Raw genomic sequence first — 142078 nt, forward strand, 5'->3', positions numbered from 1 at the left:
CAACTCCTCCCCACCCTGTCTTCCATCGCTCTTTCTCCCCTCACCCCCTTCCCCGATTTTTCTCTCCCCACTACCTTTTTTTAAGCCTCTCCTCCTTGCCGCCATTTGATTTATGCCCTAAACAGCTCCCAGAGGCTGACGGCCCCTGATGAATTGGTGGAGGTGGTTCTGTTCAGAGACCCTGAGGAGGCGGCTGGGAATGGGGCAAGGGAAGGCAGGGATGCTGATTCCCTCCACAGTGGGGAAACCTAGCTCGGGTGGGGCTCTCTGTATAGACTCCCACTCACACCCAAGTCCCTGTGTGCACACTAGCATCACCTGATGCTGGGGGCGGAGCAGTGCTAGGATTGCCTCTGGCCCTGGCTACTAGGCTTTTTTTTTTTTTTTCCTGGTTTTGAGCCAGTTCAGGAATAAAGAGGGGAAGTGATTTCTGTTCTTTCCCCTCATTGGTGATAACCACCACATGCTTACCATGCTTGAACCACAGTCATCATTAAAAGGCAGAGGGCTGTAGCCTGTTTTTGCTCAGGTCATGGCCAGACTTCCTGAGTTCAAGTTCAGCTCCAGGACTACTCAGCCCCTGTGGCCTCAGCTCAAGCAACCTAGCTCCTCTGCACCTCAGTTTCCTCAGATATTAACCAAGGCAATAAAGTCTGGATCCGACAACCAAATGAGAGCAATTAACAGCCACCATGGGGTGTTGAGTGCAACCCGCAATAAGGTAGAAAAAGAAAAGCAAAGAACAAAACAGAAGTAGCTAACAGCTGGTGATTTCAGAGGAGACTGGATAAAATAGGCCTGGGTAGCATATGCAAAGGTCCTGGGGCCGAAGCATCTAAGGAATTAAAGCTGTCACCAAAGAGCCTGATTCCAGGGATGTGGAGAAGAATGAGAAAAGAGCTGCTGGCAAAGCCTTGGAGGGTGACTTAAAGCTTGGTCTTTGTCCTGATGGCCATGGGATCTGCTGAGGACAACAGAATGCATGTGATGTTTAGAAAACCAACACAGGGCCTGGGATTTAGCTCAGTTGGTGGAGTGCTTGCATGGCAACCATGAAAACCTAGGTTCCATCCTCAACACTGAAAACCAGGCATGGTAATTCAGGTATAATCTCAGCACTTGGGAAGAGGATAGGGGAGGATCAAATAAATGTTCAAGACCATCCTCAGATATATAGGGAGTTCAAAGCCAGCCTGGGCTATATGACACCATCTCTAAAAAGAATAAAGGGCCGAGGAACCAACTCAGTGGTGAGAGAGTGATGTAGAAGCGTGAGGACCTGAGTTCAAATCCCCAGCACCCGCACAAAAAGCCAGACGTGACCCATTGCTGGGGAGGTGGGATTGTAGGAGCTTGCTGACTGCTAGGGTTGGCAAGAGATCCCATCTCAAGGGAAAAAAAGGTAGAGAGTGACGGGACAGGACATCTGATGTCCTCCTCAGGTCCATGAATGTAACTGTTCACGTACACCACACACACACAAAAAAAATAAATAAATAAATAAAGACTCATGTGGCTAGTACCTGGGGAAGGGGCTGGACAGCTGCTGTTGTTCAGAGGGGAGAAGATGGTGGCGGAGGTGAACATGGCTACTCCTTGCTCTCTGCACAGACACCAGGGGGAAGTTGGAGAAAACTCTGAGACATGATTGGATATGACAAATGGAAAGTGTGAAGGCAGGATTGCAAGTTCACAAGCATCCCATGGCAGGGGTGCCTCCTCGTGCAATGGAGGCAATGGCCAACATTCTGGTGCTTTCTGTTTGTTTGGTTGGTGTTTGACATTTTGATTTCATTTGCCAAGTGACAAATGGGGCCACCGGGGAGGCCAAGTTCACCCCATGCACCTAAGTGTGGAAAACGGAAGCGTGAGTGGGCAGCCTGGGCTGTGGGGATTGTATCTAAATCCTATCACATGACTGGGTCACGGGACTCATGGGCGTGTCCCCACTGTATATTATGAATTGTTGTGTGTACATGTCTGGCGGGGGGGGGGGGGGCCGAAGCTGGGTGTCTTTCTCAGTCCCTCTCGGTCCTTGTCTTTTCTCTGCCTCCCCAGCGCTGGGACTACAGGTGTCTACACCACCATGCTGGCCCCTCACATGGGTGCTGGGGATTGAACTCGGGGATCAAACTGCTTTGATCAGCCAGTTTACCCACTAAGCCATCCCCCAGCCCACACTGGTACGCATGCTTAACTTCCACAGCAAGACATTTGATTCTTTGGGAGTGTGAACTGGTTTGGTTTCATTTTCCAAAGCTCCCCGGGTGATTTTAATGTACAACAAAATGTGGGGCTAAGTGTGACTTAAAATGCGTGAGTGTGCCAGGCTTTAGCCAGACAGACCATCTACCCTAACTCCACCTCCCTCACGGCCTCCTGAAACGTATTTCTCGCCCCTGCAAGAAGGAAAATAATGGGTTAAGTGATCTATCCCAGAAGCAGCAGGTCAATGTGTGGAGCAATGTATGGAGCGGAGCTATCAGCCCCTGGACTCCACCTCTGCTGTGCTGTCCAACTTTCTGGGCTAAAGGGGGTGGGGAGAGCAAAGCTCAACATGGATTCAAAGCTGCCATCTTGTAAAACCCATGTGGCTCCAGGAATGAAGAGCAAAGGATCGGCAAATGTGAGCGGTGCCGAGAGAAAGTCTTTGCCACCGTATAGAGCTTAGCCATTTCTAGCCTCTCCTGGGACCCCACATTGGTGTCCAGACTCACATGGTAGGTGGTTATCCAGGCACTCAATAAGAAACTATGTATGTTTTACCTAAATGACATCTTGATTGCTCCTGCTTAGTTCTGGTAGATAGGGGCTCCTAAGGCCCTGCCTCTATACTCTGGCTGGGCTTTGGTCCAACTGGTTACTTTGTATTGTTTCTCTGGCTTAATTCGAATGGGGTTTTTACAATGTTGCATTCTTAGATCACAATGTATCCTTCCTTTTTACAATGTTGCATTCTTAGATTACAATGTATCCTCCCCTTTTTTACAATGTTGCCTTCTCAGGTCACAATGTATCCTTTCCCTTGCGCCCAGCTAGCTGACCTGTGAGCTAAGCTGCTGGGGATATCCTTGGATTTTCTCCCTCTGTACAGGGAGCAAAATCACAGTGCCATAGATCAAGGGTCTTAATGTTTATTTCTATGAAAGATGATAATGTTTTCAGTGTGATCTACATGTTCCCAATGACAGTGTGTGAGGATTCCTCAAGACCCATGTCTTGACAACTTCTCTATGTGGCTGTGGCCTGTTCTCCCTCTGGGATCCCACCAATCTGCTAGTCTGCCTAGCAAGCTGCTGGGGGTGGGGAGGGCTGCATGCCAGGATTACAGGAGGGCTGTATCATTTCCCTGGCCCCTCGGTTCTAAATATTTCTAACAGCACAGTTTTGTGCCATCTATTCTTCTAGACCAGTGGTTCTCAGCCTTCCTAATACTGCAACCCTTTAGTAAATACAGTTCTTCATGTTGTGGTGATCCCCAACATAAGATTATTTTCATTGCTATGTCATAAGTGTAATTTTACTACTGTTATGAATTATAAGTATCTAATATGCAGATGGTCTTAGGTGACCCCTGTGAAAGGGTCATTCTATCATCTCCCCAAAGGGTCATGACCCACAGCTTGAGAACCACTGTTCTAGATCATTCTGAGGCCAGTCTCTTGTGTAAAAGACTCAGGAAGGCATTGGGCAGAACTTACATTTAGGAATGAGATGTGTGGTTTAGGTTTTACCTTTCAAAGGCTGGGTTGCATGTGTCCTTTGACAACATTATCAAGCTTGACGGGCCTCAGTTTCTCCTCTTCTAAACATGGACATGACTATACTGAACTGCTAGAGACATGGGGATGGTTATATAGCTCATGGCTCTTGGTAGACCCTCAAATGTCATACCCATTAGGGCTTTTAGACTACATGGTGGACCACCACATGCCCCCCAATTCATGAGAAAGGAAAGTCTGAAGAAAATCTATTTTCAGTAGAAAAGATGTAAGGGTTGAGGCATTTTCTTTTTGTATGACTCAGAAATATACCCACACCTTGAGTTTCAACAGGGAAATGTGAATGCTTGTGAAGACATTCACATGTGTGTGAGAGCATTTGTGTGTGTTCATGTGTGTTTCCATGTGTGCGTGTGAGATTGTTTGAGAGTATATTCACATTTATGCATGCATGCTCAGAAGGTATGTGGCTAACGGCTGTTAAAAGGAGCAGTCACAAGCTACTGGAGGCAAATATGAACAACCCCACCATAGAGCCTCCTTGATATCCATGCTTCCTACCTGCTGTAGTCTACCAAACAAGAATAAAATTGTAAATGGATAATATTCCAAGTAGAGAAAAAAAATCCAAAGAGATACAGAAAGTAGAAGAGGTTAAGATAACAACATTCATGTGAAGCAAGTCCCTAATGAGGTAAAGCCCCTGCCCGCCCCTGCCCGCCCCTGTCCACTCCTACCCTCACTTCTCAATAAAGATGGCACCAACCTGCTAATAACTTCCAGGCCATACAGGGGTAAAAGGCAAAGACAGTGTCTGCCCACCCCATGCCACCTGCCTCAGAGGCATTGATTGACACACGGCTCATACCAATGAGCATTTTCTGTCCTCCTTACTGTTGGGTTCTATGTGACCCCAACAATGAAGCATCTTCCAAAGATGAGGGGGAGTGTATACACCTAGGAAAGCAGAGGAGATGGTGAGAGATGATGTAGGGTGAACTCCAGAGAGCTGGAACACAACATAATCACACTGGGAACATAAGAATTTAATTCGCTGTACTCCACCTGTCTGGGTCTCAGCCTTTGTATTCAAATTGCTTAAGGAGCAGGTAACGCTGGTGGCCAGACTCCAGGAAGAAGAGACTCTGCTCCTCTGCTCGCCTAAAATGGGGGAAAGGCCATTCAACCTTCCTTCTTTAAGAGGGTAAGGTTTGCACCATCCTCTGGCCATGGCTCAGGACTGAGCCTCCACGCCAAGTCCTCTGCTGTGGCTATTTAGGGATTCCCCGTGTTCCCTAAGTAAACCCAATAAATCCATTGCTTGACCAAGTTGGACTTCATGGAATCCTTCTGTGGTCTGTCATCAGTACCCCACATGAGGTAGCTGTTTCTCACATCTCCTCAGAAGTTTAGTTCATGCAGTGATCTTTATTGAAAGAGCAAATAAGGCTGAGCATAGCACCACACACCTTTAATTCCAGCACTAGGGAGACCAGGGCAGGTAGATCTCTGTAATTTCAAAGCCAGCCTAGTCTACATGGAAAGTTCCAGGTCAGCCAGGGCCACATAGTGAGACATTGTCAGAAAAGAAAGAAAACAGAGCCCAGTACCAGTCTGACACACACCTGTAATTCTAGTGGACTTGGGAGTCAGATGCAGAAGTATCAGGTGTTCAAGACCAGCCTCAGCTACACAATGAGTTTGAGGCAGGCCATGGCTAAATGAGACTGTCTATAACAATAACCAAAGACAGTGCACATGGGCCACAGGGTTGAAGGATGGTTCCTCTTACAACTGGATCCTAGACATGCCTGATGGTCTGAGTCCATGCTTCTCTCCTGTCCAATAACAGTGTCTATTTCATCCATTGGTGAGATTAAATAGCCACACATAGAAAAGAACTGGGCCTCACATACCAGGCCTTGGTTAACATTAGCCACTAGACTTATCTACTTACATTATCCTTTCTGCCCCTATATCAACTTGAAGGGAAGGAAACACACACACACACACACACACACACACACACACACACACACACACACACCATGACAACCAGATGGGCTTCATATAGCTCTCCTATTGCTCCATAGACAAATACTGTGTGACTTTGGGCAGTGACTTGTCTCTGCATGCCTCAGTTTCCCCAAATGTGTGTTGCTAAGTCTATGCACATAGTGTGTCTGGACTCTGTAAGCACAAGGCACAGCTGTATACATGAAGGATTTTGCAGAAAGAACTGAAATCCGTTTCCAGGAAAATGGGCCTGATGGTATAACAAATGTGGCAGGCTTTCTGTCTTTCTGTCTGTCCTTCCTTGGGAGTAACTTTTGTCCATTCCCACCCTGTTTCCTACCAGCTTTCCTCTCTCTCCAGATCTCATGGATGGGGGGGGGGGTCTCTACTTTATAAAGTGCCGCCCCATCTGTTTTAGAGACTCAGGGAGAAGTGCCAAACAGCATCCATCCCCAGCTGGGGCCTCACCGCTTCTGATAAGCAGGCCCAGAGAGAGGTGAATTCTAAAAATTAAACAAAACCCTGCTGTGCTAACCATGGTGTGGAGCGGGAACCTGCAGACCAGCCACACCAGCCACTTAGATGGGTCCATGGCCTTCCACCAGGGAAGAGGCAGTAGAGCCTTGGGATGTTATCTAGCAATGTTCTCCCTGCTGTGCTTGGGAGAATGAAGTAGAGGACAAAGCGGAGAGAAGGAAGCCCTATTGAAGATGCTGCATATGGTTGGTTATGTGACCAGAGTCATCAAGGGAGACACGGGACTTATTTCACCTGGTCCTTCAAACCATCCCTATGTGTGTTTCACCATCTTCAATTGACATAGGAAAACAAACCAAGACAAAAACAAAGGCAGCAACCCTCACACACACGCACGCACGCACGCACGCTCACACACACAGACACATGCACGCACGCACGCACGCTCACACACACAGACACATGCACACACGCACGCACGCTCACACACAGAGACACATGCACGCACGCACGCACGCTCACACACACACGCACGCACACACGCACACCCCTGTGTAACTTGGCACTCTGTCACCTCAGCCTGTGTTCTTAATTGTGTCAAGTTTCCTGCTTCCCCCAGTACTCAACCCTTTCCATTGTGCTCCATGGTGAAGGATATTCATCTCTCCTTCTCCACCTCTGCCCACCGCTGTGACTGGCAGGACAGGCAAGAAGCATGTCTCCCCTCTGCAGACTAGACCCTGGGAGAAATCTCAAGGTCCAGTTCCATCTCGCTCCACTACAGTCATCGACACCAGTGTTTCCTTCCCAAGACAGATGGCTTGGGACCTGCCGACAAGCCTGACCACCTGAGCTTAATGTGACAGAGATGTGTAACCACTGCCTGCCGCTCCTGGTCAAGCAGGCTCGAGGGACTGAGGCCAGCAGAGCATCTTTTGGTGGGAGGGGCCTGAGTGAGTTGGTGCTGGGCTGGAGTCACAAGTTAGCCATTGTGTGACATCAGACAAGGCACTTGTCTGTGAAGAGGCCTGATGACCATGGCCCTAGCTGGGCATTGGTGGCACATGCTTTTAATCCCAGCACTCAGGAGGCAGAGGCAGGCAGATCTCTGTGAGTTCGAGGCCAGCCTGGTCTACAGAGCTAGTTTCAGGACAGGCTCCAAAGCAATGCAGAGATACCCTGTCTCAAAAAAAAAAAAAAAAACGAAAACAAAACAACAACCAAAAAAAAACAAAAACAAAAAGGAGGTGACCCCTGCAGCTAATGACAGTCACTTGAGAACTTAAAGCCAGGGGCACCATCAAATGTACCATGAGGCCTGTAGTGAGACAGTATATCATGGCAAGAGTATGGAGCAGAGGACCCTGGACCCACATCCCATCAAGACCTCACAATAGTCTCTGCCTTCTGAACTTAGAAGTTATCAATTACCCCTGCTATCTCAAGGGATCATGCTTTTGATGAGAAATCGGGGACTAAGCACCAGCAGGATGGTTCAATGGGTAGAGATGCTTGAGGCCAAGCCTGTGGACTTGAGTTTGATCCCTTGGATCCTCATGGTAGGAGGAGAGAACAGACTCCTATAGTTTTTCCTCTGAACACCATGCTAATGCCATGCACACACACACAGAGCACAAGTGCACAAAAATTAGTAAATAAATGCAAAAGTAAATAGAAAATAGTGGCTAAGAGATCATTTGAAAATGAGGACATGTCTGTCTGACATAATGCAAGAATCTAACAAGAGAAAGTTCTTGACCAATCTCTCCAACTTATACCTGAGATATTATAGCAAAAATAGCCAGGAGGTCACAGACTGGCTCCAGTTCACATCCTCCAACTAGCCGAGTCATCAGATTGATCCCACTGTGTCCCCAAAGAACCTGACACTTAGAAAATGCTTAAGAATCTTAAAAGGTTGTTAAAGCCATTCATTTGAGCAAGCATGGGGCCTCGGTCACCATTGCAATTTTGGTTTTTCTTTCCTTTTTAGTATTTTTAATTAGTTTGGGATCTTCATACATACATAACTGGCTGCCTTTCCCCTCCCCCCATCTCCCTTTTCTCCACCTCTCTTAAACGCACCCCAGTATTCTCCCCTCCGCTTTTAAACCACGTGTTTTATTACCCTCACCAACCCCAACCCCCACAACTGCCCATGGGCCCCTTTCTGTGTCCTGGCCTCTACACACACTCATGCCCACAGAAACACATCTATAAAAGTAGATGCTAGGCTTCGCATAGAAGGGGACATGTGAAGTTTGTCTTGAGCCTGGGCTGTCTCATTCAATATGATTTTTAGAGTTCCCTCCACTTTCCCGAAGGTTTCATAATTTCACAGATCTAAGTACCCCAGGCTGGACTTGAACTCAGGATCCTTCTGTTCCTACCTCCCCAGTGTTGGGGATGGCAGGCCTGGGCCACCATGCCAAACTGGTGTTTCCAGCTCCTAGGTAACCCATCCATAGTCTCTTGTCACCTGGCAATGACATATATGTGTGCACTCCTTCATCCAGTTACCCGTCCCCATGGACTATGGGGTTAGCCAGAAAGCAGTAACAGGTCACTTTGTCACGTAGTCTTTGCTTCTGAGACTGCCCCCTTCACCAGCCAACCTACCAACTGTTTACGATCCAGGGGCATCCATCCCACCAAACTTGGGTCCTGACTCTTACAGCGGGGGAGGGTGTACCCCATTCTCCCTACCCTGCAACGGAGAGGAATCCGTTGGCTTCCACTGAGTTGTGTGAAATGACTCTCCCCATCTGTACCCACATCACCGGTTCCCATGGAGATGGGTCATGTGATCCCCGCCCTTCATCACTGGTTCTCCAGCTGGGTCTCCGACCGTAAAGACCTGGAGGAAGGGGTCTCTGTCTGGCCCATCCGCACCACCCACTCTCCCCCCCACCCACCCATGAACTGCTCTGGAGAAAGACACTTCTGCCCTGGGCTCAGCCTCCCTTATCTGTCCCTCAGGGTCAGAACCCCGCTCCCACCCCTCCCCCGGCCGGGCCTGACAAGCCTGTTCCTTCGCACTCTACCAAAGCATTGTCCACTTTGGGAAAGGGTGGCAGGATCCAAGAGCAGTCACTTCCTTTGACAAATACCAGTGCTGACAGCTGGACACTGTTTTACAAACCCTGGCCCCCAGGAGGGGCGCTGGGCAGAGCAGGAGGGAGCTCAGAGGCAAGTCACTTCCCAAGGACAGCACCGGGTGGCGTGCACATGGGAGACAGCGGTGGGCTTCAGAGTCTGACTGTGGTGGCAGTCCCTGGCTGTGCCCCTCAGGCCTGGCACACAGCCTCTCTGAACTCCGTCTTTGTTGCCTACAAAATGGAAACCATTATCTTGCTGTTACCCTGCTCAACAGTCACCATCCAAGTTGAGCACTGTGCCCCGTGGGGCAGACCAGCACGGTGCTTAAGGAATGTCCCCTGGAGTGGAGTCACATGAGCTTGCACTTGAGGTGTCCACTGGAGGTAGGGGGTCTGTTCCCATGTTTCTGAAGTGACCAGCAGGATTGTCTCTTGCAGACTCTAGACACAGAGACCCCCATTCTTTGGGAGCTGTACAACATGGTGACTGAGCCCATCAATGCCAGCAAGATGGAGATCATGCTGGTAAGTGGGTAGGACAGCCACATCCACATGCTATAGCCCAGAAGCAAATCACAAGACTCTCCCAGTCGGGGTGGGGGTGGAGGGGGATCAATTCACGAGGGCCTAAGGAGCGGAAGACAAGGGTCCGTAGAGCCCATCCTAAAGACTGTGTACATTTATTGAAGTCCTGCAGTGAAGCCTGGTACATGAGAGGTACTTAGCAGGAGGTCTGGGGGGGGGGACGGGGCTAGTGAGTACTTAGCAGGGGAAGTACTTCATGCAGAGTCTATGAATGTACCATTAAATCCTCCCAGAGTTCCGGATCCATCAGGAAGCAGTCTACTTGTTTGGTTCAGCAAGGGACATCATGGAAAGCCCCGTGCGAGTGACACTGTCCTTCCTGCAGTGATCTAGATGCAGGACCTAGTTCAGTCAGGACACGTGGATGGAGCGCCTCTCACCTCCTATGTGCACAGTTCCTCAGAGCAAGAACAGCTACAGCGAGGCCCAGTGCACTTGCTGAATTTGCTGCCAGGATTGGGTTCGTTTTGTTAACAAAAGCCACTAAATTCCAATTTCAAGGCATCCTTGTAAGGACCCCACCCCACCCCACACACCCCTCCCCCGTCAATACCTGGAGTTAGAATATAGTCAAGTAAGGGGCGTAGCTCAGTTGGTAGAGTACCTTCCTAGCATTCGTGAAACCCTGGATTCCATCCTCAGCACCACATAAACCATGCATGGCCACACACTCCTGTGATCCCAATACTTGGGAGGGTGAGGACAGAGGCAGCATAAGTTCAAAGTCACCTTGAGCTACATTGCCAGTTCAGGGCCAGCCTGGACTACATGAGATGCTGTCTTGAAAACCAAAGAAAACAGTGGGGTTTGTTCATTCAGACATTTGATTCTTTCCCGCGGGTGGGAAGTGGAGCAGTGTTGGGAGATCTAGGAGCCAGAACCACTCATTCTGTATGCACTTCGCATCTCAGCCTTAGAGGTGGCCCCATAAACCCTGCGTGTTCCTGTCAGCACACTTCCTTCCTTCTCTAAACCCAGGCGCTCTCCTTTTCAGTCCACCAGGTGACAGGGGAAAGGTTGAAGGCAGGTAGGCCAGAATGTTCCACAGGAGACCAAAAGGGCCTCCTAATTTCTAGACTATTGGTGCCCTGGGTGGGAGGTGCTAGACAAGTCATCTCCCCATCACCATTCCCCTCCTCTTCATCCTCATAAGGGGAGTGGTTTTACCCACTCTCTACTCCAGGATGTAACTGTGGATCCGGAAAGAAATCACAGAGGTCAATCCACACAGGTCCCCACATAGGAGGTACCGTGGGTAGGCAAATTCAGAGAGGAAGTGGACCAATGGGCAGAGGGAGGAACAGGAGTTAGCAGGTGACAGAGTTCTGGAGGTGGGTGGCAATGGCCGTGTGGCCATGTTAATGTACTTGAGGCTACTGAACTTGTTTTCCTAGAAGAGGGAAGGGGAGGCATGGGCGGTCCCGTTCCTTGCACGCGGCTGCCCGGCTTCTCTGCCACCCACAGCGCAGTGTCTTGTGTGCTAAGCCCTTTGCTCCTTGCAGCTGTCCAGCAACCCCCACTGCCCGCAGCCCATCCATCACTCCGTCCCCTCTCTCATCCATCTTCCCGAGGCCTGCCTGCTCATCCGTCAGCCATGGCGACATGGGCCACCACTTGTCCACCTCTCCCAGCCCACCCACTCATCTTAAGCCACCTGCTGTCACCTCTGTCCCCATCCATGCCTTCCAAGGCCCTCACTTCCTAACCATCCTCCAAATTTGGAGAGGTTTTGGAGTTACTGTCCCCCTGTCCATACCCTAAGACAGCCCAGTGTAGGTGTGATTCCAAGTCTTTTCCAGCTGTGGAGAGTGATTCTGGAGGTCTGAGTGGGGCCTGATATAGTCTGCACTCCTAACCAGCTTCATCTGCTGCTCTACAGACCACAGGCTGAGAAGTCACATTTGAGACGTTGTCTAGTTATTGTTCTGATTCCCAATCACAAGGTCTCCAGGGACCTCTGAAAAAAGGCTTTGCCTCCACTGAGGACCTCGTCTGAGAACTCTGGGAGATGCCACAGAACAACCTGAATAACTCTGGAGTGTGAGTGATGTCCTTCAACTCACTCTGAACTGATCATTTTGGAGAATAATGGGAAATCTTAGTGGGTATTGAGAAATTCTTTTTGAAGTCATTGATAATGATGTGTCATGGGGGGGGGGGACAAAACCCAGAGGCCTGAGATGGAGCTCAGTGAACAGAGCATTCAATGATGTTGTACACTCCAAATCCCAGCACTGGGGAGGTGGAGGCAGGGAGGCAGGAGAATCAAGAAGTTCATGGTCATCTTTGGCTACCTAGAAAGTTCAGGGTCAGCCTGGGCTACATCAGACCCTGTCTCAGAGGGAAGAAGAGAGGGGGACCCCCCAATATATAGGTGAATAATCTATTGAGCCTGGCATTTCTAACAGGAGAGAAGGGGACATGCCACTGCTGTAGTAAAGGCTAATGTTTCTCTGATGAAGGGATCTCACATCTGAAGTGTGAGAATGGTACCTTACTACCACCCACTAATTCCTCAACCTCTCCATCAATTATCCTTCCAATCCCTTCATCTCTCCATCCCCCTTCCCTTCATCCCCACCCCTTAACCTCCATCCCTTTGTTCCCATCACATCATCCCTCACCATCCTCTCATTCCTTGCATGGCCCCACCCCCCACATAATCCACATCACCTCATCACCCACACCTTTACCTCCCCACCCTCACATCCCCCATCCCTCCATCCCCCAGTCTCCCCATGCTCTCCATTCCCTCCATCCCGGATGCAGTGAGTGTCCTAAGGGCTACAGGGCTAGTGATGCTGACCACATGCAGTGGGGGCTCCCAAGGGCTGGAGGGGACAGGGGCACACAGACCACATGCAGCGAGGGTTAATGGGGCTGGGGGGGGTTAAGGCAGATGTGACCACATGCAGTTGGTCCTGGAAAAGACCTGGGGACAGGAAGGGAGGACTCTCATCACTTTTATATCAGGACCCAGTGATAGAACAAAGTGGCATTTACAGGAACGTGTCAAGGCTAGGGCTTGGTGTTGATGAAGGACTGTGAATGTGGCCACTGGGCGCCACCATAAAATTATTACATGAAGTTAGTTCCAAATAAAAGTATTTATATGGTCCAGCTCTTCACCTCTTGCACTTGGGTAGGAATACAATTTGGAAGCAGGATTGTAACAAGGGGCTTCTAAGTAAGGGTTTCTTTAAAGAAGGCCAGCAAGATAACTCAGCAGGTAAAGGTACTTAACACCAAGGCTGACCACCTGAGTTCAATTGGAAGAGGACACACATGGTAAAAGAACAGAACTGGCTGACGTTGTCCTCTGACTTCTGTATGGGGGCTATGGTGGGAGTGCATACACACACACACGCACACGCACACACACACACACACACGCACGCACACACATGCACACACAATAAATGGGCAAATATAAAAGTATCAGTATCACATGGTTGTCTGTCTGTTTCTGAGACAGATTCTTACTCCAGAGCCCAGCTGCCTTGAACTCACTCACAGTTATCCTCCTGCTTCAGCTTCATGATAGCTGAGATTACAGTACACAAACCATCGTGCCCAGTTCCTGATATTTTGAAGCAGTCTGCTGTGAAGCACAGAAATACTTGGGGAAAGAGATGTTGGTTACATGCATGGAGGGGGGTGCTATGGGGAAACTGACCCACCCAGGGGCAAGAAATAAAAGGGAACATTGTCCAAAAGATCTTAAAATAACAGACTCCATTTTTATGATACACACATACACATGTCACACACACAATGTGCCATGTGCATGCATAAATCACACACACACATATCAAGCATGCATACACACACAGCATACACACACATATCACACACACACACAAAGTTATTCTTTTCTCTCTGGACCCACCAGTGAGTAGGTCTCTAACCTCTCCTCCCATCTCCATTGGGACCCAAGAGTGACATATTAGGTCCCTTCTCTATGCATGGTTGTGCACCTGCTTTGCCATGTGCTCCTTCCTGTATCCTAAAGACAGGTGCAAAAGGGAGAGGCTAAGGTGCAGTAGTGCAAGGTCTCATGGACGGGAAGGGGTGGCTGAGTGTCCGTCTTCTGGGCAGTCAGCCTGGAGGCGGGCATGAAGTGCATCGTCACTCTTGTTCCTCAAGGCCTTGTAGCTCCAGAACTGTTGGCCCTGTCCCGATGGTGAAAGGGAGGACAGAAAAGATGGAGGAAGCCATGGGAGGTGACCCAGCGACCCAGCCTGTCAATGGCGGTGTGGCTGAGAACCCTTAGGGCCATCGCTGGAGGTGGAACAAGGAGCACCTGAACCCTCAGGCTTCTAGTGCATTCTGGGAAGCCCCCAACCTTACTCCAAGTTGCAACTTCCTTTTCAGCAGTGTGTATCCAAGCTCCCTCCCCTACTTTCAGATGGCTGCAAAATAAAAATGTCTCCAGACAAAGACTTCCTGGATTTGCTACCACCTTAGAGTCTGCTCCAGAAGCCCAAAGCCTGGGATGGGCGTGGAGTGGGGGGGGGAGTGTTAGTAGACTCTGCCCAACACACAGGTGAGGGAGAGGGCAAAGTGCCATGGCAAGGGTCACCCCCAGCGAGAATATGCCTTCAGAAAGACCCGTCGAGCTGGGCAAGGTCTGGGGCCTGAACTTCTGGGTTCCTGCAGCCCCCACCCCTTGGATACTGCCTCTAGGATGGGGCCAAGCACCACATACTCCCCTCCATCTGTAACTGAGGACAGAGACAGTTCAGATCTCAAGCTCTCTCTCTCTCTCCTAGAGAATGGGGTTCAGACACTGGGATCCTAAGAACAAAGGTCAGGGCACTAGCAGATAGCAAGTATCCCAGGATGTGAGCCTCACCCTACTTCCTACCCCGAGCCCTCAGAACTGTACCCTACCCCACAACCCCACCCCCAACTGCCTGCCTCCTATGTCCCCACGTGCCCTCAGTTTCTCCTTTACAAAATGAGGTAGAATTAACTAGAAAGCCATAGTCACATTCCCAAAAGAGCAATGAAACTTTTCTTGTCTCAGGGTTTACCCTGTGACGGGGTAAACAAGCACACACACACACACAGAGAGAGGAATAGCATACAGCTAGTAAAAAGGGTAAGGTTGGCTCACGGATTTTTAACTTGAAGGCTTGGGCAAGACATGAATGAATGATGTGCATTGGAATAATAGAAACAATGCAAATTGCCTTTTGCAGAAGTCAGTCAAGGCTGCATGAGTTTGTGTAAGCATGGAAGAGGGCAGGGGATCACATGCAGCCGTGACTGATGGGCTCCACTGAGAAGATGTTTCAGCTTCCTGAAGTTTCTTAAGGGAATTCATCTGCTGGGTTTCAAGGCCACAAACTGTGTATTAAGGGGCTGGCAAGAGGGTTAAATGGGTAAAGGAGCTTGCCACCAAGCCTGACAGCTTGGGTTCAGTCCCTGGGGTTCACTGACCAGCTGCCTAGCTGAATCAACAAGCCCCAGCTCCGAGAGAGAGAGACCCCGCTTCAAACATCCCTGTGCAGCAGGTGTGGCGGTACACACCTTTAATCCCAGCACTAAGGAAGCAGAGACAGGAGGATCTCTGTGAGTTCAAGGCCAGCCTGGTCTACAGAAAGCTGAGTGGAGGATGGTTTTCGGGGGGGGGGGGATGGTACAAATTCTCACTTTAAATTAGGAGAAAGAGGAGGGGGAATCTCTAGTATGTTATTGGCTACACTTCAGCAAGACCAGATCTAAGATAGCCATGATGGCCAGTGCTACATAGTGAGACCCTGTCCCAAACACAACTTATATGTGTGGCTCCTGAGGGACAGCACCCAAGATTCATGTCTAGCCTCCACACACACATATATGTATATATACACACACTATAAAAATTTTTGTTTTTTTTTTAAATAAAGATTTTCATGAGCTGCCAAAGCAGAGCCAGGATGGTGGAGTGACACCATTGCCCCGTACCCTTCTTTCGTCTCCACTCTGCCCCCTGCCCCCAATGGGCACTGTTAATTGTCCCCATCTTCCTCTCTCTGCCCTGTTCCCTGGCCATCTCCAACCATCTCCCTGGTATATCTCACACTGACATACACCATGCTGCCAGCCTTCCAGTTCCCAGCAGGCCTGCTGCCCCAGCCCTGACCCCGGCCCTCGGAGAGGTTGAAAGGGCACCTTGAGATAACCCAGCCCCAGCTCTCCCACAGGAAATCAGAGAGGAGGGACCCCCTGGGCTGCCTAGTAGTAAGGGTCTTCGGAGCCTCCCGTGATAACAGCTGTCGTGTGCTGAATGTCCCATGAGTGCTGGGCTCTGTGCTCAGCCTGATCCGGTGTGTGTGTGTGTGTGTGTGTGTGTGTGTGTGAGAGAGAGAGAGAGAGAGAGAGAGAGAGAGAGAGAGAGAGAGAGAGAGAGAGACTACTCCACCCCTGGCTGCCAGAGGAGCTCGGGAGGAAGAGGAAAGGCTGATGGTAAAGCCTTGTCTCACTCACCTGCCAGATGAAAGTGATCATGGTCTCTTCTACCTGGGGTCAGAGAACTCGGTGTGTTGGGGGGTGGGGGGGGAGGTGTAAGGCAGATTCCATCTTCTCTTACAACCTGTGTATGTTCTATATTCTTGTATCCAAACTGGGAACACGGCCAGTGTTTATGAAGTGCTTGCCCTTGTTAGCAATTCATCTTTAGACTGATAGGAAAGAGCCCGGCTATTGAACTTGCAGAGAACCTGGTTTAATCTTCTCCAAAAATGACAGGGAAGCTTCCCAAGATGGCCACGTGACAGACAGATGGATGTGGGGGAGATCCGCCCCGGCCGAGTAGGTGTCTCTTGGGAAACGCTAAGATAGATTCACACTGAGCTGGTTCAGGCCAGCTTGGAGAAGTTCGAGTTGGTGCTTGACCTTTGGGGAGCATGGACAAGGAACCAGGTCCTGTTGCCGGTTGCTGTAGTTGGTACTTAAGGGGTCTACTGTGCCAAAAGAAAGCCATTGTCCCTTCTCAGCTCCTGTCAAGGGCTTAGCCTAATTTATCTCCCACCCTTTCCTGTAAAATGGGGGCATTTTCATGGTGTCATAATGACAGCGGTAAATGTGAGTTTTTAAAGGTTTGAGAGGGTGAAATCCAATCAGCCGGCATCATCACCTGGATCCTTCACACGGACACCCTCATTTAACTGTCCCCTACATCCCACAAGCAAGTGGCACCATCATAAACCCCGCTGTTCATAAAAGAAGGTTCAGAGGCAGGAGGACCTAGTGGTCCCACAGGCAGGGCCTGCCTGGAGCCAGGCATCATGCTCAGCATCTTTCAGTGGGGTTGCCATGGAGATTGGATAGGTGGATAAGCAACCATGCCATCCCAGTTCTCAGATAGGAAAACAAAGGCATAGGAAGGCCAAGCCCCTTATCAAGGATGTCAGAGACCAAGGAAACATATGGCAAGGGGACACAAACTGCCGTTCTCTTCCTCCTAATTGAGCCTTGTACTTTCCCCATAAAGAGCTCGGGCACCCCCTTGTGGCAAAATGTCATATCACTTCATGGAAAAGGAGAGGGTGAGGAAGGGGAAAGGTTGGCAGAAAATTGTCACTTGTTAGGTTGGGACTCACCAGCCCAAACTTGTTTCGAGGGTCCTAAGAAAAGACCCTGTCTCTGCAACTATGGGAGATTTCTGACATAAATGGGGGGGCAGTTTCCTAGAAAACATGGGACACAAATTCTCACTTTAGACCAGGAGAAAGAAGAGGGGGACCTTTAGGACTTTAGTCACACAAACACTTTAGTATGAGTGTTCTTCAGCTAAATCAGATGGCCAAGCTGTACTGAGAACCAAGGCTGGCAAGAAAAGGACATTCTGTGATGAAGGTCGAGGGATCCCAGCTGTGATCTGAACATTTCTCCTCCCGAGCTCATAGTGCCAGGTGGAGGGGGCCTGGAGGAGAGGTGACTGGGACATGAAGGTGCCCTCCTCAACTTGGAGGCATCCTTTGAGCCAGGAGTCCATCTCTAAACCAAGAAGCAGCCCTCGGCAAACACTGAATCTGTCTGCATCTTGATCCTGGACCTCTAAGGCAGAGCCACAACCTACACAAGTTTTTAAGGCCCTTCCTAGGGTGTGTGTGTGTGTGTGAGAGAGAGAGAGAGAGAGAGAGAGAGAGAGAGAGAGAGAGAGAGAGAGAGAAATGAACTCCTAATTTTTCCACCCCTACTGTGTACTGAGTTCTCTACCTGAATCCTCATCTGTAGTTTTCACACAATCTGGGGACTGTGATGTGATTGCATCCGCTTCTCTGAGAGAGAACAGGACTCTTGCCCTCTTCAGTGTCTAAGAACTCTTTGTGTTCTGTCCCCTTTGCCTACCCAGGGCCTTCTCTATCCCCACCCTCATGCTCCACTTGTCCTACGTTCGTCGGTGGCAACACCTCCAAGAAGCCCTCTGTGATGGCTCTTCTTGGTTGTCTACGTGACTATATCTGGAATGAAATGCAACCCAGAAATGGAGGGCACACCTGTGAGACAGTTCCTGCTTGGTTTGAAGAGCATGAATTTCCCTCTGGGCTGGGCCTCTGGGGTAGGAAGATGTACCTGTGATCTACCCAGATCGTGAGGCCGGAAGACACATCTTCTGCTAGGAGCCTATATAAAGACAATGGAAGGAGGAAGCATTCCTTCTTTGCCTGCTTGCCAGTGCATCCATTCCCATGCTGACATCGAAGTCTATCTCTTCAGGATTCCAGCATATTCAGAAGAGCAGCTGGGACACCCAGCCTCGTAGGACTGAGAAAATACTAGATTCTTGGAGAGAGATTCATGCCATCAGTTCTATAACTCTAGAGAACCCAGACTCCCCTCCTAACACCTGGGAATCTCTCCCATTTCCACCCAATCCCCCCCACACTTTGCATCTGTCCCTTTTAGGTTCAGGCCCCCGTTCTGCAACATGACATTGCACATGGTACTCAGTACCCTGATGCCAAACATGCTCCCAAGATGCCTGAAGATGTGCCTGACCCATCTCAGGGCTCTTCTCTGCTCCTCATTTATTCCCTGGCACCATCTGTAGAAAGGATGGAACACACACACACACACACACACACACACACACACACACACACACACCATGACAGCTTCTCTCCTCTCCTCTTAGGTACAGGTGGATACATAGTCCCTTCTCCACCTCCCTCTGGGAGCTTCAAGAAAATGCCTTTGATCTTGTGCCTTGACTGGTGCATGAGATGGGACCTACTTGATCTTATTGCTGGGATCCTGGCCCAGATCAGGATGATAACCATTGAAGGCTTGGATGTTATATCATCAGGAGATGCCATAGCCATGTTACACAGGCACCTGTCATGTGTTCTGTATAGACAGATAGCTCCAAGCTAAATTCATGTGGGAACTCCACCCTACTGATCTGCACTGTCCTTACAGTGCAGAGATCTGAGCCAGGGAGCCACACTTACAGACACACTGTATGTCCTGGGACTACCTCCCAAATAAAGGACTTCAGCTCCAGCTTAAGATACCTCCAAACTTCAGGTGTCACTAGTCTTCAAAACAGAGTCTCACTATGTAGCCTTACGCTGTCCTGGAATATGCTTTGTAGCCCAGGCTAGACTTGAGCTTGTGATGCCTCAGCCTCCCAAGGGCTGGGATCACCCACAGGTGTGCACCGTTGGGCCCACACCTGACTAGAACTGATGCTGCTTCCTCCATGAGGTGATGGGCTGGGCAGGGCTCTGCCAGGGTCACTGATGAGGGGAGGTCAGGTTGTTTCTGAACTGCATAGTATTTTTTGGCTAGAGGAGATGTGGCCTGCTTGGCTCTTGTTCCTTTGTAAATAAGCAAAGAGCTTGTCATTCTATACATTGCGGGCTGCCTGGGTTCCCTGGGATGAAGGCCTAGAGCCTGGGTACTCCTGGTATTTCCTCACTGAGCCTGTGACTTGTGTGCTGGACCCAATCTCAAAGGGTGTAAGTGTAACAGACTAATGGACCCAGGATAGAGGGGTTACACTACAGCATTTCCCAGTCCGGAGAAGACTAAGTGGCACAGTTTAGGGCAGGGAGCCCAAAGTCATCTCCTAAAGTTAAGAACAGAAGGCAAGGCAGCTGGCTCCAAGGTTCAGAGCGCTTGCTGCTCTTGCAGAGACCTGGAGTTCAGTTTCCAGCACTCACATCAGACTCAGAACCCCCCCCCCCCCCCCCAGAGCACCTGTGCCAGGGGATCTGATGCCCTCTTCTGGCCTCTGAGGGTATGGGTTACAAAGAGAAAGAGGTAGAGAGGGAGGAGACAGAAACGGGGCGGGGGAGGGGGAGATTTTTTTTTAAATCTTTTTTTAAGCTAAGAACAGAACACTACATTGCTGCTGAGTATGTTTAAGCCTGGAGCCAAAAGAAAAGCCAGCCCTTACCAGCTTGTCCATGTTTGAGCAGCCCTCAACCTGGGCATACATCCTTCCAAGGTCGATCGTTTTATAGAGTGTTTATTTGGGAAAGGAGTAGAATAGGGTTTTTGACGAACCGTCATCAAATGCTCCCAAGAAAATGCAAAACCCCAAGCAGAGAGTGTGGGGGGGGGGGGTTTGCCTTTCCCGAGTGAAAGCCAACAGAAGCCCGGGCAGGCTGGTCAGCTCTGGATAGGGCTAGCCCAACCGAGGCAGGGGAGGCCATTTGCAGAGGTGCCAAGGGAGCACCCTGGGCAAAGCTGTCCTCCAAATCTCACAAGTGGCTCATTGTGTTCCCCAGCCCACAGACAGCCCAGCCTTGGGCTCAGGAGGAAAGGTGGAGATTGTGTGCATTGGCAAAGTCGGCCAGGAGGGTCTGGGGATCATCCTGCTATAAAGGGATGTTTGCACTCCTGTGCCGGTGGAGAAGAAAGCCAGGGTCAGTCCCAGCGGGGTGAGACCCAGATGAATTGGAAATTGGAGACTCTGGGGTGGAAGCCTCAGTTTTTAAAGAGATTCGGAGATAGGCAGAGGGGAAATGGGGAGGGAGAAAGCCAAGGCCCTGTATTTCCATAAAGGAACTGACAGATGCAGGGTGCCCAGAAATCCCAGCCCTCCGCCACTGTCTCACCTTCTTTAAGGCTCAGAGAAACTGTCACCTGGTCACCACTGTCTGATGCCATTAGGGAAAAAAAAAAATAGTTGTTAGAATCTGCTCCCACCAGCCCTTATCACTGCATGGACTGGACCAGATATGTCACACAGGCATGTCACAGGCTAACCTTCAATAGCCTCCTGCCTGTGGTCCACAAACACTAGTGGCTGGCATCCCTGTCCCTGCCTCTCTGTATCCTGGTCACACCCATCCCTCACCTGAGAGCTGTGCTACAGACACACACTGCATGTCCTTCCCTGAAGAGCTGTCATTGGCTGAATCAAGCCATTCCCCCCCCCCCCTCTGAGGGCTCTCAGACCTTGACAGAGGACATGAACATCAGGCAGTCTCTAGAGACGCTTTTGTTTACACACTGAAGGGGCAGCACTAACCTCTAGAGAGCTGAGGTCAAAGATCCGATGTTCCGTGATGCCAGGAAAATATCAAAGGCCAATGGAACTAGAAAGGATCGTCCTAGCTCAGTGGCACAGCCTTTCCTGGTCTCAGTGACTGCTGCCGATGGAAGGGACATGTTCTATCTCCTAATACTTAACTTGTCCTCCGTGGACCATGAAAACATCTAGAACCAGGGCTACAGAAGACAGCCCAAGCCCAGGATATCAGAGAGAATGGCCAGGGTCTTCAGCACTGGGCTGGCAGAGCAGCAGCAGCTACAAGCAGACCTCTGAAGATGGTACAGCCCCAGAAAGGGCAAGCTCCGCACAGGAACGGACGGAGACGGGAAGAGAGCCCAGGTGGAGCCCCAAACCTAGAGAACTTACCCAAAAACAAAAAAACAAACAACAAAAACTCCAGATGATCGGGTTTTAATGAATAGCCCTGGAGGCTTTTCCTAATCTGCAAAATGCTCTTGTCGGTCCCTACATAATGCCTGTTCTTCCCAGGAGGCAGCAGAAGGGGAAGGGGAGGTTGAGTCAGGAGGGGAGATGAGACTCTGGTGGCCATTCACAGTGGATCCTGGCCAACAATCCATGCTCCTCCTGTCTCTTCCTTCATGGAAGATCATAATTTGTACTTCTATTTATAGCATATGAATCTATGAAATTATAGCAATGCTTGGGAGCTGTGTGAGCTCAGAGATGCATCTTGGTTCCCAACACCCTGCTCGGTGCCCCTTTAGGAAGTTCACCAGCTCTGGGGCATCTGTAAGCCATGGATAAGTTTGAGGCTGTATGGGGGCTTTCCAGATACTATTGATAGTGTCTGGGGCTGAGGTCCAGTGGGTAGAGTGTTTGCCTGGCACACATGAAGCCCTGGGTCCCATTCCCAGCTCTGCATAAACCAGGTGTGGTAGGCACATGCCTGTAATTTCAGAGACAGAAGGATCAAATGTTTGAGGGCATCCTGGGCTATGTAGTGAGTTCAAGGGCCAGCCTGGGCTACATGAGACCAAAAGTAAGCCCAAAGACTAGAGTTCTGGAGCTGGAGAGGTAGTTCTGTGGTTAATAATACTATCTGCTCTCCCAGAGAATCAGGATTCGATTCCTAGCACCCACATGGCAACTCACAACTGTCTGTAACCCTAGCTCCAGGGGATCTGACCGCCTCTTCTGGCCTCCAAGGGCACCAGGAACATAGAAGATGCATAGATATACATGTAAGCAAAAATATCCACACACAAAAAAATAGACAATTTTTTTAAATTAAAAGGAAAAAATTAAATGTCCAATTGCTACAATTTGCTGAAGGGGTTTATCAGCTTGCTGGAGCCCCTTAAAACAATTACCAGATTAGAAGGCTTAAACAATATAAATGATCGGCCCATGGTTTGATATGTGGGAGTCCACATCTGAGGTCAGGGTTTGATCATGAGTTTTCAACAGGCTCATGTGTCTGAACACTTGGTCCCCCAGCACACGGGAACTGATTTGGAAAATGACAGACCTTTATGATGGAGGCAACCCTGGCAGAAGTGGTCCCCAGAGTTCACCTGTGAGGATGCTAGCCTTGTCAGCTTCCATATGACTGCTTCCTAAGCCACCGTGATGTGAACAAGCTACACTGCAAACTCCTGCCACCAGGGACAGACCCACCCCAGCCAGCACGCCTCCGCTTCCAAGCCTGCCTTCCCTGCTGTGCTGGACCAATATCCCTGAACCCGTAGCCAAAAGTCCTCCTCAGACTTTAATAAAAGCCTGAGGCTGGGGATGGGTCAGTTGGTTATGTACCTCACAAGCATGAGGACATGCATTTGATCCCCAGCGCACACGTGAAGAAAACTGGGTGTGGTGGCACACGCCTATAATCCCAGCACTGGAGAGAGACAGATGGGTGCCCCCGCTCCCTCCCCCCTGCCCACTCACTGGCCAGCCAGCTTCCTCTAAGTTGTAGGCTCTGTAACATCCAGAAACCCTGTCACAAAAACAAACAAGCAAAAAATGGGGTTGGAGAGGTGGCTCGGTCATTAAGAGTGCCTGCGGCTCACGCAAAGGAGCAGCTTTGGGCTCCTAGCAAACCTCAGGTAGCTCACAATTGTGTGTAACTCATGTAGAAGATCAGACACCCTCTTCTGGCCTTTATGGACACACACTAACATGATGTACTTAAACGCACACCCACACACACACACTGTTTTCATTTAGAAGAGGGGAGGGGAAAAGTTGAACAAGTCATGAGAAGTATGGGCCAATATTATCCTCGCCCCCACCCCCCACACACACTCAAGGTGTAGGGGACCAGGACAGGATTCTTTGCTGATTCCAAAACTCCAGGGGCTTTATTTTGAGTCCCTGTCTTTTGTCCATGCTCTCCATTTGGGCTCACACCCAACTGGTTAAACACAGCTTCCTCCTTGTGGGGCTCTCCATCTGCAAACCTCCGTTTCTCCACCTGCCTAGAGAAAATAAATGATCATTTCCTGTTTACAAAGTCCTTTACTGGGTCTTCACTTAACATCTGGGGAAACTGAGACCCCAAATGAGGGTTCATCCCAGGCTCTGCTATGGTTTCCAAGGACCGAAGGAAGGAGAATAGCAATGCAGTTCAGCGCCGGCAGGGGGCGCTATTCTGGGTGCCTTACACATGTCTTAGCTCATTTTCCCATATCAACCATTTCACAGAAAAGGAAACTGAAGCATGGAGCTTCAAGGTTATGGACGCTCCTAACTGCTGCCCTTTTCGTCAGGTAGCAGTTGGGTGTTTTATTCCACCCGCCCCCCCCTCCGTCATCCCCACCTTCTACCCCTGCCCTTTCCTTCCCCTCCCCCACCACACATTCAGCCAGGCTGGGTCCTTGCCAAGTCTCAGCTGTCACAGCGTTCCCATCTTTGATCACTAGTCAGCCCAGATGTTGGGCTGATCAAAGGCAGCTGCTGCCTAGACCCTCCCCAGAGCGTGTGGGACAGACACGTGACAGGCGTGGAACCTGGCTGGGTGGGGCTCGGTGAGGCCTTTGGTGGGGCCTTCTCCATCCATCACCGGGTACCTAGTAGGAGCAAGGCCACTGGTCAGAGAAGCTTAGGGATGGCTGGCGCTGGTTGCAGGGCCCTGACTGGAGAGGAATCCTGAAGCAAGAACTCAGACAGGAAGCAGGCTCCCAGGCACTTCCTGGTGGCCATGATTCTCTCACCAGCCGGCCTCTGGACCTTGGCTCCATCCGTCTTTCCTTGTAGGCCTTCAAGAGCTGCAATTTCTATTAATAATTAATCAATAGGGTGAGCACTGTTTACTGGGGAGGCAGGGAAATTGTGAGTTCAAGCCTGGCCCTCACTACATGGTGAGATCATATCTCCAATAGGGATGCATAGCACAGCGGCAGAACACTGGCCAGGCATATGCGAGGTCCTGGGGTTGATCTCAGTGCAGGGAGGCAGAGGCTGGCTCTGAGCGACAATCCTAGAACCTCTGGCTTCTATGCATGAATGTGCATGAATGCTCACACATACACAAGAATAAAATAAAATTTATTCAGCTTTTTCTCTATTTTGAACAATCAATGTATTGTTTTGTAAATTTTTGTTTTTGTGCAAATAAGTGTTTTGCCCGTGTGTGTGTGTGTGTGTGTGTGTGTGTGTGTGTGTGTGTGTCATGTGCATGCCTACTGCCTGAGGAGGCCATAAGGGGCTTGGATCCCCTGGGATTCCCCTGGGACTGGAGATACAGATGGTTGTGAACTTCCATGTGGGTGTTGGGAATTGAACTAGGGTCCTCCGCAAGAGTAAACAGAGCTTTTAACTACTGAGCCATCTTCTCCAGCCTTAAAATTTGAGTCAAATATTAATGTGCTTACCCAGATATAACTTTCTCAAAGACATAAACTATTTAAGTAGAGAAAAGGGTGCTGGTGTCACAACCTAGTTATGAAATGCCCCCTAAAAGATCATGTGGTGGGAGTTGGCCCCAGATGCTGGCACTATTTGGGAAGATTTGGGGAGACTTTAGGAGGTGAATCTGTAGGTCACTGGGGATGGGTTCTTGGAAGAATCTTGAATCTTGTCACACTCACACATACACAACACACAGATGAACATACACCCACACATAACACACACACACACCACAGGACATACACATATAACACATAGACACAAACGGACACACACACTCAGGGACCCATCTCCCCCTCTCAGTCCCCTCCCTCCCTGCTTCCTATCCACCCTAAAACCCCTACCTCCACACACTCATATTGCCATGATGCTCTCCACCCACAAGCATGGTGCCAAGTAAGCAGGAATCCCAAGAGCTATTTATCGAACATGGACATTATTAAAATTTACATGAAAGGCTGGGCATGGTGGCACAAGCTTGCCATCCTGGCACTTGGCAGGTGGAGACAGGAGAATCAGGAGCTGAAGGTCATCCTGAGCTATCCAGTGAGTAGAAGGCCACTCTGGGGTACACAAAACTGCCTCATATCAATAGAAAATTCAAAATAAGAGGTTAGGGGCATAGCTCGGTAGTGGGTCACTTGCAAAGTATCTTCAAGTCCCACCTCCAGCACTGCCCCAAGAATATACAAGCTTACAGCTGTTACATTAAAATAAGGAAATGACCCCAAACACCTTACGTCCTAATTGCTTCACTACATTTTATTGACTCTAGTCAGCAGAGTGAATTCGGAAACCCAGCTCCTTATTCAATGACATGGGCATGTGAAGGCTGACCATGGCAGTATTGTTACACACTGGAAATGTTTTTAAATGTATTTATTTTTATGTATGGGGAGGGGGCATCCCACAGAGACCAGGAGAAGGCGTCAGGTCCCGCCCCCCCCCACACAGAGCTGGTTACAGACAGCTGTGAGTCTCCCTATGTGGGTGCTGGGATCGGAAATGGGTTCTCTGTAAGAGCAGCAAGAGCTCTTAACTCTTAACATCTCTCCAGCCCCACATGGCAGGAAGTGTCCCCTCAGAGATCTGCTGTGGTCCACGGAGGATCAGGACATGAACTATGTTATATAGTTACATCCTTTTTCACACCTATCTCAACCACAGAGTACCACACAGTACCAAGCCTTGTCTCAGCCACAAAGTACCAAGTCCTTCAGATACATAAATCAAAGAGTCAGCAATATGGCTTAACACTTTCTGGCAATCCTAAAGACCTGAGGTTCAGTCCATGGAACTCTAACTGTGGAAGGAGATACCTGCCTTCTGGAGATCTGGCATAGAGGTTAAGGACACTTGATGGGGGACGTCCCTCTGTGTATTTGTTTCTCTTATTGGCTGATTGGCCAAGCAGGAAGTATAGGCAGGGCTAGGAGAGGAGGAGAATTCTGGGAAACGCAGGCAGTCATGTAGAGCCCAGGAAGAGAGGACATGCCAGGTGTTCTCCAGTAAGCCAAGATCACGTGGAAATACATAGATTAATAAATGGATATGGGTTAATAATTAAGACAGAGATGGCCAATAAGAAGCCCAAGTCACTGGCCAACAGTTTTATAATTAATATAGCATCCATGTGCTTATTTGAGGCTGAGAAGGACGATGGGACCAGGCTTGGACAAGAGAAACTCCAGCAACAAACACTTGTTCCACACTCATTAGGACCAGGGTTCGGATCCCAGCACCCACTTAATCAGGCAGCTGTCCTGCACATGTCTATAACCCCAGCCCCAAGTGGTACAGAGGCAGGAGGATCACTGAGGCTTATTAACCTCCAGTCTAGCTGAGAAAATGCAATTTCCAGGTTCAGAGAGTCACTGTCTCAAAGGAATAGACAGCTATAAAGGAAGACTCCCAAAACCACCACACACACACACACACACACACACACACACACACACACACACACACGAGCATACATTCACACACATCTTACTTTGTAAAAACTCAAATGAGGAACTGGGCCTTGGTGGTGCCAACTTTAATTCCAGCACTCAGGAGGCAGAGGCAGGTGTATCTCTGTGAGTTCAAGACCAGCCTTGTCTACAGAATAGTTCTAGGACATCCAGTGCTACACAGTGAAACCCTGTCTCAAACAAACAAACAAAAAAATTCAAGTGAGAGTCTGGAACAGGGGTAGGGAGATGTGTTCAGTGTAGAACTTGAAGCTTTGGATTTTGGGTGTTTCTTTTAGAAGTGTCTCGTGCATTCCAGGCTAGAGCTAGACATGGAATGGAACTCAGGACATCATGCATGATAAGGCAAGCACTCTGCAGTCTAAACCCAAGGCCAGAATCCTCACTGTCTCATGATGTGAGATTTGGGTTTGCTGTATAACCCAGGCTCGGGCTATAGCTCATGATCTCCCCGACTTGAGTGCTAAGATTACAGGTCTGTGCCACCATGCCCAGCTCATGACTCCATTCCTGTAAACCAGGCTGTGTACAGACTTGCAGGCAACTTCCTCTTCCTCCTCTTCTAGCAGATGCTGGGATGCTCACTGGAGCTTTGCTGACTCTGTTCCTATTTCCCCACCCAAAGCCCCAACATCACATGAACCCAGGAGCCTTGGGAATGGAAAAGCAAAGAGACCCACAATGCATTGGTGCCCCAGCTAGCCTCTCGGGAGAAACAGCCTGTTTTAGTCTTCACATATTTTATTGCCCAAGACACATGAGTAGGGTTAGGAAAAAAAAATATCTCTAGTTGATAGTTTGAAACTTTCTGGGCTTAATGGCCCATAATATTCCTAGCCCTTAGGAAGCTTAGGCAGGGAGATTGAGATTTGAGGCCAGCCTGCTTTTACAAAATTAAACAGAGGTTGACAAGATGGTTTGATGATTAAGAGCAATTGCCGCCATTCCTGTTGCCTGAGTTTGATCCCAGGACCCACATGGTAGAAGGAGAGAACAAGGGCTGGAGAGGTGGCTCAGTGGTTAAGAGCACTGACTGCTCTAGCAGAGGACCCAAGTTCATTCCCAGCATTCACATGGCAGTTCACAACCACCTGTAACTCCAGCTCCATGTGATCTGATGCCCTCTGCTGGCCACTGTGGGTACCCACATTCATGTGAACACACGCGCACACACATACACAATTCAAAATAAATCTTTTGCCTTTTAAGGAGCAAGCTGACTCTCACTAGTTGTCTTTTGACTTTTATGTGAGTGTTGAGGTACGCACATGTACAGGGTGAGCCAGGGAGGAGAGGAAGGAAGGGAGAAAGGAAGGAAGGAAGACATGCTGGGAATGTAGCTCAATTGCTGTGGTTCCTGTCTAGCACCCATAAAGCCAAATTTGGTTCCCAGCACCACTTAAACTGGGTGAACACGCCAAGATTCAATCCCAGCATTCAAGTGGTGGAGGAAGGAGTATCAAGGAGTTCAAGGACATCCTTGGCTATATAACAAGTCCGAGGCTATCCTGGCCTACATGAAGTTGAAACTGGAGAATCAGGGCCTAGCAGGTGTCCACCAGGCCACTGATGGTTCAAGTCAGATCTCTGCCTGGTCCCCAGCCTGAGTACGGTGTCTCATTATGTAGCCCAGGCTTGCCCAAACTGGCAATCCTCCTGCCTCAGGTCCTCTCCAGAGCTGTGATTAAAAGTATGTACCACCATGACGGGCTTTTTCACAGTCTTGGTCAGGAGCATAGAGCAGAGCCCAGCATCTCTGGAAGCCAGTTCTCAGTGGCTCAGTGGTCACCAGCAGCATGGCTTCCCGACACAGCACATATGATGTACCCCCACCCCTTGATTGGCACAGCCTGGCAACAGACAAGAGGGTTTATATTTTTCTGTGCAGATACTGGTCTGTGGCTGGTTTACCCTCGGTGTGTAAGCAGAAGAGACGGATCAGGCCATGGGAGGTGTTCCCTCAGTGGCCAGCAGCTCTGCCCTGCACTCCGAGAACCTCAGGCTCCTCACCCTTCCACTCTAGCCCCCAGAGAGCCTGAGACCAAAGCGGGGCCCATCAATCACCGAGACTTTAAAGGCCCTTCGGCTTTGTACGCTGTGTCCTCCCGATGTTTCTCTTAGCTACATGCTAACACCCGTCTGTTTGGAAGTCACAGCAAATACATCTTGGAGAGGTCTTTGATCCCTGGCAGCTGTGTATGTGTGAGGAGCCAGCGTCTCCGGGACAGAGACAGCATGGGAAGGAGGCGAACTGGACTGGTCTCTCTCATGCCCTCTGGGCTTGGTACTTCACCCCAGCCCAGGCCTCAGGCTCACCCCAGCATGCTGCACTTGGAGGAAGCACAAAAGGCCAAATTTGGACATCAGAGTCCTGGGTTCAAGTCCTGGCTCTGCTGTTTGCCAACCATGTGATCTTAGACAAGTCCCTCAGCCTCCCTGGTTGTTCCCAGTTTTTATTTTTGGCAGGCCTTCCCCTAGGAGCCCACCCACAGACTGGGGGAGTCCACATGAGTCTGTAACAAAGAGGCCATCTGAGCTAAATGGAGAACAGGCCCAGGCACCTTACAAATTGTCACTCATGCACAGCCAGGAGCAATGAGCTCTAGTTTGAGGTTAAATATCTTGCGTTGGCTTCTGTCACAGGCAACCAAAGTCAGTGTGGCTTAAAATGACCTGGAGTCCAAGCTAAAGGCAAGCACAGAGGTGTGCTCCCCTTGGCGGTTACAAGGAGGAACTGCTGGGCACTGGGTCGTGCGCCCTCTGGTGGCCGCATGGAGTAACTGTCTCTGGCTGCCTGGCCTCTGAGCCCCATGGGTCTTTCAGGTGTGTCCTCAAATTTGCTGCTCTGTTGACCCTGTGTTCTGCTCCCATCTTCTTAGAAAAACACCATGTAATTATAGACCTCGCCGAGACCACACATTAATTTGACCCCCCTCTATTTCCAAATAAGGTCACACTATGGATGTCAGGAATTAGCCTTCCTGTGTGTCTTTGGAAAGAACACCATTCAACAAAGAGCCAAGGCGGGTGCTACACTTTCCAAGTGAGATGAACAAACTGAGACTCAAAGAGACGGAGTGTCCCCCACACAGCTGGACGGTGGCTGAGACGGGGTTCAAACCTAGGATTGAGAGGGGAGGTTTGCCTCCAAGACAACACTGTGCTGTCTTGAGGACAGAGTACCGGGCTAGCTCTTCAGAGCAGATCAGAGCAGTTGAGTGATTATCCCATGGCCACACAGCTTCTAAATTTACCACCTGGACTTTGAATCCCCAAAGCCAACATTCTCCTCTGAGCCTTCCCGAATACCCTGGGCCAGTCCTGCTCTGACTGAGGAGTCCGGCTTCCCTGCAAGTCGGGGCTCCCCAGGGAGATAGCTGAGAAGTCAGGACACCTCCCCAGGCCCCTCCCCCACTTCATTCTCTTCTCTCGGAAGCTCAGAGGCCATAGTCTCGGGCCCAAAGACGGCACAGAAAGCCAACAGTTTGTTCCTCCTTGACCTAAGAGCTAGCGCTGACACTACAGATACCTCAGAGCCCCCAGGGTCCATCTGAGCCCCCAAAGCAGATGACAATGTGCAGCCCGATATCCTCACCTACCCAGCTTCCTCTCTGCTCCTGCTATCCCCTGAGCACCCGGTGGACACACCGTAATCCATCCTCCGAGGCTGCCTCCACGTGGATTTGGCCAAAGGGATCCTGATGGATATGATGGATCTGAAGTTGTCACAGCCCCAGCCAGACAGGACCTTGCCCTATCCGTTCCTCTGGATCCAGCAGTTCTGACTCCTCAATGCTCTGGTCAGGCTTTCCCTGCTCATGTGTGGGCAACCGTCTCCTGTGGCTCCCCCTCCTCCACCCCTCAATAGAACAGGCCACCACCTCATGGGGATGAGGCCATGTCTAACTATGTCTCCACTGTTTCTCTTTAGTCTTTCCAGTCCCACCAGGTATCTACCCAGAGTATCCAGGTCTTATACCAGCCAACTGTAGCCAGCGTGCCCTGTGTCGGTCTGGATGGTCCCAGCAAGAAAGCAGGAGTGGTTTGCAATACTCCACGATCCTCTCGCTCCGCCTGCTGGCAGCTCTGTGGAATTGCAGGCAGCTTTGCTAACAACCTGGCAAGGTTGGACAAGCGTTGCTGGGGGGTGCTGGAGTAGAACCATGAGCAACTTCAGATTGCATGCCCAGTAGGACTTGGGTCCTGCAGCCCTAACCAATGCTCCTGGTTGGGCAAGCTCCGACAAGTTGCTTCACCTATCCGTGCTTCCATTTTGTCCCGGGGTTATTGTGAGGTTTGGAAGAGCTAGTCTCTACAGCCAACCCATCAAAACATAGTTTTGTTGTTACCGCTGTTGGCCTCGCGCTAACTGGTGTGAATACATTATCTCTGGTCCTCACATGCAAACACCATACTATGAAAGTGGGTGTTAGTAGTCTTGTTTTACAAGGTAAGTTTTCAGAGAGGGTCACACAGCAGGAAGTGTAGGAGATGGAATTTGATGCCAGGTCAGTCTCCTCTCTGTTTCTCTTCTCCTGGTGAGTGTGGGCTGGAGGGAAGGTGGAATATGGTTGTCACAAAAGAGATGCTCACTGGATATTTGAATGGCACCCGTATCTTAAGAGTGGGAGCTGGGACCCTCACACAGAAGGGAAGTTGCTTGGATAGTGACCATGCAAATGTCAAGACCTGAGTGCAGTTCCCAGAACTCGTGGAAAAGCTGGCCAAGTGAGTCCGTAACAGCCGAACTTGGGGTGGGGCGCAGGGTGGGGTGGGGGAATCCCGGGAGCTGACTTGCTAGCCAGACTCCTGAGTCTGGAAACTCATTTATTCAGTGAGAGGTGAGACCCTGTCACAAAAAAAAAAAAAAAAAAAAAAAAAAAAAAAAAACATGGCAGAGAGAGATTCAGGAAAACACCAACATCCCTGTGTGGCCTCTATATGTGTGTGTCCTTGTACGTGCTCACACATACACGCAGAGAGACCCAGGTTAAATAATGGTTTCAAATGATACTAACCCAAGGGGTCTCGGCAGCCCCTCTGAGGTTCCTGGTAATCCCTTCATTGGGACAAACAGCAGCCAACACAGGAAACCAAGAGCTGTTGTGTAATGCCTTTCTCCATCTCCCAGAGCAGTGGTCCTCAACCTTCCCAACTCTGCAAAGCTTTAATACAGTTCCTTATATCATGGTGACCCCAACCATAAAATTACTCTCGTTGTTACTTCATAACTGCGAATTTGCTACTGTTACGAATTGTAATGTAAATATCTGTTTTCTGATGGTCTTAGGTTACCCCTGTGAAAGGATCATTGGACCCCAAGAAAGAGTTGTGACCCACAGGTTGAGAACCACTGCTCTAGTGGTTCGTTCCTTAGGGCTAGCCTCTCCCTGAACGGGAAGCCAGCCCTTTGAGGCTGGTTCTGGTGTCTTGGGTCCCGAATTCATTTCTGAACCACTGTGGCTGGAGCTGCTGGGACCACCCTGGGTTGTTTTTGTTTTTAATTCCCGAGGCCAACCTGGGGATTCCAGATGCCCCCCAAATGCTAGGAGGAGAGGGAAAGGGGGCAAGAGGTAGGGGCAGGACAGGAAAGCAGGAGGGTAAGAAGGGCACAATAAAGCCAGGGTGAGCAAGCTTATTAACGCATGGGGACAGAAGGCCACGAACAGAGCGGCCTTCCGGACATGTGGCAACCATATTTCCCAGACCAGCGTGGGGATGTGGGATTCATAAAGAGCATTCCATTTTCTTTTAATGCCTTTAAAACACCTTTCCGAGTTGAGCCGTCTCTGGGGGAGGCTATATTTAGTTGTGTGTTTTAATAATGGCAGTTCATGAAAAATAATAAAACCGAAGTCTATGAACCTGGGACCTGGGGAGCTGCCTGTGCCTGCCCTTCACTTAAAGACTAAGCTCCCAGAGTCCCCCATGAAGACCGAGCCAGTCTATCCTGACAGGGTCTGGGGCGTGGTCACATCCCTCATTGTCACTTATTAAGGACATTTCAGTACATTTAAAAAAAAATGGGGCAGAGTCAAGGAAGGGCTTTGATACACAGTGACCCGAGTTGTCCCCAGAATCAAAGGTATGCTTTAAATTAAAGCAACAATAATAGTTCCTATGTAATCATTGTAATTTTGTAATCTCATGCATGTGTGTGGGTGCCATGGCATGCATGGTGTTTAGAGGATAATCTCAGTGTTTGTCAACCACCTTGTGTGAAACAAGGTCCCTTTGTCATTTACTGCTTTCTTTCCCTTTCAGGAATTCTCTCCTGTCTGCCTCCCTGAGATTATTGGCCTGTGCTTCTGTGCCTAGTTACAGATGGGTTCAGAGGATTTGAACTCCTGTCCTCAAGCTTCTGCAGCAAGCGCTCTGCCCACTAAGCCATCTCCCCATCTTGATAGTTGTATTTATGTATATATAGGATACAGTATAACATCTGAGTAGATGTATGTAGAAGCAACAGTCTCATGGTCTAGTGGTTAAGAGTCTACACTCAACTCAAGCTGTGCATGCAATGTGTTCACATCAGGGCAAATCCACATGTCTACACCCGCTACTTGCCTTTGAGCAGAATTGAGCAAACTTTTCAAAGATTGTATAGCTCACCAAACCCGAAATGGTCACTCTCTGCCATTTAAGGGAGACTCATGTATTCGTTTGTTTTCTTGTTGTGCGACAAAAGATCTGATGGGCACAACTTAAGGCATCTAGGAAGGATTATTTGACACACAGTTTGGTGACAGTCTATCGTGGTGGGGAAGGCATGAAGTGGCTGGCCTTCTTGCATCTGAAGTCAGGAAACAGAAAGAAATAAATGCTGGGACCCCAGCCCCATGGATGATGCTACCCACATTTGTGAGTCTCTCATCCTCGATTAAGTCTTTTTGTCAATTAAATCATAGATAGATACAGCCCATGTGTATCTCCTCAATCCAGCCAAGTTGACAACCTTTGCCTTTTGTGTGCCCTCTCCCATGCTGTGGGTGATGGGCTCCATGATCTTCATTGCTGACTTGGATTCTGCGTGAATTTCACTATAACTATATCTACGTGTAGTTAACACTGCCATTAATTTAAAATCACCAGTAGTTGCTTCGGTGTTTGGGAAAATCAAAATGACAAATCTCTATGCAATATATATATTAGAAAAATGTCTTCTTGGGGCTGGAGCAATGGCTCAGTGGTTAAGAGTGTTTGCTGCTCTAGCAGAGACCCAAGTTCAGTTCCCAGCACCCACATCAGGTGACTTCACAACAGTCCATAACTCCAGGGTATGCAGTGCCATCTTCTGGCCTCTGGGGGCACTGCACTCATATTCTCTTGCCCACGTACAAATAATGAATATAAATACTTTTGAAAAGATGTCTTCTACCTGCACACTTCTTTCTCTGTTCCCTTCCCAGAAGCAGCAATTATGGTCACCTTCTCATGAGCCTGTAAGATCTTAGCTAATTTAATTGGGTTTTTTAGGCTTGTTTTTTGTTTGTTTGGTTGGTTTTGATTTGCTTGAGGTTTTTTGTTGTCTGTTGTTTGAGGCGAGGTTTCTCTGTGTAGCCCTGACTGTCCTGGAACTCGATTTGTAGGCCAGGCTGGCCTCCAGAGTGCTGGGATTAAAGGCACGTGCTACCACACCTGGTGGCTAATGAGATTGTTAAAGGTTGAATATAAACCTGGTGATGGTGGTGCACACCTTTAATCCCAACATTTGGGAGGCAGAGGCTGGCAGATCTCTGTGAGTTTCAGGCAGAGTGAGTTCTAGGACAGTCAGAGCTATATAGAGAGAACCTGTCTCAAATGGGGGGGGGGGTTGGCTGGAGAAATGGCTCAGTGGTTGAAAGCATTTGCCTGCTCTTCCAGAGGTCCTGAGTTCAATTCCCAGCAATCACACAATGGCTCACAACCATCTATAATGGGATCAGATTCCTTCTTCTGGAGAAACAAATAGGCCAAATAGATGTCTATTCAGGGAGAAATAACTTACAACATAGATGAACACCCAAGGATGCCTTCAGATGCTTTCCTGCCCCTGTGCTGCAAGGAAGAGAGAGCTGGGGGGGGGGGCGCCTCCTCCTCAGACTTAGTTCCCCAGGTAGCGTGGTCAGTGCCACAGGTGCAACGTGAATATCTCACTATATTTATGTACAAAAAATACATGAATATTTTTTTTAAACCAGGGAAACGAGTTTGCCTCTTAGAAACTGAGACCTTGCTAACTTTAACGTTGAGTGCTACATGGGGGAACGTTATTTGGGGACAGGGCCTCAGAGGTGATTGAGTTAAAATGGAATCATCAGTCCCCCTGGAGAAGGGGTAAAGTGTGGTCTTGCAGTGTGCAGGAGAATGAAGTGCAACGTGGGGAGGTGGGAACAAAGATGAGCACTGAGGACCACGAGACACTCAGCCGTGTGCTGTGAGGAGGAGGGGAGAGCCAGGAGACACGGCTGGCTAAGTGTGAGGCCGCCTTGGCAAAGACGGTCGCATGTGATCGCCCCCTGGTGGAGGAAAAGTGTATGACAGTCTTTGGTACTTGGTTGCTTCTGTCTGCTGATGTATCTAGAGGTTTTCCTGTGGCCATTGCTAGTAGCTGGTCCCTAGTCGACCATCCCTGCTCCTTCACCCTGCCCTTTGCCCCATCTGCATACCCCTATCCTTGGTCAGAGTGGTGGTTTGAATGAAACTGGCCCCCATAGATTCAGATATTTGCATGCTTAATCCCCAATTGGTAAACTGTGTGGATAGATTATGTGTGTCCTTGTTGAGGGGTGTCACTGGGAGCAGACTTGAAGTTTCAAAAGGTCACAGCAGGCGCAGGCTCTCTCTCTCTCTCCCCCTCTCTCCATCCCTCCATCTCCCTCTGCCCCTCTCCCCACCCCCGTGATTGGGGATGTAGTTTTCGGATACTGCCCCATCTCCATGCCTGCCTCTGAGCCACCATACTCCCCTCAGTGGTGATAATGGACTAAGCCTCTGAAATGCTTTCTCTTCATCAGAGTTGCCTTGGTCATGGTGTCTCTGCAGCAACAGTAACTAAGACAGTCACGAAGCCCCCAGATTCTTGTTGGGTCACCCAGTGTGCGGCTACAGTGGGGAATGGAGGGGAACTGGCAGCCTGGACATGGCGTGTAAAGCAGCTACACACCCCTCTGTAGCTTTGTGGTGGCCTCTCTCTCTCTCTCCTCATAGCCCCTGGGAAACCACCCCAGCTTTCATGGCCCCCGCCCTGTGCACTGCCCTTCAGAGCCTGGTTTGTGGGAGAGGGGACTGCCAGACCCTGTGCTGTGGGAACATTTTACTTTTAAATGACGCGTGCATGCGTGCGTGAGCGCGCGCGCGCATGTCTGTGTGTGTGTGTGTGTGTGTGTGTGTAGTTCCATGCAGTGCCAGTGGAGGCCAGAATAGGCTGCCATCTCTCTCAAGTGGGAAACCTGAGATTGGCCCCTCTCAAGGCTCCCTGCACACCTGGCCCAGTATCTGGAGCTACCATGCTGGTTTTGGGTGGCATACACCTCCGTCTTCCCACCCAAGGACACTTATCAGTAGATCTAGGGACACCCAGATCTTCCAAGCTGATTTCACTTTTTAATCCCTTGTGACATGACCAAGGACCCTTTCCCACAGGTTCCAGGGGACCGGGACAGGGGCAGCTTTCGGGAGGATGGCCATCCTTACTCACCACACCACCCACATTCTAGCTCACACCCCTCAGGTTTGCTTCGGTTGGGTCCCTTGGAATGCCACACCTGCCTCCTGCTAACCTCACTCCCTAGGAGACCAGACATAGCCACCTGGCTCTGTGCACAAACTGCTCAGATGCCTGAACTACACGGAGCTCCGCCAGCAATTAGCATTCAATAAACAGCTGTTGCTGACTCTACCGGCTCCTGGTGGGGAGCTTCAGGAAGATGGGTCTGATGAAGCCTCTTTGGGAGTAAAACGTGGAACAAGACGGCTGCCTGGCTATAGTTTGGAAATCAGCTGAATATGTTCCTGGCAGCGATATTTTAGAACATTCCTGAAGGTGTATGTGTGTGTACAGGTTTGGCTGCAAGTCCCTTTACCCTAGGAGCCATGTTGCCAACCAGAATCAGACTTTAAATGAGTAAATTGTGTGGCGTGTGAACTCTATCTTAATAAACCTGCCAACAGTAACTGCAAAGGACATGGGAAGGTGGGGTGAAATGTCTTTTATAAGAAAATCCCAAAGGCTTTTGGGGAGTCACTGGGAGTGGGTAACGATAATAAATTTTGCCCTTTCTGGAGGGAAAACAGGGGTCTCCATCTACAAGATCCCTTGCCCAAGAGTAGGTCCAGAGAAAGTTCCGGAAGGCATTGGAACAACATGTTAAGATCTGAAGACCCCCTTGGGCCCTAGGATAAAACCCAACTAACTGCAGCAGGCATAAAGCCCACAGAGGCAAGTCTGGCCAAGAACCGAGCCCCCGGGGCTGGCACATGAGGTGTTAAAAGCCCCCCAGAGAGCATAGGATGCCTGTAGAATTGCAGTTGACGCTATTGATACTCTCCATAGGGCTCTGGGTTCTAATCTCTGCCTTTCTACTTAGAACCTACCTGGCTTGAATCAAATTGCACCACTCATCAGGTCCGAGGTTCACCTGCCTGCAAAACAAGGCTGTTATTGACAACACTCACACCCTGGGAACAGGCTGTCAGTACTCATGCCAGTGCCTAGCAGTTTCTCTCAGCCTCAGTTTCTCTACCTGACCTAAATTTGACCTAGGTCAAATTTGACTTTGCTGACCTAAATTTGATCACGAGATTAACCAGGTGGACAGGGTTTTTCTGTGTAACAGCTAGAGATCTTGCTGTGTATACCAGGCTGGCCTCGAGCACCGCCAACCTCTGCCTCGCGAGTGCAGCGAGTGCCACCTGGGCAGGTAGGGTGAAGAAAAAGTTTTTCTTAAGCAAAACTCCCTCCTCTTTCTCAGCTGTCATCCTGCAGGCATCGGCCACTGGCGCCCCCTGCCGGCCCTGCCGAGCATTGGCGTCTCCAGGACCCGGAGGAGAAATTGCGCCTGCGCAGAATGCAAGCGCTCTGTCCTCCCCCCACCCTCTTGAGGGCGTGACTTCCCTGGAGAAGAGCCACTGAGGCCACACCCACTTCCGGGCGGAACCAGGCGGGGCCCACGTGACTCGCCAAAGATGGCGGCGCCCAGTGAGGTGGCGTGAAAGTTGTGGGAAGTTGGCCTCGCTGTCGCGGGCTGCGTGAATCAGAAGCGAGGAGGACCTGGGAGCCATGTCGCGACTGATCGTGAAGAACCTCCCTAATGGGGTGAGCAGGAGCCGGGGGAGGGGTCCGGAAGTGAGGGCGGCGTCCGGAAAATGAGGCGAAGGGATGGAGGGATTTTTAAACCTGAAGCAGGACTAGGGAGGTCGGGAACCCAATGGGACGGGACCCTGTTCTGACTGCTGGAGAGCGGGAAAAGTGGTTGTTACCGCCATAATCATCACCATTGATTATTGCCACCTCAACCGGAAAGCCCTGCTCCCTCCGGGCGACATTGATGAGTGAGTGATTGACGTGGGCCCAGCCCACTGTTATCAGCATTCCTAATGCTGCGACCCTTTAATACAGTTCCTCACATTGCGGTGCCCCCCAACCATAAAATTATTTTTGTTGCTACTTCATAACTGTAATGTTACTGCTGTTATGATTGTAATCTAATTATCTGACCTGCAGGATAACTGATAGGCATCCCTCAAGGGGGGGGCGGGGGAGGGCAAGAACCACAAGTTAAAACCATTCTCCCAGAGCCACACACAAACATCTGGTAGGAGCCAGCAGTCTACACTGTGGGACTTGTTAGCCATATTATAGTAATAGCATGTTAATTTCCCATTACTTCCTTGGTAAAGTAGTTGAAACAGTATTGTTTTGTTTGGGTTTGGTTTTTTGTTTTTTTGACAGGGTTTCTCTGTATTGCTTTGAAGGTTGTCCTTGGGTGGGGGGGGGGTCAGAGCTACCCATACGTGTCTGGAGGTCTGTACAGACAGGCAGGAAGTAACATACAAAATGGGTGCCCAGGACCCCAAAAAATAGTGACTGCAAACCTTGCCAAGACAAGGTGGTCCAGTCCTTCAGGTTATCCTGGTTCACAGGATGTCTGTGCTAGGCCTCTCTGGTTAGCTAATGGCAAGCTCCATTCCCTGACCCCCAGGCAGACTTTATTTGTGCAAGAAAGATACCGCCACAGGACGGGATGAGGAAGAGAGCATTTGAGGTGCCCAGGGGTCCCGTTTCCTCATCTGAGAAGGGAATAACCTGCTTGTGAGTGCTCAGCTGGTATCAGCTCTGAGCCGGGACCTGGCTGCCCTAAAAACGTACATGTTGCCAAATTCTCATCTCAGGACACCTTCCAGGACCTCCAGACTCCCGGCTTGTCTGTCCCTTTGCTCTGGGGGTCCCCAGCTCCTCTCATTGTGCCCCTCTGTCCTAGATGAAGGAAGAGCGCTTCCGGCAGCTATTTGCTGCCTTCGGCACCCTGACCGATTGCAGCCTCAAGTTCACCAAAGACGGCAAGTTCCGAAAGTTCGGCTTTATAGGGTTCAAGTCAGAGGAGGAGGCCCAGGCGGCACTGAGCCATTTCAACCGGAGTTTTATTGACACGTCCCGGATCACGGTGAGTCTGAGGGAGTCTCATCCTGCCTTCCATAGAGAGTTTGCCTCACCTCAGGGCTATACAAGCTTTCAAGTACCCCAGCGTCATGGCGTGAGAGTCTGCCAACTGTCCCCTGGGCCGTCTCCATGGTGTCTGATGAACTAAAGCTTTTCACTCTCGTGACACTTTTCCTTTGCTGTTTGACCTCTGTACCCTGAACACATTATAATTATGGCAGAATGGATAGAAACAGCTCCTTGTAAAGGGATAGAGGGTCACTGGGATAAAGTGGTTTGCTGACCAGTCACAGCCTGGGATGTCTGGGGGTGGCTCATGGGAGTGTCCTCCCAAAGACTGCCTCTGAGTGCGTATCTGAGGTGCCAGAGCTGAGGGATACATCAGGTCATGTGTGGACCCTGTTTTCCCGTGGTCCACTCTGCTGTCCCTGTTACCCTGGGCTTGTTTTCTGCTGTGACAAAGCTTGCCTGTCACCCTGACGGCCATCACTCCCTGTTGCCCTGTGACAGGCAGATGGCCCCTCCCGGACATCCTTTGTTAGCCTAGGAGTTGAATGTGAACTCCCAATCCCCATGTGCCCCGGGCTCTGTCTCTGCTTCCTGGGTCACCCAATCTCTGCTTTACCCTTTTGGTCTGAGCAGAGGGAGCAGTAGCATTCCCTGTCCCCTTCTACTGGGGCATGGCAGGCAGAGCTGGTCCCTCTGTAAATGGCAGCAGCCAGAAAGACTTTTTGGAGGGCAATGTCTAGGTTGGGTGACTGGCTTTGATGTACTCACTCAGCTAGTCAGTGAGCACTGCATTCTGGGAAGCCTATGCTCCTGGAGCTGGAGTGCGCATATGTGTGTGGGTATGGTAGCAGCTGTGGATGCCAGCTCTCTTTCCCATACAGGTGGAATTCTGCAAGTCCTTTGGAGACCCAGCGAAACCCCGAGCCTGGAGCAAACATGCTCAGAAGCCAAACCAGCCCAAGCAGCCGTCACAAGACTCTATTCCCTCAGACACTAAAAAAGTATGTAGGCACTGCCACATCCCTGTGCCCGGTGTTGGCAGGGCGGTCTCTAGCTGGGAGGGAGTTGGAAGTTTTGAGTTTGAAGGTTTTGGAGGGTGGTGCGTCCAGGGCAGTTCACTGTGTCTTCTCTGCGCCATCATCTCTGTGACCCTGTCTGCCTTCCACTCTCAGGATGACAGGAAGAAAAAGGTGCCCGGTGACCTGGAGAAGGTGAGTGTTCCGTGCGTGGAGAGGGAGGGCTGTGAAGGTTGAGGGGCTGGAGGGCCGGAGAACTGGGCCTCCCAAACCTCTGCCTCACCTCTCCGCCTCTGCCTCTCCCACCTGGCTGCACGGTCACAGCTGAAGAAAGATGCTGAGTTCCAGGAGTTCCTGTCCATTCACCAGAAGAGGACCCAGGTGGCCACATGGGCAAACGATGCTTTGGACGCTGAGCTCCCAAGAGCAAAGAGCAAGCCATCAAGTGACTACCTGAACTTCGACTCCGACTCCGACTCAGGACAGGAAAGTGAGGAGGAGCCGGCTGGAGAGGGACCTGAAGGTGAGTGTGCACCTCACCCTGGGTACACATAAACCTTTGCCTGGCCCTGACCTGATGGGCACAAGCAAGACATGCTTGGCACGAGCACACAAAGGACACTTTGTGTGACGCTGTCTGGTGACAGAGGAAAGGGACAGCCAGGTTCCCTCCAGCCATCTCTGGGGGATGAGCAGCCCACCCACAGGCGTGTCTCCCCCAGACAGATCTGGTCACCTCACTCAGCTCATACTCACTGAGCATGTGCGCTGTGCCAGGCACAGATTTGGGGGCTGTGAACACAGCAGTGAGAAAAGACCCCATCAGTCCCTGTGTCTGTAGAGTGGGCCTCCCAGTAAGAGCAGAGGGACAGAGGCAGGTAGTTCCCAGTTGAACTTGTGTGGTGGCAGGTGTGCCAAGGAGGCAGGACAGGGTGTGGGAAGGCTTCCTGGAAGGGCTCCTGCAGCTCTAGGGGATAGTGGTGAGGCGTCTTCTCCCCATGGGCCCTGCTGTGGCTGGTAAGTAGCCAATCAGAGCACAGGACATGGGCCCTAAGTGCTACAGTCTGCCGTAGGAGTTGTGGTTTATCGGTGAGGATGTGGACTGACTCAGCTCAGCCTGGTTAAGTCTTTTCTGCGCTGAGGACTGTGGGACTGAGGGTGGAGAGGCAGAGGCTCAGAGGAGAGGACAGCCCCGAGCTGGAGAAGCACAGCCTGGGTACAGGTTAGAGCCGAGGGAGCCAGGGGAAGGCAGTTGGAACTGCACTCTGAGCACCGGAAACCACTGGAGGGTGCTGAACAACGCCATAGCTCCTCAGTGTCCTCACAGGGCCACAGTGTAAGGGAGGGCTGCCCTCCTCTGCTCAGGCAGGCTTCCCTTTCCTGCGTCCTTTCCCCAAACCTTGGCATTGGAGTGTGTCACACCAGGTGTCCCTTGTACATTAGTGTTAACTGTACTCTTCACCAGGGACACCAAGAGTAAAGGGCACAGTGGCAGGGGTCCGACACAGACACGCGCAGAAGCCTCGTATCTGACAAGGACTGCACCCGACACTCGGTGGAATTTGCTGAACCACTAGATGATAGTGGCCTCTGCCATGAGCTGTGTCGTGTGTGTCATTTTACTTTTGTCCAAAGACGAACATACAGGGGAGATCTCGGGGAGCGAGCGAGGGAGATCGGCTCAACAGTTGAGTAAACTTACCCCTCACCCAGAAGATCTGAGTTCAGTTCCCCGCACCCTCACAGTGGCTCACCTTTGCCTGTAACTCCAGCCCAAGGGGATCTGGTGCCCTCATCTGGCCTCTACAGGCACTGCACTCACGTGCACACACCCACACACGGACACATACATAGCTGAATGTTACGGGGGAGGGAGGGCTGGAAAGGGCCAGGGCAGTGAACGGAGCGACATCTCCATGTGTCGTGGGCAGGGTGGAAGGACATGCAAAGTCAGTGTGGCGTCGATTTGTGTGCGGGCCCATGGCCATGGCGGCCGTGTTGTCTCTGCTCACCAAGGTTGCTGACCTTCTGTGTCTCCAGAGGAACAAGGCCTGCAGCCAAAGGCAGCCACACAGAAGGAGCTGTCCGACATGGACTACCTGAAATCCAAGATGGTGCAGCGGGCCGAGGTGTCCTCCGAGGAGGAGGACGACGAAGAAGACAGTGAAGACGAGGCGGTGAACTGTGAGGAAGGCAGTGAGGCTGAGGAAGAGGAGGGCTCGCCTGCCTCCCCAGCCCAGCAGGAGAGTGGGAGCCGGGAAGCCGCTCCTGGGAGCCGGAGACCTCGGGAAGCAGCTGGCAAGGTGTGTGCGTCATCTGTGAGGGCTGAGGGAGAGGCTGGGCCTGCGTCAGCAGGGTCACTAGCCCTGCGTCAGCAGGGTCACTAGCCCTTCCCTCGGGGACTGACTGGGAGGGAAGGCCACGTGCCCACAGGGTGGGGGTCTTGCAGCCTAGGTCCCTGAAGTGGGTGGGGAGGCTGCCTGTTGCTGGGGTTGATGAGCTAGCTCGGTCCTGCCAGGTGTTTAGAAGAAGATGGGTAGGTGTGAGGAAGCTCCTGACAGATGAGGTCAGGGAGGGCTGACTGCATGGGGGCTGGGCTCTGCACAGGTGAGGAAGCGGGCCTTGGGGGGCCAGTGGCTCACCCACGTGACGGCCCCCAGGGCCATCCCATCTCCTGCCCTGCTCTTTGCTCTTCAGCGACAGGGAGAGAGGCCTCCACGCCTCATCTCATTCGCTCCCGGTTCAAAGCAGCATGCCCTGTCCGGGTCACGCGGCAGTGCGGAGCTCACATTGCAGCACTGAGCCTCAGTACCTGCCACCCCTGGGTGACGTGCCTCCACCCCACAAGCCTCTAATCTCCCCCTCGCCCCATGGCATGTGTCCCCCTATGGTGCCAGGGATGGGTCATTCAGATTCGTGAGGACAGCTGTGGTGTAGTCAGCCTGCATGCGTCCTTCAGCCCTTGGGGTTCTTGTGGTGAAGGAAGCCGGGGTACACATTGCTAGGTCAGGAAAAAGAGTTCCAGTAAGGACGGGTTCGAACTTCAGAGGAGAAACCCCGAGTGGTGGAGTTGGAACTCCAGAACTCTGGGCCCGATCTCAGCTCCCTGTGGAACTGTGCACCGGAAGTGTTGAGCAGCGTGTGGTGTGGCACAGGGCAAGCTCAGCCTCCGCGCTATGTCTTGTTTTTCCCTGGGGCCAAGGCCTCTGTTGGTATGCCTGCCGATGGCTTGCCAGGCTCTGCGTGCAGCCCTCATCTCAGGGCCTGTAAAGACCCTGCAGCTGCCTGGTCCACCCTTGTCCAGCTCCCTCAGCAGCAGGTGTCCCTTGCAGCTCTGTCCCCGCCGCCACCTGCCGTGTGAGTATCAGGTATTCCCCACAACTGTCTTCTCTTTGTGATCCCTCAGGTAGAGAAGCCAGCCAGCCAGAAGGAGCCCACCACCCCCTACACCGTGAAGCTCCGGGGAGCCCCGTTCAATGTCACTGAGGTGTGTGTTCACTGAAGACGGTGAGGAGAGGTGGGGGGGGGCAGGGCCAGGTGAAGCCACGCGCTAGAAGTGGGCGTGGAGGCTGCGAGAAGTATCCCAGGCGCCAACATGGGAAGGAGAGGGGTGGCAGTGTGAAGGATGTCATTCCATAGCATTGGTGCCAGGGCGGGCGGACAGGCTCACTGTTTAAAAGGGAGGGGCCATGGGGATGGAGAGATAGCTCAGTGGACAGAGTGCTTGCTGTGCAGGCATGAGGAACTCAGGTCAAACCCCACGAAAGAGAAAACTAAGCCAGATCCATGATGTTAATGCTGACCTAACAGGCGTGGCGAGAGCAGTTATCAGGAACTTAATTTCTGTTTTGAGGATCTGGGGGCAAGCACTCGGCCACTGAACTGTGTCCTTGATTGGGTTGACAAGTGTTTGGAATCCCAAGAGAAAACGTTAGATAATTGTTAACTGTTTGAGTGCAAATTGTTGATTGTCCAATGAAATATGTCACTTGTTAAAAAAACGAAGAAGAAGGGAAAACACATTTTTTTTTTCCCCTTCCAGAAAAACGTTAGAGAGTTCCTGGCGCCCCTGAAGCCAGTGGCCATTCGAATAGTGAGGAATGCTCATGGGAACAAAACAGGTGAGGCGGAGAAGCCACCGCACTGAGGCTGCCCTAGGGATACCCGTTTCTTTTTTGCCGTCTGTTGCCCTCAGTTCCGTATAGTTCATCTGCATAGACAGGCTCTCTGTGTCTGGTGACCTGGTACAGTGGCTCCTTTCCAGCTGTGTGTCCCTCCCGCTCAGCTCCATTACACCGACAGACTCACATGCTGGGTCGGTAGATGTGAACGGGTCCAGGGTTGGCTGCACTGTCCAGGGCCGTGTCTGACAGAGGGCAGTTCTATCTCGTTGAGTGTATGTGGCGTGGCCTTGGGCCACATCTTCCCAGGATTGCACTCTGGTCAGCCAGGGTCTCCCGGCCTCAGCGCACTGGATTGGGCTGTCATAAGGCAGAGAGTCTAGTGATCAGCCAGAGTTGGAGCTGGGGGAGGCCAGCGCCTGTGGGGCCTCCCTGCAGCCAGGCCAGGAGACTGTTTGAGATGCAGCTGCAGGAAGGTAGCTGCATTGCACAGAGCCACACCAAGGCCCTGTGGTGTAGGAATCCTGTGAGGGGTCCTTGGCAGGAAAAGGCCACCTGGGCAGAGCACTGAGCGATAAAGTGCCCTTGCATTAGGGGTAGTCCAGTCACTTTCTTACCCAGAGCTCCTCTTGGCTTTATCACATCTTATCAAGCCATTTCTCACCTTTAACCCTGAAGGGGGCATTGGGGGTGAAGGGGGCTCAGTAAAGGGGCCTTTACTGACACTTCTAGAGGATGTTCCAGAACAGGAAGGCCGTGCTGTTCATTCCTGGGATTCACATGTCCATTTTCACAGCCAGCCCTATGGTCTGAAGCTGCTGGGGTGTGGGGTTGTCTGTCCTGGAGGCTCTGCCTATGACTCTCCTTGTCTCTGCCCTCTCTCAGGCTATGTCTTCGTGGATCTCAGCAGCGAAGAAGAAGTAAAGAAGGCTCTCAAGTGCAACCGGGAATACATGGGTAAGGGCGTGCGACACCAGTGAGGGTCATCCCTCTGTTGACTGCGCTCAGTGGAGCTGAGGTGCTTCTGGGCCCTGGGACCCAGCAGGGGGCAGAGAGTCCACAGTCGTCCCGGCCGCCCCTCCCCTCTCCTTGAGAAGCCGCAGATGAATACAGGGAGATGGGAGAAGTGGACACACAATGTCATTCACCTGAGTGACATGACGAGGAGCGGGCTGTGCTGGCCTCAGCTCTGGCTCTTGAGAACAGCCCGTGACATGTCGGACTTGGGAGGACACATCCTTACCCATCCTGGCATGGTCAAGTGCCTCAGATAACAGGGCAGGGCCGTTGACAGAAGAGTCGCACTGAGGGAGGCTGGGAGTTTCTGATGGAGCACTGAGTGGGGGAGGAGGATGGGTGCCGGCTGAAGTGGAATGGGCACCTGGTGTGTGTTGTTCGTGCAATGGTTCGCTCTCCCGATGTCCCAGGTTGGATTGCCATGCAAAGCCTTCCCAAGGCAGGTCAGCCAATGGGGGATGGGGAGGCCCCAGAACCCGGCTGCTGACTCCATGCAAGCTCCTTAGGGCTGCGGCAGCACTGCCAAGGTGAGCAAGATCCCAGTGGATCCAGCTGCACGCTGCGCTACAGCCTGCCGCAGACAAGAACATACATAGAGACCGCAGGCTCTGAGCAGCCCAGAGCAGAGGCTAACGGGACCCTCGGGAGGCTCGGCCACCCTCAGGCTCCCACAGCCATGGCCCCTGTCTTCATGCAGGTGGACGCTATATCGAGGTCTTCAGGGAGAAGGCCCCCAGGGCCCATTGCCCCCCAAAGAGCAGCTCCACACCCTGGCAGGGCCGCACACTCGGGGAGCAGGAGGAGGAGGAGGACCTGGCCGACTCTGGGAGGCTCTTTGTGCGGAACCTGTCCTACACCAGCTCCGAGGAAGACTTGGAGAAGCTGTTCTCTGCCTACGGTGGGTGCTCCCTCCGCTTGGTCCTGGGTGGTTTCTGCATCCGTCAGCTAGAGGCTCCTCTGTGGAAAGCCAGCGCCTCTGCCGTGTGGACGGTCTCTGTTCTCTCAGAATGTGGGGCAGAGGGGCGGAGGGGAGAGTGGGGTCTCCCTCAGGCTGTCCACACTGTGGTCCTGGCCTTACTAGACACTAAGGCACCTGGCTGTCGGAATCCTTTTTGATTTAGAAACAAAATCTTGCTATATAGCTCAGGCTGGCCTTGAATTGCCAGCAATCCTCCTGCCTCAGCCTCCTTAGTGCAGGTATTACTAGCATGTACTACGATACCTTTTTTTCTTCTAAGACAGGGTTTCTCTGTGTAGCCCTGCCTGGCCTGGAACTCATTTTGTAGACCAGACTGGCCTAGAACTCAGAGATCTGCCTGCCTCTGCCTCCTTGGATTAAAGGCACCCAGCATGAGGCTGTTTTTTTTTTTTTTTTTTTTTTTTTTTTTTGGGGGGGGGTGCCTGATGCTGTTGTTAAAGGGAACCATAGGCCTCCTCCAGCCTCAACCTGGTTCTTGCTTTTTTACTAAAGGAGGATTCAGGTGCAGCAATGCACATCAAGCAGTCAGGAGTTTAATTACAATCGGCAGGAAGCAGGAATACCCATCAGCAGATAAAGGAGCCAAGCCCAGCACATCGGCCCTGGTCCTACCAGCTCCTAGCTCCCTGCTCTACTGTTCTCTCCTCTGTGCTTACCCCAGGGTGGGCGCTTCTGGGCAAAGGACGCGTCTCCTCAGAAGCCTGCATCTCAGGCCCTTATAAATAGATGCATCAACTATGCCCGGGCCCAGAGGCACACCCCTCCAGCCTTTGATCCCAGCACTCAGGAGGCAGAGGCTGGTGGATCTCTGTGAGTTCCAGGCCAGCCTGGTCTACATGGTGAGACCCTGTCTCAAGGGGAAAAGGTACCCCTGAGCTTGAAGAGTTCACAGGGGAAAGGTTAACAGCCCTCTACATGTGCTCCCCTGGCGTCTCTGAAGCCACTTTGAGCTGTCTCAGCTAGTTGGCCATGGCCATCTACTCCACCCTCTTTTCATGGGCCACCCACCCCACCACTATGTCCTTTGTGTTCTGTCCTGGGGACTGTTGGTTAGTCCCTCCCAGAGCTAACTTCATTCCTAGTAGTGCTGGGACTAGACCTAGGGTCTTGCATGTACCAGGCAAGCACTTGGTCACCAAACTACACCCCAGTGCAGAGGAACTGTACCTACTACTGTTGCTGCTGTTGTAGTTTTTACACACACACACGCACACACACACACATATTTTTCTTATTTTATGCATCGGTCCCAGTTCCCTCTCCCTCCCTCCCATCCCACCCCAACCCCCCACTCCATAGGGAGGGCAATGCCTTCCAGGAGGGATCATCAAAATCTGTCAAGTCGTTTGGAGTAGGGACTAGGCCCTCCCTCCTGCCTCTAGGCTAAGGGAGTATCCCTCCATGGGGAATGTGCTCCCAAAGTCCTTTCGTGTACCAGGGATACATCCTGGTTCCACTGTCAGAGGTCCCTTAGACTGCCCAGGCCTTCTAACTGAGACCCACGTTCAGGGAGTCTGAGTCGGTCCAATGCTGGTTTCCCAGCTCTCAGTCTGGGGGTCCATGAGCTCCCCGGGAGCAACCTAAGAGATTCATACAAGGTCCCTCACAGAAGGGGAAAAGGAATAAGATCTCCTGAGCATACTGGGAGTGGGGGGGGGGAGCAGTGAGTGGAGAGGGAGTTAGGAGAAAGAGAAGGGGAGGAGAGGAGAACATGTGGGACCAGGAAGATTGAGTCGGTGGACAGATAGACTAGAGGGGAAAAAAAAGAGCTACCATAATAGAGGGAGCCATTGTAGGTTTGAAGAGAAAACTGACTCTAGAGAAATGTCCAGAGACCTACAAGGATGACCCCAACTAACAATCTGAGCAACAGTGGAAAGGCTACCTTAAATGCCTTTCCCTGATAATGAGGTTGATGACTAACTTATCTGCCATCATAGAGCCCTCATCTAGTAACTGATGGAAACAGAAGCAGATACCCACAGCTAAACACTGAGCTGAACTCCAGAAATCCAGATGCAGAGAGGGAGGAATGATAAGAACATGGGGTCAAGACCAGGCTACAGAAACCCACAGAGACGGCTGACCTGTTGTAGTTTCTTAGGCTGAAAACTTACCTACCAGTAAGTCGTCTGGGCACAGGGCTGTGTTTGCCCATGGGGTTAGGGTTACTGCACAGAGGGCAGCAGGGCTCTAAATGGAGCTGAGACTGTGACGATTTAAGCATGCCTGCGCTAGGTCTTCCAAGGACAGTCTGGGTGTGGAGGCTCGGAAACGGGGACCCGAGAGGAGGCAAGGTGGTGAAATCTCCCAGTGTGTGCACAGCCAGCCAGACCCTCCCACCTCCTGCCTGACACCAGACTGGACAGGGGAGGGACTGTCTAGACTGTGGATGTCCTCTTGGGAAGATAGGGGCTCATGGTAAGGACGTGATCATGCCCTGTGTTCAGAGTGGGAAGCACCACCCGGATCTGTGGTGATGTCAGGGTGCTCACGTGTCACCACCTGTAGGAGGCACTGTTGGCTACACTCACGTTAGCACAGCTCACCCCACACCTGTCCTGTGAGCCAGGGAACTTGTGGTATTTTATAGGTGAGGAAACGGGCCCCTGTGTGTTAAGTGATGTGTCTGTATAGGGACAAGAGAAAGCCACATGTAGAGCAGGTAGCAGAGTGAAGTTATAGCCCACACCTCTCCTGAAGATGGACACTCACAGTGCCTTTAACGCTGGGCCGGTAAACTGACTGGCACTTGCTGTTCTGTGGGACCCAGCCGCCTGGGTTGTTGATCTCACCAGTCCAGACCCTTGCCTGGCCAGGGCGCAGCACCAGGGCTCTGGATCACAGCTGACTGGCGTTTCCCCCATCTCCAGGTCCCCTGTCAGAACTCCACTATCCCATTGACAGCCTGACCAAGAAGCCCAAGGGCTTTGCCTTCGTCACCTTCATGTTCCCTGAGCACGCGGTGAAAGCCTATGCTGAGGTGGATGGGCAGGTATTCCAGGTAAGTTTGGACTGGTCGGACTGCTGGGTTCAAGGAAACAGGTGGGGGGGGGGACCTGCACGAGTATGTGCTTGTGCGCGCGCACATACATTCCAGGCCTTAGCGCCCACAGTGACTTGCCATGCTGTCACCTCCGGTGAACTTTGAGAGGGTGGAATTTCTAAAGGCCAGGGTCTGGACTTTCCATTTGCCACTGGGCACTTATAGAAATGTGTCCAGTGAAAAACGTGCCCTCTGCCTCCTGAAACAATTCTTGGCAAAGGGTGAGGTGGGAAGCGTGGTAGCCATGGTAACCGCAAACACCTCAAGCTATCTGCTCTTGGCAATAGGTAGTTTGTACAACACACCTGCCCGAGTCCCAGGCTGCCTGATGGGCTTGTTTGTTCCTGGTTTATAGATGTCATTGTTATCAGACAAGCCCTGTGCCCACCTGTGTAGGCCTCGCGTTCTCTCCCTGTGTAGGAACAGATAGGACAGGATGGGGCTGAGGAGCTGCAGCTGTCTTTGTAAAGGAAATAGTTTCCAGAGCGGGAGAGATGATGGCTCAGCAGTTAAGAGCACTTCCTGGGCCCACAGCACTCAGGAGGCAAAAGCAGGTGCATCTCCGTGAGTTCAAGGCCAGCCGGGGTTATACAGTGATACTCTGTCTCATAAGCAGGGGAACAACAACAAAAAGAGATCAGAAAAGATGGACATTTGCTGCTCTTCCAGAGAACCAAAGTTCAGTTCCTAGTAGTTATGTCAGACCATACACAATCACCTATAATTCCAGCTCCAGAAAATCTAACACCTTCTGCCGGCCTCTGATTGCACCAGACACATATGGTGCACATATGTGGGCTCGGGCTTGGACATACACACGTGTCCATAACTAAAGTTAAATCTTTTCTTAAACACGAACAATGTTTCCTGCATGCACTGGTGTCACTTGGCCTCACTACAATGACAGGTCCCTGTGTCACATGGATTCCTAAACTTATGAAGAAAGTTTATTGGGGGCTTACAGTTTCAGAGTGTAAGTCTGTGACCATCATGTTGGGAACGTGACAGCAGGCAGTAGCTGAGTGCCCACATCTCCATCCACGAGCATGAGGCAGAGAAAGCTAGTTGGAAATGGTGTGGGCTTTTGGAACCTCAAAGCCCGCCTCCAACAAGGCCACACTTCCTAATCCTTCCCAAATAGTTCCACAAACTGGAGACCAAACATATATGAGCCTAGATGTGGTTCTAGCCCACTTGTGATCAGAGGTGGTGTCTTAGGGTTTCTAATGCTGTGAAGAGACACCACGACCATGCGACTCCCCCCCCCCCCCCACACACACACACTCCCAAGATATGGTTTCTCTGTAGCTTTGGAGCCTGTCCTAGAACTCGCTCGGTAGACCAGGCTGGCCTTGAACTCACAGAGATCCACCTGTCTCTGTCTCCCAGGTGCTGAGATTAAAGGCGTGCGCCACCATAACCTGGCCAGACAATGGCAATTCTTCTAAGGAAAACATTTAATTGCGGTGACAGCTTTGAGTTTCAGGAGTTTAGTTCATTATTTTCATGGTGGGGAGCTTGGAGGTGTGCAGACAAACATGTTGCTGGAGAAGGAGCTGGCTGCTACATGTTGATAAGCAGCAGGAAGTAGACTGAATGTCACACAGGGAAGCTTTAGCCCACCCCCACAGTGACACATTTCCTCCAACAAGGCCACACCTACTCCAGCAAAACCTTACCGCCTAATAGCGCCACTCCCTTTGGGGGCCATTTCCCTTTTAGCCACCAGAGGGCGGGGCCTGTGTTTACATCCTCCTTCCATTCCCTCCAGGGCAGGATGCTCCATGTCCTTCCTTCCACCATCAAGAAGGAAGCCAGCCAGGACGCAGATACCCCGGGATCCTCTTACAAGAAGAAGAAGGAGGCCATGGATAAAGCCAACAGTTCCAGGTCCTAATCAACCCACAGAGGCTGCTGAGCCCCAGTCCCAGGGTCCGCTGCCCTTGGCCCCATCTTTCCCTCTTCTTGGTGTTCCGAGTCCATGCCTTTTCAGGGCCTCAGTCTTCCCGTCTGCAGGATGCGGGGAGCAGAAGCAGCATCTCCCCATCACCTACAGCACAGTGCATCATAAGATGTGCTCCCAGTCCCTGCCCAGAGCTAGGGCTGAGGCTTGGCTCCGCCTCCTGGTTTCCAGGCCTCATGGGCTTGACCCATGGTAGGGAGTTGGAGGGAGAGGGCCACCACGTGACCTCTATTCTGCCTCTGTTCCTCAGCTCTCACAACTGGAACACGCTGTTTATGGGACCAAATGCTGTAGCTGACGCCATTGCACAGAAGTACAACGCCACCAAGAGCCAAGTGTTTGATCACGTGAGTGAAGGACCTCCATGTGTGGTTCATTTCATATCAGTTCTTTCCCAGGAGAGGTGTCTGGACCTGGACAGCTGCTGAGTTATCTTAGGCCAAACCGGAGGTGGGAGCATGTTCGTGGCCTGTCAGCAGAGGAGGCCTGTTGATTTGACTCATAGCTCTACCCCTCCCTTGGTATTTTCCCTTGCCCCAGAAGGGACGGGCAGAGTCAGCACTGTCCCTGGACACTGAACACAGCACCACATGTGAGGTGGCGATCGTGTTTCAGAGAAGGGAGGGAAAGCAGGCAGAGTTAATTTTCGTGACATTTAAAGTCAGCATACCTAAAGTACTACTGTTATGACGCGCCCCCATTATGAAAACCACCCGAGCCATTTTTCCTTCTCCAGTGTGTATTTAACACTTTGCATGGCACTGAGCCAGCTGCATTTTAGTGACACTGGCCACTGTTTTGAGCAGCCACAACCTGATGGAAGTTGAGGGACAGTTGCTGTGGCTCAGTTGTCAGGAACCCAGCCATGCGCAGGACAGAAGGGGACTTGCTCTCCGGTGCCCTCTAGTGGAGGGAGACACAGATGAGAGGTCACAGCCACACTGAGCTGCTCAGCAAGGTGACAGGTAACAGACATAAGAGGCTGAGGTGGTTGAGTCTAAAGCTTCTGCAGGCAGTGAGCTATAAGAAGAACACCAGGGCCCTCTATGTGATGAAAGCCAGGGAAGGGCATTGGGAGCCATGGAGACAAGGCAAAGCTGGAAAAGGACCACGGGGGTCCAGGAGCCCCAGGTAGTCCTGGGAGCCTCCAGGATGGAGAATGATGGGTGTATACCACAGGCATTTCCCTCTGAGCCACTTCCTGACAGCACCAGGTGTCTTCCTCCCACAGGAGACCAAGGGCAGCGTGGCTGTGCGTGTGGCTCTGGGGGAGACCCAGCTGGTCCAGGAGGTCCGCAGCTTCCTAATCGACAATGGCGTCAGCCTGGACTCTTTCAGCCAGGTGAGTCCTTACTGCACACAGTAGGTCTCTTAATGCTCTAACCAGTGGCCACTGTAGAGCTGGGAGAGGGTTTCCTAGGAGACTGGAGAGATGTGTGTGGATCCTGTGGGTGATAGTAGCCCTCACCAAGAGGAGGCCTGCAGGAGTGGCCCCTCAGAATGTCCCCTGCAGAAGGTAGGGTGTACCCAGGGGTGAAAGTCCCCAGCTATTCCTGCCTTCCACACCTGGGTGGCAGGTCTGTGCTGCCGGGAAGGAACCTGGGCACTGAGATGTAACTCTTGTCCTTTGGAAGCGCGAGGGACCCCCCTAGGAGTTCCAGTCTGGGTTGAGACTGGGGACTGTTGGAGTCTGTGTAGCTTGGGGTGATTTGGGAGAGGTGTGTTTCTGGAGCTGTCGGGGGCTGTGGAGTGAGCAGGGAATCAGCATGTGAGACCCCCAACCCCTCAGCTCTGCTCTCCAAACCTGTCTCCAAGGCGCCCTGCTGGGGCCTCTCTCCTGAAGGCCACCACCAACGGTCAGTGCTGGAGCCGTGCTGAGATTACCTTCCTGCGGCCCCACACATGTTCATCTCTTCTCAGGCCGCAGCAGAGCGAAGTAAGACCGTGATCCTGGCTAAAAACCTTCCAGCAGGTACACTGGCTGCAGAGATCCAGGAGATCTTCGGCCGCTTTGGCAGTTTGGGCCGTGTGTTGCTGCCTGAAGGTGGCATCACGGCCATTGTAGAGTTCCTGGAGCCCCTGGAAGCCCGCAAGGCCTTCAGACACCTGGCCTATTCCAAGGTATGGCTGCCGATCTCCGTGGGGCCCTAGAGAGACACCAAGAGCTACAGTTGCCCTCAGGCTGGCATGGGCCTGGCACACACTGGCTCTGCCCAAACCCACATTCCCTCTTGGAGCTTGCTGCCCTGTGCTGGCCATGAGCTGGCCGGGGCTGCCTCCCCGGCTTAGCAGGTGTGAGCTTCCCGGGCTACTGGGTCAAGTGGCCACCAGCTTGGTGGCATCAGACAGCTGAGTCTGGGCTCTCCAAAGCTGGCAGCCAGGAGCCCAAGCCACCAAGCAGCAGGTTCTTTCCCTCTGCCAGCTGCAGGACAGGCTGTCCCCTTTGTTCTTCTGGTAGCCCCGGTCTTGATAGTCCTTGTCTTGATAGTCATCCCAGACTCACCCAGTCTCCTGTGCTCATCCCTTCCCTCCCTCAGGACCTTCTCTTGTTTTTGTTGTTCGAGACAGTTTCTCTGTGTAGCCCTGGCTCACAGAGATCCACTTGCTTCTGTCTCCCGGGTGCTGGGATTACGGATGCATGTCACCACCCCCCAGCGGGGACTTCTTTATTACATTTAGAGCTCACCCAGACAGCACAGGGCAATCTCACTCCAGGATCTGCCTCATATACTGCAAAGAAGGTCACAGCTACAGGCTCCGGGGCTCAAAGTCATGATGTGGCCATGTCTTGGGGAGCCACCATTCAGCCCAGTACAGGAATTTCTGTCTGTCTGTCTGCGACTTTTGTGTTTCACAGACCTCAGTGTCACATCCATCTCTGCAGGCTGTACCCTGGCATCTGGCTGACCAGGGGCCCTGGCCACATCCATCTCTGCAGGCTGTACCCTGACATCTGGCTGTACCGGGGCCCTGGCCCCTGCCGATGCAGGAAGGACTCTGTGTCTGACTTCTGGTTCTGTCACCTCTGCCCCTTAGGCCCTTCTCAGATGGCACTGAGTCTCAAAGGCAGCTCTTTGATGGCGACCTACAACCTTGCATCCCTGTCTCTGCAGTTCCATCATGTCCCCCTGTATCTGGAGTGGGCTCCAATCGGTGTCTTCAGCACAGGCCCCCAGAGGAAAGATTCCCAACCTGCACAGACTGCAGAGAAGGCCGAGGCCGAGCCAGAGCCGGGTAAGAGCACAGCCGGGGTCACCGTGCTGTGTGTGGCACCTGTGGAAGGAGGGCCGGGGCAGCTGAGGGCGTCATTAGGCCACCGGCCAGATACCTTTCATCTTTTCTCCAGATAAGAGTGCATAGGATTGTCAAATGCCCTTTAGAAAGCAGGCCACCGGGATCCTGTCACATGAGGTGGCCAGCTTTTAGTTTCTTGGTGGAAGGTTATGGGGACAGAATCTCTGAATCTGTTGTTAGGGATGAAAAGACTATGGGAACCTTGTCTCCATCATCAAGGTGGCAGCTGGTCCCTCTGCAGCAGCTTGGGTGTCACAGTGCCCCCTGGTGTCCAGTGGCTGCATGGTCAGGAAAGGAAAAGGCAGTGGTCCCCTTAGCTGGTGCCTCACTGTGGGGGTGGGGGCTCATGACGTCAGGGCCAGGATAACTCCCTCGTTCAGGCTGAGGGCTCAGTCACCCTGAGAACCGGAAGCATCCAGGTAACGTCACAGCTGCACCCTGGGCAGTAGAGCCCGCAAGCCTGAGGACTGTCAGGCTGCTGCGAAGTAGGGGTCACCATGGTGTGTGGAGTTTATTGTCCTTTGTTTTGTTTTGTTTTTGACATTGTATGTAGCTCAGGGATGACCTTGTGCGTCAGAGCCCCCTGCCCCCGTTCGTTCCTCAGTGCCAGGACTAGAGGCTGGGGTTACAGGTGTGGGCCACCGCACCCCATCCCCTGTGGTCTTTGTATATTAATGAGTGTAGGTGTAGGACTGTATTGCAGCGAGAAAAGCAAAGGCGAGTAATGAGGTTGGCAGATACAGGGCTCAGATCCCTGCCCAGTTTGAGTGACATCTCTGCTCACTGCCCACTGAAGGTCCTCCACATGCCATAGTTCCAGATGGGATGTCGCTCTATCTCTGCCCTTTGACCCTGACACCTTGTGACTGTCAGCTTTGTGTGGCTGGCGAGACCTTGTACATACCCCTCCCTAGCGTGTTAGGAGGCAGCATGGCTGTCTGTCAGGCCAGAGTTCCCCTCTAGCCTGCTTCTAAGTCAAGAGCCGTCCCTTCTCGTGACCCTGCATTTGCTTTTCCATTAGTGGTGTGGGTTGGATCCCCAGGGCGTGGGTGTGCTGCCAGTGTTTAGCTTGGCGCCGCCCACCTCTGCCTGGGTTAGCCTTCCTTCTTGGCAGTGTACTACACTTGAACCTGGGTGATACGTTGTGGCATAAAGCCAATACTCATTGTCAAGCAGGAAAATTAGCCAGGCAGAGCCATGGTTCCTGAAGACACACCCTAGGTGGCCCATCTCCTGGCTGGGCAGCAGTGTTGGCCTGGGAGGCTCTGGATCACCCAAGATGTCGTGTTGCTCACCTGCCCTGATGCAGTCCCTACCCCCCCCCCCCACCCAGGTGACACTGGTAAACACTGGAATTTGCACTGTATCTCCCTTTTCATTTCTGTCTTGGCCAGACCTGTCACTGCACCCCGGGTGCTCAGCACCCAGTGCAACTGTAGGCATGGGGCTGGAAGGCTGCGAGGGTAGGTGTCAAAGCAGTGAACAATTGTGTGAAGGGTGTGACCCCCTCCCTCTGCAGGGAGGCCTGGGCTACACTGGGGCACTTGTGTCCTGAGCCTCTGGTGCACATGGGGTTTGCAAATGGCTTCAGGTGTTTGGTGGCCCCAACCAATGAATAGTCAGTGACACTGAGGTGTGAAGGTGACTTTAGGTGGTTGTGGCCGGAGCCTATAAGTGGCCAGTGGAATGCTGAGTGACCGTTAGAGCAGTGTCCCTGTCCCCGGGAGATGTGCGAGCTGTCCGGTGCGTGAGCAGCCTTGTGTTCCTTGCCGTGGCTGGGGGAGCCACCTCCTTCTCTGAGGTCTATCTTCATGTCTGTAACATGGGTGATGGCCACCAGGATGACCAAGGTTACTGTTGTCACACACACAGGCTGAGAGCCAAGTGGCATCATTCCAAGGCTCCCGTAGCCACGCACACAGGCCCTGCTCCCCAGAGTTTCACTCTGGCCTGGTGGGTGGGGGAGGGACTGAGGGCTGAGTAGTACCAGAGGTGGCCTTGGGTGCAGACATTTCTCTAGAGCTAGAAAGATTCCCTGACACCAGTGTCCGGGGGCTGGAGTTGGTGCGATGTTGCTTTGTCCCCACCTGGCCCTGAGCCTGGGAGGGGTTGGTTTCTAGGGTCACAGCCTGTGACCTGCACCTAGGTCCTCAGATCTAGAATGGCCCAGCTGCTCACCCAAATTTGGACTGGGAAGCTGCCCCTGCCTGGGCCACTGCACCTGCATCATTCTTACTGTCACTTTCTAGAACTTTCCTGTGGCGATTTTCATCCTTGTTTTACTACACAGTCCCCTTTCTGTCCCCAGTCCTCTGAGTTCCATCCTGCCCACCTCACCCCCTGCCCATTGCACATGGTTTCTGAGGTACCACCAGCTCTCCCATCCCTTTGGGTGAGGACCTAGAGTACTGGGGACCCAGGCTAGGATTTCACAGGCAAGGAGGAGGGGATGAGGAGGTTTTCCCCAGCCCCCCCCCCCCCTGCTTTTCTGCAGTGAGCTTCTGTTCCCTGCATGGGTCCCGAGGGAGAGGAACAGCGTGTTTTATCTTCCCACAACCAAGACCCTCACCTCCAGATAAAGGGCTGCGAGTCAGGGGAGGTCCCACAAAGCTGCTTGCTGCTGATAACAGGCTGTCGCTGTGGGCCTCACAGGAGCCCGGAGTGGGGAGGGCTGGGGAATCCTGCAGCCTGATTATAATGATGCCCCCCGTGGCCACCCATGACTGACTGTCATTGTACTGACTGAGGTGGAGGCGGTTTTTTTCCCTGCTCCCCCGGTCCCTGCAGCCCATCGTGCATCTAGCCTCTCACCCGGACCAGCCCTTGCCCAGCCCTCTACCTTTCTTGCTCCCTTCCCCCCTCTCTGGTTCTTCTTGCTTTTCTTGGCATCATCCGTTTGGATTTCATGGTACCCAATCTTTTTGGTCTTTCTTTTGTCACTTGGAATTAAAGCAGAAACATTTTTTAAAAGACCTAGTTTTTGTCGTCCCCCCCCGCCTCGGTGCTTAAGCCATCTCCAGTCCTCCCTTGGGTCCAGGTGCAGACCACTGCAGGGCTGGTGGCTAGGCATAAGGTGGCTGGGATGAGGTCAGGTCCCTGGATATGTGATGCTAGCAGGTTTTCCCACAGAGAGGAGAATTATAGGGACCCATAGCTTTTCCTTTGGCAGCTCCAGGAGGACCCACCAAACAACATACAGTGTGCACAGGGAAGGTGAGGTTGTGGGTCAGGAAGCAGTCATCTTGGATGCTTGTGGCAGGCTGGTCCCCAGGCCCCTCCTTGATCATTCTCAGAGCCTCTATTGACCCACTTTATAGACAGTGAGAAAGAGGGAAACCTGGAGAGGTTGCAGGGCCTGTGTAAGGTCACATATGTGCGGACATATGTGTGACTCAAGGTAATCAGGCCAGTATCTGAGCTTGTGTCTGTGGCCCCACAGCTGCTCGGAAGCAACGGTCAGCGGTGGTTGTCAGCCTGTGTTCTAGCCACAAGCTGAGTGTGACAGACTCATTTCCACGGGTATTTTGGGAGTGGAGATCATTATCCCAGGCCCAGCCCACGCTTGGTGAGCTCCCCTCATATTTGAGACACACAGACGTGAGCCAGCGGGGAAGGTGATTTCACAGTGGGGCTGGGGCTCGGAAAAGAGGGTTGTAATGGAGACTAGCTGAGTCCTTTGTAGCACAGTAGGCAGGGAGAGCTCTCGGGGAGAATGCTTGTGACCTGATGGGGCTCTAGAAGATGAATAGGAATATGAATAGAGCAGGTAGGGGCTGCATGTACAGAGGTCCCGGTCCCGGTCATGTGTGGATTTGGTAGGCCTGGCAGTCAGCAAAGAGGCCAGCACAGTTAGTGTGAGTGGAGCAGAGAAAAGCCAGGGATGAGGCTTGAGGAGCTGATAAGCCAGGAGCCAGCCCCAGGAGGAGGGGGGTGGGGACGACACAGACCAGCAACCAGGTGACCAGTGACAATATTCAGGCATGTTGATGAGGTCATGGGCACGTGTACTTCAGAACAGCCCAGTGCTGGGTGCGGGCGTGTGTGCACATGTGTGCACTGTGAGCATGTGTATATGTATGCATGCATGTGTGCCCCATGCCTGTGCACTATGCTCATTCTCCTTAAATGCCACACTGAAAACGGGGTGCTAAGGTAGGGATTCAGCCACCGGTCCCGCCACAGCTAGTGCATGGCAGAACCAGTGTGGCCTGCACATGTGTCATGGCCCCACGCCACCCTCAGTTTCCAGTACCGCGTGGGTCAGGATGAGCGTAGGGAGCCTGGTAACCCTGCTGGAGCTGTGGGAAGAGGGCCTGCAGCACCAAAGCACGACTTGCATCCCCAGTGGAGCGTTCTTCCTAATGTTGGCGGAGGGTGTAGGTCAACTCATTGGAAGTTGGGGAGGCCATTGACTCTCTTCTCACTAGACCAGCTAAACACCCAGGAGTAGATGCCAGCCCTTCTCCGAAGTCCCCTACTTCCTGAGGTTGGGACTAGGAGCAGCTGGCCCGCTAGGGAGGCACCTACCCGTCTTGGATACTGACCAGTCTTTCTTAGCTCATCGTGTTCCAAAAGCTTGAGAGCCATCTCCCTGTGACCATCTGAACACACTCTGAGGCACAGGTCAGGGCTGAGCCCCAGGTGCACGTGCCAGGGGCTGCCAGGCTCCTGTCCACTGGATGATGCTGAGAGCTGGCTGACTCCAGACCAGCAGCAGCAGGAGGGCAGGGTCAGCAGTGGGCAGATTAGGGCATAGAACATGAGGCTAGTGAGTTGGTTCCTTTGCTGGCCAAGTGCAAGAATTGATAAAACTCCACCTTTCTGATCACACTGAGGTGACCTCCCCAAGTGGCAGACATCGGCCATTTCCAGGAAGGGACACCCACTCTTGTGGGCTGCACACCTTCTGAGCCATCGTCTTCCCTACCATTTCCTTCCCTGGGGAACTGTCTTTCCTGACTCTGATGAGCCTTTGTGCCAGCCTGGGTCTGCTTGAGGGTTAGGGCTCAGACAAAGAAGCCTCCAGAATATTCTGTAGGCTCTCGTGTTTCTTGATATAACTCCTCATTCAAGGTCTCGGCAGATGTGTTAGAGATGTCACAAGCCTCCTATGAGGCTGAGGCGAACTAGTGGCTGTCATTCTGTCCAAGGCTGTGCTTCTCCCGAGTCTATCACTTGGGCTCCAATCTCTGACAGCAATGCTTCCGGAGCCTGAGTCGAACCCCTTGGGTCTGGGGTCATTGAGAAGGGTCTCTTTCACCCCCATTCTGCAATTTGGAGAAATTTAAAATCAGATTTTAGTCTGAAAGTTCATTAAGCAGCCTGGATTTTGTTTATTGTTGTTTTGGAGGAAACATAATATTTTGCTTAGCTTCTTGGTTAAAGAAAAGAGTTCACATGGTAATTTAAAGTTAAGTTGGTGTGGCCTGGGCCCATTGAGCACTCGGGGTTTTGTGTTCAGTATTCTGTTCTCTCTCAAACGAGGCCAACAGTAGAGTGTCTGTGTGTCTGCCTGCCCGTCTTATACTCACTCCTCTCCCTCCCCCTGCTGAGGCCCAAGAGCGCCTGCAGGATCCCTTTAACCTAGCAGGTTCTGAGCTTTATTTATCAATGAGATTTCTGTACGTTTGCAATGACTCCATGTAATGTACCGGTTTGTTTGTTGATGGGGCCAGTACTCGCCCCAGAAGATGGGAAGACGTCAGGGGAAGGAGCAGAGGCCCCCACAGGCAAGGTGGAAGAGGAGGAAGAGGAAGATGAGGAGGAAGAAAGCATCCCAGGATGCACTTTGTTTATTAAGAACCTCAACTTCAGCACCACAGAGGAGACACTGAAGGAAGTGAGTGAAACTGGGGAGGCAGAGGGATGTAAACCCCAAGTCTGCGGCCTGATGACAGCATACTGTCGGCCCTGCCTGTAACTCTTGCGACCCCTCCTTCACCTCAGGGGCTGGCCCTCACGTAAGGGAGTGGTGGCAGCTGCAGACTGTCTCTCTAGAAGGCACCAGTGACAGTCCCCTGTCTCTGCAGGTATTTTCCAGAGTGGGAGCTGTGAAGAGCGCCACCGTGTCCAAGAAGAAGAGTAAAGCAGGTATTTATCCCCTGACTCAGCAGGAGCGCTTCCTACAGGAGCCAGTGAGGGAGGGAACAGGACTGCCACCAAGACTTCTCTCTCCTCTTGGCTTCCCAAGTGTCCCCGCCCCCTGTCTAAACTGGCCCCTGGCCTGCTGCAGGCCCCCTGCTTTTGGCAGAGCCAGCTGAGCACACTGGGCTCTTCTGTCTGTAGAACTTTCCCCAACAACGAGCGGGTCTGAAGCAGCTCCGCAGGGGCAGCGCTGTAGAGCAGAAGCCTCTGCCTCCTCCTTTACCTCTGTGTTCTGGAACTTTCCCCAACAATGAGTGGGTTTGAAGCAGCTCCGCAGGGGCAGCGCTGTAGAGCAGAAGCCTCTGCCTCCTCCTTTACCTCTGTGTTCTGGAACTTTCCCCAACAATGAGTGGGTTTGAAGCAGCTCCGCAGGGGCAGTGCTGTAGAGCAGAAGCCTCTGCCTCCTCCTTTACCTCTGTGTTCTGGAACTTTCCCCAACAATGAGTGGGTTTGAAGCAGCTCCGCAGGGGCAGCACTGTAGAGCAGAAGCTTCTGCCTCCTCCTTTACCTCTGTGTTCTGGAACTTTCCCAGGCATGTCAAGGAATGGCTGGCCTTGAGCTCTCCCTTCTGTTTTCCAAGGGAAATACCCAGAGACAGGTTCTAGAGCATTCTACTGATTCATTAATCCTGTGCCTCCCTGGCCAGGGAGGCCTCATTCTTTTCTTTGGCCCAGGGATTATCCTTAGTCTTCTGGAGGTCCTCTTGACTTCTTGCAAGGGTTGGGAAGGACCAGGCCATCCCCATCTTGAGTCCCTTTGTTAGGCAGGATTGATGGGGATACCATGTGGGCTGGTTCAGCATGCTCCTGGATAGCCATAGAGAGCCATGACACCTGCTTGGTGTCCCTCAGACAGGTCCCAGGATCCTCCCCACAGATGGGGAACAGACCATTAGTTATAAGGTACCGGTCCCCAGGATACTCCAGACTCTCTGGAGATGAAGGAGGCAGTGAATACACTACCATGCTAAGGGCTGTGGTGGGCAGAGACCCTGCAGAGCAGCGCTCATGGCAGACAGCTGCTCAAGAGAGACAGAGCCATCAGATGGCAGAGGCCTCAAGCTCAGAGCTCTGAGAACTTGTAAAGGAAGCGGTAGGCGGACGTCTGGGAGGATGAGTGGAGTCAAAGGGATGTGGTGACGCATATGCCCTGTACAAGTCTGCAGTGGCCAGATGTTAGCGGGCATGTAAACCGTGGGTTGTAAACAGACGTACAGCAGGGTCAGAGGCCCATGACACCCTTCCACTCAGAGCCCTAGTGTGGGTATCAAAGCCACCAATGTATCGTCTCACCATGGCTGCGCCTGGAAATCCAAGCTCAGTACGCCTGCTGGCAGGGGATGGAGCTCTCCAGTCCTCCAGGTCCCCATCGCCCCACCCCCTAGCCTGTGGGTAGCCATCTCCAGATCCATAATGGTATTCTGGTTGTGTATGCCTGTCCTGGGTTCAAATGTTAGCCTGTTTTTGAGGCAGGGTCTCTCTGTGTAACCCAAGTGGCCTTGAATGCACACTCCTGCCTTGCCCTCCCAAGTGTTGGGACTATAGGCATGTGTTAACGATGTCTGGCCTCTCCCCAGTTTGTGAAGGACCCTGTGTTAGATTTGGGTGCACTATGATGACCTCATTTTATTCGATTACTGTAGTCAAGAACTCAAGCAGAGTCCCGTTCTAAGGAACATGGGCTTCTACAAGAGGGCCCAGGGCACCCAGTACTGCCTGCCATGCCCGGTCCTCAGGAGCTTCACACCAAGTGTGGGACACCAGCACGTACAGCAGTGTACACACACAGACACGTCTGTCCTGAAGGCATGTCTGGTAGAAGATCCTTGAGAACTCCTGCTACCTGAACAGGAAAGAGCTATGGCCAGCCTCCCTGTCCGGGCTTTGTTGCCCAGGACCCAGGTGTGATCAAATGCCAAATGCATGGAGGAGAAGAGAGGCCGTGCCGTCCACACTGGCATTCAGTCAGCCTTAGGCAGGGCAGCGCCCTGGCCAGGTTGAGGCTTCGCTGCTTATTACAGCCATGGTCATCCCTGTTACTTTCTATCGCTCTGAAAGGCAGGCTCCGATTAGGAAGTTAATATCATATCAGTTATCTGTTAGGAAGTAGCCAAGGAGGCGGTAGCAACTCTGCAGCCCCATGCCGGCTTAGCACCAGCTGGGGGCTTTTTTTTTTTTTTTAAAGAAAGAAGGGTGTGGGAAGGGAGGAGACACTAGGTGTGGGTCCCTCTGTGGCCTCTTCATGGGTGGTCCGTTCTGTGCTGAGCTCTGCCCACTCCCTTCTCTCCCCTTCTCTCCCTCAGGAGTGCTGCTTTCAATGGGGTTTGGGTTTGTGGAATATAAGAAGCCGGAGCAGGCCCAGAAAGCCCTCAAGCAGCTCCAGGTAAGCCAATGGTTCTGGGCCATCACCGTGAGATTGTGGCCCAAGAAAAGTTAAGCCTCCGCCCTGCCTCGCCACACCCCACCCCTGCCCTACCCCGCCCCGTGGTCAATTCTTTTACCATGGTTCACAGGCTCTTTACGAAACATTCTAACCCACCAGAGCCTCATGAAGCTGGACTCTGACTGCAGTTCCTAGACACAAAGCTGGGGATTCTCAGAATGACCCTGGACATCCCTCAGATATCCCAGGAAATGCAGCACAGGCAGGCTGTCTGTCTGTCTGTCAGATGGTCTATGGGTCCATGGCGTGAATTAGACTCCGCCTTCCTCTGCTGGGAAAGACAGGCTTCTGACCTGAACAGATGTGCAAGGTGCTCCGTGAAAGTAGCGCTCCTGGGGAGGGGGATACTCCAGAGAACACAAAGAAGGCTCCTTAAGGAGGTGGCAGGTGAGCTGGTAGCTGTCGTGGCAGAGATGTGGTCTGCTCAGAGCTCTGGGAGGCAGCAGCTGGGAGGTGAGGACAGCGAGTGCAGAGCCTGCGGAGGGAGGGAGCTCTGTACATTGGAGAAGCAGAGAGAGGCAGGTGGGATGGGGCCAGGGTAGGAGCAGGGTTCCGGGAGGAAGGGGAGGAGAGAGGTGTGGAAGGAAGGCTAGACCTTCGGATGGGTCCTTTGCAGGGCTAGCTTCTGGCCCAAACTCAGTGAGGCTGGGCTTCTGAGTTGAGTTTTAGGACAGTTTCCTGAGCTGCCGTGAGGGTCATGGAAGTCCGGAGGTGACGGGGAACCCTTGTACCCCTCACATGACATTACCCTAGCTTGGAACAAGGTGAAAGTCAGGAGCGCGGCTGAGAAGTGTCTAGACAAAGAGGTGGGCTGAGGCCTGTGGCCGCCCTTTGTTAATAAGACAGCCTCAGGCCTAACACTCAGGAGGACCTGAGTTCAGAACAGCCTGGTCTGTGTAGCAGGGCATAGGCCAGCCTGCGCTACATAGTAGAGCTCTCTGCGTTGGCAGTCATCTCAGGCCACACAGGGCAGAGGACACAGCTCAGCATGTGCCTTGTGAAGTTTTTGGGGAGGGGTTGTTTGTTCATTTTGTTTTGTTTTTAACTAGAAATCTTACTTTGTTTCCGCATCTCATATTTGGCGTTGTAAACAGTGGTCCATATTTTCTCCTTCATGTTTCTCAAGAGTTGATAGCCAGGCATTTGCATGCATGCTGTGTGCTGTTCTGTGCACGAACGTGTGTGCACATCACTGTCAGGGATCGAGCGTCCAAAGCCCCCACGCTGTATTTCCTGGGATATCTGAGGGATTTCCCAGGGTCATTCTGCTAATCACCAGCTTTGCAGCTGGGGACTGCAGTCAGAGCCCAGCTTATGCATGGCTCGGGTGGGTTAGAGCGTTCCGTAAAGAGCCTGTGAGCTAGAGCAAGCTGTCTGCAAGCTAGACCTGTGGGCTCGCTCTCTCTCTCTCTCTCTCTCTCTCTCTCTCTCCTCTCTCTCTCTCTCTCTCTCTCTCTCTCTCTCTCTCTCTCTCTCTCTCTCTCTCTGAGAATGCTTCTAATGGTAGAAACAGCTCCCTGGGTGGCCAGGAGATGAGGAGTACATCAGGAAGCTGAGTCCCTGGCCACCTGCTGCTTGGCACAGGGACAGCCTTTCTGTTCAAGCCATCTCTGTCCTTGATTCCCACCAAACCCTCTGTCTGGAACAAGCCATCCCTGTCCTCAAACCAGGGACTGGGTGCTACAGAAGGGCAAGCATGGGTAAGTGACCAGACCTGGTCATTTTGTGTTCTAGGGCCACGTTGTGGACGGCCATAAGCTGGAAGTGCGAATCTCCGAACGGGCCACTAAGTAAGTCTCATCTGTCCTTGGATGGGTGGCAGCTCTCTCTGTCTAACCTTGGTACTGACTGTTAAATGACTCCACACACCCCAGTTCCGCCACCATTTGGGGTTCTTCCCAACTAAGGCTTCATTGTCAGCTTTGATACCCACTTCCCAGCCCAACCGGATGGCTCAGTCTCCAACCCCTGGGTACAGAGCTTCAGCATGCAGACATGGTTTTATAATAAAGGAGCAGGTGGGGCTGGGAGGGTAGGTAGCTCAGGAGCAGAGTGCTAGCCCGGAATGCACAGGCCCTCCCTCTTAGGGTTCTTTTTCTCAGTCCGCTTTATGAACAGCAGCAGTGGGCTTTGTTGACTAGGGAGCCATGGCAGTTAGGGAGAAAAGGTAACTTCAATCCTTGTTATCCAGAGGAGGACCAGCTGCTTCCATCACGGCCACTTGAAGTGACAGGGAGGCATTTTTGTGGGGGAAGGTGGCAGGCTTGGTCTAGGCCCAAGCAACTGACACCCCAAATAACCTGTTCTTTCCGCCATTCCACCCCAGGCCTTCCTTGACATCCACTCGGAAGAAACAGGTCTCCAAGAAGCAGACAACTTCCAAGATTCTGGTGCGGAATATCCCCTTCCAGGCCAACCAGAGGGAGATCCGGGAGCTTTTCAGGTGGGTCCTAGCACTGGGCTGTGGGAACAGCACCCCCTGGAGGCGGGGAAGAGGCTGACCAGGTGTGTGCCTGCACTCCAGGGCTGTCACCAGACTTCAGGAGGGACAGCAGTTCTAGTGGCTGCAGCCTGTGGTTCTCCCGTGGGATTTACTGATGTCCCTATGTGTAGGCTCTGTCCCAGAGAGTCAGTACCTTCCAGGAGCGGCCCAGGCAGTGGGACCTTCGCCTCAGCCCCTCTGCTGGGGGGGAGGTAGGCTAATGTCCTGACAGGACTAAGACTGTTGATCTCGGTTGCTCCCTGGGAAAGGCCAGTGAATGTCCTACACACAGAACACAGGCCATGGTCTCTGTTAGCACAGGACTTGAGGGTCAGGCAGGTGGTAAGACTCAGAGACAACCCGGCTCTTCCCTTCTGGCCATAACGCCAGGCAGGAACCTAGATTTAGTTAGGCCCATTCTGCTCATGGTTTGAAGTTGCTTAGATGGCCCTGCGCTGAGCCCCAAGTTGAAGGAGACATTTCTGTGACCCTATGAGAAGGGGCTGCTGTGTGCCCTCAGAACATGTTCTGTGCAGATTGCTGAGGCTCTGCTGGGGTCTTAGTACGTATGGGCTTTGAGTCAGCCTCTCCTCTCTCTGCCACTGCTAGAGAGGCCCAGGGAAGAGCCGAGTCACCAGCACTCGGCCCCTGCTTATCACTTTCTCAGGTGATGTGTCTGGTAGAATGACCCGCCAGCCTCCTGTGCGGCACGGTGGCTGCAGGATGAGCGCGGAGTTGGAGAGGGATTTGTCTTTGTGAGACTTTCGTCTTTATTCTTGCTGTGAGGTTAAGAGAGTAGGGTGCTGTTTGGAGAGTCAGCTTCAAAACCCCTTCCCTTCTCTCCGGTCTTCATCATCCCCTGGGGTGGGGGCGTTCACAGCCGCAGTCAGCTGAATTGAGGCAGCATACCTTCCCCTCTGAGGTCTGAGCTGTGGCACCTGATGAGACAGGCCACAGTTGGGGGTGAGGGGCCATTTTTCACGTTCCCTGATCCAGCGCAGCAGCCAAAAGGGGAGTGAGCACTGGCTCAGTGCTTGCCTGCCGGGACTCGGCTTCTAAAAGGAGCCCAGTCTCACACTGCCACATCAAAAGGAGTGCCTAAGACCAGTGCGTCTTGATCAGGCACCACATCCCTCGGAGATGACAGTGTCACTTGGTTCCACGGTTATCCAGGGAAACAAAAGACAGCAAGGCAAGAGACGGAGCTTTGTTTGATCTGTGTATTATATGACTATGTAGTAGACAGGGAATTAGTGTCTGCTGAATGTGCTTACATGTGGCTTTCTCTTCCTGTCTGCCATTGTTCTGTCTGAGCAGTCATAAACCCTGAAGCTGGAAGCCTCCTCCAGGACAGGCCCTGCCTTGCTTTTGTTAGCCTACTGGCAGACTGAGATCTGAGGCCAATTGCAGTGGTGGACAGCAGGGGTCACTGTGAGCCTTCCCAGGGATGCAAGGCTTGAGCCTCAGGCCTGAATCTAGACAAAGCCACTGGCCAGCAAAAGGTCACTAAGGGAAGAATTCAGGGTTTGGGAGAGCCGGTTGACCTACTGTGTCTGGCAGGATTTGGGGGGCTTTTCCTGGTAGCTATGACCAAAATCACAACCCATGCTCCAGGTATGTGCCTGTGTGCTGGGCTCTGTGCCTGGTGCCTGCCATGCTGGATCTGCTCGGTACTTGCAGCCCCGGGCATAGGAGGGCTTTTGCTATGCCCAAAGGAAACTCAAGACAGGGCCTACCCAAGACTGCACTCCTTGGCCGGCATGACTTTCAGGGCCCTGACTCAGAACTCCACCTTTTGAATCTATTGTGCTCCCAAGTTTAGTAGGATTTGTCACCTCCAAGTTGTCTTGCGGGTTACTTTGTGGCAAATGCGTGGTTTGTATGAGGCGTTGTGCTAGATGCCAGGGAATGCAGCTGTATCAGGAGGGTCTTGAGTCCTCTTTCTTCTGCCACTGCCTGCCGAGGGCCAGGAACGAGGCATACAAGAACACAGCCTGAGTGGCTTGTCTTTACCCCACCCGCCAGGCTGGGGCAGCATTCATTGGCCCCTTTCTGGAGGTCCCCCTGCCCCTGGACTCTCTCAGTTCCCACAGTACCTGGGCAGGAGGCACTGCCGGGGCTCGTACCTGTGGAAGCCTCATCAGGAGTGATTTAGGGGTCACCTCAGGCTGAGCTGCCAGTGGGTGAGGACAGCGGTGCCTCTGTGGTGTACATGTTCCGGGCCTCAGTGTCCTGTCATATAATAACTATGCTGATGCCGGTGGTGTGTATATAATAACTGTGCTGTCACAACATCAATGATGTCACTATAGTCAGGCACCAGGCACTGGTCTGCAGTCGCTATGACAGCATCCATTTTCCGAGGAGAAACTGCTCCCAAGTCCAGATCCGAGCCGCCCACCTGTCCAGTACCTCCCGCTGCCTCAGTTCCCTCCCCAACCAGGTGGCTTCCCCAAGGGCCATTAGAGGCTCTGTGAGTTTATCCAGAGGCAGCAGTCACAGTGTGTGGCTGAGTGTTGACTGTGGTTCAGCATCACCAAAACAGGAGCAAGATTTGAACCCCGGGCCTGGCTCCAGACAGAGCCTGTGTCGTTACCCACAGTGCAGAATCATCGAAGGTTCTCTGTAGCTCTTCTCACTCTCCCACACTGCCATTCCATCTGCCCCATCAGCCCGCAGGGATGCCTGAGGGATCCATCTGCTCAGGTCCCTCCACCCCGTAGAGCAGTGGTTCTCAACCTTGACCCTCTAATACAGCTCTCCATGTCATGGTGGACCCCCCCCCACCAACAATTATTTTATTACTACTTCATAACTAATATTGCTGCTGTTATGAATCATAATGTAAGTATATGATGAGCAGGATATCTGATATGTGATCCCTGTGAAAGGGTTTGTTGCGCTTGCACACATACATACATCCAAGGGATTGAGAACCACTACCGTAGAAGGACCAGGGGGTACTGCCGACTGTCTGTGCACCGTGTGTGTGCACACCATTGCTGCTCAGGCTCTGCTGCAGCCATGGGCACAAGCTCCAAGGACCGCATTGTCTTCCTTGGGGAAGTCTCGCCTGGAGTCCCCAGTTACAGGAAAGCAAGAGTAGCTCTTCCCAGGAAGGAGGTTCTGTAGGGCTGGCCTTGTAGGCACCTGGCCTGCAGAGTCATATGAGGCTCCATATCTGGCTTTGTGCCTGTGGTGAAATCTGGTGAGTGGTTTTCGTGGGGCACAGGGACCCGCCAGCTGTGTGTGGCAGAAAGATGAGGATGTTTGGAGCCAGAGCACAGTTGGACAGCCAGCAAGCCTCAGTTTTCTCATCCATAGAAGGGAAACCATAACTGGGCTCCTGATAAATAATGCCTGCTTTGCCGTCAAAGGGCATGGCCAAGGGAAGCGGTGGGCAGACAGATGGGGGGGGGAGGGAGGGTGGCCAGCGTCATCCTCAGTCTGGTAGGCATGTTTCAGACCTGTGGGCAAACTTTTCTATTCCTCCAGTCAGTTCCCAAGTAACCATACAGAGACTTACTCTTAATTATAAATGCTTGGCCAATAGCTCAGGCTTGTTACTAGCTAATTCTTACATTTTAAATTAACCCATATATCTAAACTTCACTTTGCCATATTCTCTGTACCTTTTCTCAGTAAGGCAAGTTCATCTTCTGCTTCCTCTACATCTCCTTATGTGATTCCCAAGTCTCCTTTTTTTCCACACGTTTTGTCTGCCAGTCCCGTCTAATCTTTACCTGTCCAGCTATTAGCCAGTCAGCTTCTTTATCAACAGTGACACATATTCACACAGTGTGAAGGCATACTCCACACAGAACTGCCCCCTGGCCATAGACCAGACTTCCCAGAGGCTCCTTTTCTCCTCTTGAGTAACTGTAGCGCCCTGGAGGCCCCAGCTTTCCTCACTTTAGGGTGGAGACAGAGAGCATGCCCAGTAGAGCTGTAGGCATGAGAGAGAAGCCAGAGCATCCCCTCGGGTTGCTGTAGATTCCATAAAGCCATGGCCCAAGGCTTGGGAAGACCAGTGTCATGGGTCCAAGGTGGGAGAGAAGGCCTGGGTGGCAGACAGGGAGAATGTGCAGCCAGCCACAGCCTCTGACGGGCCTCCACATAGTCCCTGGGAAGTTTCTGCTCAGAATTTTCCACCCTCCTCTTCAAGGTATAGAAAGGAAGCTGGCCCTTTTCCTGCCCACAGTGGCTCCCTCTACTTCCCCTCTCTGTCCCTTGCATATAGGTCCTTTACTTTGCCTCCCTAGCCATGAGGCACAGGTGACCGTCTGTGAGGACAGACTTCAGCTGAGAGGTGTTCACTGGAGTTGTCCCCAGGCCTGCAAGCTGTCTGCTTCCCTTCTGAAAGGACCAGGTGTCTTCAGAGACACCACACTGATGCTACAGACTGGATAGCTAATGGGACAACAGGGCCCTTGGGGCGTGAAAGCCTCCCCTCAGAGGCGGGGCCTGTGTCTGTTGAGTTCCCAATGCCTGGCTGTTGCAGTATCATTGTCACTTGGCTTACCACACCCAACCTGAGATACCACTGACAAACTATAGGCCATCTGTGAAGCCACCAGCATCGGAGTGGTGAGTTGCATACTGTAGTGAGGGTCCTACGGCCCTGGCTCTGAGGGTAGGAAGACCCGTCAGCGTCCGTTCCCACACAGCTCCACCAACCCCCACCCTGTTTACACAGCTCTTACCAGGAAGTCCCCCACCCAGCCCCTCTCTCTCACCTCACCCCACCAACAGGCATTGGGCTTTGAGCATTTGCCAGATTTGAGACTCTGTAGCCCCTTCTATCTTCTCCTCCCCCCTTCCTTCTCTCCCCCAACTTCCCCTCTGAGTGGCCACACAAACATACAGAGGTGTCTGACTATCACATGGATGTCTCCTGTATCCTAGAATTGTCAGGTGTGATGCCACTGGTCTTCAAGACAGTAAACAAAGGGCGCAGCCTGGGGTGGCCTCTGGGGACCTAGCCCAGTGCCACCATCCCTAGCTATGTAACCTGGTGTTGTTACCCGGTCTCTCTGTGTCTGAGTCTCATCTGGAAGTTTGAAACCCAGGGTTTACCGCGTGCCAGGCACAGATCAGGCACATGAGTGCCTCTGCGGCTATGGCCGTGTAGGCCAAACCCTTCAGCTTGCCCTTGGCTGGCTCCCTTCTGTTTGGTCTGTCCCTTTCTCCCACTTTGTTCCAGCCCACTCCATTACCTGCTTGTTGAACAAAAACCTTCAGGTTGTAAGGTCACATGCCACTGGAGTCACAGGTATACACGGGAGACATACTGTGCAGAACCTTCCTCCAGAATGCTGATGAAATTGAAACTTGGGAAGCTCAGAGAGGTTTAGCAGTCTGCCTAAGTCACACAGCCCTGTGGTAGTGCAGTCAGCGCCGACTCTAGAGCCCACCATCCTCCTGGAACGTCTCTGAAGGTCAGGGATATCCACTAGATTGGCCAGGCTCTGCTCCAGATAGAACACAATAGAACACAGTTTGGGTTTTTTTTTTTTTTTTTTTTTTTTCCTCTGCTATTTCCTCCTCAGAGGTGTGAGCCACCTGCTAGGGTGTGAATGGGCAATTCACAACAGGTGTCCGAAGCCCTTAATTACACGCCTGGGTCTCCAGTGCCCCCGCACACCTGTTGTGCTGACTTTGTGGACAGCTTAGTCTGTCCCTGTGGGCTCATTTCTTCTCACAGCCACCGTGACAGTGGAGGGGAGACTGAGGGCAGCCAATGGCCTCCCTCCCCTCCCCTGCCCAGGACTGGAGGCTCTGCTGCATTCATCCCTGGTTCCTGGCAGTGTTTTCTAGAAGCTTCGAGCTCTTTGAGCTGCCCTGCGCAGAGTGGCTGGGATGAGGGGAGAGGGCTTCCTTAGGGTTCTCCTGGCTTCCGAAGGATGCCACACCCTGGACCAGCGGTGCCCCTCCTCGCTGCTGGGCCCACCGGTGCACCTCATAGTGTGTGGTTCTCTTGACAGGGCCTCACACTGGCTCCTTCTCTGTCTGCAGAGGTCCAGTATCAGAATAGGATGGTGGGTTATGGGTGGATAGCAAAGGTTTCTAAAGACAGACATTTGGTCCAGTGACGTGCTGAAGGTTGACAGAGGTGACCAGAGGCAGAGGTGTATGTGGATCATAAGCTTGGGTGTCTGTGCATCTGTACCCTAGCTGACCAATCCAGTCCCTGGTCCTGCTACCACCCAGAGAGAGTGGCCCCTCCACTGACTCCTGTGCTAAGGTGCATCCATGCTGGGCGGGTGAGCCATTGCTTGCTTGTTTATTGCTGTGTCCTACTCTGTCAGGAGGCGGTGCTGCAGTGCATGGGGCAGTGCTGTCATGCGTCTCACTGCGGGACGGTGCTGCAGTGCATGGGGCAGTGCTGTCATGCATCTCACTGCGGGACGGTGCTGCAGTGCATGGGGCAGTGCTGTCATGCGTCTCACTGCGGGATGGTGCTGCAGTGCATGGGGCAGTGCTGTCATGCGTCTCACTGCGGGACGGTGCTGCAGTGCAGGTGATTGCGAGCTGCCATGTGAGTGCTGAGAACTGAACCCCATCCTCTGGAAGAGTACCACCCTCTCCCCAGCCCCAGTTGTCTGATCTTCAAACTGACTTCTCTTACTAACTTTCTAATTGGCTCTATCATTCTGTGCATTCTGGAACCGTATCCCACGTTACATGATCAGTGTGTCTGTGGTCCCGTGGCAGTTCAGTGCCCACTCACATATTGCTGTCACTCAGTTGCCTTCTTCCCTGGAGTCTGTGCCTCCTCCCCATGTTCTCCTGTGAAGATTCTTGCATTGGACACAGTCCCTCTGGAACCCATTGTACTGGCCAGAGGTAGAGGCTTTGTCCCCATTGTAACTGTTGAGTTAGCCCACCTGGGTGACGGTGTTGCCCTGCCAGCCTGGCTCATCCATGCAGACCTTACATGCTTCCAGAACATTCTGGAGTATTTGTTCCCACCCCACTGGGCATTGTGGTTCTCTGCACTTCCATCGGATCTCTGGATCTTATTGGCTAAGGCCACTTAAGGCCCTCTGGGGAGAATGTAGCCTCTTATGCAAAAGTGGCCAAGAGGGGCATTTGTGTCCCCTGAACCTGGGTTTGCTGTGGCTTGATCCAGCTAGCAGCTCTGGATGTGAGGTGCTGGCCACTTTGGGATGTTCAAGTGGTTTTGGTGAGGGCCAGGACAGAGGGAATCTAGGACCATAACTGATAACTGAGGCACCATGTATCCAACAGAGTGGTGTTATCCCTGGGGTGGAGCCAGTGAGGTTGGCAGTGCCCATCAGTCCCTCCCTCCACACACTCCCTGCTTTCCAGAAGCATTAAAGAGAACCTCAGCCAGGGCCACAATCCAGAGTTGGGTTTTTTTGTTTTTTCTATCCACTATTGGCATAGGTTTGTGCTCGTGGTGAGCATTCCTGGTGGATCCATGGGCATTAGGTGTGACATTAACATTTGTTATGTCCCTGATCCTTACTGCCATGGGAGAGGGCTCAGTGGACGGTTTCCTGACCACAGCCCCTGCCAAGCCTGAAGCAGTCTATGCCTGGGGTCCCCTTGATTCCTCTCTGGGAGACTGAGGCTTGCAATATGATGGTCCCACAGCAGAGCAGGGTGCAAGACCACTCTGTCCCCCATATCTTTGTGTAATGTGTTCGAGACCAGCTTCATGTAAATCTGTGCATGACTCCCGTTTCAACTCAGAAATCAATACCCCAAACCATGACAGATGGCAGTAGTGAGCTGCCTGTCACAGGAGTAAGCAAGCAGTATCTGTGGTGGCTCTCTGTTGGGAAGACTTGAGAAGCTACTGAGTCATGCAGCAGCTGTACGTGACCCAAGAAGGTCCAGGCCCAGGTCAGTCACAGCCAGACCGGTCTTTGCTCAGGAGTAAATCTGCCTCCATGGTCAGCAGACAGTGGGGAAGAAAGCCAGGAGGGAGAAGTCACCCAGATTTCCATACGCTTCATAAACTGTAGTACTTAAATCAATGCTAATTGGTACGAACCCGGCAGGTACAACCCTCATTATCTGTGGTGTGAAGGAACAAACACAGTGGGTTGGGGGTGTCTCTAGACCCTCCTTGGAGATAGGATGGGGTCTGCGGTGTGGGTGTATAGAGCCACAGTTCTAAGTCTGCCTCTCCTAGTGAGCCACCCCCCCTTCAAAACAGAACTCAGAACAATACCAAATGATGGTCCCTCTGCTGCTCCCCCAGGCCCAGCCCCTTGCTAAGAGGAGAGTTTGGGGGTTATCTGGCATCTCCTTTCTCAGGTGTCAGAAGTTGGCTGTGAGCTTAGGAAGGAGGCAGTGTGATTCTCCTAGTAGACAGGGAACCACCAAGAAGGCTAAACTCAGGTTGCTGCTTGACCTGTCTTGGCCTGCATTGGTTGAATGCACTTTTTTTCAGTTATGGCAGAGAGATAATACCTTCCAATGCAGCAAAACCCATTGGTGGCGGCTGTCTAGGATCCTGTACTGGGGTTGTGGAGACTGCCTAGGCCCTACAGAGAGTGGCATTGCAATTGATTAGCGATGTCTGCTGTGGCTGTGGGAGGGGCAGCACTGAGTGTGAGTAACTACAGTTTGCACTATGATAATGTTATTCATCTACTACAGGGGTATTCCACTGCCACCCTGACAGCGCTCAGTCCCCTGCTTGTAGGAAAGCCAGCACTGGCTTGTGTCCTCTTTTTTTTTTTTTTTTTTTCCTCCGTGGTGGAGATGGCCAGGAAAGACATAGAGCTCAGACTGAGGTGGGGAACCCTGCAGGGGATGGTTCCTCCCTCCGCAGGGGACAGTTGGCTCACTGACTTGCCTCTGCGCACAGTGGCTGTTCCAGCTCTCGCTCTGTTTGGTCTTGCTCACAGATAACCGTTGGAGCCAGCACAGGGCTCTGCCTGACTTGCCTCCTGGCATCCTGGGTATGGAAGGCAGTGGGAACCAAATGGCTTGGGAGTAGTCCCCAGAGCATCTTCTGGCCCCTCGCATGTCACAGAGCTTTCAAGTGAGTAGTATTCTGTGGACCTCCGTAAGGGGCAGGCCCTCCCCTGGTTCATCACAGGGTAGTCAGCTCTTGGAGAGGCGAGGACTGTCCTGGTTAGTCTTGTGGTTGAACAGAGTCTCTCCAGGCAGCGCGCTGTGATCAAAGAACCCTTACAGAACACTGGCCCTTCACCTTAGTCCAATGTGGAGTACAACACACTTGTTGGGTCCACTGAAACCTGCCGCCTTTTTTGCTATCAGCCTCAGAGGTGGTTGTGTTCCTTCTAATTTTGGTGCGATTTCCTGATTAACCTTGGTCTATTGCCGATGGTGCCTCTGGCTCTCTGTGGCATGGCATCAGTCCTTGTGTGTGGCAGTGGGATATGGCCATGAGGTCACCGTAGAAGTCACAGGATAGGTGGCTCAGAAAAGGGAGCAGAAGCCAGTAAAGCTGGCCATACGGGGCCATGAGCACAGTGCTGTGGGAGTGGCCTCCTCAAGAACTGTGCAGTGTTCAGCCTGCACAGCCTCTTAGGGCAGGCAGCCCTGGAGTGCACCAGAGCAGAGTCTCTGAGTCTTGGTTCTGGGGCCTGTCTCCTTTCTCCAGAGAAGTCATGTCAGCCTCTGCCTCCCATAGTCCATGCCTGTGGGAAGCACAGCGGTCCTCACCAGCAAGACAGCTCCAGTTTCATAGGTGCTGGTACTAACTCCGAGGCTCTCAAACTGTGTACCCAGGAGCCCTGATTGACACTGTAAGCCTGGGTCATCCATGATGGGGCCTGCTGCAGACTAGGGGGCATCTCAGGGATCCCTTGAGAACTCACTGAGGTTCTGAGGGTTTTGTGGGGTGCTGTGGAGCAAAGGAATCTGGGAGCAGTAACACATCATTGTCCATTGCTCAACTGCAGCCAGAGGGCATGCAGGCTTCTGGCATCTTCCAGAAATTTCTTTCTTTCCAGTCTCCTGCCCCTGACCCCACTCCCCGCCATTCACCTCCTCTTCTTATTAGATGAATTTCAGAACACTTGTTTTCCAGGCCCAGCTTTCAGAGCTTGCTGCATTTCTTCCAGAAAGACTGAGACTGGGTGCTTCTGCTTATCTGTTCTCAGCCCCAGATGTAGGTGGAGGGAGCCTCCTGCAGGGAGCTGGCCTTGGACTCAAAGCTTAACATCTAACTGGGGCAGAGACACAGCAGGACATTCCTGAAGAGTGCTCAGATGCCAGAGTGGGGGCTCAGATGCCAGAGTGGGGTGGCACTGTGCACACAGGTTCCTCTCTCCGTCGCCCCCTTGGCTTTCCCTGTGCCCATCTCCATGCAAAGAGGCTGAGGACAGCAGGGAGGTCTCAGCTGTGCCGAGCAGGGAGAGCCTTCCCTAGTGGTGAAGGGGAAGAAAGTGTGTGGAAGGGGCCACTGAGCAAACGTACAAGGCACACAAGGTGCACACTCGTGTGCACAGAGTAAAGATGAGGCAAGTCAGGGCTGGTCCACTTACAGGTGGCCTGGACTCCCTCCTTGTGTGGCTACGATGCTTGGAGTCAGAGGGAAAAGCACTTGCTCGCAGTTGATGTCCCGGTAGCAGAGCTGCTGTGATCAGACCCACAGCCAGTTCTCTCTGCAGTGACTCTGCCTTCTCGTTGCTTCACCTTTGAACTCCTGGGCCAGCCCCTTGTTCCAATTCCCTTGCTGTAAATGTAGCCAGGATAGTACTGGCCACCGTGGTTTCTGTCTGGCCCTCCACATACTGTCGAAACGTAAACACCTTTGGGATTGTTACCTGCCAACAAGTCGAAGCTGTGCTCTTAAAGCTTTCTCCCCATTCGAAAGTGAATCTTGCTCCAAAGAGCGTGGGAAAGTGAGCAAAAGCCACAGAAGCAGCCATATGCAACTGTCTGCGGTGCATCATGGCACCTCCCCATTCTCTTCCCACTTGCCTCTGCGGCGGGGTCGGCATTAATATCCTCGCTTCACAGATGAGGAGACGGCAAGGCAGAGAGGTTAAGTGACTCGCCAGAGGTCTCATAGCCGTCAAGTGCCAGAATGGAGGCCCTGGGGCCCAGCTTCCAGTCGGTTCTCCTCCCCTAGCTCCATAGGCGAGTTTGATGGACGTAACCCCCAAACCGGCATCTCCCCTGCTCATGTGTGCTGAGAGCCTCTTGTCCTTCCGAGTGTACGCTTAAAAGCCTCCTACAGTGGCTTGGCTCACACAGCAAGCTCCACAGGCTGAGCCTGCCTTTGCTGGCGTTTACTGTTTAAAGTAGATGGGTGACACAGGCAGCTGATGGAGAACACACATTGTCACACACGTGGGGGAGAAGCAAAATGTTTTCCCAACACAGGCCAGGAATAAAAGCTCCTTGAGGGAGGAGAAAGTGAGCTGGGGGAAGAGATTTTAGTGCAGGCCTCATGGGTGCCCCTCCCTGGACCCGAGGCACGATGCTGCATTAAATAACAGCCTTTTCCCCAGCCCAGCCTCACCGCTACCCTAGCTCCTTTTAACATAGCCAGACAGCCGTGTCAGTGCCGAGCAGTTTATTAAACAGTAAAGAAGCATTGTCGATGCATCTTTCCCCTGACAAGCAGAGGCAGTAACCAGCCCTGGCCATGGGCAAGAGGTGACCATTCTGCCCCCCCAGGGGCCTACTGCCTGCAGCTGTGAGCTCAACCCATCATCCCAGGGACCCATGGAGATACACCCGATCCTCCCAGGAGCTCATCTGTGGCTTTCTTACCAAGCCGGGAGAGGTTGGCATGGTTGAAGGAGAGTCAGGCCAGCCTGGCTGTGGGTGACAGGGGAGGCAAGAGGGTGATACTCGTCCTGGGAAGCAGCCGTGGGGTCCTCTTTCTTCCTGGGTTTCCAGACACAGCCCCCCCCACACATAGTGGGAAAACTACCTCATGGGTTACGTGCACTGAAAGATTCCACATTTCAGGTATATCTGGGAGGGGCTTGGGGGCAGGGAGCACCCCCATGGTGCTGGGGGGGGGATCTTGGACCAGTTCTCAAGACCCTTCCAGGGGTCAGCATCCTCCTTAGTCATCCAGGGCTAGCCATTTGGCATCTGAGTTTGGGGGGTTGTTGTTGTTGTTGTTGTTGTTGTTGTTTTAAGCCAGCCTCCCTTCAGAGGCCAGAACAGCCCTGTAGTGTTCCCTGGCCACAGCAAGGACCTGTGGGCTGCAGGACAGTAGATGCAGTCACACGCAAGGAATCACTCATTTGTATCTCATTTTCGAGTTATTATCGAGCCGCTGGTTGAGAGAGTATTTTGACAGCAGCTGTCAGCAAGGTGCAAGCGGCTGCCATCGCCTGCGATTGGCTGAAGACACCTATGGCAGTGCTCTGAATAATGCCCCAGCCCCCTCCCCCCCCACCACCACCAGGAGAGGCAGGGAGGAGGAAGAGCAAACATCGCAGGGGAGGGGAAATGCAGGCTTCATTAACATGTTTCTGGCTCCCACTAGAAACAGCGGCCAAAAAGGCCCCGATTGTATCTCATGTTTTATTTAATTTATTGTATTTGAGGTTTGGGGCAACGAGGGAGGTAGATGAGAGAGGCCCCTTCCAAACAACCATTTAGGCTTGTCAGAGCTCATTGATTGAATTAGAGAGGCTTCCACTCCTGGCTTCCAGCTGCCAGGGCTGGAAAGCTGGTCAAACCAGGGGTGACCAACAGCCCTGCATCTGGGAGCCAGGGAGCCTAGGAAGGAGGTACCCTTGGTTTGGGAGCCCCACTGGTCCACCAAGCAGCCTGCTCATCTTCCCTCTCTGCCTAACTGAAGCTCGGTAGGATGTGCGCTCTCCCATCTCTCACAGGCCTTCCTTTCTCCGTGGTAGGAATCACATCCTGTGCGTTTCTTTTCAAGCTCTGTGCACCCAGGCAGGGGAATAAATAATGCTTCGCATTTGCTGCCTTTTACCCGAGCAGTTGAAAATTCCCTGTTTGTTTGGTCGTTGGGTTTGTTTTGTTTATAGGCTTGGAAAAAAAAAAGTCAGCAGCAGAAGGCAGATGTGGTGATGGGGAGGCAGGCACGCTCTGCCTTGCATTGAGGACCCGTGGGGGCCGTGCTCCAGGCAGAACGCTGTAAAAGAATGTAATCTCAGTGAGCCAGACGATAGGACCATGTGTCGTCCTTTTTCCTTCCCCAGAACCTCCAGCTCCTCTCAGACTTCCCCTTGAGGGCCCAGTCTTCCTCCCTCCCTCCCTCCCTCCCTCCGGGTTTCACCTTCTGCAATTGGACCTGGTACTGGCTTTTCCTTGACTATCAATACCACAGAGTTGAGAGACATGGCCTCAGAATGTAACATTTAGCAGTGTCCAGAGGCACTGGTGTTGTCATTCCTGGGAAGGAACTACTTGTCCTAGTGTTCGGTAGAAGCCAGAGTACTGTATGCATCCTCCAGGGTGTGGAGCACGTGGGGTTGGAGGCGGGTGGTGGGATTTGCTGGGGAACAGTAATGGATCAATAGAGGTGGGATTGGCATGGAGAGACAACTTGTCCAGTGCCCAGGGAGTATTCTGCATGAGTGGGTGCCCACCCAAGACTTGCCAGTAGTGTTGATCGTCATTGTGGCAGCCCAGACCAGTCCCACGGGTGCCCACAGGCCCTCTGGAGGCATCATTCCCCATGGAAACCTCTGTCTGTTAGTTATACTCTCTCTATGTATAGACCCAAGTCCTCGGCTTTACAGATGGGAAGACAAGAACACAATGCGATATCCCAAGCCTGCAGCTAAAATCAGGCCCAGTAAGTCCTCGCTGAGAGAGGGGATGGAGAGAGGGCAATGGAAAGGAGTTTGACAACGTTGTAATAAGGAGAAGGAAGCCATTGTGCCTGGGAGGACCCAGTCCGTGGCGGTGGTGATGAGCCTATTTGAGGTCTTGAACCTTAAACTCAGCAGGCATGGAGATGTGACCTACACCAGATTATAACCACGAGATCTTGTCTCAGAATAAATAACTAAATAAATAAAGCCAAAAGCCAGTGCTAACGGCACAGGCCCATTAGCCCAGCTACTTGAAAGGCTGAGGCAGGGGGATCCCATGTTCAAAGCCTGCCTGCTACGCCTAGGTAGACACTGTCTCAGCTGCAGTGTAGTTCAGTGTAGAACATGCCTGTGAGGCTCTAGGTCCAACCTGGGTACCCCTAAAATCAAAGTCAGGATTGAAAAACCAGACTAGATTTGGGCTGAAAAGTACAAAGTTGGTAAAACAGAATCACGAACTCTTTGATGGACTGTCGCCTCCTAGGAATTGTGTCCTGTCACTAATTCCTTCCTTCCTTTCTCCCTCCCTTCCCTCCCTCCTTCCTCCTTCCATCTCCAGCTCTCTCCCCCCCTCCTCCATAGATCACACCATATAGTCATATCATAGGCCACCTCCCTATATCACACACACAGTCACATCATGTCCCTCATCATAAGCACCAGGCACAGCCAAGGGTAACAGGGTCTGTCCAGAGCGGAGACGGTGTCTGGTTTTTCTGTGAAGGGCAGATGGTGATGATAGAGCTCCAAAGCATTGAAGACTGGGAGGGAAGGGGCCGCGCCTGCTGCTGTGAGTTTTCACTGCGGGGAAGGGATGGGAAGCCGTCGCTTTTTCCTATGGCACACAACGTTCTTGTGAGATTTTGTCTTTGTTTTTGTGTTTTTCAACCTTTCCCCAGTATAAAAACTGTTCTTTCTGGCGCTGTGTGGAGACAGGCAAACAGGCCTTCTGTGGCTGTCCCTGTCTCTGGCCACCCTTAGTCTAGGTGACAGTGGGGACACAGGCGACTTTTCTAATCCTGTGTTTTCCTCTCTGCCCCTCTCTGCCCATGTCACCGACACCAGCTGTGACCTCTCGCCACCCAGTGCCAGGATGCCTCCTCCCTGTGCTTGGGCTGTCTTCCCTGGATGTGCATGTTTTTCCCTCCTTTGTGTGGTTTGGTCTCCGCATTACTGGGCCATCACCTCAGAGGGGCCTTCCTTGGCTTGCCCTGTATGGCCCAGCCACTCTTGCTCCCTGTTGGTAAGTGTCCTGAGGTACTCACCTCGGGGCACCAGCCCTGAAGGTGTTCGTTTCCTCCCATAGATGGGTTTCAATGCCCTCAGTTCTTCACAGTGCTTAACACATTATAGGGGCACATCTTGGGTACCCCAAAATACTTGCTTAAGGATAAACAAGCAACAAAGAGAAAGTGAGTGCCCTGGGGTCCCGCTGCCTGAGTCACTGGTGTGAAAATCGGATCTCATGAAGCCCCTTGATGGTGCCCTGTCAGGTTGCCCACCAGGGAAAGAGTGTGTGTGTGTGTGTGTGTGTGTGTGTGTGTGTGTGTGTGTGTGTGTGTGTGTGTTCATTCGTGCTCGAAGGCCTGGAAACAGGATCAGACTGCTTGGATACCAGCTGTCTCTGACCACAGTTTTGACCTTGGGTGGGAGTGTGCCTCGAACCTCACCTTCTTCACTCTGAAATGAGCATCCTGATGGACTGAACTCATGTGGCTCTGGGCAGCACTGAGCATGCGGCAGGCTCTGTAGATGGAGACTGGTATTGAAAGGCAGCCTGAGGACTGCTCTCTTCCCTGCATCTAATGCAGCCCAACTGGCTGGCCTGGCCTGGCCATCCCACCCCTAGACCTGTAATTCTCAGGCCCCTACCTGTACCCTGTCCAGTTCTGTTACTGTGAGCTCCATTTGGTGATCGGGGCCTCTAGGCAATCTCTAGGGTCAGCATTCTCTGGAGACTATGGGCTCTCTTTTCCATTGTATTAGTTAACTTTCCTTAGAGCTGAGATCGTATACCTAACAAAAGGTCAATTGTAAACGAAGGGCCTGTTTGCCTGTAGGAAGTTGCAGCCAGTTGTAGTGGGCTGTGGAGTGAGGGGAGGGCAGGGCTATAGACCCACAGCTAGAGCATCTAGAAGCAGAGGAAGGGGAATTCCAGGGCCCAGCTCATGGGATGGAGCCGCCCACATCCAGAGTGGGTTTTCCCACTTCAATCAAAGCCCTCTGGAGACAGCTTCACAGACACAGCCAAAGGGTTGTCTTCCAGGGTGTTCCAAACCCTGTCCATTTAACACTGAAGATGACCACCACAGGGAAAGCAGGGCACAGCCAAAGGCCCCCACACACTGTCCCTTTAGGAAATGGCATTGCTGGCTCTGGATGGGAAAGAACAGACCCAGGGCAGGAAAACATAGTCTCTGCAGTTTCCTAATTCACCTATTCTTTCCCTCTGACGAAAGTGATGAGGAGAGCATCCTCACTCCCCTCGGGGCCCTGGTGGGAAACATTCTCATCCTTCTCCCCAGTCATGCACCTCCACTGGCTCTGGGAACCTCGATTATTTTTTGGAGGTAGGGATGTGAAGCCACATGACCCCTGTCCTCCCTCCCTCCCCACCAGATCGCTAAATTATTCCACAGGAGCCAAAGCTCTGAGGCTAAATTACCACAGTGCGTATCATGGCAACTGTCCCCATCTCAGCTTCTGCCACTTGTCTCTGCAGCCATAGCTGCAAGAAACTTGCTGAAGGGAAGTCATTATCTGTGGGGCAGACCAGGGGAGGGGAGGCAGGACAAGAGCTCGCAGCCCCCTCCTGCTGCCACAAACCCATCAGATCAGCACCCTGTCAGGGCAAGCTGTGTGTGTGTGTGTGTGTGTGTGTGTGTGTGTGTGTGTGTGTGTGTGTGTGTAGGTAGGTAGTTGGGCAGAGGGGTGGGGCCTTTACCGTATAGGTAGTGCTCCTATAGATCACCAAATGGTCACTGGTGCCTACAGACTGACATTTGTGATGTTCACAGCTGTCATGTTTTTATGAACAAGGGGAAAGGAGGGACCTAATCTTTCCTGATTGTTACCTCTGTTTGCCTCTTGAGTGGCTGAGTATGTGGTAGGACCTGGGGGATGGGCAGAACAGTGAGACCCTGTGGTCACAGAGCTGGCATGCAGGTGGGGAGCTAGACAGTAGATCAGGTGCAGTCAAAAAGCAGCTGAGGAATGCAGGCCCTGACCAGGTGGTGCCTCCAGGTGTGGCTTGGCGGACACCTGAAGCCTCCCTGAGAGTGAGTGGCTTTGCCTTACACTTGCGAAGACTAGGCTGGCGAAATACCAGGTGCCCTGGCACAAGTGGTTCTGGCCCAGATCCTGTGACCCCAGAGAACCTAGAGCCACTGAAAGATGTTCCCCCATGGGGCCAGAGAATGAGCCATCTGTCTTTCTGACTGTCGGTTATGAGTGGGTTCACATTGTTTTCAAATACAGATAACTCTTCTTGGTCTTGGTGGTTCTGGAGATGGGCTCAGAGCCCCCAAGTGCCAGGCAAACACTCTACCACCGAACCACCCCCCCCCAACCCCTCACTGGGGGTTCTAGACAAGAACTCTACCACTAAGCCACGGCCCTGGCTCCCCCTCAACTTTGTGTGAGTTTTTGTGTTTGTTTGTTTGTTTGTTTCTTGCTTTTTTGTTGTGGTGGGGTTTTGTGGGGGGAAGGGGGTTGTTCGCTTGTTTGGCTTTTTTGGTCTTGTTTCGTTTCAAGCTCTCCAGTTCCTGGCTGTTTTCACCTGGCTGCATAACTTGGTCCCCGTGGAGAGTGGTCCTGAACCACTGCGCCTGCCTTCCACCCCTGTGTCTGTGCATATTAGGGAATGGGGAGACCCTTCCCCTTGCTTCTGGTCACCGTAGAGCAGAGCTGGGCTAGGCTCCACTGGGGACGATGATGGTTTAGCCCTCTCAGCCATGCACCCGGAAACAGTCTCATTAAGGCCCCTCAGGTGAATCTGGGAGGCAAGGTTGGGAGGCCTAATGAGGCTTGCTGCAAACCTCCCTAATTACAGGTTGACTGGGTCTTCTCTGGCCTCTCAGGCCTCATAAGTACCTGATTAAGGAAAACAAATGACACCAGGAAGGAGGAGACAGAGATGCCTGGGCCTCGGGGAGACCCGTCTGCGCCACACCTCTGGGTGAAGCAGGGGTGCCAGGCTGTTGTGAGGATCCAGAATAAAGTTTAGAGTTGTGGGTCATGTAATCCATGTCACATGCACGGAGTTTCCGGGCTCAAAGCAGCTGCAGGTGACACCTAGGTCAGATGTGGTCTGTGGACCACAGCTTGCTAGTCCTGTATGAAAGAGCCAACCAGCTTTCCCCTCTTTCCCGATCATTTAAAATGAGAGTCACTGTAGACACAGGACAGTAGAAACAGCCGCTTCCACTCTGCCTTCCCATGCATCCTGAGGCCCTGGCCACCTGCCTGGCACCCAGCTAGTGCTTCCAGGGTGGTAGCTCTTGAGTTTAGCTTCACTGCCACTGTCCCAGCTAGACTTAGTGGCCTAGTGATCTCTGTGTTCCAGCTACAGGTGTGCAGTTCCAGTGAAGTCACTGGTAGCTCCACACAGACACTTGGCCTCAGGTTTCACCCCAGCCATGAGGGAAGTACCATAGGGCTCCGGTCGGGCTCATGCCCATATGCCATAGGCCAGACCTGGCCACAAGGTTCATCTGACTTGTACAGAAGCTCAGGGATGGGAGGACTTGAGGCACAGGAAAAGCAGATCGTGGACCTCTCTCTCTCTCTCTCTCTCTCTCTCTCTATCTCTCTCTCTCTCTCTCTCTGTGTGTGTGTGTGTGTGTGTGTGTGTCTGTGTCTGTGTCTGTGTCTGTGTCTGTCTGTGTGTACACCACCCTTAGGAGTGGATTCTCTTCTCCCACCATGGGCTCCCGGGATTTGAACTGAGCTTGTCAGGTTTGCACGGCAAGCACTTTTACTACCCCCCCCCCCCAGCCATCTCACCAGCCCCAGCAGTCTCCAGACCCTGAGGCCTGGAGAAATGAGGCAGGTGGGGGAAGGAGCGGCTGGATTGTCCCTGTGGGTTAGGGTCGCTTTCATCGTGTAGGTAGGTGACACACGTGCCGCCTCCTTCCTTCTGCTGCAAAGTGGGTTTCTGGTCTCTCCCCACCCATTACCTCAGTACCTGTCACTGGTTCCGGGAACGTAGCCTTTGAGAATTGTGTTGTGTTGTGTTGTTGTGTGAGACGGTCTCACTAAGTGTCCCAGGTTTGCCTCAAACTCAGCAACCCTTGCCTTGCCCCCCCGACATGCTAGGACTGTAGGCTTGGGCCACCATTGCCAGCTGGGGAGAGCTAGCCATTCAACCATTCCTTCATCTTTTCATTCACTTTACCATCTGCTCACTGTGGGCCAGCACACATCAGATACATTATTGCATTTAGTAGTTAACATAGATGGGAGGCTGGGCCAGAGTGGCGGTGGGGAAGCTCGTGTGTAGAGGCAGCGCCCCCCATCCTCCACCTGGGCCCCCCCACCCCAACCCCTCCTAGATTGGCCAGACTGCTCTTGAAGTAGCTGCTCTCCATGGGAGTCACTGACACCACATCTGGCCCAGACAGAACTTTCTGCTTCACAGGGGAAGCCGATCCAGCGCCAGAAACCAAGTCTGGTTTTAATTACCTTCCATCCTGCCCCATGAGGGTGGGCAAAGCATTGATTATGTCCCCCTAGCAACACCCCCACCCCTTGGTGCATGTCACCACAGACCTGCCAGCAGAATCTAGTGCCTAGCTGTGCCTTGGGAAAAGCGGTGGCCACACTTCACATTCTTCCAAATGGAGTGGAGGTGTAGGGGGCGAGGCACCCACCCACCACAGCCCAGCCTGCCCCACTCCACAGCCGTGGCTTCGTCTCCCTCCTTGCCACCTCTGTGAAGAGTACTGCTAGCACTAATGGCCACAGGGTCCTTCCCCTTCTCAGGTCCCCTCCTCACCTCAGTCACAAGACCCTGAGTTTTCCCACGATCTAAATCCTACCTGGCCCCTAGTTGGATTTGTTTGTTTGTTTGATCATTGCCTCCTTTAGCAATGGACCCACCTGCTGGAAGACAGCTCTCTGTGGTCCTGTCTTTGTCCCAATCCCTTGATTCTTGGCCACTGATGGGCCGTGCAGCTGCCCCTACCGCTTCCCCTATGGAACTGAATGGAGTCCTGTGTTGGTTTGTTTGGCCCCAAACAAATGGTACAGCTCACAGAAGATTCATCTCCCGCTCTCCCCTCCTCTCGGAGCTCACTAGCCATCATGGCCGCAGTTGTTTATTATTGTTTTCTTTCGCAGACTTTTAAAAATAACAGTTGCCCCAGGCTGGGCGAGCTGCCCTCCCCTCTGCGCTCGCAGACATGGCAGCATGAATCACCCCTGTTCCCCTGCCCGCCATCTCCCTCACCCCTGGGAAGCCTCTCAGGCCTTCCTTCCAGCTCACTCTCCAGACATTGCCTCTGTCAGCTTCTGCAAGGCATCTCTTCCCCAGCCTTAGCTGTCTCAAATGCTGGCTGAAGCAACATACTACAGGCTATTGGTCTAGAAGGGTGGCCGTCTCCCAGGCGGTCAACCTGGCATCCCTAGGACTTCCTAAGGCTTTCTTACAACCCTGTGTTGGGCTGAGTGGGTTCCGGGACCCTCCAGGGCCGTGGGGGTGGGGGTTCTGGGGCCTTGCAGTGCTGTGAGTCAGTTGTCAGAAGCATCCAGAAGGCAGAGCTCTTCAGACTGTCCCCAGAGCTGTTCTCTCCACTGCCCCCTCACTCCCTCCTTTGTTTGCCTGCTGGCTCCCCAGGGTCGGGAGGCCCCACAGGAGCTATTCAGGGGCACAGTGTGGCATCTGTGTCTAAAGTTGGGGCGGGGGGGGGGGTCAGTGAAGCAAAGTGGGGAAGTCAGAGACTTCACAGCAAGACCCCAGGGCAGTGTCACCCAGGGTCACACTGGCCCTGAAGGAAGGGGCTAACCCCCCTGTTAGGGACCTGGTTATGATAGGGGCGGGGGGGGGGGCACAAAACAGAGAAACCAGGGAAAGCCAAGCATATGTAACGTGTGGCTTACTCAGTGGTCAGCACATGTCTTCTGTGCCATTGGCACCGTCCAGGCATCAGCAGGGAGGCCCGGCATAAATGAATAGAAGAGAGGCTTCCCAGAGTATACTCAGAGAACATGCAGGAAGAGAACTGGCCTATAGATGCCGGCCCCTTGAGTATGTTCATGGAGGCCACCCTGGGGTGATCCTTCACCCTGCACTCTGCTCCCTTAGCTGTCTGACAACCAGAGTTAAAGGTCCTATATTTGCTTAGAAAGTCTCCAGATGGATAGGATGCTGTCTGGCTCAGGGCTCCAGGGACCAGCACTTGTGCTAAGAGCAGGCATGCCCAGCCTAGCTTGTCGCTCAAGGCTTGGGGGAGAAGAGGTTTCCTCTGAAGTGCCTGCCGCCCTCTGAGATTCTGCAGATCTCAGTCTTTGATAGAGACTGCCCTGAACTCTACCCCTGCCCTTCTCTGCATGTCTCTGGAACTTCCAGGTTATCCAGCACAGGGGAACCATTGCTTCTGTGCCACAGAGCCCCTCAGCGCTATGTTTTTCCAGTATTTTAATAAAGTTTTATCAGCAGTCACCCATGTCTGTACACTTACAGTCCTGGCTGCTTTCCAGGTACAGGGAGAGCTGAGTAGTCACACTGCCCAAGCCAGTTACAATCTGACCTTTATAGAAAATGTGTGTGTACCCCACTGTAACGGTGGCCACCAGCTGTCACTTCCTAAAGCCTTTTGGAATCTGCCACTGTTAACCCTGTGCCCTTGTCAGCCATTCTGTGAAAAAAAAAGGAAGCAGGGGAGGAAGGGTCTGACTGGGCATCTGTCCCTCCTTCTGGAGTCCCTGGGTTCTACATGAAGGAAGGCCGCCATCTTGTGCAACTGTGGGAATCAGACCACAGTGACATCAAGTGACTGCTTCCTGGTACCACATGGGGTGGGGGAGCTTCCTGCCACCGCAAGGGTCTATTTCCTGGAGACAGTGTCAGGAAGCCATAGAGGCTTCCTGTCTGAGTCTTGGGGTACATCACTTTGTACCCCTGCAGAGAAGAGCAGGTAGCACCAGGTAGCCACGCGCCTCCTTCTTGCTCCTTCCTCACTGTCCCTGGTCCCTGTCGGGTAGGTCATGGAAGTGACCTGGCTGTCACTCTCAGTGGGGCATCTTCCACCTGCCCCAGAAGACCTACCTCTCTCCTGTTCCCTTCCCATCCTCCTGGCCACCATCATGGTTAGGATCCCGTTTACTGGAAGGTTCTTTGCCCTTAACGTGAGACATTAGGGTGGGTGAGCAGTGACTCGTTCGGGAGAAGAGTGCAGGCCTGTGTCATGGTGGTGTGGTTGATGATGTGCAGCTGTCATTACATTCTGAGTGTCAGAGCGGTTTGTGCGTGAGGGGCGGGGCAGAGAGTGGAGTGGCCAGCCAGAGCCCACTGTGACATGTTGCAAGCTGTGGTGACCCCGTCGAGCAGCTGTGGGCCAGCGGCAGGATTGTCTCCCTGCTCGGTGCCCTGGGTTCCCCTTGTGGGTCCCAGCCCCTGCTCACCCCACCTTCCCCTTTCCACTGCCCACCATGGCTCACAGGGAGGCATTGGAGACCCCACTCATAATGACGACCCTGGGACAGTTTAGTGCAAGCCGGAGATTCTGAGCTCAGCCGTGGTATGCCCTGGGGCCCAGCATTCATCCTTGAGGTCATTCTGCAAGAGAGGGTTGGCAGAGGATGCAGTATAGAGCCATGCCTCCGAGGTGTCCTCCAACTGGGGTAGAAATAACAGCCAAAAAAAAAAAAAAAAAAGCAAACCCTTGCTGGTTTCAGCCGGTAAAAAAGGCCAAGTTTTTTGTTTTGTTTTGTTTTGTTTTGTTTTTTTCCTTCCCCTCACTGTCTCTTTAAACGTCTGTCCTCCCTTTCTGTCCCTTCCTGTCTTGAGGATAATGACAACGGAGGGTGCTGAACTGGCTCTGGGCGTCCACCTCTGGCCGCTGCATGCTTGTAACGATTTCATTAACCTAAATTATCCACTTTATTTTCTCGTAATGGGATTAGCTGCTCTCCAGGCCATTGAAGAACAGAGGGGAGAGGGCCGGTGTGCGCCATTGCTACATCAGGTAGAGGGCAGGACTGGCTGAGTGTGCACCCTGGGCCAGAGGGAACTGCTTCCCGTCCCTCTCACTGCAAGAGGGACCGGCTTTCCAGATGGGCTCATCTGGCCCAGGAAAAGCAGAGGTGCTGGGCCACCGTCATGGCGACACTTCTTCACAGTGTCTTTCAACATCCGTGAGACACGTGTCAAGATGCAGGCCTGCCTGTCTGAGCGCGTGAGCAGTGACTAAGCCCCTCCTGCTGTCTCCCGATTTGCTGGGCACATGTGGTCCCCAGGGAGGCCTCATTGCTTGGTGCCAGCACAGGTGTGGGTGGGTGACACGGCCATAGATGGATTGACAGCCTAGCGACGGTGGGTGTGATGGCACGGTGCAGGGCTGAGACTTGATTCCGGATCTCCCTCTGAGGCCGAGGTGCTTCCCCCATCAATCAGAACTGGACCCTCTGCAGAGCGACCCACAGTGTAGTCCCTGGATGTTCAGAGTCTTCCTCGGTTGCTCTCCATCTTATTTTTTGAGACACAGTCTCTCACTTTTCCAAGGGGGCTCTCATTGAGTCCAGGGACCTGCTGGTCTCCGCCCCACAGGCTGTGTAATCGCAGTAGCATGCCTCCGTGCCAGCTTTTCTCTGGGTTCTGGGATCCAGACTCAGGTCCTCATCTCCCAGGAGAGCAAAGACCGCAAACTTACTGATGGCACCTGGCGGGGGTCAACGCAGAGCTCAGCCTGCTCAGAGAGCACAGGGAGGTGTTGGCCAGGTCTGGAGGGGATCCCCCTAGGACGTCACAGTTAACTCTGAAACCTAAAGGGTGGTGAAGGCAACTCACTGAATGGACCCACTGCAGGTGGATCTGCCACTGGGGCAGACCCTGTGTGTCCTCCTGGGACATGCAGGAAATCTCTTGTTTCAGTGTGAACTCTTCCTGTAAGGCCATGAAGGCCCAGACTCAGGCGATGGGGAGGGGTGGGAGCCAGTCTCTGGAAAGGGGGCCAGCCCTTCGGGATTCTTTGGACCAAATCAGGTCAGAAATCAATCTTGGTGGTGGTGCTGGCGTCTGAGGTATTGAGTGGCATTTTTGGCTTTGTTGACATCTTTTAAATCTCTCAGACCAGTTTCCTGTTCTAGAAGGGAAGCATGGCCAGCCTGTAGTGCAAGTATCCCCCTGGAGGCCAAGGCTGGGCTAAGTGGGCCCTGCCTGCTTACCCTGATAGAACAGAGAGAGGCCTTCAACATGGGCATGCTCCCATTCATGTCATGGGATACCCCTCATGGCTGGTTCAGAAAGATGAGGGGCTCCCTCCTCTGACAATCTCAGGCAGTGTGGGGGCTGCTCGCTCAGTGACCTGGTGGGGTGTGGGGGCTGCTCGCTCAGTGACCAGGTGAGTCTGGAGCTTCAGCCACTGCTGCTCCTCACTTAGGACTCCTAGTGATCCTGTCCCACTCTGCCATCCACCTGCCCTGTGAGTCATGAATTTAGGCATGATCAGCCTCCCACCCCTTCTGTCCATCAGCACAGCCAGGCAGTGACTTGCCCACACTCACCCCCGGAGGTGCAGCCAGGCCAAGGGCCACCTTCCAGTGTGCCCTCCATGGAGCTCCTCAGGAGAGACCCTGAGCTGCCCCTGGAACCTAGCCCCAGCTCAGATTCAGAGACTCTGTTTAACCACTCAGCCCTGGATCTCCCATCTAGAAAATACAGAGGGCCGCACCTGCCTGGCAAGAGCCCCGTGAAAGGCTATTGAGAGACGCTAAATGCTGCCCTCCGCTCCTCTCACTTGCTTGGAAACCAGGCCATTTTTCAGCCTTCAAGAGACAAAAATGAAAGGGAGTGTTGGCTGATGGCGACTGGGTAACCTTTTTACGTCGGCTCTCACCAGGCCGAAGCGCCGGGTAATTGGAAGGGCTCGGTGTAAAAGGCGCTCTTTAGAGAGCCAGTGTGGGGACAAAGAGGGAAAGATTCCATAAACGACCCTGCGCCACCGCTGCTGCAGAGCAGGCCTCCGCCACCGTTCCTGTGTGCGTACTTGCTTGTCCACGCTTGCTTGTCTGTGGTTCTGTGGGAGTGGTGGGAGTGGACACATCCCACTGAGGTGTCACACCCAGCCCGCGTCATCTTTGGAGGGACCGCCTCTTGTCTTCCCTGCTAACCAGGACATTGTTGAGAAGGTCATTGTCTGGGGACAGCTCCGCAACAAGTGTGGGACAGGCCCCCTGGCTCCTGCTGTGACTTTGTGGCTGGATTCAGAGAGGAGAGGTGAGTTGTGCAGGATAACTCTTGGGTCACCTGAGTGTTGTGCCTGCACGTGCGATTGCCTGAGTAAACAGTGGGTGGGGCTGTGTTTGATACTCAGAGAGTGTGCAGGGTTGACTCAGCAACTAGAGAGAGGTGGGGTTACTCCTCAGTGCTGGGCACAGCTCCATGGACTCGGTCGGATGAGTGACATGACCCTGCCGTACTTCTAGCTAAGGAGAGGGAGGTAGATCAGCTATTCGGATGGTGATCAGTCTTCATAGAGCTAGCAGGGTAGAGGGGGCATTAAGGGGCAGGGGCAGAGTTTGAACTGAGAAGATAATAGAGAGGTAGAGTAGAATGAGGAGACATCTGGGTTGGTGGGGTTTTAAGTAACAGGACCAGCTAGTACAAAGGCCCAGGGGTTGGCGCAGACTCAAAGAGAAAAAAACAAAAAACAGGCAGGAAGGGGCAGGGAATGAGCTGAATGAGCTGATTGGACATGAAGAGAGGTGAAGGTCCCACGGCATTGAGGCTGTGGGTCTGGCACACAGACATGAGATCCAGGGTAGATGTGGCCCCCAAATATGCTGTGCGCCGCCTTAGGCTTATCTGCAAGGCTAGAGATCAGACAACCTGTGTATCCCAACAAAAGAGGACTGTTTGGATGCTCACCCTAGGTTCAGCTGTGGACATTGTTAGCCAAGCTGCAGGCCTGGGGACCAGATAGATGCCCATCATGGACCCAGCTCTGTTCCTTGTCACCTAAGAGGACCAAGATCTCCCAGCCTGAGTCTCTTCCCTCTGTGAAGCAGAAATAACAGTGCCTTGGTCTCCAGGGCCCTGTGAGTCCATAGCCCAGACTGCCCACACACACTGCAAGGCACACGGAACTAAACGTGCTGTGCCACATGTGTGTGCATTGTGATAGTTAATGCTGGAGCCATAGCTGAAGGACTTTTGCGTGGCAAGAAGACTCTGCACTTCATCCACTTCATGTCGCAGTGCTGCTCTCTGGGTCCCTTTGGTGACAGCAGACTCTTCCTCAACAACCCGGAGTGCACATGGGGAAGGGGCTTGCTAGTGAATTTCCCACGTGACTCCACACTCAGCCGGGGAGTCTGAGCTCCAAGTAGCCTGAGGACTTGGGCCCCAGGAACAGTTGGGATCAGGATGTGCCCCAACCACTCCTGTGGCAGGCCCACTTCCCAGCCTCCCCACGAAGCCCAGGGCCAAGCTCTAGAGCAGCAGTGTTGCTCAGCTCGACATCTGTACAGGGTCCTCTCCTTACCTTCCCCTCTCTTCCTTTCACTGAGCCCATCTTCCTGGCCAGGATTATGCAAGTTGAGTCTGAGGGGAAGGGGACACGGCCTGCATGGGAAGGGGACCTTGGTCTGTGTATGCAAACATACCTTGCACACCTAACCAGATATAATTGGCCCATGGGTGCCTCCTCCCACCCCACACACCTGAAGAAATCAGAATCACACGCGCGCGCGCACACACACACACACACACACACACACACACACCCCAAACTTCAGTTGTCATTGAAAACCCACAGACCCTGCCACCAAGCCTGGTGGAGGCAGCATGGCAGGGGGGTGGGGCCGCAGTGCAGGAGTAATTGGTGAACCCAGGGTGAATGAAATAATTGGAAAAGTGAGGTGTGAGTTTGTTAGGGAAGTGTGAGCATGTGGGGGAGGGGAGGAGGGCTGTGTTTAAAAGCCCGCTCTGGCCTCTTTATTCACAGCTTCTGATACAGTAATTGCTATTTTGTGGTTTCTATTATCTACACAGTGGGGAGCGTGCGCAGCTCTGTCCCCCAGCGTGCTGGGCTGGATGCATCCCTGGGTGCTGCAGTTTCTCTCTCCCCCTCTCTGGCCCCTGGTGGCCCTGCCCAGCCTCTCCCCACTGACCGTGGCCTTGGCTCCCAGGAGACAGGGTTCACATGGAACTCCCTTCAAAGGCCTCTTTTAAAAACTGCCCTCACAGACCTGGCCAGCAGATAAGAACCTTCATAATGGCTGGCATTTATATGTCGCTTATCTCCTTGGAGCGAAAGGTACTTCATTGATTTTTTTCCTCCCCCAACCTTCCCTTTTCTCTTTAATTCTCCTCAGCTATGTCTCTGCAGTCCTTGGTGCTGGCCTCCTACGATCCCACATCACACAAGCACTGGGAGCCAGTCTCTTGCCAGCTCTGCCCCTGAGCAGCAAGGGCAGGAGCTCACTTGGACCCAGTCACTTTTGCCCTCTGCCCCTTGGTTTTCTCATCTGTCAACCAGCGGTGGTGACAGTGTTGACTCCAACATTGTTATCTGGGAGTGGCAGGTCCCAGAGACCCGACAGGTAGCCGGCAGGCCCTCCTTTGTAGCCAGGGTGATGGATGGCAGCATTGACAGTGCCCTGGAGCCTCCGCTGTGCATTTCTAGAAATGCCCACAGATCCTGGCAAGTTCTTGGGAAAATCTGATCCTGACTCTCCAGCTCTTCCTCAGCCTGGCAGCCTTGCCCTGTTCTTAGAAGCTGCTTTTCACAGGGAGCCATTCCCCTGAAGCCCCTGGGGTCTTCAGGCACATGTTTCCTTGGCCATTCAGTTGGCAGTCTAGAAGCCTCAAGCCAGGGCTCTGAACTTCCCCAAAGGCCACCAGCTCCCATCCCCACCCCGGTTCCACAGCGGTTCTGAATTGCCATGGCTCCCTCACCACACTTGGATGCACGTCCTTAGACCACAGCCGCTCAGCCCCTTCCGCCTCCTCACCAGCTTCTTTCTCCACCTTTTAATTATTTTCCTCACTTCCTCCGGCCCCTCAGCTGCTTACCATGCTCCGAGCATCCACGGCTCACAGCAAGCTGCAGAGGGGAGGAATTAACCTCAACAGCACCCCCTCCTCTGTCTCCCTTCCCCAAACCCCTGACAGGACAGGACAGGACAGACAGACAGACAGACAGACAGACAGACAGACAGACAGACGGTGCACATGCCCCCCCCCCCAATCCTGGGTGGATTGACAGGACCCTAGATTCTGTGCAGGCCAGCCACCACCACACAGAACACACACAGAGGCTCCTGCTTCACTCAGGACTTGGTCAGGTTTGGGGAAGAAAGAAGCCCCACTTGTGGAAGAGGCTGGTAACTATGGGGAAACAGACCAGGCTTGAACTGTCCTCTGGCAGAGCAAGGGAGCTCACCCACTGCCGTTTCCCACCCAGAACAAAGCCGCTTCTCCAGGACTCTATCGGTTTGTAAAATAGGGCAGAAAGACTTGAAGCTCTTTTCTCAGTCACCCCCGTTGTTGGTTCATGTGGCCCTAGCAGCACCTGGGCACGGCAAGCTCCGGGCTCCGGCTGTAGGCACAGACACAAGTAAGATTGGCGTGGTTTCTCCCACTGCTAAAGTAACACAGTGCTCCCCTCCCCTACACACACCCTCGGGGACTGGTTGGGACACAGTGGCCATTGTGAAGGTGGCTTCCAGGTGTGCTGGAGATGGGGAGGATCTGGAGAGCCAGGTGTTGGCACCCTCCATTCTGTCAAGGGACAACTGGCCTAGTTTCCCCACAGCTCCTAGCCTTATTGCATCGGGTATAAAGCCCTCAGACCTGGGCTCTCAATGTCTCCGAAGGTATCATTGCCAGCAACAGTGACCAATGAGCCATGTCTGTGGACCGGCCTGGGAGCAAGCCTGTGCATCCTGGCTGTCCCTGTCCCAGGCAGCACCACAGACTCATTGGGACTGAGGAGAGGGACCAAAGGCCATGTCGTGGGATGTGCAGGCCTTTAGGTGGCAGAATAAAGCAGGGTTTGCCGGCTGCGTGCCTCTATCAGCTCTCCAGGCTTTCTCGTCTGACCTGCCCAGGACCCCCTCCAAATCAGCTTAGAGCTCCCTCTCAGCAAAGAATCTGGCCAGGCTCCCCTCTGCCTCCTTCCCATCCTGGGGAGGCTGGCCTTGTCACCAGCTTCATTCCCAGTGGCCTGCCCAGAAGGAGGTGGGGGGCCTGCCGGGGAGAGCTGGACGTGCCGATTCATTTTGAGGCTTCATAATGCTGCATTTACACACCACCCTGCCTTCAGAAATAGGGCCAGCAGATGCCTGCTCATGCTGCCAGGGCTGCGGGTTAACACCTCAGATTTAACTTATATCGTTTCACGAGTGCTTACGGCCTGAGCTGTGTTCTTTACCCAATCGGTCCTTGGCCTGGAGCATCCCAGACCATGGTGTGTGGCTGTGTGGACCCAGCAGCCACCAGAGTGTGTAGATTTTCAAATAAAAATAACAGCTCTCTTCAGATGCTGAGCACATTAAGTATTTATCAGTGGCAGTGTGCTCGTACATATTTGATAAATGGACATTACAGAGAGATTGGGGTTGGGACATGTGGCCAGGGGACCTGGAGGAAGCTCATTCCTTTTGTCCTGGAATCTTTCAGGGGTTATCTTGGTGGAGAGGAGAGGGAAGACCCCAAGGGTGGTCCAGGCCAGCACAGTTCCCTGAGGAGTCTGCTCCCGAGTGCTTTTTGACTGGCTTTAGCGGTATAAGGAAAGCTTGTGGAGGGCACAGGGCTAGCAGTGGCTATATGACTTCAGACCTCGGGCATCTCCACACCCCAAGACAGAAAGGATTTTATGGTTTGGGGTCAGTCTGTCAGTCCGCCTAGGCTTGGCATACCCCTGGCACCACATGTGGAGGCCGCCTGGGAAAGGTCAGGGGACCCCACTGACATCCCTTGCCGTGGCTGGGGCCTTCCTGGCCTGGTACAGTGTGTGCAAGACTCATCCCGTGGGGAAAGGACAGGTGTCCAGGTGTCCCCCAGATGGCAGGAAGGAGAGGCACCCAGATTTTCCCATGAGCACCTTCCCCACTGGGTGGCCAGCAGGGAGAGGGAAGCCACGCCTTCAGAGTGAGGGCCACAGTGGGGAAGGAGGAAGCCACAGGAATGTGCCTGGGGGGTTGGTGTTCCCAAAACCAGCCATCTCTGGTAACCTGCAGGGATTGGCTCCTGAGCCTCAACCCAGAACCTCTTCCTCCCTTGCAGTCTGTCGTGTGTCTGTTCCCCGTCCCCCCCCACCCCCCCCACCCCCGTCCCAGTCCTTACCGTCCTTAGTCTCTGATGTTGGCCTTTTGTCTCTAGCACCTTTGGAGAGCTGAAGACAGTGCGCCTGCCAAAGAAGATGGCCGGGACCGGCGTGCATAGGGGCTTCGGCTTCGTGGACTTCGTCACCAAGCAGGATGCAAAGGTGAGTATTGCCGCCCTGAGAAACACGGAGCCTCTGAGTGCCGCCACCTCATGCTGTTGACTCTCTCTCCCTGACTGCTAATTTACCCAGTATCCTTGGAGGAAGAACCCTGACTGTGGGGTTTGGAGGGCCAGGCAGTATGTGTCCGCCATACCTGTGCAGGAGCCTAGCTTGACCTGTTTCTCAGGCTGTTCTGTGGCAGGGAAAAGACCCTGGGGGGGGGGGGGAGCGTTGTAGACAGCACTGTTTAAAACCGCTTGGGCAGGATTGGAAAGGGTGTCCAGAAAACAGTGCACGGGGTGGGACCTGGCTCCTCCCCTCCCTCCTCCCTCCACTTGTGGCCAGTTCCATTCTGTGCTAGTGACACCAAGGGCCACCCCTGCAGCACATGTGCAGATATTTCCCTAGTAGGCAGAGGACAGAACAGCCTTGGGGGTTGTGGTTATTTTTGTGTATTTATTATATATGTGTTTGGTGTGTGTAAATGCGGAGGCCAGAGGACAACTTGCAGGAATTGGTTCTCTCCTACCATGGGTCCTGGGGATTGAACTCAGGTCATCAGGCAAGCACTCTTACCCACTGAGCCACCCTGCCATACCCCTGTAACCACCACCATCCAGGGTTTTGAAGCTCGGTGGCTGCTCTGCCTTCAGGCCGGTGTCTAGGAACCACTCTCATGGCCTCAAGCCCCAAAAGGACAGGTTGTGCAGGACAGGGCTGCTGGGCCATCCTGTACTCCTTACTGAGTGCCGCCTGTGCGGCCTTGGCTTTCCTACTGCAGAACGGAGCATCCAGGACAATTCCCAGGTGGCCAGGGCTCCTGCATCCCCAGGGGGCATCCTGCTGACCAGCAGAGTCGAGAGCCAACCCTGGTGTTGCAAGGGGCCCGAGAGGCGGGGCACAGCATGGAACAGAAGGGTATAACCACTGCCCAGACAGCCCGGCACCCCACAGGCACAGGGAACCAGTGCCCAGGGCATGGCACCACCCCCATCAAGTGCCTGCTTCATTGCCTAGGCACTTGTCCCCTCTCCTCAGCTGCCTGCCCTTCCTTTGCCACCTCCATCGGTGACAGAAGGGACAACACACTGCAAGCGCTAGGTCTTGGCAACCGGAGAGACCCTGACCCTGAAGGTGGCTTGGCCTTCCCTAGCCTTGCCCTGTGCCTTGCTTTTCCTACCGGTGAAATGGATTGACGGTAGCGCCGCCGCACCCGGTTTGTGACAGGTGAACCTGTGAGGCCGGCTCGCTGGCACATGACAAATGCCCAGCACACCTTAGTTCTCATTGCCATAACCCAGGGGCCCTGAGCCATCCGTCCGTGGCTCTCAGGTCTGCACACCTGTGACATCCAGTCCGTAGAGCAGCAATACAAACCAGACCACCGTGTGCCCTGCATTGACCTCTGTACTCCCGGGCATGGGACGGCCAGGTGGGTGAGGCGGAAGTGCTGTTGTCAGTTCCCTGTCCCAGAAGGGCCGTCCTGGGGATAAGCAGGGCAAGGCCTCGCTCTCTGCCCCTGACAGGGTCTTTCACCAGTGTCTGCCCCAGATTTGCGCTCATCACCCGTGAAGCCAAGGTCGATTCTTCTCCTTAGTTCCACCCTGGAAAAGTGACTCCCTCCCTGGACCTCTCAGTTCTGACAGGGCTGCTGGGGTGATGCTCTGAGACCAGGCCTGGCCCTGCCAGCTCCTTGTAGTGCCTTGTGGGGGAGGGAGGGGCTGTGACCTGTCGGGGTTTAGCGCTGGCCCCTTCTACATAGTGACTGCACAGGCAAGGTCAGTGTCGCAGCTGACCTGGCACATGGCCTCAAGGGACAGGCTCAGGGTGGATGTCCACACCCTCACTTCTGTACTGAAGTACAGTCTGCACCCAATTGGCCTGAACAGTACCCAGGCCAGATCCAGTGTCGCTCCCGACCCCAAGCCGGCCCCTCAGCGGTGAGGTGGTGGCTTCTCCCCCTTTTCCTTTCTCGGCTCCTTCCGGGAGAAAGGGCAGCTGAGGACAGCGAGGGCTCAGCCCACAGCCCTGGAGGCTGTCTGTGGCCTCCCCTCACCGGGTGCTATTTTGAGTCTCTCCATCCTTGCAGCAGTCCCCTGCCCTGCCCTCCATGCAGGACTCAGACAGTCTTTTCCCCGGTGGGACCGAGCTACAATCCCCCTCCCCCACCGCCCTGCAATAGTCCCTTGCTCTTGTTTCTTGGGGCAGCTGTGTCTCTCTCCCTGGTCCCCTTGACTATCAGCAGAGCTGGGTTGCCTGCTAAGTAACAAAACCGGTACTTTTCACCTGCCATAGACGCATGCGCCTTGCACACAGTGTGGCCACACTCTGAACATGGAGTCATTGTCTAGATAAGGCTTGGGAATGGGGTCGCTCTGCAGCGGAAAAAGGGTAGAACCCAACCAAGCTGGAAAGAGCCTCTCGGGCCCCTACCTCTTGGAACAAGTTCCCCCTTTTTGGACGTGATGTTTTAGAGAAGGGGGTCCTTTAGGAACTTCTGGGTCTCCCAATGGTCTCTGACCTTCTTGAATGCCTTCTCCTCGCAGAGTAGCAGCCTGTCACTAGGTATCTGCAATCTTATAAACTAGGAGGCCGCCTCAAGCCATCCTCAACACAGAAGGAAACCAGAAGGGAAGAGGGATGGAAGAAGAGTATGACAGCCACTAGGGCTGAAGCAGGGGGCTACATTCATTGTTAAATGGAGGGTCATGAGGCCCGGAGAGACTCGGGTCTTCCTGGAGGGGTGGGCAACCAGTCCCCACCCCACGTCAACCCACCCTACCATATCAACCCCTGGCATCAGGCTCTTACCCTGGCCCCACAGTAAGGGCCACGGTGTCCCTTCCCACGGAGGCCCACTGAGCCCTGGCAAGCGCCCACTCCTCATCTTGGAATGAGGGGTTTGGTTCTCTGTCCAGGCCTTACCTCATACCTCACATAGTCTCAGGGACTGTGACCCCCTCAGGCACATCGCCTGCCCCAGCCTAGGGTAGCTCATCAGGTAGAGATTAGCACAGAACCTCCCTCTCCTGACCTTGCACATCTGCACAGCCCCAGGCCCACCCTGGTTGATACTGACTTGCTCAGGCAAATGGGTTACCTACCCAGTCACAGGCACTGCTGACCTGAACCTTGCCTGCTCACAGGCATGGCTAGACATGCAGGCGAATTCTCCCTGTCTAGGACGTTTGACCAGCCCGAGTTCTAGGCAGTAAATGCCAGTCCTGCTGAAGGTGCTGGCACTATCTCAACCTCCACGTTTCTCAGGGAACCTAGCCCTGTTTGAAAACTGAAAGCCCGTGTCAACCAGGACACTGCAGCATGGGGCAGGAAGTCAGGACCTACCAGTGGGGTCTTTCTGGGCTGGTCCCCTGCGTGCTGGCCCCCCTGGCCCATCACCACTACACAGCCTCCTCTGGACCTCTCTCAGATACCTCTGATGATGAAACCCTACTGATGCCCCATTTTTGAAATGCCCCCAGGGTGCTGGTGATGGACTGGTTGACAGGTGGGGACAGTGTAATACAGCCTTGCCCCTCCTTCCTGTCAGGCATTGGCTTACCGAAGTGCTGTCCTTCCGCTAACCCCACCCCTCACACCCAGCCCTGCTACCCAGCTACAGCACCTCACCCTGGAAGAGGGCTGTCTGGGTAGAGACACAGAGAGGCCACGAGGTCCCGAGAACAGCTTTTAGGGTTCCCTGAACCTCTGAAAAGCAGCTGCCTTCTGTGCTGCTGAGCTTCCTCCTGCTCACCCCAGCTCATGGTGCAGCTCTCACCTGAACCGCCAGGGGGGAGTCTGGCAGGTGGATTTGCCCCCCATTGGCTAGACAGCCACCAATAGGCACTGGATTTCCATTCAGGCCCCACCTTCCTTTTCTTACATAGCCCAGGCTGGCCCTGGAGGAAGGAAGGGGAAGGAGGGAGGAGCAGGCAGACACCCAGAACCCAGAATATTAATTGTTCCCCACACGAGGTGCCTTTAATTCTCCTTCCCGAGCCCTGCTCCTTTGTACTTTTGTGGTTGCAGCTGTTTTAGCCACCGACACTGTTGTTTTAAAAGGCCTATTTTCACATAGAATGTTATCCAATTAGCAGAGCAATGTGTTGGCTTAAATAAACACTCGGGGGGAGCCGGCAGCCGGAGATGCGATGGCGGCTGGCGTTGGCAGGCAGAGTTCTGCTGTGATAAACAACCGCCGCTTTAATTGTAGGGTTGCATGCATCTCCTTCCTCTTTCCCACTTCACCATGGTGGGTGGACGCCCAGGGAGCGAGCGTCAGGCTGCAAGGCCTGAGCTCGTGCTGGCTGGTTATGCCATGCGGTACGGCGGGCACTTCAGTGAGATATGGGGTAGTGGAATTAGCGATGAGCAACAGGACAGAGCTTTGTGCTTAACACACAATTGCATGATGGTGTGCAAGGGGGAAGAACGAGGTGTCAGTCCAGTGGGGTCTGCGGGGGATGAACCCCCAAAGAAACACCCCCGTTTCCAAACAAGCAGTGCCAAGTAGGATCAGAGCTGCCTTCCTGTTCCACACGTGGGTCCCTGAGCCCAAGTGACCCTTCCCCACAGCAGGAGCTGGTGACATTGCCCTTCGGGAGTGGCAGAGCATTGAGAGAACAGATGGTGTGGTGCATGTGCTGGGGACAGGGAGGCAGCTGAGTCTCTGGGCACTGAGGTCCCCTGCTGCATTGAAGCCTGCAGTGGTCGGTTGTTCTGTGTCTGCCAGGGTGCCGCCAGAGCTAACCCAGGCGCTGGGGTTTCACCCCCCAGTCTTCTGTGCATATGCGTTCATGTTGTGGGCTAGATCACACCGGCATTTGAATGGTGCCACTTTGCCAGGCTTCTGTCACCACAGTCCAAAGGTACAAATTCTAGCCAAGCTTGCATTTCAAGGCAGGGGACTCGGGCCTGCCAGGCACCTTGTAGACCCAAGCAAAGGCTTGGCGACAGTACAATGTGAGCCAGGAGAAGGCAGAAACCCAGCCATAAGGCGTGCAGTGTCAAGGAGCAGCCACTGCCTTGCTTAGGTCACTGACTGCCTCTGGAGCTCACGGGGCCTCACACTGAGTTGAGGAAGTGGCGCATAGAGGGTCTTCTAGTAGGTTCCTGGGCAGTGCAGGGCCCAGCCTAGTCATCACTGCTTGTCACCTCTTACCCTGGCCACCTGACACCTGCCCTCCTGAGGGTACTTTAGAACTGTAGAGACAGGAGTGGAACCCCTCCCTGATTGACCCCTCTCTGCTCGGGCAGGGTCCTGGGGGTCAGGTTGACTGCATTGAGCTGATGGAGTGACTGGGGGTGGTGCATCTCTTTGTCTCATATAGACAGGTGCAGTCTACAATGGGCCCGTGGCTTTTAGCCTTGGGTGGTTGCCCTCCACTCCTCAGTGTTTGAATGAGGATGGTTCCTGTAGGCTCCTGGGAGAGGAACTGTTTGAAAGGATTAGAAGGTGTGGCCTTGTTGGAGGAAGTGTGTCACTAGGGATGGGCTTTGAATTTTCAAAAACCGGTGTGTGTGCGCGCACGTGTGTCTGTTTGTGCATGTGCATGTGCATGCGCACGTGCCCATGCAAACCTGCAGATCAGAATATAGCTCTCAGCCGCTGTTCCAACACCATGCTCTCCACCATGCTACTAATGGTCTAAGCCTCTGAAACTGTAAGCGAGCCCCCAGCTAAATGCTTGGGGTTTTTTTGTTTGTTTGGTTGGTTTGGTTTGGTTTTTGTAAGAGCTGCCTTGATCATGATGTCTCTTCTCAACAACAGAACACTAAGACAGTGTTACTTCTCTGAATGAACTGTGGAAGTCACTCCATGTTACACAAAGAGCTAGGACACATTCCTACCTAAAAGGCAACTTCTGGGCAGGACAGAAGAAACTGGCAATGTGTGCTGACCCCTCGCACAGGCCACAAGGAGGCAATGCAAAGCTCCATGAGAGGCAAAGTCTTCCCCTGGGGGTCCCTACCCAGTGTTCCTTCCAAGCCTGATAAGACTTGGCTCCTCTGTCCCCTGTGCCCAATGGCTGGGCCCTGCATGCACATGGCCACTCCTAGCTTCCTCTTCCCCTTCCCCTTCAGGTTTTCCCACAGATGATTAGGGCAGGTTAGTGGTGTCAGTGCTTGGCTGCCTGTAGCATCTGCAGCCCTCCGGCTGTGCCAGGGTTGGCACCCAAGGAGGAGGGGGCCAGGAGGCTGCTGACATCTAATGTCAGGCCCTTCCTTGCCCCTGCCCACAGCTGGGGATCAGCCAGTGCTCTGTAACCATTTGGGACTAGAGTCCTGCCAAGGGCACAAAATGGCTTTGGTTGCTGGGAGAAATGTTGTCTTCAGGGAAACCGATAATGGTAAGGTTGGACCCAGCACTGCACTGGCAGCATTCCAGAACCTTCCATGGTCTTAAAAGATGGCCACCAAGTCCAGCCTCCTTGCAACCCGTGTTGGTTCCCCACTTTGCCTGAGCAGGTTGGCTTCCAGGTGGGATCAGGACGAGGAGACAGGAGGGCATGGCCTTGGACCTAGGGGCTGAGGTTCCAATCACAGAGCATCCAAGCCAGAGATATGGAGGGTGGTAGCCTGGGACTGGGGTAGGTGCTCACAACTTGGGAGAGGAGCTGCCTGAGACAGAGCCCCACAATGGGAGCTGGAGTCCAGCCAGGGCAGGTCCACCTCACAGGATTCAGGTAAAGAGACTTAAACCCCAGAAACCGAGGGACTCAGCATGAAAAGTGGTCTCCGGGATCAGATGGTGAGGGGAGACAGCACACTTTAGCAAGAGGGGCGAGGCCTCCCATCTGCATCCCCTTAGTAGAGATAGAGAGACAGCCCTGGCTGTGTCCCTTGGAAGAGGCTCCTGAAGTACAGAGGATGGAGCTGAGGGCAGCCAGGCATGGCCACCAGAGAATGGCAGAGTGTGGCATCCCTGTATCGTTGAGTCCCCTGAGTTGCATGCACTCTGGGCTGTAGGCTTCCTAGCAGGCCAAGGTGAATGAAGGTTGTTATGTCTTTCCTGTGCCAGCAGGTGGGTTACTGTGTCTGCGCAGCAGGGACCCAAAGCCATGGGTACTAGGTGCAGAGCCAGACCAAAGCAGCTCTTCATTGGGTGTGTGTTGGGTGCAGAGCCAGACCAAAGCTGCTCTTCATTGGGTGTGTATGGGTGCAGAGCCAGACCAAAGCTGCTCTTCATTGGGTGTGTGTGGACCCTAGCTCTGCTTTCACTGTGCATTTGTGTTCTGAAACAGAGTTGAAAGCTATGATGGGATGTTTAAGGCTGAGCCACCCTGACCATCTACCCAGGGTGGAGACATGTTCTCAGGACCCTCAGTGACAGGGACTCTGGTTTTCTGAGAGCAGTGTACCAACTAAGGAAGGGATGGGGTGCCTTCCCTCCAGGATTCAGGGTGTGCCAGGCCAGGATGGCAGAGCTTTCTCAGACTAGGCCACTGTTTCAATGCAAGGAGATGGAACACACATAGCAGTCCCTCAGTTGTCCCTTGTTGAAGTGGGGGACCAGTGACTCTTCAGTGGAATAAGCCAGCTGGAGTCACGTGGTTGGGGAGCCGTGGAACCTGGGCACTCCCTGGGCCGCACAGCAAGAAAGAACACTGTTGGTCTCAGGGGTGGCAAAGAGCAGCCACTGGACTGCATGTCCCTCAAGGGACAAGCCCCCAGGCTGTTTGGCAAAGGTGAGTCCCTTGAGCCTTGCCTCTCTGGGGAGGTGGTGAGATGGTTTCTCTGTGACCAGGTATAGGGGAGAAGCTGCCAATAGCCCGCATTCTTCCTGCTCAAGCACCTAGAATCTTCCATGCGTCTTGGGTGTGCCCTTGCTACAACCTAAAAGCTCCCCCAAAGTGGGCCTTCCCTCCCTCCTCACTCTATCCCTAAGATGCCTCAGGCAGACAAGCGCCCATCACCTCTTCAGGAAGCGTGTGCTTTAGCCTCCAGTCACTGTTCTACCCTGTGAGGAAAGTTCCAGAATGCCGCACTCCAGCTCAGGAAGTAGGCGCACAGAGTGTGGAACATGACCTGGTCTCTATCAGCCCTCAGCAGTCAGAGCTGGGATGGGCTCTGCTATTTTTGGAGAATCCCATATTGTGTTCCAGAAAAAAGAAGAGCTTTTGTATGCAGACACAAGTGGTACCCAACAGCATTGCCTCAAGGCAGTCAGTCCTCTAAGCTGCAACTAAATGGCTCCCTGTAGACCCCCACCCATCCCCAGCTCTGTTGCTGCTTTATCTACGTGTAATGAAGCCTAGGTTCAGAGACCTTAAGCAGCTTGGCCCGCAGCATAGCTTGGAAGTGGTAGAACAGGGATTTGAACTGAGGTAGCCTAGCTGCACAACCACAGCCCCCACACCTCCAAGCCTCTGAAGAAGAGCTAATAAAGTGCCAGAGGGGTACAGAGAGGGAGCACCAGGAAGAGGCTGTTAGCAGCTCCTACAGTGAGCAGAGACTTCACCAGGCCCTCTGAGCACAAGGAGAAGTAGATTGCAAAACATTGAGAAGGAAAATGGAGGCTGGGGTGGGGGCAGCCTGCCTGGGCTTCCCTGCCAGGGTCTCTTTCTGCTTTGTAAGTGTGAGTGGAGTAGTCACCAGATGCAGCCCTGGCTGTCCCAGACTGCCGTGTCCTCAGGATGCAGCTCCTCGGGGACCCTCACCAGACTCCCTACCAGTTCCTCTCCCAGTCTTGAGGGGCTGACTCCCCCAATCCCACCGTCTCCCTGCCTTGCCAGCTGAGCGCTCGCGCTTCGGAGCTCAGAATGAGCCATTTCGGCTCGGGGGCCAGATGCATTTTTATATCTGCCTGGGAAAAAATGGCAGGGGTTCTGCTGGCAGTCAGGAGAGGCTTCTAAATTAAACTTAAAAAAAAGTGTTGTGGGGTGGGGAGTGGGGGGGCCTGCACCTGGCCCTTCTCAAGAGTGCAGAGAACAAAGCGTGAAAACCTTCCCTCTCTCCATGTGACCACACGGCTGTTTAATGCTTCCTACCCCACCCCAGCCATCCCTCTGTCCTTCCGTATTCTGTTTGTCCTAAATGGACACACTGGGTGCTGCCTTCATAGCTTGCTCTGAGCATGACCCAACTGGGACAGTGACTAGCACAGGGCCCCAAACCAAGGTAGCGTGCCTCCCACTTACTGACCACAGCTGGAGATGCTTGCTTGGTGCTGGGTGGTCGGTAGACTCACCTGCCCAGGCCATATCTCCATCTCCACTTGATGTTGTACCTGTGTCTGATGCTAGTTCCTTTTGAATTAGGGCCACCTCACCCCAGTGTGGCCTGATTCCTTCACCCTCTGGGCTCCAGCACAGTCACCTCCCAAGGTGCCCAAGGTCAGGATCCCGCGGATCTTCTAGGGGACGCATTCCAACCATAGCGGTCACATCATGGGCAAGGGACAGTGGTTGCTTCCGGGCCTCACTATACTGGTTGACCAGTGCTTCTGGGCATCAGTGCCGTGAGAGGAGCAGATTCACAGCTCTTCTCCTGGTCCTCCAGCTCACTGTCCTCCAGCTGCCAGCCCGGGTGCCCTGTAGCGCCCCCCTCCCAGGAGCCCCAAGAGCTCTACACCTCAGGGCCCTGCAGAGAGAAGAAAGCTGCAAAGGGGGTTTGTCTGGGAGCACAGGAGAGGGCCGCACGTGCCGTGTCCCCACACTGTGTCACTGCAGGTCCTCCAGGGTCCTAGGCCTAGGTGTATTCACCCTCCCGCTCGATGCTGAGCCCAGGAGGTTCACTTCACCCCTTGTAAAAAGGAAGCTCAGCTCCAGACATGGTGACTCTAGAGTCAGCAGACTTCTTGGCCACCAAAGTCCTGTGTTAGTGACAGGACTCCTTCCGGAAGAATTGGAGGCCATCCCTGCACTGGAGCACTCAGGAGCACTCAGCCTCACAGCCAGCATGTTTACATAGGGCTTTGGTCGGTGCTGTCTGGTGATCATATGAATGCCCAGGGCAGGCACAGCCAGCTGTAGAAAGTGAGTTTGTGGTCTCTATGAGCAGGGAGAAGAATTGGGCCAAGCGCTGTTTCTTTTGAGGTGTTGATGGAATGTTCTAGAATCCCTATGCTGATGACTGCATATAAATACACAGACCCTGTATGGATTAAAGAGGAAGAGCCTGTTTGGGGCCAGTGCTGCTGACCTGGGCACGGGAGCCTGTGGTGGAAGGGACAGGGGACCAGTAAGGAGACAGCAGAAACAGACAGGACACATTCAAGGAAGAGATGGCGGGTAGGCACAGGGACAGCTAAAGAAAGTGGCATCGAGTAGCCATGGGGACTGTGTCCTCTGGTGACCAGGCAGCTGGGTTTCTCACCCGAGAGGTGGGTGAGAGGAGCGTGTCAGTGGGGTTGCCCTTCACATGGGAAACAGGTGACCTGCCTGGCCCCGCGGCGGGTGTATTTATTGACTGCTCAGTTGCTTGCAGCTCTTTCCCACTAATTAAGTAGCTGTGCCAAGAGCACCCCCGTGCCTCACCAGACGCCCAGAGTCACAGGGGTGGAGGGGGCTGTGTGGCGCACACAGCTCTCATGCTGCTTTCTCTCCCCTGTAGAAAGCCTTCGATGCTCTGTGTCACAGCACCCACTTGTATGGCCGGAGGCTGGTTCTGGAATGGGCAGACTCGGAGGTGACGGTGCAGGCTCTCCGGAGGAAGACAGCCAGGCACTTCCAAGGTAGGAGTGGCCTGGCACTCGCCTGGCTGATTTGGGGCTTCTGGGACTGGGACTTGGGACAGGGACTGCCAGGAGAGCTGCCCTCACTTGGATCCAGCCCCCAAGGCATCTTGTCACTAAGCCCCCTTGTGTCAGGACAGCCACCTTGTCGTCTTGCAGGTGGGTAAGGCAATGGGGGCCAGGCAAGCAAGAAGAGAGAGCAGTTGTCGCCGCTGTCCGCATTGTGGTCTTTGATTCAGGGTCCAAAACTGCTCCCTCCAGCTGGCAATGGGTCCTGGAGGCAGACCCTAGGAGCCAGGGGGTCACCAGCTTCCAATATGTCTTTCTTAAGGGCTGTCTACTTCTTGCCTGAGCTCTATACTCACAGAGCTGACTCATCAAGGTGACACTCTGTGGCCTTAAAGACTGTTGAGCTGATGGCCAGGAACTCTTGAGCTCTGCTGACCTCATACTTGGGACACCATGATGACTTGGCACAGGTGAAGGGGCTGGCCATTTCCCTTTGTGGATAGCCCAGGCAGAAGGTCCCCAGAGTTGAGAAACAGGAGGCCCATTGTGCCTGATGCTGAGGGACAGAGGGAGTCAGGGAGCTAGAGTCTGTGGGGCTCATAGGGTATGCACCCTCACTACGATATCAAAGTTTGACCTTGACGCCCACCTTCCTTAACGGTACCCTCACAGTGGTCCCCAGGAATCAGAGCGCAGCAGCTACCATTGTCTGCTGGCTTTATGTCATGGTTTCATGAGAGTCTCGCAGCTGGGAACGGGTCCCTCCCTCCACTTGCCAGCAAAGCCAGGTTCTGGGTTAGGCTGGGACATCCCTGTCTGTAGTAACATTGACGCTGTGATTAAGAGACAGGCAGTTTCTTCCTGCCTGGTCATCCTCGCACCAGTGACTCTTCAGTGGAATGAATCATGCGTGGGGTCGTGCGTTTGGAGACCTGTGTCCTCTAGCTAGTGCACTCAGAGGCCACTGTTGTCCTCTGTCTGCTGTGAATTCTGTGTCTATAGAGCTGGGATCAGGACCTATCTGTCCCTACTCCTTGCCAGGAATAGTGGGAGGACCATAAAGGGACATTCTCCTGGGAGGTTATGAATGGTCAACCAGCAAGATTGTCCTGACCCAGTGTGCTAAAAGCCACAGAGGCAGCATGGGGCCAGTGACCACAGCAGACCAAAGCCTTGGAACACAGACCCTGGCCCTCCATTGGTCTTCTTCCCAAAGCCATGCCACCTGCCCACCACACTTCCTACAGCAGCGCTTCTCGCCCTTCCCAACACTGCAACGTTTTACTTCAGTTCTTCATGTTGTGGTGACCCCCACCACCACCATAAAGTTATTCTCATTGCTACTTCATAACTGTACTTTTGCTACTGTTACTAATTGAAATGCAAATATCGGCTATGCACGGTATCTGACACTGGGCCTCTGGGAAAGGGTCATTCGACCTTCTAAAGGGGTTGCAACCCTTAGGTCGAGAACCTCTGTCCTACAGAGTGCATTGTCCCCCAGCGTAGGGCAGGGCCTTGTGTTCTCATACATGCTGTTCCGTGTTGATGTAGCTCGTTTCTCTCTGCCTTTGCTCGTACTGTGAGTGGCGTGGAGACCTGTTCAAAAGCCTGATGCTACTTCGTGCAGCCACTCGCTCCCTCCCTGCCCGCCCTCCGGGTATCAGGTGTCAGTCATTGCCTGTCTTGTGCGCCTCTGCACCTTATGCTCTCGCTGTTTTATACTCTGGCCAGGCCCAGCCGCCACCGCCTCCACCCACAGCAGCTGTGGTGTGCTGTGTGCCTGTGTCTGGACTGGTCAGGTCCCATCTGGTGTCCGTCTTTAGCTCAGGCTCTCCATCCAGGGCTAGGAACGTTCCAGCCCAAGCGAATGCAAAGCTGGAGGAGGGGGAGGTTGCATACTCAGTGGCGGGCTCACAACTCAATAAGATCCCAAGTCCTGATGGGCAGACAGAACCTGTCTGCATCGACAGGCATCGACAGGCCCAAATGCACCCGTCGGCAAATGTTTGTGGAAGGTGCTCTCCTGGGACCGAGGCGGGGCCTGCCTCCCCTGTGGTCACTCTACCGCCCAGCCCAGGCCTGCAGCAGTGCGGGCTCAGCACTTCCGCTTTGCATGGACAGAAGCCCCTTCGATAAATTGCGCTCTGAAAACAGCATCCTCTCCTCCCAGGTGAGAGGATGCAGCAGAAGCCGGGCCTTGGTGTGGGCAGGCATCTCCATGGCTGCTCACAGCTGCAGGGCCCCAATGGGCAGGTGTAGTGATGAAACTGATGAAGACACCTTGTGTCTGCCTCTCCAGCAGACCCAAGATGGCCACAAGGACCACGGCCTCCGGGCATGGCTATGACTCCCATCAGGCATTGCCCTGCAGGCCCTAGGGCAGGTGCAAGGCTGCCAGGTGTACAGATGCCCAGGAAACAGCGCCCACCCACTACCTTGTCCTCCACGTATGCACAGCAGCCAGAGTCCTCAGAACAGTGCTGCGGGCCTCGGAGCTGCCTGGGCCTCCTTTTTCCTCTGCCCTTTTCCCTGCGGTGAAAAGTACTGGCTCATTTGTGTCGGAGCCCGCATTGTTCTGAGCATCCAGGGTCCAGGCCAGAGCTGGGCACGAGTCCCACTTGCCCTTGGGCTCTGCCAGGAAGGCACTCAGACCTCAGGTGGAGGCCTTGAAGTGCTGGCTACCACAAAGGCTCCCTGAGGACTGCAGGCCATGCCATCAAAGGCCGGGCCCAGCCACAAGCTTGCTCACAATGCTGTGGCCTGAGCCTTTCTCGGGGCTAGTGATGGGTAGCCAGAGCTACTACACAGGAGTGTTAGCACTGGCCAAAGGCTTGCTATAGCCAGGACAGACACTGGGGATCTTCCTGCTCCTGCCCTGAATTGTACCTGTCCACAGCCCTGCGGCTGACATTGCAAGGGACGGTGGACACAGGAAACCCAGGGTTAAAGTAGACAGGTGAACTGTAGCTCAGGCTAACTGACATAGCTCACACTGTCATCGCGATGCCATTCTTCCCCTGCTAGGCCTCGCCAGGAACCACACATAACTATAGGCTATTGTCTTCTTAATCCCACAGGGCTCAGGGAGGCAGGTACTGTCATTGTCCATTTAACAGCTCAGAAGGCTGAGGCTCAGCCAGAGCAAGTGACTTACTGAGGGGCACCCAGCCACACATAGCACAGCTGGAGCTCAAACCTAGGTAGTCAGCCCTTCTCCTGACCAAGCCTTTGCCTTGGCTGATCCGGTCGGCACCCTTATGTTAGACTCAGTGTGTGTGTGCATGTCCTACTACCCACTCTGCTCTCTGGTGAGTCTCAGGCTCAGCTTTGCCATCTGCACAGTAGGCACAGGGTGCCAGCGCCTTGGAGGCCTGTGGCTCCAAGGAGATAACACATGGATCCTTCCCACCACTCTCCCAGGCTTAGACTAGCGCACTGACGGGATGTGATTGGGTAGAAAAGAGGGAGAGCCGATGCTCCTGAGTCTCCAGCCTGGGCACTGGGCCTGGCACATAGACGGAGGGGCCCAGGCTCCGCCCACCACAGGCTTTCCACTTACTGGTGTCCACCAAAGGAGATTTGCTTTAAACCCCAGCTCCCAGTGTACCCATGCGATACTCCTCATGCTGTCCTTTGTCTCAGGCGATGGCAGGGCACTGCAGTGTCCCTCGCTTAGCTGGTGCTTAGGAGGCACCTGGTAAGCCAACAGTACAGGCCAGGCCTCTGGACCTGGCAGGGAAAGTCACCCTGAGTCCGGGGCCTTAGCAGGCAGGCAAGGGAGACCGCTGTCCTCCCCCGGTTCCCTACTTTCATTCCCCCCCTCCCCTCCCCTCCCCAGCACACACTCCTGAACTACCCCAATCTGGTCCCCTCCCCCCCTCCCCAGCACACACTCCTGAACTACCCCAATCTGGTCCCCTCCCCACTCCCATCCGGCCAACTCCTGCCCTCCCCTCGCTCTCTGTCCCCCAACCCCTGCCTGGTCAGGAATCGGATTTCTGGTCTGCAGCCCCTGGCCCTGTGGTAGGTGAAGTGTTATTCTTCTCTGCCTGGCATGTGGGATGAGAAAAGAGGGCACCAGGGTGGGGGACGAAAGAAGAAAGTCCGCCTCTGGCTGCGTCCCTTTCTTCCCGAGCATGTTACAAACCAGCAGGGTTGCGGGATCGAGAAGCTTTCAGGGCTTGGCAGGCCACGGTCACCACGAGTACGGGCGACAGAATAAAATGGCCTGGAAGCAGTGCGCCGCCCAGCCCTGTCTTCCGCACTCACAGCCGGAGAAGTCGGCACATAGGCTTTTATTTGGCCCAGAGCGAGGCGAGGCTCCCTCTGTTGTCTTATTCCAGCTGGGGAGGCCTGATGGGCTGTGCTTAGCGGCTGCAACTTTCACCTCCAGAGCAGGAATGCAACATGAGCAGCATGGCAAGTGGCTGGCGGTGCCTCATTCCCTCCCCCCTCCCACCCCCCACCCCTGCCCACTGGGCCTGGCAACGCTAGCCAGAGCAAAATGTAGATAGAAAGCACACTCAATGAGAGCCCGTGGGCACAGACAGTCCTGACCGGTCAGCCACTGGCTTGGCTTCTGAACCAAGTGTCCCAAGCCTCACAGGACAGGGACAGAGTCCCAAGCCCCCTTCAGTTCAGAAGCAGGCCTCAATCTAGACATGTAGGGATCCTCTCCACCCCCCCAAACACACACACACACACACACACACCACACACACACACACACACACACGTGTCCTCACATGCCGCTGAGTCCTTTTTCCCTACAAGCTTAACCATCCAGGTGCCCTAATTTACCTTGCATCAAGCATCAAGCTGGCTTCGTAACTGTCCACAGAGTAGACAGTTGAGCCCCAGTAACAACCAGTTATGGGTGTGGCTGATGTTAGCTGAGCATCTAACATGTTCTGGGCCCCATGTGGTGCTGATTGCAGCCACCCCACAATAGGCGTAGGCACCCCGGCTCAGCACAGCCAGTGACCCCAGCCTGGAGTTATTTAGATTTGAAACATGCAGCCAGGGCCCTGTTTGGAGCCTGATATTTTCACCTTGTTCCTTAGGCTCTGTGCATCTGCAGAGACACAGCCCTGTGAATTCTTGCTAAAGATGAGATCAGCCTCAGGGAAGCCAGAGAGAGCTTTGTCAAGGGCTTTTATGTGGCAGCAACACACAGCCCAGTGGCACTTTAGCCTGACACACTCAGAGAGATGTTACAGGTGCAGGCAGGCCCAGGGAGGTCTGGTAACTTTGCTAAAAGCACACAGCTCTGGACCCGTGTAGAACAAATACCATTTCCTCCCGCCCAGGGTTCCCGAGTCCCGAGTGGTATGCACATACTTCCTAGCTAGCTCCCTCAGCGGAAGCTTCCCAGGAAGAAGGCATGTGGCATCGTCTCTCACTTCATTCCCTCACGGAGGTGGCGTTTGAGGAGAAGAGAGCGGTGACCAGAAAACAGAAGGATCCCAGTGCTGGCAGTTCTCGGAAGACAGTTAGAACGGATGGCACGGTATACCTCGAGGGAAGGCGAGTCAGTATTTCTGTGTGATTGCAAGGGACCAGCCAGCCATAGACCTACAGGAGAAACATTCTAAGCCCAGGGACCCACAGGTGCAAAGGCCCTGGGGCAGAAGGACATTTGGTGCTGGGGCTACAGGGTAGAGTGGAAAACACACAGGAGAAGCCAGCAGGGGTGTGGCCAGGTGTGGCAGGAACCCAGTTCCCCCTCACGCTGCCTGGGAAGCCCTGGAAAACTGGAGGGGAAGGCGAACACCGCCCGACTAACCTCACCAGACTGCATCACTGCTGCTGCTGTGTGGGATACTGCAGGTAGCGCTGGAACCAGGCAGGGCTCAGGAGCACGCTGTGGTCATCCAAAGGTGGGGGCCAAGGCCACAGCCAAAGGCTGCAGGGTCATTCTGTGAGAAAGGAGAGCTGGCTAAGTCTGCATGGAGAAGACAGAGAAGTCAAGGGTGATGCCCAGGCTGTGAGCAAACCTGGAAGCCAAGAGCAGGTGCAGAGTCGGGAAGACATTTGTCTGACGTCAGCCACAATGTCTGAGGGATATCAACACATAGATGGATGAGTTCAGAGCTCAGGGGCGAAGGCTGAGCTGCAATATAAATTTGAAGTTATCAGCATACAGATGATATTTAAAGCCTGCCACCATTCCCACAAACCCCCAGTCCACACCTTCATCAGCAGCAGAATGGCACACTTTCAAAAGAGCAGGGACCACGAGAGCCCGTTATCCCCCCATCAGCCCCTGAAAATGGGCCTCCTTGATCTTAGCCGTGAAGACATAATCATCAGGCTTTCAAAATCACAGGCTGAAAGTTCAAGCAAGTATGTGAAGTCACAGAATTTATTATTCAAAATATCCCCTGGCCGCGATTCCTTCAGCTCCCTGGAGATGGGGGTTTTGTGTAAGCTCCGCATCTCAACCCTTCCTTCATCTGGGCCCCTCTCGCCGTAAGACCTAGTGGGTCAGCCCTTTCTCTGGACACCCCAGGCTGTCACTGAGGGTCCCAGAAGAGCAGACATACAAGAGGGCTTTCTTCCTGGCTCCTGGTTGCATGGATGGCTTGTGCCAGAAGAGGTCAGGAGCCACCAAGACTCGCCACGTGGAACCGTGTGGGACCAGGCAGCTCCTGGCCAGAATGCAGATGGATGGGGGATGTAGAGGGCCCTCCAGACAGCAACTTCATCTCCCAGTGAAGGTGCACTGGGAGCCCACAGGTCCTCGGGACCAACTGGGGCAGGTGTTGCCCAACCACGCCCCTTGCCTCCCTCTCACCCCACACACAGCCGAGCCTCCCACTCCAAGCGATTTGACAATATCCTGCACACTCTGCCGCCTTCCCTTGGGAGCTGCTGTCCGTGCGAGGAAGGGACCTGCTCCCAATCCCACTAAATTGTTATTGACTTGTGTTCTGTGCGTTCTGCAAACATTTCACTCAGCCGTCGCCGGCAAGCCCACGAATCCCTGCTAGGGCTAACGGGGAAGCCAGCTGTGCTGGGCCATCTCGCCTGCTCCTTCTCATCGATCACAGAATTAAACTGACGGCAGCGCCGCAGGGCGGTGTGGGAGAGGCAGGGCCTGGCCACCATCCTGGGCGGGGCTGGAGGCCTGGGGCCCAGAGGGTACAGGCTGCCAATGTACCTGACATGCAGCCTGGCCCAACGGGAGGAAGCCAGGGAAAACAGCTTCAAAGGCTGTCTCCAGTGCTGGTGATAGGCAGTGAAGAGCACGTAGACCAGAGGCCACCAGCTGAGCCGTCAGTGCCTTGCCTGCAACATGTGAACACAAAACAGTATTGGATTCATCATTGTTTGGCCACTAGAAGATCTGACCTGGAAATCGGGTTCAAGCCACTCTTAGGAAATCAGGTCTGGCCACCGTGGTCCCACTTCCCACAGGGAGGTCTGAAGAGCCGCTATGCATTTATGTGACACGTGCACTCCCTGTTGACTCGGTCGCCCTGTGTGGCACCTTGATAACTCCACCTGGCCCTAACCCTGGCATGTCCCTCTGTGTTACCTCTGCTTGGACCCCAGTAGAAGAGGAAGATAATGGAGAATGTGGCTTCCAGGCCAAGCAGGGCTGCGCTGCAGGAAACCCCCTGCCAGCCTCCCTCTTCCTGTGCTTGCCTTCTCTGCAGCAAGTCTCCCTTCCTCGATACTTGCTGCTCTCCCCAGACTCTACAGGGTTCCCGCACTCATATAGACCAAGCACAGAGGAGCCCAGGCCAGTGAGTACCCCTTCCTTACCTTAGGATTTAGCCTGCCATGGTCCAGATCAAGGCTCCCCATGCACAGGGCCAGTCCGGTTATCTGAACCTACACCCAGCAAGATGCCCAGGATGGCCACTTGGAGATAGGTTAGCCTGTGGCCACACTGCAACCTCCCACCACCTAGGTCCTTCCCTCTGGCTAATAACAATGGGAATTGTGGCTGTGATAAGTCAGCCCCAATGCCCACAGGGGCCATTTGAATACAGGGTCCACATTCCTGTTCCTTGAAGTAAGTCTTTTAGGCTTTGGGTCAGTATCTGTGTGAATGCTTCCCTGTGGCTGGCTCTGCTCCTACATCTGTTGAGACCCTCAGGGGGTGGACCCATTACAGGGCAAGTGTCCATGGACCTTGGGCTTGGCTGTGGTATGAGGAAAAGGCCACAGAGGGAGGTCAGCCCCAAGGAGAGAGCATGTACCCAGAGGGCTTCCCCAGAGCCCAGAGAGCATACACCCAACTTGTGGGATTCCTAGAAGAAAAACCCACACTCAGCCCTCTGCAACAAGCCCACAGGTGCCTCGAGTCCATTCCTGCCTGTGTCCCCTCTTTACCAAGTCCCATTCCTGCCTGTGTCCCCTCTTTACCGTAGCAGCCCAGACCCGCTGATTGCCTGGTGCTGGCCGTAAACACTAGATGGTGCGTTTAACACTTCTTGCCCGTCTTGGCTCAAGCCTGTGGACAACTGAGTATTCATCCTCCTGCTAGCCAAAGTCTTGAAGGCCTTGTGGCCAGTCACTTTTTTCGTTTTGAAATGGGATCTCTCCACTGTGCAGGCTGGCCTCACACCACCAGGCTCAGGTCATCTTCCTGTGCCAGCCTCCCTGGTGCTGGGGTTCCAGGCATGGCCAGCAACTTAGGAACTGTGTTCCTAAGCAGCTTTGTCTTCATTCAGTAACAGAGCAAGACAGGGTAAGCAACCGGCCGGCTGCCTCTGTCTTTCCTCTTCTTCCCGGGCCCCTTCCAGCCTGCCTCTCCTCCCATGAAGCGCTTTCTCTTGTCCTCCCACAGGCCCCCACCCGCGCCGCGCCTTCCATGCAGGCGACACTGCCAGCCAGGGAAGGGAGAGATGGGCTGGCATTCTGTCAAGGAATTAATTGAAAAATAAACCCATTAGGTGGGAACTGGAGAAATGCAGAAGCGGTGTTTGGAGGTTGGGGGGAGGGGGCAGGGCTGGGCTGGGGGGCTGTTGGGGGCCGGCCGAGCTTTTTGTCAAGTTCATTTCTCGGTATTGATGTTTGGTGACAGTCACTAGTTGTTTATCTTCAGGAGCAGCTGCGCTGTGGAAAGAAAACGCACGGCTTGTTTGGTTTGTTTATTTCACACCTTCCCCGGGTTCTGCTTTGTGTTTGTTTGGTGAGGACCCACCGAGGCTTCCGATGTGGGGAAGTGGGGTTTCCACAGCTGTCCCTGCCAGGCGAGCCGCCACTCCATGTGGAGGCAGGCCAGTTGGGGGCTGGGTGACAGCAGCGAAGACAAGGGCTCAGTGTGTCCTACAGGGTGAAATGGGGGTTTCGACCCCAATCCCCGGCTGTGGACTTGAGCCAGATCCTCAGCAAGAGCACCCACCCTTTGACTCCCTCATCCTCACAGCTGCCCCGGGAGGTGGCGGAGAGCAGTGAGTGACACGCTCAGGGTGACTCTGCCACTGATGGCAGAGTCTGTCGGTCTGGGATCCTGGAGTTTTGGTCACTGCCTGGCCCCTGTGTCCCAGGCCCCCAGCACCTCCCTGGGCAACTTGTTTTCTTTTTAAAAAGATTTGTTTATTTATTATATACAGTGTGCCTGCAGGCCAGAAGGCGGCACCAGATCTCATAACAGATGGCTGTGAGCCACTATGTGGTTGCTGGGAATTGAACTCAGGTCCTTGGGAGTACCAGCCAGAGCTCTTAACCTCTGAGCCATCTCTTCAGCCCAACAGCTCATTTTCTAACCTACGACTGAAGGAATGGCTGGTTGGTCCCCAAGCCCTGGGCTCCTCTTACTGACTCTGCAGGTGGCAGGTGGTCACTCAGACTGGGCCAAGCAGAGACTCACCAGAAGCTGAAGGCAGTCACTTCCTTGGGGAGGCCAGGCCTTCGTAGGGTCTGGTTCCCTATTGTGGAGACCCTTGAAGCCTCTAGAAGGGACCTGGTCCTACACCGCGACCCCCTCTTCCCTGAAAGTCTGAGTGTGAGCAGAGTGGTACATACAAGTGTGGTTCGTACCGGCCAGCAAAAGGGACACCCATGAGCTTCAGGGTCTGTGGGGGTGAGGGCCAGATGTCACAAACAGAAAGGGGAGCATCCACCGCCCATCAGACCTGATGGCTCAGGGAATAACCCTGCATCTGGGTGCTTGAGAGAGCAGCTGTTCAGAGACGCGACAAAGGCCTGGGCAAGATAGAGACTTGGTTTGCCTGGCTCCATGAGTCCAGGCTAAGGAATGGGTGCCATGAAGCTGTCCCCAAGGCTTCCTCACCGAGGACTGTAGCAGCACAGTATGCTGAGGTCCCAGCCAGGAGTCAGTTGGATTCTGATTGTGGCTCCGAAAGCAAGTGTTGCCCACTTCTCTGTGGCGTGAGACAAGTCAGCGGGGGAAAATTCATGGAGCGTGTTGTTGGCCGCATGCACCCTTCTTTCTGGCCCTCCTGACACAGTCTGGCCCTCCTGTTCCCTGGCCATCTTCAGTCAGCAGTCACTCAGCAGACATGGACTGTGGGCTGCCAGGTACCAGGGCAGCCCCAGCAAGAGAGGCAGCAGTCATGGCAGTGCAAAGGCCCTGGGGTCAGGAGTGGGTGCCCGCATCAGCTCCTGTGGACCGTTCACCCCCAGTACGGCACCCGCAGTATGGCAGCTTCAGCTCCCCCCAGGGACAGGGTCCACTGGAGGTGCTGCAGCCTGGGAGGTGGGCCCTGGCCTTGGCTTGATGGTCTCTCTTGTTGCCTCCAAGGTAGCAGCGGGAGGGGCGTCAGACACAGGCTGGGAACTGCTTTGTTGTTGTCTATTTCCAGCCCTATTACCTGCCCACGATTCAATTTCCTGAGGCCATTGTGCAGCGGGGATGAGGCGCAGAGTGAGGAGAGGACACGGCAGGGAGCCCGGCCGCTTCCTCCCTTTCCACAGTTGGCCATGATGGGCATAGCTGCCAGACCTTGGCTCCCAGCCAAGTGCCCCCCCTCCCCACCCTCCCCACAGCACAGCCTCCACCCCAGCCCTGGGCTCTGTCCATATATCTCCCACTTGGATGCCTCATGAGAGCCTCAGCAAAAGACCGTGTCCCCAGCAGAAGGGCCCGTTGCATAATGGGAGAGGAAAGGCATCGGTTGCCAGGGAAGTGTGGTATCAACGGAGGAATGCCCGTGGGCGCGGATCTCCTCGAGGGGCGGTGGCAGCTCTTGTGTGCAAGAGCCCCTAGGGAAAGGCAACGTGATAGGGAGGGCTGAGGGTGGCTGGGTCAGGACACCATGGGAGAGGTGGCCAGGGTCCATATCCTCATAAGCATGGGAGGACAGGGGATCCAGGGACCACTCCCACCCCCAAGAGGGAGCCAAGGTCCAAGTGTGAAGTAAAGGGTTGGGCGAGTGCAAAGGGGGGGGTGCTCACACAAGGAGTTAGAGTCTTCTGGAGGCGGAGGTCTGGGCGGGCAGCCTCTTTATAAATTAGGACTTCCCTCGTGAATGGACGGTTAGGCTAGCAGAGACTGCTGGAGCAAGCAGCTCAGAGCCAGCCTCCATGTCTCCTCTGTGGGGCTGTTGAGGACGCCACAGCATACAGTAGGTACTCAGTGACATTTGGAAAAGCTGTGTGTCTAAGTCCTCCTTTGCCCCTTCCTCATAGAAAACTCCTCTGCACTCATCAGAGCCCAAATCGCTTCTCTAGATTCCTTGGGCGCCGCAACTACATACCTAGCACTGGCTGAATCCGCTGGCTGACAGTCTCTCAGCCACACCCTGGGAGTCCATGGCCTCCACAGAAACAGCTGGCCCCTGCTTGTCTGCCCACCTGTTGCCTGGGTCGACTAGGCCTTTGGCTGGCAGGAAGGAGGCAGCTCTCGGGTGGCCACTGGCTCCCTAAAGTGGGCCCTTTGCTCAGTGGGAAGCTGGAGGGGGGCACCTGGCTGAGGCTGGACTAACCAAGGCCGTGTTTGTTCTCTCCTCCTCATCCCCATTGGCAATCTCCTTATTCCTACCCCCCACACCCCTGCCCCCCCACACACCTGCCCCCCACACACACCCCTGCCCCCCACACACACCCCTGCCCCCCACACCCCTGCTCCCCACACACACCCCTCCCCCCACACACCCCTGCCCCCCCCACACACCCCTGCCCCCCACACACACCCCTCCCCCCACACACCCCTGCCCCCCCCACACACCCCTCCCCCCACACACCCCTGCCCCCCACACACACCCCTGCCCCCCACACACACCCCTCCCCCCACACACCCCTGCCCCCCCCACACACCCCTGCCCCCCACACCCCTGCTCCCCCCCACACACCCCTGCCCCCCACACCCCTGCTCCCCCCCCACACACCCCTGCCCCCCACACCCCTGCTCCCCACACACACCTGCCCCCCACACACCCCTGCCCCCCCACACACCCCTCCCTGCCCCCCACACACACACCCCTGCCCCCCCACACACCCCTGCCCCCCACACACCCCTGCCCCCCACACACACACCCCTGCCCCCACACACACCCCTGCCCCCCACACACCCCTGCCCCCCACACACACCCCTGCCCCCCACACACACACCCCTGCCCCCCACACACACCCCTGCCCCCCCCACACACCCCTGCCCCCCCACACCCCTGCCCCCACACACCCCTGCCCCCCACACCCCTGCCCCCCCACACCCCTGCCCCCACACACCCCCCTGCCCCTCCACACCCCTGCTCCCCCACCCACACACCACACACATTTAACCCTCTCCGGTTCTGTTCTCCTCTCTGCCATCTGCTCAGAGCCCCCGAAGAAAAAGCGGTCTGCGGTGTTGGATGGGATCCTGGAGCAGCTGGAAGATAGGGACGACGATGACGGCGGTGACGACGACGGCGAGCAAGCTCTTCAGCTGTGATCTAGCATGGCCAGGGTGTGTGGCTCCCGGGCCCTGGGGCCAGGCAGGCCATGGCAGGAGGTCTCCCTTGAGTCGGGGTCAAGGGAGACAAAACCTGTGGCTAGTACCTGGATGCCAGAACATCTTTTTCTGCAGGCTTCTTACCAGTGACGTGGTGGCTCCTCACAGGGCCCAGACCTGGCATCCTTCTCTGATACAGTGTTCCTGCACACCCAGCCCCTTGTCCCAGAGGAGCAGAGACTCTGGGATGGATGGCAGGGTGCACAGCCAGTGTAGAGCCCGTGGAAGGAACACGCTGCTATCCAGGCGGGCCCTGTTCACCAGCCGCCCAGGCCCTACCCAGCCAGACTCCTGCAGCCGCCCAGGCCCTACCCAGCCAGACTCCTGCAGCCCATCTCACCCTCTGCAGGGCTGCTGGCCAAGGGATGGAGCTGGGGACGCCACCTCATCACCCAGGGCCCTCCCCAGACCTTCTGAAGCATCACATTCCAAGCCCCAATGCCAGGTCCACAGGCTGAACTGTGTGTGTGTGTGTGTGTGTGTGTGTGTGCCAGCCATCACCATTGCATCTCATGGTGGAGGCCTCGCCCCAGGCCAGAGGCTTTACAAGCTCAGCATTAGCTGGGTACCCAATACATCCTCTCCATGAATGCCAAAAGCCAGAGGAGGACATGGCATCGAGCAGGGAGCAAGGCACTCTCCAGCCCCAGCACCACCACTCTGAGCATGCAGCTTAAGACCCACTTGGTTTTGAGTTCAAGTGCTGTCTACTCAGTGCACGCAGCTAGCATGGCGGTCTCGGCCAGCCACACCATCTTCAACCATCCAACCCAGGAAGGCCTGAGAAGACTCTCCTCCCACTTCTGAGCTGCCCGCCACCACGGGCTGCAGGTGCTGGACAGGACTCTGAGCAGGGGCACCAGGCCTTCTGACTTTGTATGAGAATCTTGGCCTGTGCGGTTTGGGGGAGGGGGTGGAGTGAGGCCCTGCTTTTCAGAGTGGCCTGTAGCAAAGCCAAGACTGAAGCCTTGGGTGGGGGCAGACACATTGTTACAGTCCAAGGACACTGAGAATAAAGCAATGAAAGTCAACCTGGAGTGGCTAGACTCCCTCTGCCACACAGCTCAAATGACACCCTGCACCAGCCTCCACCAGTGACACAGCACAGAGGGCTCATGATGGTGCTCGCCACACCAAGGCTCCACCATCATAAGCCGTAGCCCATGTTGCTGTGGGTCATTAAAAAGACAGGATGGGAATCTTCCCCAACCCACCAGTTCAAGGTGTGCCCACCTGTCACGGCCAGCCTGGGGCAGAAAGCTGTGCTCTCTGTCACCAACGTAAACTCCCCAGGAGCAACTAGAAGCTCCCCAAAAACAAGGTCCACAGGGACTGGGCACCTATGCTTGGCCAGCCTGGCCTCTGTGACAGTGACCCTCTAAGCCCTAGAGCTTAGCAGGCAGCTTTTGGGTCCCCAGCAACTGTACAAAAGCCAGACGAGGTGCATCTGTAAACCCTGATTTTTCAGGGTAGAGACAGACAGGTCCTCAGGTTTCAATGGACAGCCAGTCAGTGAACTCCAGGTTGAATAAGAAACCTGAGTCCAAAAATAAATAAAAGGTGGAGATCGACTGAGGAAGACACAATGAAGCCTTGACCTCCATATGTGTGCCCCCTACACACACACACACACACACACACACACACACAAATAGGAGCCTGAGGGAGGCCAGTGTCCGACACAGCTGGGGAGCCTGGAAAAGGTGGGTGGAATAAGCCCGGGTCCTCACTGAGCCTCAGCAAACAGGAGTCTGTGGGGCCAGCAAGGGCCTGGAGGAGATGGTTTCTGATCAGCAGACGGGGGCAGGAGACTAGACTCAATCACCCAGACCCTGGTTCCTCACTCAGGCAGGCTCTGGTGGTTGGGACATGAATACCCTTATGTTACTGTCTGTCCCTAGGCCTTAGAGTCCTCTCAAGAGCCCAGCTAGGGCTCCTGGGCCAGCAGGGAAGGGAAATCCAGGAAGCAGAGTGGAGTCTGAGCCAGCATGGAGTTCTGAGATGGAGCGTGCCTTGTCCTGCTGGCCACTGCTCTGAGTGCAGGTTCCAACACGGGCTCCCTGACTCTGGAAGTGTGCCAGCATATTGTCACACTCCAGTAAGAGGCATATCAAAACAGCCATCCTATGGGGATGGGGAGATGCCAGAGTCAGCAATACCTGACCTTCATTCATGCATCCAGTCATCATACCCGTGCTGGACAAACCTGAGGACAAACCCCGGTGCCTCCACGTTTTTCTTGAGAAATGGCATTCCTCGGTGGGCAAACTCCAGTGGATGTCCCAGGTTTTGAGATGCACACACAGGGCACTAGAGAGATGGTTCAGCAGTTGGGAGAGCACAGCTCTTCCAGAGGACCCAAATTCGGTTCTCAGCAGCCACCTGAAGTGAGCCACACTCCACAGCCTTCTGGCTTCCACGGGCACAAGTACTCACGTGGTACACAAAAAGATAGGCATCGATAAAAATAAGCATGTTTTCAAGAGATGCAACTCACATCAGGTGTGGCCCAGCCCCCTTCCCCCATGTGTCCCCTCCCCTCCGCCGCCACCACCCCCTGTCCTGATGTAGGGGATCCACCCTCCCCACAGTCTCCAGCCACCACTGCTACTCAGGCTGGCTGGGGCAGGATCAGCTGGGGCTGTGCACTCAGGCTTTGCCCAACAGAGCCGAGCTCGGGCTCAACATCTAATTCAATTTGTTCTGCCGAGATTGAAATATGAAATGGTTGCCAGTCAAAACGTTCAAAGGACGGGGAAGGAGGGAGAGAGCGCCTGCTGGAATTTAAATTTTAATGAAAATGACTTTAACCCTTCGGTAAGGCCTGGAGGAAATGGAACCAGTGCTCCGGTCCTGGGAATGAAGCCTCCCCTCCGGGCTCCGTCTGCCTGGTCCCTCTCACTCCGCCTCTCTGGGAGTAGCTAGGCATTTTTTTTTCCCTGCAGAATCGCTTTTTAAAGCTTAGCAGGATGCTTGCTTCCCGGTAATGTATTCACCCCTGCTGTTGGGGGCCTACTGACAGGAGCACCTTCAACTGCTCCCCACATTTCCCACCCCCTTTGGGACACATCAACCCCATCAGAGCAGTGGCACTGTGTACCTCCTTGTTTCCGTTTATTCTAGTCCTGCACTCCTGGCATCATGCAACCCCGCCCACCCACACCCCACCACCCACCCCGCTGACAAGTGCAGGGCCCTGTGCCCACCCCTTGCTCCTGTTGCAGTGGGTTATTTGGAGTCAGCCCCATCCTGACTGTGAGTCCCAGCAGGGCAGTATCCTCCTGGCCTGGTGAAGAGGAGAGGACCCCCGGTTTCTCTCTCAGAGCCTCCTAGAGGTGGGTGACATCCCCCAGGGTACCAGTGCTGCACAGAGGGTTGGCACCAACTCCCATCAGGCAGTGGGGACAAGCAGGCTTCGGGGCCACCACCCAGAAAGAGCCCTAAAGACCCATCTAGCAGTGGCTAAGCTGCAGTGGCTGCAGAAGGGAGCCCCGGGAGGAGGTGGCAGAGTCTGGACCACCGGGCTGCAGCGCTGAGTCTGGAAGGTCATAGCGCTGCCCGTGGTCTGAGAAGGAAGTGGCAAAGAGCTTTTAGTGGGCAGGCCTCCAGGGACCTGTGGGCTAGGTTTTCAGTAGTTGAAGGTAGAGGTGACCGCAGCAACCATGACGAGGTAGAAAGGCCCCAAACATGGGCCAACAAGCGGAGACAAGCGATCCAAGCCCATGTGAAGGCTGCCCTGCCCAAAACTGAGGAGTAGGGCCATTTCCCATGATCCTAACACCTCAGTGGTTGGAAAAACACCAATCTGAAACTAGGCCCAGAAACAGGACGTGTGGGCTCAAGGCAAGGGGGAGATGCCATGAGTTCACACTTACTTCACCTTTCAATTCATAATTCATTCCCACGCAGTGTCCTCAGCCAGTGAGACAGCTCATTAGGTAAGGGTGCTTGCCGGGAAACTGACAACCTGAGTTCAGCTCCTGAGACCCACCCACATGGGACAAGGCGGGGACGAACCCCCACAAGTGTCCTCTGACCTTCACACATGCCCCTTGACATTCACACGTGGCACCACCCGACCCCACACACAAATGTATATATAATTCCTAAGCAAATATGTTATTTTAAATATAAATACTGACAGTCGAAGGGCCAGATCTAGACACGGTATGTTCACATAAAGTTTTATCCAAACACCGCTGTGCCAGCTGGCATTCCATACCATCTACACAGATTGCTATGGTAGAACTGAGTCACCACAGCAGATTCTATGGCCACTCTTGCCCAGTCACCACCATAGACAACCTGAGCTGAGTGTCAGCTCTGTCACATACGGATTCTATGTCTTGGCACTGGCTGTTTGGTCTCCTGGTGCCTCAGTGCCCTTCCAGACAGTAACAGGACAGACATGGGTGGACAGGATGCCATCTTAATGGTTTCTATTGCTACAGTGAAACCCCATGACTAAAGTCAACTTGGGAGGAGAGGGTCTACTTGGCTTACATTTGCATGTCATTGTTGCCCATCGAAGGAAGTCACAAAACAGGAACCCAGAGACAGGAGCTGCTGCAGAGGTCAGGAAAACGTGCTGCTCACCGGCTTGCTCGGCCTGCTTTCTTATAGAATCCAGAACCACCAGCCCAGGGATGGCACCGCCCATAATGGGCTGGGCCCTCCCCCCACCAAACACTAATTAAGAAAATGCCTTACAGGCTTGCCTACAGCCCTACGTGATGGAGGCATTTTCTCTATTGAGGTTCTCTCCCCTCGGACGACTGTAGCTCATGTCACATTGAAATAAAATTAGCCAGCATATACCGAGAGCTCAGGAAGGTCCCCAACACATGCACTATAAAACCTCATCTGTGGTTGTCTCATCCCCCAGTGCAAAGAGAATGTTCTCATCCTATACCCCTGGCAGGCTACACCCCCCACTCCCCACCCCGGCCTCCTAGCAGCCCTGGGCTGAGGCCTTCCCCGTGAGTGACAAAATAAAAGGGACCTACAAGTTCATTATAGCATCGCCAGACACCCAGGATGCCTTCGCCTCCAGCTTCCTTAATAGACCCCACTTCCCCTTAATTGCAGCCTTCCTGACAGTGATCCGCTGGGGCCATGATGCCCCGGCCCTGGGCTGGAGCCAACGATAAACACATCCATCTGTGCAGACCCACACCGCAGCAGCTCCTGCCTCCTCCTGGGAGCACTTGAGAGTCCTCCCTTCCCACGACTCCAGGTGGTACCACCACCACCCTGGACATCTGCAGTTCTCAGAGTGACTCACGGGAATCATAGACAGGGACTGTCACACAAGGAGCAATGGACTGGAGAGATGAATATTCCAGGAAGGTGCCAGGGGAAGGCAAGTGTCCCTCTCCCCAGGTCACACCTCGTGGTGGATCAAGGGCTGGGCCTCTCTTTCCCCTTTGCCTTATGGGAGGAAGAGTCTTAGTACGTGACCATCCACAGACAGCAGACAGAAAACACCTGTCCTGTCATGAGGTCTCAGATTGTGACCCCCAGAAGTGCTGGGGGGATGGGTCTAGAGAGATGGGATCCAGACCCCCAAAGCCCTTCTGCTCCCAGTATGAGCATTTCTTGGAAATGGTTCAGCATGGCCCATTTTGCAGAACCTAAAATGCAAGGCAGCCTTGTAACTCGGTGTTCAGTGAGAGAATCTTGCAGACTCCAGTGTGGAGGCCCCAGCTGCAATGGTTCCTGAGAGTCTGAGCCCAGGTGAGGGTGTATGCTGGCTTCTGTGACCAGCCCTGGCCGCGGGGGGGGGGGGGGGGGAACAAGTCCCCAGAGTGACCGTGGGAAGGTGAGCTTCACTGGTTTGGCAGGTGCTGCCCATAGGGGAGCTTGTGTCCTCTTATAGCCCAGGGGATGCTCACTCCACCAGCACGGAGGAGGAAGAACTCCTACCCTGCCCCTCAGGCACACAGCCTGGAGTCCACACGTGGCTCCTGCCATATCCCTTTGCCCAGGACATGGTAACCTAGCTGCAAGGGATTCTGGGAAACAGTCTGTGGTAGTTACCTTTCTCATTACCTTGACCAAACACCTGACAAGCAACCTAGGAAAGGAAGACTTTAATTCGGTACGTGGTTTGGGGGTGCAGTCCATCATTTAGGGAGTGGCTGATGAGTGTGACAATGGATGTGACACGCCTCTCGCTTACATCTTAACAGACCAAGAAGCAGGGCCCAGCTATGGACCAAAATTCCTCCCACCCCGTGATCCACCACTCCCACAAGGCTCCACTTGTAAAAGTGCCGCCTTCTGGGAATCAGGTGGCACATGAGATCAAGGGGTGGATGCCCAAGGACAGTAGGGAGCCTCTGAAGCCCCATGAGTAGCCTTTCTGCCTGCAGCCAATCCCAACCCAACTCTAACACCCCCAACGCCCAGTGGCATGCCTCCCCACCACACTCCCGAGGAAGGAACTGCCATGGTACCTTCCCTGGTTCCCTCTCCATGCCCTGCGTGGAGCTCGGCCATCTCTCACAAAGAGTGTGCCCACCATCTGCCTAGAAAGCCACTCCGATGTCTCCCTGTGGCTGGGGAGCCCCTGCAGTCCTGAATTAGATTGATACTGTCCTCATTGTTATGACAATGTAAGGGATTTTTTAGCCCAGCATAGTAGTCATGTCATGGTGGCCAGGCCGTCACTTCCAAGACCTACTTCTTCCAGCCAGCCCCCATATCCCAAATGTTTCCCAGCTTCCCAGAACAGTTCCTCAGTGGAAGGAAGGTAGGTGTCCCCATGGGCGTGGGGCTGTTCAATAATGGCAAGACCTCCTTCGGGTCACCATTTCTGGGCCAGGCCTTGTAAGCCAAGTGGCCTTCCCAGCAATCTGAAGAGATGAGTCTGTGGCGCCCTGCTTGAAGGACAGAGAAAGTGAGGAGCAGACAGGCAGCGAGCCTTGGCCAAGGTCAGAGGCTGATAGCAAAAAAACGGGGCAGGGAAGTTCGCTTTCCTTTTCTCTGCCCACAGTCAGGCAGACACAAAAGTTAAAGAGCTGTCAGTGTCCCTGTGGGAATCTGGGGAGGAGAGGGCATCCTGAATTCTGATTATGATATTAACTGGACCAAATGAGTGTATATTAATATGTCTGAGAAGAGGGTCTCTACTTGGTGGGTTACAAAGAGGTCACAAAATACCTGACTCAGAAGCAGCTTAAGGACAGAAAGGTTGGGGGAGGGCTGTTTGTTTGTTCCTTTCCCCACAGTTTGGGGGGAAAGTCCATTGAGGTAAAGAAGGCATGGTGGGCAGGAGTATGACACAGCTGGTCACCTGACATCCACAGTCAGGAATCGGGGAGAAATGGATGCTGGTGCCCAGCTTGCTTTCTCCTTTTTCGCTTTTACTCAGTCCAAGCTCCCAGCCCATGGGATGGTGCCCTCCACCTTCAGGGTGTCAGTTACACACTGACAGAAACACCGGCCCAAATACAGCCAAACGTGTATCTCCTGTGAGAGTCCAAATCCTGCCGAGTTGACACTGAAGATGAACAGCGAAAGCTTTGTCTAGGGAAGTCAGATCCCATATGACTCCGTGACATCAGCTCGGCATCCCTTCCTGAACCACTGCCATGAAAATGCATAGAGATCACCAAGCTCAAGGCACAGCAGGTAGTCAAGGGCTGTGGGTGGCCTGTTCTTACCTCAGATCCATCTTCTAGTGCTTCTGCCTTTAACTGTGGGTTCATTAGCTGGCTCTGCAGATCTTGGCTGGCCTCTTCCGCGTCCGTGTCAGGGCTCATTGCTTGTCTGAGCTGACTCCGTGTGACCTCATCCCTCCCGCAGGCCAGCCAGGGCATCTCCTCATGGGGAAGGCAGAGCAGAAGAGCTTGCTTTAAAGCCTCTTGGGTCAAGTTGCTGTTGCCCATAAGTCCCATGGGGGGACCCAGAGTCAGCGGGAGGGGCCTGGGGTAGAACTCAGTGACAGAGTGCTTGCCTAACATGCACGAAGCTCTAGGTTCACTCTCCAGCTTTACTTTAAAAAGCGTTCAGAGTCCATGAGAGTGGCCGTGTCCACAGACATGGATATGGGGGAGAAAGACATGAAAATCGGGGTCACGGGTGTACTGTCTCCCACACATTTTAGTGCACCGCCCACCCATGTGTCTCCCTGGGCCCTGCTCTGGAACCAGACTGTTCTCCCCACCCTTCCCCAGTTGCTTCCTGTCTGTCTTTCACACCTAGACGCCACCCCCTCAGAGCGCTGCATCACCTGACCCCTCACTGTCCCATAGTCTGGGACCTCCGTCACCTGGCTGTGAGCCCTTTTTAGGACAAAGATGGTGTCTTCTTGCTCCCTGCTGCTGCGTCAGGAGGGCCCCCACTGCCTTCTGCTGGTGCCCGGCAGATTCCTTTCTTACCAATGTGAGGCTTGCCCTGCCCAGCCCAGGCAAGTGCTGGCCAGGCAAGCGGCTTGTCTCTCAACATCAGGAGCAGGAGTGTTGCAGGGACCCAGTGGTGCTCCCAAGCCCCTGGGGTGTGGGTGGACTTTCCAGTTAATTCTCTCTACTGGGAAGGGGAGCCACCACCCCTGCCAGGGAGGTCAGTGGCCCCGAGCCCTTGCTCTTGCCTCCCTGGGGTAGCTGGGGGTGGCAAAGGGTGCCCATCCCTGGCTGAGAAGAGACTCAGGGACCCCACCAGCCAGATCCAGTTCATCTTACTCCCCCAGACTTGTCCTTTCAGACCCGGATGCCCCAGGGGAAGCTTTGAATTTAGATAGCTTCGTCTGGGATGTGGCCTCATTTCTCTGTGTTCTGGTTTCTTTGCAATTCCCCAGGCCTGGCCGCCCTCACTCTGGAGCCTGAATCAGAGGCAGAGGCCCCACTTTGCCTGTCTCCCCAATGCTGTGGCCTCGTTTCTAGGGGACCCTTGGAGGAGCCAGCACCTCCCTCGTGCCCCCAGCAGGCCGGGTCTGAAAATCAGTCTCAACTCTGCCATCTCCTGTCCTTCTGGGTGAGCCACCGCTGTCCTTCGAAGCCCCGAAGCTCACAGTGTATCAGATACTGGGGCAGAGGCAGTTGGCGTCGATTTTTTGGTTTTGGTTTTTATGGGTTTGTTTTGTTTTCTGTTTGTTTTTCTGTCCCGTGTTTCCTTCTATCCTGGCCAGAGAGTGTCAGTTTCTGGAGCAAAAGCTGTCCTCTTAGCCAAGATGAGACCACGCCCAAGAATCCCCATCCTCAGGTTGTGGGGCTAAAGGCCACTTTTTGACTTGAAAGCACAGGCTGGAAACCCCACACCACCTACACTGATGGATGAAAATGTCCCCAGGTCTGCCACTCCTTCCAGATGGTTCCACAGGGCCAGGGGATGCTTATCAAGCCAGAACCAAGCATGGGGTCCAAGGGAAACGTGGCAGCCATCCATTCTGCAGACTTTTGTGGCTCACTGCCCAGTCATAGGCAGCGACAGTGAGCCAGGGGAAGAAGTCCAGGTCACCGTGTCCTGGTCCCCAGAGATTAGGGGACTAAGTGGCAAATGATACCTATGTGACATATGCCAGGACAGTGTGGCAAGCATGTATAATGGGGGAGGCCAGCTCAGTGGTAGATCGTGATTCTGAATTCCTACCCTGATCCCCAGTAAAAGGAAACGAACGATGGAATGCCTGTGGGGTGGGGGGCTGGGAGCCTCTATAGCAGGGAAAGAGGTGCCACTGGCGGAAGGCCATGGCTGCCCAGCCCTCGGTCACTCTGGCTGGAAGGCCTGCTGCTGCCGCCCAGGTCCTTGCCACTGCAAAGATGGTATGCCGTCAGCCAGGGGCTGCTCCCAAGACGCAGCCATCCCCATCTGAGAACCATGGCAGTGTTTCAGGGCTGCACACATCCCCCTGTCATCCTGGAGGCCAGGAGCAGTCACGTGGCAGCTGGCTGAGGCCTCAGATGTGTGGGCTCATGAATATCAATCAGGCTGGGTAATTCACAGAAAGAGGAGTCCAGATTGGCTAATAAGCAATGCTCTCACCCCAAACCGGGCCCGGGGAAGCAGAGCTGCAGCAGTGGGCAGGTGTGGGCATGATGTGACCGGAATTGGAAAGCCAGACAGCAGAGCTGTAGGCAGTGAGGTAGGGGGCCGCCAAGCAGCTTGAGGAGTGGGTGTCCCTCACCGGCAGCAGGCTAGGAAGCCCAGCCCAGAGCATTCATAGTGTGAGATGTGAAGAACTCAGTCTTGCTCAGGCCTGGGGGAAGGGTGGGGGATGCTGTGGTCTTCCAGGTGTGTGTGCATGTGTGTGTGCACGTGTGTGTGTGTGTGTGTGTGTGTGTGTGTGTGTGTGTGTGTGTGTGTGTGTGTATAATGTTTTGGAGACATGCTCCCAGCATCCAGCTAATATCGGTCATGGGGAAGACCCTTCAGGTCATCTCTGATCTACCTGAAAACCAGGGCCACTGTCTCCAAGGTCCATGGCCACAGTTACTGCATCCACTCATGTCCCTGAGAAAGAAGTGGGTTATCTGGGCAGGCTGTCCCACCAGGCTGGACCTTCACCAAGGGAGGAGGGCAATGGTGCTTTCAGAGCCCAGGTCCCTGAGGGTTACCCACCCTCAAACTGCTCTGAGCATTTCTTGTGACCCTGGAACCCCAGTTTCCCATCACAGCCGAGACTCTGGGAGACTCTGGGATCTGAGTCACTAGAGGGTTAGCCCTGTTGCTTACAAAGCTCTGACCCCAGGAAAGTTATTGAGCTATCTCATGCCTCAGTTTCTTATTATGTAAATGGGGTCAGAAACAACTCCCCAAAGACCCACTGAGTGAGCCTGGATGGGGTTAGCCACCAAGTTATGTGTGTCACCAAACCTCTCTGAGCCAAGTCCTCATGTGTAGGACCGGCTCCAGACACAAAGATGGCACTTGGTGTCCCCCAGCACATCGTGGACACTGGGTGAGCCACCACCCTCCACCTCTCCCACTACAGACAAGGCTTTTCCACATCTGTAAATGACATCACCACGGTGTACATTCATGTCAACCCACCTCATAACCAGGATCCCATAAGGCAGGCACCATGCACCGTTTACTCTTCAGCTCCAGTGCTGACTTCAGAAACCAGAGAGGCTAGGAGACCTGCCCAAGACCACAGAGCTCGCAAGTGAGCCAAGGTTGGAAGCAGGCAGAGTGCTTGCATTTTCCACTGTGCCCCCCAGCCCACCCCAGACAGCCTCTGTCTGGCATCTTACAGACCCAAGAATGCCACCCAGCCTATTTGAGAAAGCAGGGGTGCGGCTCTGAGAGGTGGAACCTTCCTTCCCAGTGCACACAGGTAGACAGGACTGAGTGAATGGATCTTTCGTCTATGGGGAGTGGTCTATGATGGTGGCCCCCGGCCCCTCGTTGCTGGAATGAGAGCTGTCTCCAGCAGCAGCATATATGTCCTACCTGTGAGTCCTCACAGAGGATGGTGGGGACCAAAGCATGCTCAAGGGAAGTGTGACCCATGTGTACTGAAAGCCACCCAGCTCTGCGATGCAGCACAGAGGAGACAGAACACAAATCCCCCACCCCCCCATGTCCCAGCGGGTGTGGGGAGACAGAGTTTGGGAACGTGAAACGGTTGCATTCGGCAGACACACTGTGTATGTAGATGAGAGCAAGGGAGGGCCCCCAGTGGCAGGACTTCTTCCCAGGAGGCCCTGTGTGATGGCCTCCCTGACAGGGAGTAGTGATGGCATAGAACTCACTGGGTTCTATGAGCACAAAGATGAAGCTTCTCAGGGACCCACAGGAATACGAATACAGCAGGTGCTCAATAAAGGCTTGCTTTTATCTGCACCTGCAACGAGACTGCGGCCTCGATGCCTTGGGAATATGGCGGGGACGGCAAGCACCTGCCTCTAGTCTGAGCCTCTGCCCCTCCCATCCCCATGCCTGTCTGTCTGTCCCTCCACTGAGGCTAGCAGCTGGAGAGGCCTTGCTCGGCAGGCCGCTGCCACCCGTGAAACCCCGCAGGGTCTCATTTTCCCCTTGAGTGGTTTCTCGGCCTGGCTGGACCCACAGCAGAGGTTGGAATGGAGACCTGGAGGCCTGGAGAGGGGGTGATCACGCCACCTCTCTCCCTCCCTCTCTCTCTGCCATGCCCCTCCCCCAGGACGAATGGCTGAACAGCCAGGGAGGGTTCTGGGAGAGGAATTTACAGGGGCTCACCCTGCCACATTCCCAGAGACAGGATGAAGCAGGGCATGGAGCCTGCTGGAGAGCAGCCGTGTCACAGTGAGACACAGGCCGAAAGCATGGGCTCGGGTCCCTTCCCTTTCAAAGCATTTTGGTTACTTTTCCTAAACCCAAGTTGGGTCTCCTAACTCTTTCACTGTTTGGGACGCTCAGGTACCCTTCTATCATAGGCTGTGACCCTGTGACCCCAGAGGGCTTGATGCTCACAGCCCATCTCACACCTGCCCTTGACTCATTAGTGGTGTTCATAGGCTCAGAGAGAGCTATAGCTTTGCCCAGGGTCACACAGCTTAGGAAGGGCAGAGTCAGGTTTCGGGTCCTAGATCTGCTGGACTCCGCATCCAGTGCTCTTTCTCAGAGATACTGTGTCAGGTGTGACAAGTGGCTGTGACGGCATTGACCTTCGTTCAGGTTCTCTGGGTCTCTTTGTGGCTTCACTGAGGACTGGTGTAGCCAGAGAACTCTCCTGCCTCTGTGGCTCACACCTGCTGGACCACCAGGGTAATGCTCAGCACTACTGACCCCACCCCACCCAGGCCTCACAGCTTTGGCCCCATCACCCAAGCTAGGCTTCACCGGGTCCTGTCTCTTGGAGTCTCACATTCTCAAAGGCGCCAAGCCTACACCATCCCTGCCAACCCTATCCCTCATCCTCCGGCCCCATGAGAACTAACTGCTAAGGATGGAACTGTGGCCAGCAGACCCATGCTCTGCCACAGAGCCCTACCCCAGATTGATTCTTCACTCTGTCCTAGCCATTGGGTCATCTCGATGCCCCCTACACACACACACACACACACACACACACACACACACACACACACACACGCAGAGCTTGGACTTAGTCTTACTGCCCATCATCAAAGATCCTCCACTCCTACATGCCCTCTAAGGGAGTCCTTCCCTGCATGAATGGGAAGCAAGGTCCCCACACCCCATCACCCTGGCTGGGTCTCCTGACACCAACCAACCTCACACACACTGTAATTCACTGCCCATCTCCTCATTTCTAGTGCTCCATAAAGACTGGGTCTGCTCTCATGGTCAAGGCTGACTCCGTGCTACCCAACCCAGGTGCATAGATGGAGAGTGGATGGTTAGGTATGCAGAGGATATTTCTTCATCATGTTCCTCCTGCCCCCACTTCAAAGATGGGAACACTGAGGCCTGAAGACTGTCACACAGCGTATGGGTACAGAGCTACGCATCCTTGACCCAAGTGGCCACCCTGATACAGAGTCTAAGAGCCTTGTCCCTTGTCCTCGGGTGGTACCAGCAAGACTCTCTCCACAAAGAAGGGAAACTCAAGGTAAAAGTTGGAGACCCTGAGGCTGAGTCCCAACAGGGCAGCAGCCACCGTGGGCACTGAGCTGGTGTCACAGGCCTGGGTCTGGCAGCAGTGGCTTCGTTAGAATGCAGCCCTCGGATCAGCTTCTCTCTGATGGCTGCGGAGTGATTGACACTTACAAATTACCCCGCCGAAAGTGTGGAGTCTTTGACCCCTGTGTAACATCTTTGGCAAGCCTGAGGTTCGCCAGCATTCTGTCATCTAATTACTACAAATCCCTGGAAACTTCTCTGGCCGCTGAATTTTTAATGCGGGGCAATTTCAACGTGCAGCCTGGCCCAGATGGGTTCTACGCTCTTCCCTTCTCTCCTCCTACCCTCCTGGATTCACTTATTTTTCTTTAAACCTCACCAACTTCTAGATGAGCAGAGGGCTCACCCCACGAATGCGCAGAGCACTGAGGGGTGTGTGGCGACCCTCCGGCCACCCGGACCTGATCTATAGCCATGCTGTGGGCTCCTCCTACCCAGCCTGGCTAGCCTAACAGGCAGGGTGGCGATGGATCAGGCTCTTTGGGGACACAGTGTGGGTGTGTGAGCGGCCACTCTGCTCCCCACTTGGCAGGTGTCAGCCTTCACAGGGCAAGCCCACAAAGCAAGCGTTTCTCAAGGTGACCACTTCACTGTTCTGTAGGCCTTTGGAGAATGGTGTCCAGCTAGGCAGGAGGCTCAGAGCTGAAACTGGACCCACCAACTTGTCCTCCGGCAGTGACTCTGAGGCCGACCCTGCTTTCTCTGGCAAGGGGGGCCATGCTTCTCAGATCAGTGTCACCTGGGTTACCAGATGAACTCAGATCCACAACCAGTGGAAGCCAGGCTGCCCCTACTCAGACTCCCTCATCCAGGAGCCCAAAGATCTGGAAGTCTTCAAGTAAAGTCGGGTTTCAGTGGCGCACGCATTGTCTCAGCATTTGGGTGGCTGAGGTGAGAGGACTATTCAGAGATAGCCTGGGCTACGTGGTCAAGCTCTATACAAACCAAAGTGACTAAGTGACTAAGAAAATGGTTTCAGTCTCAGAAAAGCCTCTCTCCCAAGAATGTGTGATTTTTGAATCATTTTTCTCCTTCCTCCTTCCTTCCTTCTCTCTCTCTGTCCTCTCTCTTGACAAAGTCTCGCTTTAAATTCTTGACTAGCCTAGAACTCTCTATGTAGCTCAGGCTGGCCTTGAACTTGTGACAATTCTCCTGCATCTGCTTCCCAAGAGCTGGGGTCACAGGAACATACCACCACACCCAACACCCAGCCTCAGCTTTAAAATGTTCTCTTTCCCTTCACTTTTTACATGAATATTTATATTTCCCCCAAATTCCTTTTAAACCCTATTCCCAGACAGCCTCTAAGTGGCCATCTTCCCTGGTGACACTTCTCAGTGTGGAAGCCAGTACCTGGTGTGGAAATAAATCCCTTCCATCCCCACCACCCCCTCCCACATTCCTCCTTTTCAGGAAGACGAGGTTTGGCTTTTCAGGCCTGTTTTTTCTTACACATGTACACGGCTGATAAAATATTCCACCTCGCCCCTTGTCCCTGTGGGACCCGCTGTCTTACGGGGAAAGGGTTTGTATGACAGTGAACCACAACAGACACCATGTCGCCTGGAAACCGTGGGGTGGAGGTGGGGGATGATACTCCTTATTCAAATTCTCTTTCATAATAGCATTTGCTGGAGAGGGGAAGTCCCGCCTTCCTCTATAAGCACCACTGGGCTGGAGGTCCTTATCCCCTAGAGGAAGATGCTATGCAGATCTGTCCGGGCCCCCTCCATGGGCTTCCTGTGGAGACCTGAAGACTTGTGGCCTGAGCTTTTATAAAGCTCAGTGACCAGCAGGCATTGGTCTGGGGAGCCAGGCATGAGCATGCCCTATGCCCTCCCAGGACCCCAAAGGCCAAGCAGGGCTTGCCAGGAGGCTGCCCAGATGCAGCCATGGCTATGAACAGAGTGCACTCATCATACAAGGCTCATGGCCCAAGGAGGGCCATGGAGGAGGGAGATGCAGGAAAGCCATGGGATTGACCCAGGAGGCCTTGGAAGGAGTTCTGCAGGACATCTCACTCCCTTGTGTCCCTGCTGTCTCACGTCTCTCATGGCTCCAAACCAGAGTGTCACAGAGTAGAGTATCGAGCACAGGGAGGCTTGTGGAGTAGGGGTCAGACCTGCCTCCCACGCCTTCTCACCTCACTCACCAAGAACATCAGCTGGTCACACACAGGGCGGGGATGGCCAGGCACCTTGAGAGCCAGCCCCCCCCCCCAGAGCCACAGAGCCTGTGCTTGAAGGGCCTTTGAGGACATGAGTGAATGAAATCCACCCCAGTGGGGGTATGCATGGTGTGAAGATGAGAAGAGGTGAGCACACCAGAGGCAGCAGCAGTTAGCAAACGCTCCGGACGCGGTGTCCATCACACAGGCCTCACTAGAAATGACCTCGACTAAGAGGCCGTTGCTCAGAAGGGACTGTCAAGGTGGGAGCTGCCAGGGTGGCCCAGGGTCAGCCAAAGTGGCCTTCCCACAGGCCCTGAGACCCTCTGGCTGGGCAGAGCTCGGAGGTCTGTGTCCCGGCTTATGTAAAAGACACCCATGGGTGCTATGTGAAGTGATAGTCCGATCCCTCCCCATAGTTGGATCATCACGGGTTTGCAACACCCAGTTCACATCAAAAGAAAGCCTTGAGCCCCCGTGTGAGCCCAATTGATTGCTGGTCTGGGAGCTGTTGCCAGCCTTGTGTCCCCAGGATGGGGGAACAAATCAGAAAGGGTGCTGTTGAGGTATAAAAGTGTCCTCATGCATTTTCCCATTTGCCAGTATCCCTGGGGTTCTCCCCATCATACCTACTTTATTTTGGAGTGTGGTGTGTGTGTGTGTGCGTGTCTCTGTGTGTGTATACATGTGTATACGTGAGTTTACAAGTTATGTGTGTGAGTGTCCGTGTGTGTACATATATGTATGTGTATGTGTTTTTACAAGTTATGCGTGAGTGTGTGTATGTACATATGTATACACAAGTTATGTGTGTGTCTCTGTGTGTGTACATAAGTGTACATGTGTTTGCAAGTTATGTGTCAGTGTGTATATATGAGTGTGTATATGTGTATGAGTGTGTGTGTGTGTATGCATGCATGCTCAAGCGGGTATGTGTGTGCTCTTATGCCCATACGTGAGCACATGCCCCCTGAGTCTTAACAATGGAGCTGCTGTAGCCATTTAAAGTTCAGGGTCTCTCTTTCCAGTAGCTGTGTTACACTATATTTACTCATTATGAGACACAGCCATGCTTAGGTCAGAGGACAGTTTGCAGAAGTCACTATGTATCTCTTGGGTGGAAGGTTCTAACATCATGGTGCTCCATTCTGCAGGATCTAGAACCCTATGGGGTCAAGGGCAGGCTGGTGTGGACGCATCATCATAAGTGAATGGGTGATGGTACACACTTGTTATCCCAGCCCTTTGGAAACTGAGGCAGGATCAGGCCAGCCTGGGCTACATAGGGAGAATGTGCTGGCTGGTTTTGTGTCAACTCGACACAAGCTAGAGTCATCAGAGAGGAAGGAGCCTCAGCTGAGGAAATGCCTCTATGAGATCCAGCTGTAAGACATTTTCTCAATTAGTAATCAGCGGGGGAGGGCCCAGCCCATTGTGGGCCATCCCAGGACATCCAGGGTGGGCAGGGCTACCAGCCATCCCTGGGCTGTGGTCCTGGATTCTATAAGAAAGCAGGTCGAGCAAGCCATGGGAAGCAAGCCAGTGAGCAGCTCCCTCCATGGCTTCTGAATCAGCTCCTGCCTCCAGGTCCCTGCCCTGTTTGAGTTCCTGTCCTGACTTCTTGCAGTGATGAACAGTGATGTGGAAGTGTGAGATAAATAAATAATTTCCTCCTCAAGTTGCTTTTTGGTCATGGTGTTTCATCAAAGCAATAGAAAACCTAACTAGGACAGAGACCATAAAAAAATAAATAAATAAACTGCACATTATATAATGTGTTCAGCTTCAGAACTAGGAGGGACACAGATAGACATCTGGATGTATGCCCCAGCTTAGAATCAGACACTGATCCACTTTGTACTTGAAGCATCACCTGGAGGTGCTCTTCCAAACCCTCGGTTCAGCCTCACCGTTGAGACTGAGAAGCCCGCGTGCCAGATGCTGGTGACATGCCACATCACCTCATGTAAGGTCATGGGGTGACTGGGATGGAAAGTGGCACCTCTTTATTTTGCTTGGTTTTGGTGTTGTATTTTTCTGTTTTCAGATAGAGTCTCTCTCTATGTAGCCCAGGCTGGTCCTGAACTCCCAACCTTCCTTCCTCAGCCCCCAGAAGGCTGGGATGACAGGCTTGTGCCACCACTTGTAGCCCAGAATCTCTGCTTGGATGAGCCGGCCCACAGCTTTCTATGGAGACCTCAGTTCCCAAACTGTTCTGGGCCCTGAGACTTCACCTCAAGAATAAGCCTCCAATCTCTCTCCCTATGAGGAGGGACAAGATCGCAGAAAGAATTAAATGTTGGGATCGCTTATACCTCCAAGAAACCTCAAGAAAGGGGTGGGTGGGCAAGGATCTGGTGTCAGGGAAGAAAAGGCTTGCTGCTGAAGTCAAGTGTCTTTGTCAGGGTTCTATCGCTGTGAAGAGACACCATGACCACAACAGCTCTTATAAAGGAAAACATTTAATTAGGGCTGGCTTACAGTTCAGAGGTTTTGTCCATTATCATCATGGAGGGGAGCATGGCCACATGCAGGCAGATGTGCTGCCTGGGAAGGGGCTGAGTGTTCTACATCTGTACTGTAGGCAGCGGGAAGAGAGGAAGCCACTGGGGCTGGCTTGGGCTTTTGAAACCTCAAACGCTGCCCCCTACACACAGTGTCCAACAAGGCCACACCTCCCAATGCTTCTCAAGTAGTGGCACTCCCTGATGACTAGGGATTCCGACACGTGAGCCTATGGGGGTCATTCTTATTCATACTACCACACCACGCCTCAAGCCAAATGCTCCAGACTCAAGCAGAAGAATGAACTAAGCGGTCCAGGTTGGAATGGCACACGGGGAAGCCAAGAGCTAGGCGGGTCTCGGTAGTATATAGAGAACCCACCATCTTTCCATCCAGCCAGGAGCCCCTCCTTTGACTCCTGCCTGGCTCTCCCTCTCCTCACAAAGCCTTTATGTACTCCCCACCTACCTCCCTACAGGGTAATCTCCCTTCCTGCCATTCATCCTCCCTGTTAAGCCATCAATTTTGAAATGTCATGAGCATCACTCCCAGATGTGCCTAAGGACAGACAGTAAGTGGCAGGCTGAGGAGGAACGGAGGGTGCGTGCCTGCACGTGCACTCTTGAGTGTGTGTGTGTGTGTGTGTGTGTGTGTGTGTGTGTGTGCGTGTGCGCGCGCTCTCGTGTACAGGAGCATTTTTAAAACCACACTGTTTGCACCTGCCATTCCAGCACTGGGGACTGAAGCAGGAGGGTCATGAGTTCCAGACCAGCCCGGGCTATATATCCTACTGGCTTGCAGCAAGGGCCCTGTGAATATGGCATGGGGGGGTAGAAGAGAAATTCCCATAAAGCCCCAGGCTTAGGCAAAGTTTTGGGGTGTACTAGAATGGAGAGCTCAGTCATCCTGGGGTGTGGCTGGCAGTTCAGGACTGTTGCCTTTCCCCAAGGCTGCCATGTGTGCGCCCACATATGGTGCCCCCAGAAAAGTCTGCAGGTGCCTCTAACCACTGGAACCTGCTGGAGGCCCAGGCCTAGCCCCCCGGGGTGCTCGGCACCATCTGCAAGTGTGAACACCCCCCTCTGCATCCCCCCGAGTTCACACGATGGGAGATTCTCATTTTCGCCCTGAGACAGCCTGTCTAGTAGAGAACTCGGAGCCTACTTCTATTTTTTTTCCCCCTGAATGATAATTTCCCTTTTTTTTTTTTTTTTTTTTTTTTTTTTTTTTTTTTTTTGTAGCTAAAAATCACCCAGGCTTGTCCAGACGCGAGGGCAGAAAATGATTCGGCAAAGGAAAAGGGAGATAATTTCTTCGGGTCACAGGCGTTCTCGCTTGTCATCTGTCTGCAGGGGAAGTGAGGAGGGAGAAAGAAAATGAGGCCCAGCCGGAATCCATCACTGTCCTTCTCATTTCTCCCTGGGGTGTGTGTGGGGGGGGGATGAGCGTCAGAGAGAGGAGGAGCAGAGGGAGGCTTCGATGAGCAGTGGGAGGCAGGACCCAGTCCCTGTGAGCCCTGACTTGTTATCCCAGCCAGACTTAGTTTCCCTTCTGAGGAGACAGGCTGCCTGAGCCCTCCTGCTCTGAGGTTGCATGGTGTGGGAGGGCACTGCGTGGGTGGCCACCACCCGGCAGGAGAAAACTGCAGGCTGGGGACCCGAAGGAGTCAGGAATGTAAGAACATCACAACTTGGCTGGACCTCGGGTTCACATCAAAGCATAGATCCATCAGAGCCACCCAGCTCCCGGGTTAAGTGTGGCCCGCATGCTGTATCTGCTCAGTGGCAAAATGACAGACACCAGAGATTGGGCTGTGATGATGACTCAGTCCATAAGGCACTTGCCTGGCAACTGTGGGACCTGAATTCAGATCTCCAGAAGCCACCTAAAAGAAGTTGGGCATGTGGCATGAGCCTGATGTCTCAGGGGGGTGGATGGGAGAAAGGGTTAGGTCAATCCCTGGAAGTCATGGGCCAGCCTACCCGTCTCAAATAAAAAGTGAAAAGTGTCTGAAGACAGATGCCCAAGGTTGTCCCACACATAAACACCACACTTAACAGACACACACACTCAGACACGCAAAATTGAGGCAAGATAGATGACTCGGTGGATAAGGTGCTTGCTGTGGGAGCCTGGGGTCCTGAAGAGTTCAAATTCCTAGAACCCACATAAAAAGGGATGGATGCACAGTATTCTAGGGGAAGCCAGGTGGAGTACCGGTGCTCATGGGCCCCCTCACCGGGCAAGTGCAGCTAGGACAAATGACCCCCCCCCAAACAGGGTGGAAATGGGAGTGGACACCAAAGTTGTACTTTGCCCTCCATGTACACTGTGCCATCGTAAGCTCACATTCACACACATGAGTGTGTACACAGGCGCGCGCATGCGCGCGCACACACACAAATCACAAAACAATAAGGGCTCAACCAAATCCTACCCCCTCACACCCTCCGCACCAAGCCAACACTGGGAGCTCCATCGACTGGCTAACAAGTGGTCTCGAACGGCCTCTGTTGTGGGGAATATGGTTTCCCCGGGTCAAGTCCCAGCTTACTTTAGGGGTGGGAGTGAGACAGCCATTGGTCTTCAGGGTCTGGAAAGCTCTAGGCGCCAAGAGAGCTCATTGGCTTTCCCCACGTTCTATTGGCCATACCAGGTCACGTGTCACATAGTCATCTCTGCAGTGGAGCAGGTCCAGAATCTAGGGTGGATGGGTCAAGGGCAGGGAAACTGATGAGGCCCTTTGGTGGGAGGGACTGAGACGCAAGGGGTGGGAAACAGGCTCCACCCTTTAGTGGGAGGGGCTTTAAAGTGCAAATGCAAATTGCAGTCATTTGGGATCCACCGGGCTCTCCCTAGCTACTGCTGAGGGACCAGCGGCAGGTAACAGACAGGGAGTGATGGAGTCTGGTCCTCCCTGTATCACACTCGCCAGGCTTTCAGTCCCCAGAGGCTGGATTTGAGGCAGAAGGTGATGGGTGGGGTCTGCACCTGGCCCCTCAGGCGCCATCCCCTCCCCTCCAGCTGCAATGGAGCCAGAGCGCGGAGCGCGCAGCTTTTCCAAAGTTTAATTAAGTGATCTGCCTGGCAGCCTAATCCTGTTATCACTGCCCAGTGCTGACCACAGGGGAACCGTGTAAAATGTCACTGTCTGCAGGGCCTGGCGGGACCTGAATGCTTTTGGAATTCAGGACAGCAGGAGTGGGGCGGAAGCCAGAGCCCCCAGGAGGCATCTTCTCCGGGGACACAAAGCAATGTTCAGTCCACCCCAGGTCAGGCCACTAAGAAGTTTCTGTGGACTCCGCTGGGGTTGCTGCCCACAGGGGCCCACATTCCAGAGCAGGGCCTCCAGCTGCCCATACCCTGTCCGTTTCAAAGACTCACTACCCCTGTCATTGTCGTCGTGGCCCACACACTCAGCCCCTTCCCTGGGACAGAAG

The 142078-nt window shown here is 53.7% G+C and overlaps 1 protein-coding gene across 1 annotated transcript; it reads left to right on the plus strand.

The window, feature by feature from the left end:
• Positions 1–38370: 38370 nt before the first annotated feature.
• Positions 38371–120738, plus strand: Rbm19 (RNA binding motif protein 19). The gene is made up of 24 exons (XM_051176551.1): positions 38371–38534; positions 39700–39882; positions 40769–40888; positions 41060–41098; positions 41228–41426; positions 42944–43206; positions 44310–44390; positions 44946–45024; positions 45910–45981; positions 46739–46939; positions 49894–50024; positions 51838–51956; positions 52280–52376; positions 53261–53371; positions 53950–54150; positions 55143–55263; positions 60999–61162; positions 61353–61413; positions 63770–63849; positions 65644–65699; positions 66236–66352; positions 96698–96803; positions 107358–107478; positions 120228–120738. Exons 1-24 carry the CDS (start codon positions 38499–38501, stop codon positions 120338–120340), a joined length of 2871 nt encoding a protein of 956 aa, XP_051032508.1. The 5' UTR covers positions 38371–38498; the 3' UTR covers positions 120341–120738.
• Positions 120739–142078: the final 21340 nt, after the last annotated feature.

Source organism: Phodopus roborovskii, unplaced genomic scaffold (assembly GCF_943737965.1).
Source record: "Phodopus roborovskii unplaced genomic scaffold, PHOROB, whole genome shotgun sequence".
Taxonomy (NCBI): Eukaryota; Metazoa; Chordata; class Mammalia; order Rodentia; family Cricetidae; genus Phodopus; species Phodopus roborovskii.

Coding starts and splice junctions, on each gene's coding strand:
- Rbm19 (XM_051176551.1), top strand. CDS start 38,499: ATGTCGCGACTGATCGTGAAGAACCTCCCTAATGGG. Junction 54,151..55,142: donor GACACCTGGCCTATTCCAAG/GTATGGCTGCCG, acceptor CTGTCTCTGCAG/TTCCATCATGTCCCCCTGTA. Junction 96,804..107,357: donor TCACCAAGCAGGATGCAAAG/GTGAGTATTGCC, acceptor TCTCCCCTGTAG/AAAGCCTTCGATGCTCTGTG.